This window comes from Nyctibius grandis, chromosome 5 (genome assembly GCF_013368605.1).
Source record: "Nyctibius grandis isolate bNycGra1 chromosome 5, bNycGra1.pri, whole genome shotgun sequence".
NCBI lineage: Eukaryota > Metazoa > Chordata > Aves > Nyctibiiformes > Nyctibiidae > Nyctibius > Nyctibius grandis.
The window spans coordinates 77606087-77727642 of NC_090662.1; the positions used below are offsets into that span (position 1 = coordinate 77606087).

At 44.4% G+C, this 121556-nt stretch overlaps 2 protein-coding genes across 4 annotated transcripts; both read right to left on the reverse strand.

The window, feature by feature from the left end:
• Positions 1 to 1347: 1347 nt before the first annotated feature.
• Positions 1348 to 38992, reverse strand: ARHGEF5 (Rho guanine nucleotide exchange factor 5). The gene is given in 26 exon segments (XM_068401793.1): positions 1348 to 1502; positions 1788 to 1892; positions 2234 to 2304; positions 2718 to 2879; positions 3549 to 3703; positions 4035 to 4124; positions 6676 to 6750; positions 7664 to 7793; positions 9156 to 9308; positions 10216 to 10376; positions 11307 to 11569; positions 11888 to 11952; positions 12666 to 12747; positions 14615 to 14747; positions 14750 to 14812; positions 14814 to 14896; positions 14899 to 14994; positions 14997 to 15288; positions 15290 to 15578; positions 15580 to 15788; positions 15791 to 16266; positions 16269 to 16399; positions 16401 to 17941; positions 17943 to 18050; positions 18053 to 18235; positions 38597 to 38992. Coding segments are annotated over 26 exon segments (5667 nt in total).
• Positions 38993 to 70369: 31377 nt separating this feature from the next.
• On the reverse strand, positions 70370 to 75741 carry LOC137663328 (zinc finger protein 436-like). Of its 3 annotated transcripts, none has more exons than XM_068400436.1 (2): positions 75662 to 75741; positions 70370 to 74855 (listed from the first exon to the last, which is right to left on the reverse strand). In XM_068400436.1, the coding sequence occupies exon 2, from the start codon at positions 74842 to 74844 to the stop codon at positions 73861 to 73863; it is 984 nt and encodes a 327-aa protein (XP_068256537.1). In that variant the 5' UTR covers positions 74845 to 74855; positions 75662 to 75741; the 3' UTR covers positions 70370 to 73860. The 3 variants fall into 3 exon arrangements, with proteins under 3 accessions (XP_068256537.1, XP_068256535.1, XP_068256536.1); XM_068400434.1 differs by lacking the exon at positions 75662 to 75741 and adding an exon at positions 75441 to 75499; XM_068400435.1 differs by lacking the exon at positions 75662 to 75741 and adding an exon at positions 75123 to 75196.
• Positions 75742 to 121556: the final 45815 nt, after the last annotated feature.

Here is a 121556-nt window from a genome sequence, read left to right on the forward strand (position 1 = left end):
AGACAATGTAAATGGGAATTAAAGGCAGAATGTTACAGAGACAGAAAGGCAGAGATATGAAGATAACTAATTCTTCAAATATATTAAATGCAAGAAGGCTACACATTGCTTTTTTTGGTGTATTGATTCTTATACTTGATCTTGCATTGACTGAACTGAACGCAAACACTTTAACACAGAAACAGTATTTTACAGTCGAAGGCATGTCCTCAAATAGACAGGTTCTGCACAAAAGCAGGACTGCATGTAAACTGGACTTAAAACCAGAGAGTTCTAAAAAAAGAACAAAGTCTCTGGTACATATTTTGACTTTATCTACAGTGGCTAAATATCTCAGTGTTTTCTATAAGTGTGCAAAATGGTGCATGCAATACCACATACATCAGCTATCAGATTAAGAGCAGCAGGAAAAGTGCCACTTCATTGCATATGCCTAGTCATGGTTATTTTATACAGGACATGTACCAACACATTATAATAATCTTTGTCAAATGTCACTGTTCTACTTTGAGTGGGAGGCAGAGTAAAAAAGGGTCATTTCAGATGGCTTACTGGGACACTTGTTCAGAAGAGAGGTGACCTTTGTGAAACAGATTCTTCAGCTTGATACCTCTTAAGGCGGAGGAAATCATCACAGTGGCTTCTGAAAACTTCGCTTAACCCAAGTGGATTTTCTAATGCTGTCAAGGACTCTTAACAGTATGCTGAGGCTGAGTTAAATTTAGGTACAATATTTGCCCATCTAAAAAACAGTAGACTTGCACGATGAAACAAATTGTTCTAAATGGAAATTACACTATGGAGATCAATACCATCAAGATATCAAAAGGATATTCAAATGGAAAACTCTCCTCAACTATATTGTGCTTTGCACTTAGCACCTTCCTTCTCAGGAACTCAAAGCTCTTAGTATGCTAATACTAGTGAATTTAGCCTCACAACATCCAGTGAGGTAGGTAAGTTTACCCCCATTTCACAGATGGGAAAACTGAGGCAGAATTCTGAAGTGACTTTCCCATGGTCCTGCAACTTGTCAGTGGCAAAACCAGGAATATATTTTCAGAAGTCCAGATCCCAGACCTCTGTCCAATAAAAGTCCCTCCCTACTACCACAATGCAAGCAATACACGCAAGTTTTTTTCCTCCTACTGCTGCTGTAGTCCTGGTGACACAGAGGAAGCGAATTATTTTTCCTGATTGAATTCCCGCTTTCTTTGGCAAAAAGCACCTGGTTCTGTCAAAGTGCGGTATTACGTTCTTCGCAGAGGCGTTTATTCTGAGGCACAATAGAAAAAAGATTGTTTCCCCGTGGCAGGGAGACTGTACAGGTCCAGACAAAGTAGAGTCTTATTTCTTGGAGAACACCTGCTGCTTGGCGTTCTTCACACGTTGTTCCTCCTTCAGGTTCTTCTGCCGCGCTTGTTTGCTGGAGATGAGTTCCACGTGTTCTGAGGGGAACCAGCCTCTCTCCCGGTCTGAAAGTTTTACTCCTTCCATCCATCCTGCAGTGTGGGGAAAAGCACAACATGAGGCAAAACAGTCAAACATTTTTTCATTCTTCCCAAAAAGCCCCCTCCAACAAGGCCTTAAGATCAAAGAAAAAGATCCCCTTTCAGCTTCCAGATAAAGTGTCTTAATGAAGATGAAGAGTCTCTTCATCCTCTCAATCCAACAATCGGGAATGAGAGGCTCATTCCTTCTGAAGCCTGATAGTGTTGTTAAAGTGTTACACTACTAGAGTAACTTCCTACCCGTAATTTAAGATAGCCATTGTTCATTCTGCTCACCATCATTGCTGTACTGCATAACCATGATGATATCTGCTTTCTCCAAAGCCAGCTCATCATTTTCCCGAGCCTTGTAAGTCTTTATGCATTGAACCTGGGGTGCATCTAAAGGGGAGGAAAGATCATAATGGTATACTAGAAAGCAACAGTAAACCTGTGTGCATCAGCCCCAGAAGAGGTAGGGGATAAGGGATTGCCCAAACACTAAGGGCAGAGAACTGGAAGGGAGACTATAGGTCTCCCACCTAATACGAGGAGTAAAAATAGGTAAAATAACTGGCAGAACCTGGCACTGAGGGAAAGCCCATTAATATCTTATTTATTTACAAAAAGGCAAGTATTGTATTCTGCCTTGGAGTCATTTCTAGGATGTTCCACCTCACAGTCACTCCAACTCCTCTGAGCCAGACCATCCCCATTGCTGCATAGTAGCAGAGCAGTCTCACCAGGGCATTCCAGGAGGTCCAGTTCTCCTCGCGGAGGAGCCAAAGCAGAGATCCACCTCAGCTTCTCACTGCTGGAAAACATCACCAGATAGGTGTCAGGATTCAATGTGAGGGACAGCAGTCTGATGACAGGAATGGGGATGTGTGTATACAGGTTTGCTCATAGGAGGGGTCAGGGAGGGAGCACTTAGGGGAAGCAGAGAAAGTGGAAGTGGAGAAAGGAGATGGGAAAAGGCAAAATCTCCCATTTTTGGAGGCTGATGGTATTACATAATGTGGTAGTATTGTATGAGCAGCTATGATGAGAAAGGAGCAAGGTGATTCATTAGGGGCTTGTTATGGCAAGAAGATGTTTTTCAAGTCCTCTGCTCAGCAGCTGCATTTGATATTTCAGCATTTCGGTAGCTGAGGGACAACCATCAGGCTCCTATGAGGTGTCTGGCTACGGTAATGGGATATACTGAGGGTAACCTCGAGCTCTTACTGTGTCTCTGTACGAAACAAAAATTCCACTCTCTTTCCCTGGTAATTCTGAAGTAGAAAGAGACGGAAAACATTTTTGTTTGTTCCATGCAGTTTCATCTCACACTTTTCCCCACGCACATCTGAGAAAGCGGCATGATCAAACACAACAAAACGTCCACCCCTGCAGATAAAGAGGAGGAACAAAACAAGTTGTGAGTTTTAAGGTGATGAGGGTTACAAAGTGAGTCCATGTCCTTTTCTGATGTCAGGAAAGCAAAAAGCTTTTAATGAGTCTTCACCTGCTTCAGGCACCTTAAGCTTTGTTCTTGCTAGAAGTCTCAGAAGGCCAGAGAAGAGAGAGAGGACTTAATGAAAAGGGTAGAAATACTAAGGTCTGTCCTATCAGAATTTTATTTGATAGCTTAAAAACAAAACAACCCCGACCAAAATCCCAACACAACCAACAAACAACTCTTAGTTCCTTGACAAACCAGTGATTTGCACATTCATTGATCTTTATACTGTCCTCTAGGAAGAAATTATTTACCAAGTAAAACTAGAATAAATGGTTAAAGTGTTTCACATTATAGAGATGGAGAGGCAGAATAGAAGTGTTGCACTAGGGACCAGAAGATACCTTGTTATATTATCATATGTTGTAATTAAGAGTTGGGAATATCAGATTCCACATACTTGCATGATACTCACATAATGTATGGTTAGGAGAGTGACTTGACAAATGCTGCCACTTGCTGGCAGGCAGAGGGAAAGGACTCTTTCACCAAAGCACAGACCCAGAAAGAGACAGGTATTTTAGAAGGGGCAGCAAGAATTGTGTTGAAGCACTCACTCCTTCGGCCGAGACAGGAGCAGACAGTCATTGAAAAGATGTAGGTAGATGGGACGGGTGGTGACTTTCCATTTTGGACTCAGGGTGTTGAAGTCCAGTGCTGTCAATTCACCACACTTCACGAGTCGCCTTGACTGTGAGATGAGTGGGAATATCTGCAAGACAGAAACAAACATTTATGTCAAGTGTGTACAAGGAAATAGGTATCCACGAGTTTTGGATTTGCATTTTTGCCTTTCTCTAGAAGTGTGCTTTCATCTCTCCAGCTGGACAGGAGTAAGTCATGGTAGGCACCTTCAGCTGAAGGCTGACACAAACGATTGGGCAAGGGAAGCACTGATGAAGATCTGACCTGTGTATGATATTCTGTTTCAACAGTTCTGTGTATATTGGAGAGGAAAACAAAAAGTAAGCGCAAATGACTGTGTGAGGAAAGAGAGAAAATACATTAGGCTAGAGCAAGGCCCAGGGAATGGACCAGCTCACCTTGCACTCAAATTCAATCTTCTGGCTGAGGTAGATCAGCTCTTCAGTGCTCTTCATGCGCTGGACATTTTCATTGCAATCCTTGATGAGCTGCAGAGGAAAACAGATGATCAATGAGGTGGGAGCAGAACTGCCTAGTGGGATCAGTACTACCCTCAGGAGCCCCTCAAGAGTCAGTGTAAGTGACAATTCCTTAGGCATCCTCCTGCAAAAAATGTATTTTTCCAGATGAGCATACTAAACTTCTCCATACCTACAGTGATCATCCTTCTTTCTTAAGGAAGGTATTCTTTAGATGAAATCTCTGTAGTAAGTATTGCTTTAACTTTGGGATACTGGAGGGGGGAAATACTAGAGACACCTCTCTCCTTTCAGGTGACAGAGGTTGTGTTGCAAATACTCTGATAAAATAATCAAGATTTGATTATATAGAAGAGTCAGGTTTGAAAAAGGTAACCGTAGGCACTGTTAAGTTTCAAACAGGTAAGCATAAGCACTGTTAGGTTAGAAAATAGGTAACCATAGGCACACAGGTAACCTTAGGCACTGTTAAGTTTGAAATAGGTAACTTCATTTCAAACTTCAATTTCAAACTTAGGTTTGAAATAGGTAACCAGAGAAACCTCACCAAGAAGTTACTGGAGTTTTCTATGTTTTGTTTAGTAAACTAAGGAGACCGTCACGGACACCAGTTATGCTGCTTGGAAACCCCTTTACCCTTCCCATCCTGATTTGAATATCAAGGATAGTTTCCAGTCAGTAGAGTAGAACTAACCAATGATTGTTTTAGAGTAAGAATATAGATAAGGTTAAAATTAATGGAACCAATTGTTGTAAAGGTTAAATTTAAAGAGCGAGTATACTATGCATTTTTATGTAAAAGAACTTATGTAATAGTGACTCAGTGTATAAAAACTGATGGATTCTTATGTTTGGTTGGACATGTATGGAGGAGCTATCCCCCGTGTCCCCAGCGCTGCAATAAAGAAGTGCCTGCTTATCTGCTTTGTGTAGATGAGTTTTCTTCCGGATGGCTAACAGTTGAATTGCTGCTCATCTGGAAGTAGCTCTTACTAGATGCTCCACTGTAAACACAGGGAGCTGATTAGACAACATCAGTCCTGATTTTCCCACAACCCAGAGCTTGTTGCTAATAACTGTGAGGACAGGATGCAATAAACCAGAAGTACTTCAGCCTGTAAGCTGCCTAAATAGCTGCCTGAGGTGATACAGGACAGCTGGATAACAGTGTCACAGAGATAATGCTGGCTTGAACACAGCTGAAGTCTAAGGATTTCAGTGTATGACGTCTTGCCCACCCACCTCAGACTGCAGTGTTTTGGGAGCTGTGCAGCAGGCAGGTGCAATCTGAAGAGTTTTAAGGAAGTATGTTGAACTACTTTTAGGTAAGGTAAAGAATAGGGGAGGGATTGTAAGAAAGAGTGATGCTCCAAGAAGCTCACATGATCACTAGACAGAGCAGGAGACAGCTAGGAACAACTCTAGCTCATACTGCTGTACAACTTCCAGATAACTAGTTGTCCCAGAAGACTTTAAATCTTGCCTTTGTAATAAACAGGATAGATGAGGGGATGCAATAGAGTAATGTCTTGCCAATATTTTTAGCAATATTTTCTTGTGGGGGCTGGGGTGATGGTTGATCACCAATTAGAGACAAAGGTAAGGAACACGAAGGGGGAATGGTGGTTAGGAGACTGGAAAGAGCGAGTCCTGAAAAAAGTAGTTTGGTATCATTGGTGCAGGTTCAGTTGCATCCCAGCTGTCTCCTGCTTCAGTGCTTTCTGCTCACAACTACCAATGCACATGCAGGAGTCACACGAACACACTGATTTGGTACCGGTGAGGATCGATGACAAGGGCCCTCAACAAGGGTGAGGATCAATAAAAAGGACAGGGCCACTTAGGTGCCCTGCAGTTGTGTGATACAGCATGGCTGTGGAGAATCACAGAATATCCTGAGTTGGAAAGGACCCACGAGGATCAGAGAGTCACATAGGGCAATCTAAAAGTTAAACAATATATCTAAGAGTGTTGTCCAAACACTTCTTGAACACCATCAGGCTTGGGGCCATGATCACTTTCCTGGGGAGCTCGTTCCAGTGCTTGACCACCCTCTCAGTGAAGAACTTTTTCCTAATATCCAGTCTGAACTTCCCCTGAGGCAGCTTTAAACCATGCCCTCACATCCTGTCTCAGAGGGAGAAGATCATCACCCTCTCCACTTCCGCTCATGAGGAAGTTGTAGACAGCAATGAGGTCACCCCTTGGTCTCCTCTAAGATGAACAAACCTAGCATCCTTAGCTGCTCCTCATAAAATCACGCCCTCTAGTCCTTTCACCATCTTTGCTGCCATCCTTTGGACACATTCTCATATTTTTACATCCTTCTTATACTGTGAAGCCCAAACCTGCCCACAGTACTCAAGGTGAGGCCACACCAATGCTGAGCGTAGTGGGACAATCACTTTCATCTGGTTAGCTATGCTGTGCTTAATGCACCCCAGGATACAGTCATCCCTTTTGGCTGCCACGGCACATTGTTGACTCACATTGAGCTTACCATCAACCAAAACCCCCAGATCCCTTTCTGCAGGGCTGCAGAATGGGTTGATGGCCTTACCTTTTCAAGGGCATCATAGGCCTGTGTTGCTTGCACTTCCTCCTCAGACCCTGGACGAGTTCTCTTCAGGATATTCTGCATGAGAGATGATGTTTTTCATAATGCAGACAGGGAACATTGGACATACGTATCTGAGAGAGGTAGGAGAAACAAGGAGACACCAAGGTGCCAGCCTCAAGGGAGGCTAAAGCAGTAGTAGGTGATGAGATGTGGAGATAACAAGGCCAGAAATTTGAGATGCAGAATATCACTGATAAGCTGCATTGAACAGAGCATCCCTGAAAATCTCATCGTATTAACTATCATGTACAAGTTGCATGGCATAGGAAGTAACCACTAATCCAAACACCAACAGCCTTACATATAGAATTGTTCTTTGCCTCATACTCTTTTTCTCATGTTCAAAAAAGGCTCAAATAATCAAAAAGAAGAATTTCAGAGAAAGAGCTCAAAATTAATTCATTAGAGACTTGCTAGTTCCCTGTCTGGAAGGCTCCTGCTGGTCAAGGCTCTTGCAGGCAGAGTAGAGACAGGCTGCCTCCCAGAGGGCAGCCAAGTAACCCTTGCTTTGTTCTTCAGGCAGGAAACCAAAAAAGTTCAATAAAAATGTAAATCAACATGTTCTGATAAGACTCCATAGATTATTTATTCTAGTACAACAGAAGTAGTGTTGCAACAAAGTCCTAACCAGTATACAAACTGCACTGCCTCACAGAGGCTATCATATCCAATTCATGGTGCTCGTCTAATGCACAGCAGGCATTTGCACGATGACAAATGGGTTTGTTTTTGCAAAGGCGTATTCACAATATACACAGTGAAGTGGCTTTAGAGCATCTTGCCAAACTTGTCACAGATGCAACACGAAGGGCTGTATGCAGTCCTTCCACTCAGTGCTTGGAGCTAGCTCATAATTACATGACTTTCAGACTTGAAGAAGGGTCAGCTTGAGAGAAATTGTAGGAAGGCAGAGAATCAACACAGTTACCTGTAGGAGGAGTTTGAGTCGAGTGATGCGCTGGAAAGGGAGGATGAGGAAGGATTTAAGTGAGAGGCGCTGGCATACTGGATCACTTTCCAGTCTCTCCAGGACTTGTTGGAACCCTGCATTTCCATTTCTGTGGGGTGGCAAAGAAAGAAGACATCCAGGCATCAGAGCAAATAAATAGTCTTCCTAATATCAGAGTTCAGTGAGTGCTGGAGTACTCCCAACAGTCAGGTTTTGTTCCTGGGGCAAGAGATGTCAAGAAACTGCACCACTGCTGAGGAAGAGCAAGTATGGGTTGAGCTATAAAAGAACAGCAGTGCAACTGTTATTATATCTTTCCTCTTTCTGCCACAGCCCTCTGGAATAAATACCAGAAGTAACATCTACATTTTGATTCCCCCCTATCAATAAGGCACCTTTCACAGAGAGAGTGGTGCTTTGTATTCTTTCCTTACACTGCATGGTCCAGCTTCAGGGGCTGTGTCCAGCTGCCTCCCCTCTCTTGCTGCTCCTGAGAGGGGCTGCTTTCCCCACCTTAATGCCTCTCTCACCGTCTTAGACACAGCCACTGCCATCCAGTTTTCTGTGTTGGGCAGTAGCAGATACAAGGCTAATGGTATGAGAGTAGCACCATCCACCAGAATAGCCAATCCCATATGCTTGAAGAGATGAGGAGGAAGGTCATAGGCCCAGTAGATGTTGCCCTAGACAACATCCTGGAAGTCCTTTCTGTGTGGAACCGAGGCTTCCCTGAAGGGAATCAATTGCAAGACTCTCCCAGTCAGCAGCACCTAGAGATGGTGCCTGAATAGCCTGTTGGGAACAGTGTCTTCTACTGGAATCACTCTGGCTTTACTGGAATTGGGTTGTTACGAAGGAAAGCAGTACAGAAGTGGCAAGGAAACCTTGCTCAGGACTGGGCCCATGCCTAAGCAATGCTTGGTTGTGCCACTGGATACAGAAAAGGAGGGCAAGAGATGTTCCACTTCACCATCCAGAGCAAGAGACTGATGGGGCCCTAGGATTTTCAGTCCATTTTAAAGACTCCTGGATAGCCAGTTTAAGCTTACTGACAGCAGCCATATTTTTCTTAATTACAGAAACACAGAATAATTGAGGTTGGAAGTTTCACTTGAAATTATCCCTTTCCAGTTCTTAGTAGTCTGAAAACCACAGAATGAAAACCACAACCCAGGACAGTCATTTTTGCTCTCTTCAGTAGAGAGAAGACAGAAAGAATAGCCTGCAACAGAATCAGATATCATTCTTTCCCTTTCCAATGCTATGGGAGAGAAGCCTCCAGTAGCTCTGTCCTGCTGTCCCAAATGCCACTGAATTGGAAGAAGGTTCCTGCCTGTACTTCTGGGGGTGTAGTGTGAGTGTTGGCCAAAAGCCTGCACCTGCTGCACTCCCCATCATTTGAAAGAGTGAATATTCGAGGTGCAGCAAGGAAGTAAGGGGGTAGAAGGACGTAACAAATGAGAAAACTTACAGTAACCGCTGGAAGGTTTGCTCCTGATAGGTCTGGTTTGTTACGTATGGTAGATACACCCTGCGGAACTCAGGGGCGTGTTTCAGAGCCACATCGCACACATGAAAGGTGAACATGTCCTCCTCAAATTTCTCCTCCAAGTCAAAGAGAAAACTGCAGCACATAGTTGTGGTGCCATAAAAAGAGAGGGAAATATCAGTGTCATTTAGTAAAGCAGGAACATCCCCAGTCCTCTAAAATCCTGACAGCCTGCATATAAGCACAAGACAGCTCTTTACTTCCAGAGAGAGCATAATGCCTGTACAATGACAATTTAGGGCTAGATATAAGCAAGGAAGATGCAGAGGCAAAAGACCTCTGTTTTTGAGAGGTCATACTTGCTACTTCTAAAGGCATGGTCAGGAAACAACTGAAATTAAGACATCACCAGAATAATCCCACTAGTAGAAATGCAAAAGGTAGCAGCAAACCTTACTAGCTTAGCAATATATGTAGCCAAGCCTTGCAGAAGAAAAGCAGAACAGAATCCTACAACATACAGGATTCCTTGCATGTAGGGTCTTGTCTACATTTTATGACTTACGCTCAATTGATTCACATTAGGTTCTGTCAAGTGATGGCTGTAACTTACTTCCCCCCCCCTTTTGCTTTTCTTTTTGGTCAGGGCTCGTGCAGCTGCTTCTTTTGTCTTGTATTTGGCAGGACCTGCATTTGGTTTGTGCTGAGGTGTAGTTAGTCAAGTTTAGTTGTAGTTGAAGCTGACAGGGCATGGCTACACTAGCATTTTGAACATTTTGACCTCCTGCAATGAGCTCTGTGCACAATTGTGCCATAATATCCGGGACGTAACATCATGATTTACATTGCCCTGTCACCTAAAAAGACAAATGATCCTTTCAGGGCAGCTTTGGTATGCAATCACAAAGTGCTGTGTGTGTATCTACCTTGAAGGTCAGTGAAAATGCAGAACAGGAGCGAGAGATGTTATTGATGGAAACGATGGGTTGTGTCTGTGCTTCATGGAGGGTGTTAGTCCTGGAAGCAAAGGGCTATATCTCACCTAGCGCTCACATCGCGTACATCATGAAGGCGGGAGAAAAGCCACTGACGCTCTTGATTGGTGAGCATTGCCTGGAGCTCTGCTGATCGCTGGAAGTGATCCACTGCCACATTTAAACTGCGCAGGTATGAAGCCTCAGACATTATCAACTCAAACTTGGCCTTGAGAGATGAAAGAAGGGAGCAGAGCATCAGTAGACTACACAAGTCTGTGAGAAATCTTATGGAGAGGAGACAGGGCAAAGCAAGAAAACCTCCTAGTACATGACGTAAGTAGTGCATAATTACAGAAGAGAGGCTTTAGGAATGAAGGGCAATCATGCTATTATATACAGTCTGTCTTTCTTTAGAATACAGACTTGTGGTATGACTTAAAAGAAAAATAGCTACCTGCTCTCATTTTACTTTTATTCCTCCTCAAGTCCACTTTCACTAGGTTCCTTGTTTTACATGCTCCCATAAATTGTCCAGCATCTGCATCACCCACATTGTTCTCCTTCATCATGTTTCCCATGCTGTTGTTTTGCCTCTTTCTCTGGGTCCTCCCATCCACTTCTCAGTTCCTCTCATTTTCCTTACCCAGTTTCTCTATGTACCATTTTCCTGAACCCGTAAGTCTTCCTGTTTCCTCTCAGCTCTGCAGCTCACAGAGGTCAATTTGGTAAACTCACACTCTACCACAGGAACTACAATTTACTGTGGTTTTATTAGCTTCTCTCACAAGGTTACATGTGGGAGAATGCTACAAGTTGTCTACTTTGATACTCTCTTTCACCTTGAACATGCTCAAAATTCCTTGTTTTATCTTGTTCCAATTTCCCCATGTCTGTTTCATGAAGTTTCTGTTAAGGTCCAGAGTCCATCCTTCAGTGCTCCTTTTCTCTACTATTCTGAACTTCAGCACTGTACTACTTCACAAGCACTGGTACCACACCATACTGCTTACATGGGTAGAGCTTCAACCTTCAACCTTCTGCCTTCAACCACCTGCATTCCCACATCAGATGTTTTTGGTCTCCACTTTAACCACCCTTCTGGGGCCTCTTTCCTGACTATAGACCACCCATCTACCTTGTTACATCTGTCCATTACCTCTTGCAGCTTCTGCTCATCACGGGACATATTGAGTAGCATTCTGCTGCCCCGTATCATGGGGATGTCCTGCCAGAGGGATGCGTTAGATGAGACTGACAGACGTTGCAAATATGAGTCCTGGGGAGACAGCACTTTCCTCCGTAGCCTTGGGGAGCTTGGGAGACTTGACTCTATATCCTCTGCGAAAGAATCCACTCTCTTCTGGCTTTGAATGGCCTTGTTCAGAACCACATCACTGTACTCCTGATACAGCAATCTTGCTGTGAAGAGAGGCATATACATTTATACTTTCTACAGCAGCTACTTGCCCTCTGCTTTAACCTAGAGAAAACTCTGTTACTGTCTCAGATTAGGATAACTGAATACATTAGACCACATGCACCTACTATAAGCAAAGCTCACCAGCTGCCTCGGTGTACTGCAGGACTCTGGTTTCACTGCCTCTGCTAAACACTGCTCTCTAATGCCCCCTCCTTGCTACCATGTGGCAGGAGCCCCTCTCCTCTGTGCTCACTGAAAGGGTGAGAGATGATGGAGGAGAGGGGTCTACCACAGCAGTTCAGGCAGAAGGTACTTACAGGAATTGATCAGTTTGGAGTGCCGGCGTTTGAAGTTCTCCATCGCGTCTACAGGTTTCTTCTCTCTGTCAGGGAATAAGGATTTGGAAACAAAGAGCAAATGAAGAGTACACTGCCAGACATGGCTTATCCAAATCTTAGTAACAAATCTGGCACAGCACGGACCTCTCTTTCCAACAAGCTCAAGCTCCACATGTTTTACTCAATGAAGAACAAAGTTTGGCTTGATGGATCTTATCAACACTTACAAATACCTTAGGGGTGGGTGTCAAGAGGAGGGGGCCAGACTCTTCTCAGTGGTGCCCAGTGACAGGACAAGGGGCAATGGGCACAAGCTGAAACATGGGAAGTTCCATCTGAATATGAGGAGGAACTTCTTTACTTTAAGGGTGGCAGAGCACTGGAACAGGCTGCCCAGGGAGGTTGTGGAGTCTCCTTCTCTGGAGATATTCAAAACCTGCCTGGACGCAACCCTGTGCAACATGCTCTAGGTGAACCTGCTTTGGCAGGGGGTTGGACTAGATCATCTCCAGAGATCCCCTTCCACACCTAACCATTCTGTGATTCTGTGAAACACTGTCCTAAAGGGACAGAAATACTTCTGTTGCAATGGGGTCCTCTCCCAGAGGGCGTGGACTGAAACACAGGCCTAAGTAACTTTATTATAGTTTTCTACTCCTTATCATCATCTTTGGTCCCTCTAGTAACAATAGAGAGCATCAGGTGTCTGTGCTACACAGGGATGGAGCAAATTCTAAGGGGCCTTTGAGAGACTTACCGCAATATAACTGTTTCTGAACTGACTGGTGGTTCCCTGTGTGCCTTGTGATCTTCTTCCTCTGAAGAAACAGAAGGGATATCTGCATGTAAGACAATTAAAAAGTAAACACATAAGTCAGACTTTAGAGTCGAGCTATAATCCTAATAATACACAAATACCACTTACCTATACCCTACCTTAAGTGGTGTGGTGGTCTGGGTTGGAGTACAGGTGCCCTCCTAACCTTTATTTCTGGGTCAGAAACTTTCTCGTTTTAATAATCCTTGGCATCTTACTTACACTTACATCTGTTACTTAGTGACATCTGCTTTTCATACCAAGAATAAGGCCAAACACTTTACAGAGATGACAGTAACTCTAAAGCTTCCATCTCCAGTTTGCCAAGCGAAGACACTGCCTGTGGGCTCTATTGGTGCTGCTTTCCCCCTTTCAGCAACTTGGGCCAGGCATCAGAGGATCAATGGACCCAAAGTCACTAGTCACGTCTGAAAGTCTTTTGTGGATGCCGAAGCCCCAAAAACTCTCAGTGATTTTGGGGCAGAAATGCTGGACATCTAACAAAGTCACTGCTGTGAAGAGTCTTAGAAAGGATGAGGCCTGAGAATAAATGCTGTAGTCCAATTCTCCACACTGATGTACTATGTGAGCATTCACAAACTTCTGTTTTGGTCAGCTTCTCTTTATGTAAAACAGAGAAAGGCAGAGTTTTTCTTTTGTTTTGTGACGGGTTTAATTAAAGAAGGTGATATATAAGCTGTGTATATATATATATATATATATATATATATATATATATATATATAAGGTGCATATATAAAATTAATGGAAGCCGGAGGAGGAAGCGAGCCCAAAGACTGAGCTGCAAGTATGAGTCAGGGGAAAGACAGTACCGTTGCCTAGAAGGTTTTAAAATTTGGAATCAAGAATTTACAGGTCAAATACATGAACAATCTTGATTCAAGTGCTGCCAAACATTTACACCCCTCAACACTCCCTCCTTTTCCCTCTGTGCCAAAAATCCAGCATGTTGGGAGCTTGGAAAATAAACTAAATAGGAGCTGAGAAGAAGCGAGTATGTTTAAAGGTCATGCAAGATATAATAAAGAACAGACGTGCATCTTGACAGTAAATACTGTCTGAATGAACTGCATTACAGAAGATGCGTATTTTCCATTTGTGACATCAGTGTTTTGGCTTCTATGCAAGTTGGGACCTTGGATTTGACAATCTGCATTCTTATCTCTAATCTCAAATATTACGTTGTCAGGAAGATCATCTCTTTCAGAAGGTCAAATTGGAACCTAAAGGTGTCAGTTGCAAAATAAAGGGAGGCAGCAGATAAACAAAGAAGTAAAACATGCTGCAACAGATACAGGCTACTGAGGGTGTGTGCATGCGTTTTCCTTACTGCTTGGAAAGGGGCTGCTACAAGTGCAGCAAAATGCAACGGCCATGTGATGGCAGCAGAGATGATGAGCAGAAGCTCTGAACTGAGCCCCATCAAGAAATTTACTCCTGCAGGTAGGCCAAAATACCCCGTGTTACAGAGTAAGAGTAATCATTAAACATGGAGAAAGGACACAAAGAGAAACTGGATGCGAAGTTGAGGGATGAGGGCTCCGTGAGGTACGATAAGCTCTCTGTTGCAGGTGTTAGTGTGAAATGAGGGGACTGAACCCCAGAGTGCAGCCCTACTCAAGAGAACAAGCAGGATGCACTGGTTACAGGGTAGCAGAGAGGAGCTAGAGGAGAGTTGGGAGGGGGAGCCTGGGGCAGGACAGCAAGGGGGCTACAGGGCTGGAGTGAGGAGTATTACCAGAAAGGCACAAGAGCAATGCCAGGCTCTCAGCTCTCATGTCTTCTATCACATTGCTTATTTAATTTAATCCTACATTTTTTGGTATCTGCAATAAAATTTGAGGGGAGTGGAGGAGTAGATAACTCACCCTGCAAGATGTCTGGTGGTACTGACGTCCTCTTCAGGCCTTGCCGGTGCCAGTCCTTGCTTTTTACTCGGCGTTTAATTGGGTTTTCTTGATTGGCTGCCGGCTCCTGTGCAACTACTCCGATCGTTTTTTTTTGTCTGGCCAGCTTGATGATTTTTCCAAGGGTGAATGTCTGGGCATTTCAGCCTTTGACTGAGCTACCAAGTGGTGTTTCTCCTTCTCCTTCCAGCCTTTGCTTGACTCTCCTCTCACCTTCTCTTTGCTCTGTGATTGTCAGTGTAGCTGGACGTTCTTTTTGTGTCCACACCAAAGATGCCTGCCTGTTTGCTCCCATTGTAGCTCCACTGAGACCTCCTCTTCTTGGCAGGTTGTTCTGGTGGTGGTGGTGATGGAGGGCTGAGCTGGAGGAAGTGGATTGGATTGGTGAATGCCAGCATTGGAAGTGGCTGTGCAGAGTTTCTGCTCTTCGAGTCTGTGGATGTTATCAAGCCTTCCAACGAGGGCCAAGAAGGGTGGTCAGGTGAGGATTTTCCACAACGTATATCTATGTGCTGGTCTGCTGTTTTCAGGGCTGGGTGTCAGAGCAGCCAGCCCAATGCTTCATTTCCAACAGCAGAAAAGCTTTTGGCCAACAAACTGACCCCTGAGTCATCAGAAGTCTCAGTATCGTGGGTTACCTGAGTCACCAAAATCCCACTCTCTAGTTACTGGAACAAGGTCATCTTTCTCTGCTGCATCTTCTCCATCAGAAGCAGAGGCCACAGTTTAGGAAACAGAGACAGAGGTGGCAGTCCAGAGAGGATGGCTTATAGTAGGGCGAATGGCTAGTAACTTATTATCGTCCATACCACAGTTGAGATGTGGCCTAGAGTGGGGTACAGGAGCCAGTGGCTGGTAACTTTCAAGGGATGGAGGTTGGGCAAGGTGATTTGCATTAAGTGCAGGGGCCTGAGCTGACTGGGGCTTGGACATGGGAAGGAAGATGAGGAAGCTGTTTGGCATCAGGCTCAGACGTCAGAGGTAGGCTTGAGTGGGACACAGCGGACAGAGATTGTTCTTGCTGGTTCACAGCAAGGACCATATCGTCTTCAGAGGGCCAAGTTAGGGTGCTCAGGACACTGGAGATTCTGGATCCAGGCTCTTTTTGGTTTAAACAGCAGTCAGGACTGATTAAGTAAAGACAATTTGTTGTGCTTCATGATCCACTTTTGCTTCCATTTCTTTTCCTTGGATAATGGCACTTTTTTCTGTGTGGTTTTGCTGAATTGTCTCTGAGTGGTTCAGGGGAGTGGAAGTTCTGCCTGGTGTTTGCGGTGGTTCTAGAGGCCCTGCAATGATAGCCACAGTCCTCCTATCCTCAGGAGGGCTGCCCTCTAGAGGAAGACAGCTCGTGTATATTACAGAGAAAGAAGACGGGCCACTAAGGTCTTCATGAACGCCTTCCTCAGAAGTAAGGAGATCATGGGAACTGTGGCTTCCCCCTGTATCAGTACTTACAATAGCAGTTTCCCCTGATGTTGGGTCCCGCACCTTGTACAGAAGCAGCTTGGTTTGACTGGCTTCTCTACAGAGTCTAGCAGTTTGTTCAGGTTGGCCACCAGGACAGTCCTTAGGGGTCACAGAGGCTGTTCTACTAGCAGCCTCTTGCTGTGGGCAGATGTTTAAGCCACAGATGTGAGCTCTGAGGGTAAAGCTGAATGAAGTCCTGAAGCTCAGCTTTTCCCAAATTTTTCTGTAACAGGATGAGGATCTATGGGATCAGGTGGCTCCAAGTTCTCGGTACCAGGGCTGTGCTGGAACAGAAGCTCGGGCGTTCTCTGTGCTAGAAGGTGCTGCCACTCCTCCATGGAGTGATGCACCTCTTTTATCAAACCTCTGGACAGCATTTCCATGCCCATCACTGTGCTCATCCTCCCTGTCCAGTCTTGTCCTGTCATCCCAGTCAGCTTCTCCAATATCCTGACCACCGATGGAAAAGCGGCCAGAGTCTTCTAGGTCTTCTGCCTGGTCAGAGATATGGTATGTGTGTGGAGGCACCATTGGAGTTTCACCCACTGGGTTCAGGTTATTTGAGGACAGAGGGCTGACAGCAGGTGGCTGACATCCAGAACCTGCTTCTGTGACATGAGCTTTCAGCAGTACATCCTCACCAGGATGCTGATCCACAGGTACAGGTTCCCCAGGAAGAAACACTGACGCTGTTTGCTCAGCCAAAACAACATTCTCCACACCACACAAGTCCACGTTATGCCTGGGAACAGAAGATCTCTCTGACCCAAAAGCTGCTGATGAGAGAGCCTCCAGTTTGAGCTCTTCCTCCAGTTTGAGCTCTTCCCTCTGCAGTTGTTGTTCCTGCTCATTTTTTTCCTTGTTTTTCTGATCCTTGGGCTCCAAAGATTTTCCTTCTTCTGGCAGGTTATGCTCTTTGCACTCTTTCTTCTCCTCTTCCTGCTGAAGTTCAGATGCTGCCTCCTCTTGTGCTAGTTCCTTATGCTGTGAAGTATTCACTTCTTCAATTTTTTTAGCAGTATCCTTTACCTGGAAGGCACTCTCTGCTGGAGAGGCAGGTCTGCCCTCTCTTTTTCTGTGATCATCTTCAAGATGAAGGCATTTGGAAGTGGCCAAGTTTTCTTTAGGAACCTTTACTGTTCTCTGGTCTTTGACCGTGCTGCTATTCCTTGTTTCACCAGCTGAGACGTTTCCTTCTGCTTGTAGTGAACTTATTTGGCTGTCATCTGTTAAGCTGGAAGACAACTGATGGGAAGCGGAAGACTCTCTATTCTCTTCCAAACCCTGGAGTGCTCTTATGCTTTCCTTAGCGTCTTCAGAAGTGTAAAGTTTAGCCAAGTCCTCTACTGCTTCCTCTGAGGTAGGTTGCTCATCAGTTGCTGGTGCCACTTTTTTGCTGCTTTGCTTCTGCTCTGCATCAGTATCAACCTCCTGCAAAGAATCTGTGGAGATCTTATCCAGAAAGGGCTCAGCCTTATAATGCCCCTCTGAAATGGTTTTACATACCAAGAAGCATTTAGGTGTCTCTCTCTGAGAGGAAATGGCATCAGCCAAAGGAGATATTGGATGCTGGGCCTGAGGGTCTGAGCCATGAAAAGCCAGTTCTGCCTGGCACTGAGGAAACTCAGTGTTTAGGTCCACAGCCTGCAGGATGGCATTGCCAGGGGCTGGCCCATCCTGGACTGTGATGAGAGAGGAAGAGTCCTGGTTGCTTTCCAGGTCAATCAGCTCTACTTGCTTAAGTTTCAGAGAACAATCCAGTCCACCCTCCTCTAAAGCATTTCTCCTTCCCAATTCCAAGAGTCCCTTTTGAGGCTCGTGCATCACCTTGCTCCTTTTTCCAGTCCTGCTGCACTTTTTGCACAGGGTTAGAGGGTCTGCCCAGCATCTCTGCTGCTTTCCCTGGAAACAGAAAGGCAGTCCTTGGGAAGTGCTGAGCTCTGCTCCCTTTGCAGAGTCAGCCGAGCTGGTGCTCATTCGGCTTGATGTGTGAGGGGCATGATGCTCTCTTCTGGCTGCTGTAGAATCCCAGGCTTCCCCCAGTGGCACGCTGGCTTCTGGGGGAGTGGTACCTCCCTCACTGGTTTCTTCAGACTCCATCAGTGACACATCCTGCCAAAGAAAAATGCATTTTTCTGTTACTACTACAGAATGATACAGTGGATCTAATTGGCTTAAGAGACTTTTAAAAACAGGTACTAATCCAGCTGAGAAAAAAAAACCCAAAATATATACTTAGTGGGTGATAAGAGCTGGGAAACAAATACCGAGAGCAGGCAAACACCCAATGTAAGCTTGCAGTATGAGAGTAGCGCCAAAATAAAACTACTAGTGTCTTTTCAGTTTTACGTACAAATCCAGAAAGTGACTTTGGTCAATGAGCAGAGATGCTGATCTCTCTGTAATGGCTGCAGTGCAACTTATGAGAAGTGTTAGCCACGGCTAGCTATCTGAACCCCAAAAGGGGATACCTGAAGGCATTCAGAGAACAAGAAAATCATCAAAATCTCCATTAATTTTTGTGGGGCATGGTGGATGAATACTCATGACCTCTTCTAGTGGCTAGCTGAGTCTTAAAGTTCTCTTTGATTTCAACATGGAAAGGCCTCTACTTTGGAGCTGACGGCTCTTTTTACAGAACTCTCTACGTATGTATGTGCAACACAGGGCCTTATTGCAGCTGATCACAGGAATTGATTAACAAGACATAGGAATGTAAGAATTTGATTAACAGATAACTAGGACATGACACAAGACACGAGATATTTGAAGGCTATAAACCACAGGTGTTGAGAGGAGTACGTCTGGTGTTTGTGGACTATCTACAAGACTACAAAGAGAAACTATATCATCATTTAGTCTACTCGTTTAGGGAAGGGGGGGAAAAAAAAAAGTCATCTCAGGATTGTTGGACAGTTTCCCAAAGGATATAGTGGAATTTCCCATCCATTATTGCATTCGAAGTTCAGACATGACAAAGCACTAGGGAATGTGCATTTAGGAAATGTCTGTGAAAAGGATGGTAGAATCTGATTCACTGCTTTTATCTTTCTGGCTTCTACCTATCCCATGACTACAATCCCTACATTAAAAGACATGAGAAAGAGACAAACCTTAGTGGCTCCCCTGCCTTTGGGACACTTTCTCTAGTGTTTCAGCCTGTCTTCTCTGTTCCCTATCCCCTACTTATCAGAATTGGCTTATAAATTGCTGGTTTGGGCTGCTTCACATACACTGAGTACCCTTGCAGTCATACCAGAGCTTGTAATTTAGCCCTGAAGGATCTGCTGCAATGTGCAGCCACAGACTTACTCCTGAATAAAGCTTCAACATTCTCCTTCATCCTATCTTACACATGTCAAAGTTTCCAGACACAAATGCATAGTCCTGCATCTTTTGGTTAAAGGAACCATTCCACATTTCTTCAGGTAAAAGCCCGCTAGCTGTTCAGTGGCAAAAAAAAGCCCCAAGGCCCGGCTCTGGACCGGTTGCAAAGCTTGTGAAAAAAAAAAAAATTCCTTTTCTTGCTCAAAACAGACAACCAAATCTATACACTATTTCTCTGGCATTCCCAATTTCCCTACAATTTTAAGAATAGCATTTTTCCAGAGTTCCAGCTGCTGTTGGAGGGTGTGTGACAATTTCACTCGGAAGACTGACAAACAGAGAAAGGAAAGTCTCTGCATGGAAAGAGAATCTTTGAGATCCGTGGCGATTCCTTGTGGTGGAGTGGCTCTATAGTCACAAGTAACTTTTTCCGATCCTACACAGAGAGTAAAAGTAATAAGGGCATGATTACATCTGGACTAATTGTCCCAGTTAACTCCATGGCCAGGGCATGCCTGACCTGAATGCTGGTTTAGCTTATATTTTCCCTTGCGTCAAGTGAAACAGAACACCTGCTCTGGAAGCAATGACCCCATGCTCTGGAGTTAGAACTGAAGCATTATATACACCTTAATCATGGGGATTGTCATTATCTTATAGCTTTGTAAAAATGGGGAAAAAATTGAGTTAAATAATTAACTTATCAGTTAACTTTGTTCCTGCGTATTTTTTCTCATGTAATCTTTAATTTTAGTTTATATTGAAAAGATAATCTTTCTTACAAAACCAGGCCAAAACTGGGATCATTCAGCAATTTGGATTTCCCCCGCTCAAGGAGCAAGTAGTTGTAAATAGTTATAATTTCAACAAACAGTACGTTTTAAAGAGATATGTCTATTCAGAGAGATATGTTCCATTCCCACAGGGCTTCTGCCACGTCTTACTGCCGTCAGCTAATACTAAACTACTTCAGTGCTGCTAAACTGTCTTTTGAAACAGTTGCACAGGGGAAGGTAAAGGACTGTCAAAAAGAAGCTCCAGCATAGAAACAGCTTGGCAGAGCACAGAAAGTAGCAGGGTCATAAACTTGTAAGCAGCCACCTTGTCCAAAGCAGGATCAACTTTGCTCATGTTGTCCCCGATAGGTACATCTACCCCTCCTTTAACAAAGGTTCCACGATCACATCAGATCATTCTTGTGCTACGCTGCTCTTAGCTCTTCTGGCTACCTAACTTAAGTCTCCCCTGCTCTATGACTAGAAAAGTACTACTCACACCTAATACAGACAGTTTTCAGAGAACAGGCTCCCCAGAAGCAGAGAGACTGTTTAGGCAGACGGGTGGTCTTGGACACAAGCTGATGGTTAAGGAAGGTTTACTACTAAAGACAGGATGGCCTATAAAGGTCCTGAATAGCAAGATCCTCAAACTCAAGACCACGCTCTGCGAGGGGAAGAACTCTTGCTCACTGTGCTGTTACAGATGTACACAACTCTGAATTTCTTCTTATTAAGCTCAAAGACCCAGTTTCCATTTCTCTGGCTCTGTTGCAAGGGATTTGGACAGGTGAAAAGACAAGTTTAAAGCTGCGTTTGGAGGAGTTCCAGGATGATACTCGGAGACTGGGTAAAGGGAGGTGCACAGCAGATCAACACTGGAAGCTGCCAAGTGAGATTTGTCTCATCATATTACTGCCAGGTGTTTTGCACACCTGAGGGAGAGCAAGAGAGAATTTTTGGGAAGTGAGGCAGGAGAAGGGACAAGCAAACTCTGCAGAGACAGTGGGGGAGGACTTACGCATCTAGTCAGGGAAAGAGTTAAGCTCCTGCTTGAAGGCTGGTGCACTGTAGTGAAAGACACAGATGTCTCTGCAATAAGGATTTCATGGAGATGAGAGGAAATAATAAAACCTGACTGACTACACCTGTAGCCTTCACATACAGAGTGGCTTCGCACAAGAGCCCTGTAGTTACCAGAAGAGACTGCCTGTGGAGCACTGCCACGTTATGCTCCCACTGCAGGTCAGCTTGGTCTTCCACCAGAGGAGGGCCCAGGAGACCCCCAGGAGCTGGACTAGCCAAAGCAAACTTTAAATTAGCATTTGCATTAGGGCAAATAACAAGACGGACAACTTGCCCCATCTGGCAAACTGCCAGCTCTCTAGCGGGCTACACAACTCCTCCCAGAAACTTCACCATTACCACTGTTGGGCACCTACCTGATCCTTCACATCTCTTGGATCAGATGTTTGAGCTTGCCATCCACTCTCTTGTATGCTCTGACTCTATTGTCAAATGAGGTGATCCGATGCTCCTATTGAGATATAAGCTAAGCCACGCTCTTCTCCCAAGAGAGCCAGGAAATCCAGGACTTCAGCTCATGTGCACCTAACTCATAGGGACTCGGGCACAAACTCACTTGGCCACGCTGCGAACCATGAGAGGGTGCAGCTGGCCACATGGCCAGCATGAAACAAAGGGGCAATGCTTGGTCGCACTGCAATAGGGAGCACAAAATTTGAGAGGAGGGGAAGGCGTCTGCAGAACTTGGCCAGGTAAGCAAACAGGACAGCAGTGAAAGCACTAGTAGACAAAGCAATTCCCGTGATGATGCACACATCTATCCACTTGCTTTTCCAGATTACAAAAGGCAATGCGAATGTCATACTTCCTTCCAGTGTGGGTTAATTCACCTGGATGGAGATGACAAACACTTCTGGTTTTAAATAGAAAGTACCTCACCTTCCTCCCCCCCTCCTCCAACAAACAAGAAAGGAGAAATAACAAGTGCTATCAAGCACAGACAAGCCCTTCAGCAAGCCAGGAAACAAGGCAATGCAGAATTAAGTGGAGTCCTGACATCCTCCTCTTCCAGAACCGGGGAGAGACCTAGCTTTCTGTGTGCCATCTTCACCCTCCCCACGTGGTGCCGGGTGCCTCCCGGCTGGCCTTGGCCCCCGCGGCGGGGCAGGCCACGGTCCCCATCCCGCTCCCCTTGCCGCAGGCGCCAGGGCAGCCCACACACCCAGGCTGCTGCAAACACACTCCCGGCAGAGAAAGCCCTGCCCTGCAATGACGTGCTGGCCCAGCTGCCCTGCCAGAGCTGCACCGGCAGCCAGAGACACTCCACAGCACACTGGGCTGCCGGTCAGTGCACCAAGGACTCCCCTGCCTGGCCCTCCTCCTTTTCTCTGAGAGAGCAGCCAGAGCTTCTGGGCACGAGAGGAGAAAGGCATTCACAACAACCTTTGAGCGGCACAGACAAGGACATCTATTTTCTTATTAAAACAAAGGCTTTCCCAAGCAATCCATTGGTCAGGCATATCCTTGCTGGTGCGATCACAGCTCGGTATAGAAATGCCATAGCCAACTTCAAGCGCTGCAGCTCAGGCAGGAGACGAGCTCCCACACAGGCCTGCAACACCCCCAGCCGAAGGGCAACAAGGCTGCCCTGAGCTCCGTCCTGCTATTTCAGCTCAGAATCACAGAATCAATCAGGTTGGAAGAGACCTCTGGGAACATTGAGTCCAACCATTGCCCTGACACCACCATGTCAACTAGACCACGGCACTGAGTGCCATGTCCAGTCTTTCTTAAACACATCCAGAGGTGGTGAATCCACCACCTCCCTGGGCAGCCCCGTTCCAATGTCTAATGACCCTTCTGAGAAAAATGCTTCCTAATGTTAACCTGAACCTCCCCTGGCGAAGCTTGAGGCTATGTCCTCTTGTCCTATCGCTAGTTGCCTGGGAGAAGAGGCTGACTCCCACTCCACTACAGCCTCCCTTCAGGTAGTTGTAGACTGCAATAAAGTCACCTCTGAGCCTCCTCTTCTCCAGGCTAAACAACCCTAGCTCCCTCAGCCATTCCTCATAGGTCATACCCTCCAGACCCTTCACCAGCTTGGTCGCCCTCCTCTGGACTCGCTCCAACACCTCAACACCTTTCTTGAAGTGCGGGGCCCAGAACTGGACACAGTATTCAAGGTGTGGCCTCAGCAGTGCTGAGTACAGAGGGATGACCACTTCCCTAGACCGGCTGGCTACACTATTCCTTCTTGGCCACCTGGGCACACTGCTGGCTCATGTTTAGCTGGCTGTCGATCAGCACCCCCAGGTCTCTTTCCACCAGGCTGCTTTCTAACCACTCTTCCCCCAGCCTGTAGAGCTGCATGGGGTTGTTGTGGCCGAAGTGTAAGACCCAGCACTTGTTCTTGTTGAACCTCATGTCATTGGTCTCAGCCCATCTATCTAACCTGTCCAGATCCCTCTGTAGGGCCTTCCTACCCTCCAGCAGATCGACACTCCCACCCAGCTTGGTGTCATCTGCAAATTTACTGAGGGTGCACTCAATCCCTACGTCTAGATCATCTATAAAGATATTGAACAGTACCGGCCCCAGAACTGAGCCAGAAGTAAGCTCGGCTTAATCATCTCCGTCGCACAGTTTAGATACACTTTAAAAGGAGTTGGGTCGGTGGGGGCTAGCTCAGAGCCCGCCTTTCTCCACATAAAATCCAGAGCTCACCGTGCAGGAGAATTGCCACCAGGGTTACCATCTCTGCCAGGAGGCCACACTTTCTTTCAGTTCAGTGAGACACTCAGGAAAGAGGTCGGTGCAACTGCTCTAACACAAAGCCTGCCCTACCACAAGTCTCAGTTTTTGTTTTGATATAGCTACTCATGCCACGCTTAGGCCTGCTTTCTCAGCTGGATGCCCCCTCCATGAGAGAGATGCCCACTGCATGCATTCCCCTGCAAAGGAACAGTTCCCAATCTTCATGCATCACCCCTGGGCTGCTCTATTACTGTACAGCCCATTGAGAGAGGTGAAGGAGCAAGGTCAAAAACTCTTGAGCTCAGGAAGAGATTATACAGGGCGCTAGAGATAAGAATGAAGGAGGGAAATAGTATTATGTGGAGACATCTTTGAGGGTATGGAGAGCAGACAGAGCTTGCTGGAGGAAAGAACATATAGAATAAGAAAAGCAATCTAAAAAGGTATGTGCCAAAATAACAGAGTCTACTGCTGTGCTGAACGTTCTACGTGCTGTTAGCATTCTGGGAACTAGGAGTCACCTCAAGTGTTTTGGGCAAGGAGAAAAAAACCCCAAAGCTGTCGATAGGACCTGATCTCCTGGAAGCTGCATCTGAGCTGCTACTGAAGCTTGGGAAAAGTGAATGAGACCTCCTAGTCACACTCATGCAGTTTGCCTGAGTTTTGACACTCCCAGTAGCATCTCACTAGCTTTCACTCATAGTAGGCACACTCGAGATACACAGAACATATTAATTATCTAATGATTCACTACTTGAGAAAAGAAAACCCCTTTCCTACATGTTTCATTAAATGTTTCCATTTAAGTGGACCATAATACTTAATGCTAACTTTAAAAAAAAAAAAAGCCAAATAAACATTTTGGGTAGAACAAAATTTCACCTTGGAAGTTGCTACTGAACATTTGCCAAACAGCAAGTGTAGACCATGGCCTGGATTGCACATTGCACTTCCCAGAGATGCAATAAAAATCATTCAGTCTTAAGATAAAATTGGGGCACCTGTATATGAAAAAAACTGGTTTGCTTTAAGCAGAGCTTAAGTTTTATATTCATAAAAGCACTGGATAAGCCTTGATACTCTGCAGCCTTCTGGTATGGGAACAAACAAGAATGGTGTATAGTTCTCACTGCTGTAGCTTAGTAGAAAGACTATTGACGCTACCGGGCAGACACAGGAAGAATTCCCTTAGTGACAGCAATGTACAGATTCACTGCAAGTTGCTCTATGCAGGTCTCTCTACAAACTCTGGGGATGGAGAGATGTCTGACTGAAACACCTGAAACATTCCAAGATGTATGCTACAATTTTTTATGCAGTGCTGGCTGCTGGCAGCATGCTATACACATTCCTAGACAGCAGGTTTGCTAGAAACTAGAGGAGTTCCCAGTTTCTCTTTAAACAGAGTGATTCAGGACCTAGATGGGAGAGATTCTCCAGTTAGCAGCAGAAATTTCATGGTCTCTTACTATGCTACAGAAGCATGAGCCAGAATCCCACGCTACTGTTTTTGAGTCTCAGATTAAAGAATGCTAATGTTTGCACCAAACCATTTTGACAGATGCAAATGCCATTAAAACATCAAAGGGCTTAGAAACACACTTGAAAGCTTGGCCTTGCCCAGACTGCGCAGTGGAACCATTGCTGAGCACAGCTGTTGTCACATTACCTGGACCAGTCCTGAGCACAGTTAAGCTACGGACAGATAAGGATGAACAATATTCAGCAAACCGAACTGGGACAAACTGTCCTCCCCTGCAGAAGGGGCCTCCAAAGTTATCCTGTCTGATGTTCTTGGCAAACACATAATATAACCTCTTTCACAGCCAGTTCAAGTTCCACCTTGAAAACTGAAAGATTTCTTGCTGCCATTACCGATATCTGTCAGAGCCCTACAGGACAGAAGATACAAAGTTGGAACATTTTAGCAATATGGGATGACCGATAAGCTATACAGCAAAATATACTCAGCCGTAAAAATACTTGCAAAATGCCGCTTTGGTATCAATAGGTAAAGCATATCCTATGCAACCAAAGCATTTCCTAAAACACCAACAAAACTCCACTTGTATGTCATACCATGCTAATGACTTCTACTGGCACGACTTCACCAGCCATAACAGCTATACCTACAGCAGAAACCTGTACCATGTGTTTGGCTTCAATATTGTTAGTACCATCAACTTGAGATAACAATAAAAAATTGTTGGTATCAACATACCATGAGACAGCAACAACAACAAAAAAAATAAAAATCTTGAACACATTTGTCCTCATTTTGTGCTTTTAGAATACATGTTTTCAGCCTTAGCTCCCCATAGCATTTTTAATTACCTTATGACTCCAGTAATGGGATTTATTAAAAAAAGTGAAAAAAACATTATGAGACTTCTATCATAATCAAAAATACTTGGCAATACTGTAACAGTGATGCAGCTTTGTACTGAAAACTGCAGCTAAAGGGGGAAAAAAAAAAAGGTCCATCCAAAAGGGATGTAGATATATGTGGGGAAAACAGATTTTGGTACAACCCTCCCCTAACCCTGCTTTTCAGGGAACAAACCAGTCTTTCTTGGAAATTTAATTGGTGTACTTAGATCGAAGAAGCTAACAAGTACAATGAGACATGTTTGCTATTGGGAACAAAAAGTATTAGATATAAATAAAATGTTATAAGAAATGTAAATGTGGGAAAGCACCAGCGAGGACCCCTTCCCTCTCCCCGTGGAAAAATAGCTTCACACACCCAAAGCCACAGGAATTGTGTGGGTGCTGAATAGGAAGGTGCTAATGCAAACACATGGAAAACTTGTTGTTACTCACAGTGTAATGCCTGCATGGCCAACTGGCATAGGTTTATTGTGCACATAATATTTTCTGTTTTTCATATAGTCCCACTTCCTAGAATCATGTGGTTATGTGAGAATTTTGGCTTACAATTAAGAAAAATACATGTCTGGCCTTTAAGGGGTGTGGAAAAGGCCTGAAAAACAAAGTATGGCTCAAAAATTAGATCTTGCTGTCTGGGTTTATCTTAATTTTTTAAGCCAAAATATTAAATATTGTGACTAATGAGAGCAAGGGCAATTCCCCCTTCCCCCTCTACCTGATTACTGTTTTTCAGCAGTTGGGACTGATGACACTGAACTTATCTGCAGAGTATATAACCTGATACAGTGAGCTACACGAGCTACCAGAAACTAGAAGACTGGCAAAGAAATATGCTGTGGTATAACTGGCATAACAAAGATGAAGAATCATATTTCTCAGGCCCAATTTAGGTATTTGCAGATACACTGCGAAGTTCATCTGTTTATGGTCCAGTCCTAAAAGGATGCAGAGTTCCTTCAATTCCTTCTGCCACTGCTGACTGTACAGACCATCCAACACCACCTGCAATCAGGTCCTAATAAATTTCAATTAAGACTTGACACAGCACCCTGCAATCCAGAATGGATTAAGGTCATACAGGTCCAGATTGCTGCCATCTTCTCCAATGTGCCAGTGTGCACGTGACCATACGTGAGCCAGCTGAGGGAGTTATCTAGCCAAAATAACAACCCAGAAGCAGAATGATGTGAGCAGCCACAAAGGCGTGACACAGGAGGAAAAAAAAAAAAAAAAAAAAGACTAAATAGAAGTAAAAATGACAGCTCCCTGCAGTAGCTGTACGTGCAGATATACAAGCTGTAGCAGCAACTGCAAGGAGTGGACAGAAACAAGAGGCTGGGTGATGGGCCAGTGAGCGGGAAAGCAGAAACCCGGACTTAGACCTAAGTTATGGCAAAACCACACCCAGGATCTACAAGCAAGTCCCTGACGCTCCAACGCAGGTGTCTTGCCGCGTGTGACTGCCAAACGCTTCAAACGCAGAAGCAGGTGCACCCTCACCAGCCCACAAAGAACAGAAGCGCCAGAGCAGGGAAATTCTACATTTTCAGTACTGGCCCTCTGCTAGAAACAAGTTTGCTGCCCTTCCAGGTTAGAAGCAGGCACTATGGGAAGCAGGATATTCTAATTGGATTTACAACCATTTCCAAAGGAGACATTATTTCAGAGTTTAACGTTTCCTTGTCTCTTTATTGCCACTGACTCTACCATTCCCGTGAATCCAAATGCAGCTTTCTCTCCTCAGCAAAGGACAGGGTCTAAGAGGACACTGCATGGCAGCCAGCTCAACTCAAAGGAGACAGCCCCCTGTGAGCAACTCTGAAAACAAGTAACAGCATGAAGAAGATGGTAAGGAAAGCCCTGGCAACCTCCTCACACCCTCTGCAAAGTCTAGCATGGAAATCCTCCAAACGGAAGGGGAGGGAAAAGGCATTTTTGTGACCTTGTCTTTCAGAATGAGCAGTGAAAAGTTGTATAAATCAGGGTTTTAAATGGTGTCACTGATATACATCAATCTTATGAAATGCTTTTTTATAACTAGCTCTCCAATTACCACTACCTTATTTCAAAGTTTATAGTAGCAATTATAGCTCATAGATGATGTAGTTAAGATTTAGCATTAGTTCCTAATACTGTAATTAACACAGCATATTATAAAAATTAAAAAAAAAAAAAAAAAGTAGAGCCCTACAGGTACAACCTTAAAAAAAAAATTAAGAAATAGCACAGCCAGATTCTCTGTTTCATCAATATTTCCCCTTATTTGTCAATGGGCAAAAGCTATGCCCGCATACTTTCATGTGCAGTACAGCTCCAAGTCTGTATTGCTTTAAAGCATAGATTTTATACCAGCTCAGAAATATCACTAGCATTTCCATGATGTACTACTTACAGTATTTTTCCCATTTTAATAATTAGATGAGTTGCAATGAATAAGGAACAATTACAGATATTTTAATCCTCCCTCCCTCTATTTTCATTTTTCTGCATATGAATGAGGGGGCAGAGTCTGCTTCCTACCACCGCCCTTCCTTTTCCTCAACCCTGTGGCATGTAAAACTACCTCTCTCCCTTCCAGGTTTGACCCTACCAGATGGAGACACAGAGGAGTAAAATCAGGTCTGTGTGCCTTAAATTCACCCCAAGCTCATGACTTCAGTGTGCTAGTGAAAAATTAGAACATGAGGCAATTTAATTCCTAACAGTCACCATGACTAATAGAGTAATACAGACCCGATACAATTTCCTTTACCTCTTTTATGACACGATCATAAAATAATGCCAGCTCTGGCTGAGGAATGCAAAGTCCTCGGAACACTTGCATCCACCAACCCACACAAGCGTGCATGCTATATTCTAATTGAAGTTGTGCATACTTTAGCATGAATGAGAAACTTCCCCTGGGAAGCTACAGGCACCAGTTAAATGAAATCTAAGACTCAGCTCGCTGTCTTTCCCATTACCTGCAACACGCTTTGATCAGTGGGGCATAAATAAACACATAAACATCCCATCTCTCCCAAGTTCAATGAGATACAGCAGAGTTCCTCCAGTTCAGCCTCATAGGCGGCTCTCAGTTGTAACTTCTGACACTGCCCATCAAACTCACCTAAGTATGTTTATCGGACTTGGCATATGGCAAACTGCTTCACTGCGCTTACATAGAAGTCACTGCAGGCAACAGCAAAGACTACAATCTAGTATGATCACTGTAGTTCAGGAAAGCTAAGAGCAACAGAGGTGCTTGAAGGGGGAAGGATTGGGAGGGTACCGGGAAAGGGGAGGGGTTGTCAGTGGACCATGCCCAAGAGGGAGGGAAGGGTCAGAGCTCTCCTTAGAGTCTTCTTCCCAAAGGCCCTCCCATACAGAGGATGGGTCTTCAGTCTCACCTCTGCCAGACTGATGCACTTGGGGAACCTGGCTGTCAGCACAAATGTTTGCTGACTGTTACTGAACCCAGCACGTCACCTGTGCCATGTGAGACAGCCAGCTGGTCAGCACATTAGTGGGCAGGCAGGGACACAAAGTGAGCGACTTTTGCAAGTCCCCAGTTCAACAGGACAGAAGAACTGCAAGTGAGGCAGAGAGACAAGGACGAGCCAAGAAGACAAGCAAGGTCCCAACCTCACAGCAGGCTGAGCAAGAGGCGAAGACAGTGGTCCTTGCCTAGGAGGGGCAGCAAAGCAGGCGGGTTTAACAACCTGAATCCAGCCACTGTTTTATGAGCGACAGCTCTGCCTTTGCTCAGTGGCAGATCCTGCAGCGCTGACAGCTGTATCTGGCTACAACTCACTGCCACGAGGCTGTTGAAGTGAAGAACAGCGACACACATCTTGATGTGACAAATCCACTCTGTCACGCTTGGCAGCGCTTTACACAGGAGGTATGACACAGATCATGGTAGATTGGCTCCCAAGAAGCAATCGCATTAAAGAAGGTGTGATTACAGCTATACCCACAGCAGGAGATATCAGCATTACTGCTTTGGTCACACACGGGAACACCCTGCACTCCAAACTTTTGGCTATTCCTGCTCTCCTAGAATTTACCCTAACAGAAGATGATGAAGATGCACCCACAGGACTGCTGTTTCAGGACTTGCCTCTACTAACAGCTACAGCTCATGAACAGTTAAACACAGTTGTGGTCATCTAGAAATTACAAGCTAGTGGATCCACAAAGTGGGACTATGATCATCAGTGACATAATACAGGCTGAAACAGGAACATGCATGTTAGGATACTAGGAGCTCTCCTTTCTTCAATTCCCCACTGCAGTCATTCATTAAAAGAAGGATCTACAGAAGGCTTAGATTATAACTAGGTTTTTCAAGGCACCAAGAACTGTGCCTTCATCCCCAGACCTCATTCAGCTGAATCGCCAGTTCCTAATTCTGGCAGTTTCCAGCAGTTTCTGCCTGTCTGAGGGTCATCTGTGCAACTGTGGTAATAGTACCCCTCCTACCTCATAGACATACTCTGAGGATTAGTCAGGGAGTGGCTGCTCAGTGCACTGAATATCAAAGCCCTGTTATAAACTCTGTATCTGATTCCAACCATAAGCAAAGTCTTATTTAAGCAATCCCCTCACCAGCAAATATATATTGACTTCTCATTCTGTTCTTTCCTTCTGTGTATTTTGCCTCCAAGCTCTTCAAGATACAAAACATGTTACTATTTTCCTTTTGTGCTGCAGAGATGCTTAGTACAAACAACAGACACATTTTTCACACAAAGTAGTGTCCATAATTAGTTGTTTCAGTTCATTCTGGACCAATGTTACTCTGGTATCATACTTGTACTGTAAGGATCTCACTGCCCAGTCAATGAAAGCCCCTGCCCCATAACCTCACATACGTCAGACATTCACAGTTGTCTATTTCTCACTGTGTCCACATTCAGGTGAGACCCTTTCTGCAATGCCATCAATTTTATGAGCTTAGGACATACAGCATCAGATATTTCTTGCTATCTCTAAGCACAAAACTGCATCTCTCTAGCAAACCATTCTTTAAAAACAAGTTGGTGTTTTTGCACATGCTTACCTCAACACTTCTGTATTTGGCTCCTGCATCAGTTAGTACATTTTTTTTTTTTTTTCCCTCTATAAATGCACTTTGTTCACTCTTTTCCATTGTCACAACCAAACTTTGTACAATACCATCTTTTAAATTAACTTTTCAAAGGCAACATTTTAGTAAAACATAATACATTTCAGGGTAGATTGTCTTCCCTATTGCTTTGCTGAGATTGAGATTTCTGTTCCTGCCAGTTTTTGTTGCACATGCAATCCAGCACATCTTATCTTTTCTTATTCTGTTCTTTTTAAAAGTCATTTTGCTATGACTATCAGAGTCAGAGTCAATCCATTTTCCCCCTCTTACACTTGGATGCTGATTTTCGTGCCTCATATCGCTATTATTACACGCTCAGCAGCTGAATAGGTAAAAACGACGCTGTGTACCGAATGAGGGAAAAACAGCTCTGGTATGTCTGATAACACCCACTGGGCAACTCAGCTGTCATGATTTTTCTATACATGCAGTCACCATTTTAGGCTGCTTTTTATGGCCCTGACCCTCCCTTGTGACTGGTCAGAGCACAGGCTACAATGACATAACTGGCATGCCTGGCCTTGCTCTTCCAGGATAAGGCACATTTCATTGCTCCAGCATACGTCCAAATTGCTCATCTTCCTTTCTCTGCACTTCTCTGAAATTAAACAGCTCATTTTACTCATTGAGGAGGGACAGGAAGATAAGGTGGTCTGCACGAGAAATGTCAGAGGAAGACTGCCTTCCCAGATGGCACAAGGCTCTGACCGAAATGACCAGCGTTGACCCTGTGCCTACAGTAACACCTTCTAGCTTCCCTTTCAATCTCTGCCATGCGCACTAAGAGAACACCCCCTCTTCCCAGTGGTTCTCAGGGATGATGAAGAGAGCGACAGTGCAGTAAGGTATTTCCCATCCTTCAACACAGCACCAGATGGTGTTAAGAAGTTAGTGGGTGATTTGAGGGGTAAAACCATCTCTCTCAATCACTCGCACACTTCGGAAAACAGGCCATGACCCATAATTTGCTATAAAAATAGGGGTACTCCCACTTCTATTTGCCTGTCTCCCCACAGCATCCTCTCTCTTGCACCTCAAGGTTTGTCACAGTGTAGAGTCTTGACAGGGTTGTGTGCTGTACTGCAGCCTTCTCAGTGCTACCCCCACCGTCCATCTGGAGCCTCTTCTTGCCTATACCGGAAACATTCCTTTCCAGGAGAAAGCACCTTTCTGGGGAGGGGTAGAGATGGGAGAGAGAAGTGTATCATTCTAAAACCACCCATAAGATCTGTCAGCTATATTGTACTCAGACTCGAGCCTAAAATATCTCCATGCATAAAGCAAGTTACAGAAAAAGAGAGATGGAGAGAAGCAACAATGGGAAGGATTATGGGAGCCATTCGCAATACCAACAATCAGGACCGAATCCTCACCATTCTAAATATTGCACAGGGAGACACCATTCCTGTCCTGCAGGGCTGGTGGTATACTCAGAACATCTCTTCTCCTATAACTCCAGCAACAGAGGGTAATGAGATACACATTGCACCTTCTCAACTTCACTGCTATGCAACCTGACAGTCCTCACCTGTAAAAACAGATAGTGATCTCAGAGTACTTCAGAAAAAGAGATTGACTCAAATGTTGCAGCTAGATTAAGTTTCATAGGTCTAGAGTTACCCTCGGATGCCTGCATTATGGAATACCTACAGTAAAATTTCTGTGTCTAAACAGAAGCTCAGGCTTAATCCATGCCAAAAGGATTTTGCCTAGAGACTAGACCCACTAAAGACACAGCTACAGCATCAGAGCTTTGCTAGGAACTGGTATGGCTATGGCATCCTTCTTTCTCCTATGAAATGAAGTACACCAGCAAAGCTGTATGTACTCTTACTGGTATACTCTTACGAAGTTTCCACTAGCACCCCCTCACAGGATAGGGATCTAATAAAGATGTAAGGGCTCAGTTAAGATTTATCCTATTCAAAGAATATTTGCAGGCACTTTTGACCGTTACACCTGTAAATTTTTGTGAGTATAAAGCTTATATATGCTTATTTTTTGTAGCTTCCCAGCAACACTGCAGGCAAAGCATCTTCTTGCCACCCCTCCTCCCACTAGTGATGCCAGTTTAACACTGCTCTGGGCATCTATTTCCATTATTAAGTGAAAATGCAAGTGTAGCCATTGCAGCCACCCTGTGGCAGCTGTGAACAGCAACCGCGTCCAACAGGTCACAGGCCTGCTTGCAACTCAGACTCAGGCCTTGCGCCACACATCCCCTGATTATCTCAGGGCTTCTGCGATCAGAACGAATCGTGCCCTGACATGACCAGGATCCTAATCCTCTCCCCTCTAGAGAGGTGTATTTTGGATACTCAAACTCTACTGTTGGATTCGTCAATGAAGCGGCAGCCATTCCTCACCTCTCCTCCTCCAGTCACACCCTGTGCAAGGCTGGGACTGCTTACCAGCGTATGACTCTGCTCTGCCCATGGGTGGCACATGCAGGGGACCACCAGGCTTGTGGATCCCATTGGGCACTAACTCAGCCTGACCCAGGTAAGGATTTGGGAACTTTTATGTATGATCAGTGGCAGGAGCTCCACTGCTGAACATACTCTGAGCACCAGCAAAGCCAGGGGCAGTGGACTTCACACACTGAACATCTAGCTGCACACAGGTGCTCAATTTAAGTCTACAAAGAGGTAGTCTGAATGTCACACACTTCTACGTGACTTACTGCAAATAGGATACGTTCTCAGGAAGCTAATTTATGGCCAGCTCTGCTTGAATACAGTATTCTCTGAGCAGCAGGTTCACGCGCTTCTGCCCACTTCAGTTCCCTTCTCATAAACTATCCAATTACAGTTTGTAAAGCCACTCCTCCTCAACCTCTTCTAGCACCAGAACACCCTCTATTTTGTATACATTTACATATGCGTGTCTTTTTACATACATACATTTGTACACGTCATGGTAATCACCTTCCCCGCTTTTAAATTCTTCCCACTATCAAAACCAATAGCCCTCCCCCTGACCTGGCACTGAACTTGTACTAAAGATATGGGAATTTCTCCTTTGACTTCACCTAGCTATAATCCAGCCCCCAGACCATGACCTCAAAACTAGTCTCCACCACAGGCTCAGTTCCACAGCTCCTGCAGTGTTCAGCATTGCATTTGAAGGAATGGCATTTGAAACAATAGGTGGGGAATGGGTTTTGTGCCAGCAAACTAATTCCACTAGAGGAGCAAGAAAGCTGGAATCAGTTGTTAGTGCAGGAGACAAGATTAACAAAGCCCTCCCAAAAGGGTACCCCAGCTGGCTCAGGCACTGAAAACCACTGAGAACCTCACATCAAGAACACATAAATACATTATCTTGCAACTTTTCGGCACTGATGAACCTTTTATAGGTATTGGTCACAGCCAAGGCACAGACCTTGTACATTAAATGCTTTTTCCCCACACAAAGTCTAACTCCAACACACACTTCTTGACCAAAGACATAAATGCAGCTGACCTAAACCCAGTCTTGGCTAAACATAGTTCTCCCAAGTCACGCAACGGAATTAACCTGGGCTACTGAGCAAATCAAGGCAGCTATTCTCACACATCCGCTGCAAAGGGAAGGTGAAAAAATATATTCGCTTCCATTAAGATGTAAGGTAAGGTGTGCTTGTGACAATTCCTGTATCTCAAGTCTTAGTTTCACAAGCTCTTCAGCTTGCCAAAAGGAGTCCCATCCTCTGCCCTCCTTATTCCCACCCCCACAGCGCCCTTTCTCTTCTGGCAATACAGGCATACGCATGGTCTCACAACAAACCAGAGCAGGGAATCGACGTGGATGACAACAGGTAAGCATGACGGCTTCTTTCAACAGCAGTGCCAGCTGAAAGGATTTGTGCAACCACAGCCTGTTTATCTGACCGCAGAAATGTAGGAACTAAATGTACAATTCCCTCTTGCATCTAATCCAGCACAGGCATTGGGCTGCTATTGAAGGAGGTAGTCCTTCTCCATGCTTCTCATGCCCAGTGGCATGCTACCCTTCTGCATCAGACCTAGCACCATCTGGCCACAGAGCAGGCTGACCCTACTTCCAGATCCAACAGTCATATTTTTTGTTTAGGGAAGGGGGTTAATTTTCAGTTGGAGCAGTGACTGAACTGATTTGAGGCCACTTGGGTCACTAGATCCAATCCAAGGGAAGCAGCAGGAGCTTGCAGTCAGGACTGGATGAGAACTGGATCGTTCCTTCAGCAGCAGCCTGTAGTTATGCTGGATTAACCATCACATGAAGTCGTACTCCAAGCAACACAAGTTATTCAATTACATTTCTCTGAAAGCCCTGTCTGCTCACAGACACCACAGCCAAGTGTGCTTAGCCTCTGCCCTAAATCATACCAGTCACCCCATGACTACAGCTCCACGACTGCCTCTTCCCAGAAGCAAGAGGTTAGCGCGGGTAACAGCTGTAAACTTACAGTACAATAGGCCATCTTTTCGGTGGAACATGTCATCCTGGCAGCAACAGGCTCTGTAATCTGGCATGAAAATTTGTAGCAAGACTTTGTGCTTAGGAAGCAGGCTGGACAGATTGAGATAAGAAAATAGCGAGTATAATCAGCCATTGGAATAATTTACCTGGGGAACCAGTGCAGTCCATCACTTGGTATCTTGAAATAAAGACTAGGTAACTTTTCTAACAGAATTTTGGATTTGATGTAGTGATAACCAGCTGGAAATGTAAATACCTGCTGGGGGTCAGAATAAGGCATCTGTCCCCAAATGGCTGATACTATGAACATCAGCTGTACCTCACAGAGGAGGGAAACAATTTCTCTCTCTACAGCCCACATGCCGAAATGACAGAGAACAACTACACTTGCACTGAAAACACTTCAATAAAAGATACAACGGGAGTTCAGTGGGGAGCTGCAAAGCTGAAAATTACAAAACTTATTAGGCGTAACTACTGAAATAAGCTAGTTACTTATAATTTAGCTAAACAGTAACTAAGTAGCCAACATCAAACTGGAAAGATACCAGATGACAGAAAGCATAATAGTTCTTAGAATCAAATATTCATAGGAAAAAAAAGTATTCCACTTATGAATTTGAAATCCCTTGCAGGTTGTTTCTTAAATTTTGCCTGGAATAACCATGGAGAGTGGACATAATTTGCATGAATAAAAACTAATTAAATAAAACAGCCTACTTTAAACCAGGCTCCAAAGTAGAGTATGTAAAAAAAAAAAAATCTATAGCAAAATTTGGGTGTTTACCTCTAGAAAGCACTTGAAACAATTGAACCAGAAGAAAGGGGAAGACTCAAGAGAACAGGAGCAAGAACATCTATCTAAAGTTAACAGGATGAAATAGAAGTCCCAGTGAACAGACTCTTAGTGGCAAAATGTATCAGGATGCAGAAGAGGTTCCCAGAGGAAGCATTCGAGTCCCACTATTTCAGACAGCAGGAACAGGGGGGTTCAGTAGGAGCACCAACCTCGAGCCTAGTCGCCTGTCGTCACTAGCAATTCCATCGTGTAACCCTGCTCACAGATTTATCAAGATCACTAGGCTACTGTACAGACAGTACAGCACAAATGCTGCCCTCAATCACAACTTGGCAAAATGAGGTTCTCTACACAGAAGCCTGCTGAGCCATTCCAAATATTAACAGTAATTGAGAATTAAGAAGAATTTGGACTTGATACAACTTCAAGCCTGATTTACAGATGCCTCCTCCTCACCCAATTCAGTTGCAGTTCTGAAATCTGGGTCATACATACATTATTCCTCCCAACCAAGCCACCTCCCTCCCGTGCAACCCTTTAAAAGGACTCTGCCCTTATCCAAGCCATATCCAACAAGCCATTTAGGTTACAAGAAACTCCAAAACACCAGAGAACTGGGTCATAAAACTCCAACACCATGTTACAGATGTGGGTTGGTCAGAGACGAACGGGCATACAGCTCAAGGAGAAGCCAATGGCAATAAGCAGCTTCTTGGCAAAGACTGCAACAAGTCAACCCAGATGCGTTGAGCTCAGATCTCCTTCACTGCCCCTGTATTCCCTACCAGGTTTAATCCAGGTCTTATCCAACCTCTGGGAATAAACGAAGCATCAAGCGCAAGGATAACATGGGTGCTGGGGGGAGGATGGGTCAGGCCAGAGCCATGGGAGCTCAAAAGCCCCCCAGCAGGTTGTTTAGGGCACTGAAGTCGCCATCACAGCTGCTGCAGTAGCTGGGGCTCCAAAGTGGCTGTGGGAAGTGAGGAGCATGCAGGTATCTCGCCTTTCATTCCTCTGCCTTCCCTCCGTGACAGGCCATAAAAGTCACGAGGCGCCAGCCAGCAGAGCAAGGAGGAAAACAACAAGGTGTCCAGAGTTCAAGCACAGCCCTGAGACTCCCGGGCCCCGGCCGGCCCGGCTGGAGCTGAACACCCAGCGAACACCGTGGGATCTCGCTCCTGCGTGGGAGGCACCATTTCTGCGGGAAGAGGCTCCGGCTGCTGGCAGCTGAGCCTGGGACCAGGCCTGTGCTCCGGGCCCTACCTGCTGCCGGCAGCAGGAGGAGGAGCGGGGGGGGGACGGGCGCTGCTGGCGGGGCGCGGAGCCGCGCCGTCCCGCACAGGCCGTCGCGAAGGCTGCGGCCCCCCGGGGCCTGCCTCGGCACCGGCGGAGAGGCGCCCCCTTCGCCGCCCCCTCTGGAGGCAGCGGCCCCCCGGCGGGAGCGGCTCCCCGGGGCTCGGGGCCCCGACGGCGGCCCTCCCCGCGCACCCACACCTGTGCGCCCCGGGCCCGGCCCCGCGGAGGAGCACAGCAGGCCCGCCGTCCCGCCTCGGGAGGGGCGAGCGCTCCCTTCCCTGGAGATCCCTCCTCCCCGTGCCCCTCGGGTCCTAAAATGGTGGAGCCCTCCCTCCCCTTCTCCTCCCCCCGCTCCCCGAGCCTGCCCGCCGGACCCAGCCCCGGGGTAGGGGGCAGCCGCCCCTCCGCCCGTTCCGGCCCGGCATCCGCGGGGATCCGGCGCCAGGCCCGCGCCTACCCCGCCTCTCCCGGGAACACGGCAACGCAGCTCCGCCGAGCCGGGTTGCCGGGCCGGGCCGGGCCGGGCCGCCCCCGCCGACCGCCCTTACCTGCGCCGGCCTCACATCGGCCGGCCGGGGCCAGCGCTGCCCCCCCCTGCTCCGCCGCGGCCCCCCGCCCTCGGCAGCCTGCCGCCGTCTCCCCGCCGCCCGCGGGGCCGCAGGTATGTCATGAGTGCCGAGGCTCCCAGGTGAGCCGGGCACACCTACAGGAAGGCAGGGCGGGGCCGCCCTGATTGGCGTGCGGGGCGCAGCCCGGCCGGCAGCGGGACGCGCTCCGACGGCGCGGGGCAGGGCGCAGCCGCCGCCGAGGGGCCAGCGCGGGACGCGGCGGCTCCTGTCCCCGGCTCCTTGTCCCCGGCCGGCACAGCCCTCCGCGCCCCCGTCTCCGTCCGAGCGTAAGGTATTTTGTTTTGTTTTCTTTTTTAAATAATAATTAATACGCATCTCCCCCGGGTTTAGGGGAGGAAAGGCGCTTAGCCCTTGGTTGCTTTGCCTGCAGGACTAAGCAGAGCAGTAACACCTGACCCGCTGATCCCAGGTACCCCGACTGGCTCAGAACCAGCGGAGCTTTTACCTATTTTTTTCTAATTTATTTTTCTTCGTTACCTGAGTCTCTTCTTTTCCTGCTCCTTAAGGTCACTCCTTAACTTTGCATGTGTGAACCCTCCTGCTTTGTATTTCTTCCCAACAGGCAGCCGGGGTTTTAAGGAAAAGCACCGGGTGCCGGGAGAGTCCTCCTCGCTACACGTGGTGGGGCTTTGCCTCTGCAGCAGCAAACCTCAGAGATCTCAAGATTACGTCCGAGATCGGCAAGTAAATGTAAATGAATTAAACACCTGGATTCAGAAGAAATTGAGCAGGATGTGGGTAGAAAAATTCTGTAGGTTATATTAAAAATCTGAATCCACAGCTGCCATTGTCAGGCATCTTGTCTCTCTTAGGTACACAGGTAAATATCCTGAGCAGCCCTACCTGCATCAAAGCTTTCTCTGGCTGCTGTGCGCAGCTGTGGACTGAAAGGGGACAGCTTATCAGTTCCCAATAAAGGAAATTCTGTCCCTGTCTGACAGCTTGATTGTAGCGATAGGGACAGACCGTCTGTAGGGAGGCTTCCCCCGTGTGGGAGAGTGGAACAGAGCTTGCTGAGAAAAGGCATAAATAAAGGGAAAGAAGAAAAGGGGAGGACGTCTAGATACAAGACAACATGTGCTTGGGAGTAGCAGGGCAAAGGGAAACCTTGAAACAGCTGATTATTGTAATAATAAAAGAAGGGGCAAATTCAGAAATGTTGGGGTTTTCATTAATTGGCAAAATAAGCAGAGTAGGTTGCTTGGTTCTCCACTGCTCCAATTTTTTTCCTTGCTGCACAGATGTAAATGAGTACAGGATTTATGTGAGAATTCCCTTTACCACAGTCTAGATCTTAGCTCACAAAAAATGCAAGGTGAGCAAAGAATTATGCTAGACAGGTGACTGAGGAAGGAATTACCTATATTTTCTGTCTCTTCAAATTGATATGCCATCTCTTTGCTGAGTCTTTTTTTCCTAATTATTTCATAAGGCTTGCAAGTGTGTATCCTCCAGGGCATGCTCTGAAGAGTTCAGCAAAAGAAAAGGGGGAGCTTGACCCAACCTCTGGAGAAACCCTGTAGCCCACACCTAGGCAATCCTCAACCTTCCCTTCCCTGCAATGACCTTTGCAGGGTCTCTCAGGAAGGAAAACTCTCCCCAGAAGCAGCACGCTGAAAGCTCTACCCAGCCAGTGACAAAATTGTACTCATACTTGCTACTGCGCTCTGATTTCATTAACGCTTTCATTCATTTGTGTGGATGAATTATTTCATCATAGTGGATCAGTTTCTGCAGCTGAGATTCCTATTCCACATCACTGCGTTTAGTCAACAGAGAGGAAAGGGATGCCTCAAATTTCCACAAGCCAAGAGACTGGGGAAATCAACTCTGGATCATGTATCTCGTGGGTTGGTGCTCAAACCTCTGGAATATTACATAAATAAGTGATGCCTCTTCCTACTGTGTTTTATGAGTTCCTAGCAGCTGGCAGCAGGCTGGAGTTGGACATCCTGACTGGAAAATGGCACCTTTGTCATCCAGAAAAGGACAACTCATTGTCTAAGAAGGGCTTAACCTTTACCCCTCTCCTTGGCACCTCCAGCAGCTGCAGAGGCAGTTTTCTATTTGCTTTTGTGAATCATTTCCTGAGGCACCTTGCTTTCCCTGCCCATTGCAGAGAGTTTGAGTGCCTAACTTTTCTTTATGCATTACATTGGGTGAAGAAGTGCCTAAAAGTCATAGTGTGCAGCTCTCGGTCTCACAATATCTATATCCTTCTGTGGGCCAAGCTCTTCTTCCCTAACTCGGTGGGAACTGGACTCCTAACTTCTGTGTGGACCCATGCAAAATTACTGCAGTGCTGTTAAGATACTTCTGTCAGTGGCATGGAGGGAAGGTCAGTGAAGAATAGGTGTGCTATAGAATCGCGGAGGCTGACTGGCACTTCTGGAGATCATCTAGCCCACCCTCTGGCTCAGAGCAGGGTCAGATGGAGCAGGCTGCCCAGGACCGTGTCTAGTTGGGTTTTTAATAATCTCCATGGATGGAGACTCCCCAGTCTCTCTGGGCTACCTGGGCCAGTTTAACGACCCTCATGGTAAAAGTTTTCTTATGTTTAGAACATCTGCACATCTGGAGTGCTGCACAGTGTGAGCAGGAGAGGTCCTGTCCCATGCCAGGAGGACTTCCCCTTCTCCTTTGGGAAGGTGAGGTACAGTGAGTCCATGTTTTTTGGCCAGTAGATCCCACAGCACAGGGATCCTGTCCCAGCAAGTGGAGAGCCACCATTAGTGGGAAGCAGGACAGAGAGCAGCACAGAGGTGTCCCAGGTGGGCTGCATCGTCTCCTATCTCAGCCCACCAAACGCTGGGCTGCATCGTCTCCTGTCTCAGCCCACAAAATGCTGGGCTGCACCAACTGAGTGCCCAATGTGTCCCTTTCCCCCTCCAAGGAAATACTCGTACTCCAAAGAGGCCCAGCAGCACCAAGAGCAGGGTCCTCCTGAACCCTGATGTGCTCCTGCTTCCTGCAGTGTTCTTTGCTATCTGAGCATGCCGTGACCTTGGTGGGCTGAGAGGCAGTTCAGACACTAGCCTCCCACTCACACTTTCTTTTCCTGTGTAGGCATCCTCCTCGTGACCATCCCATCCAGCTAGAGCCCACTGTTGCCCTCACCACTCCTTAGCAGACATTATTCTGAGTTTAACTTCTACTATATGCAAAGCACACAGTAGACAGCAGGAGAGAACCTGGCAGTTTTAGTAACTCTTAGTTAAGTCAGAAGTATGGCAGGTCTAAGGGTCTCCTTAAATTTAACTAAAATCATCTGGTGAGCCCTCACTCCTTGGAAAACCAAATAACTTCTATGGTTGTGTTTAGCAGCTATATCTTTCTCCAAGCAGATGCAAACCTGTGTATATGGCAAGAAAAACCCTTGTAAGAATGGGAAGAAACAGAACACTAAGCTTGGAAACTGAACCAAAGTAAGTTTATGCAAGCAGCAACAAAACACCCATCCCCAGTGAGTCAGGTCCTAGCTGTTTCCTTCCTTTCCTCCAAAGCTTGCTGTGAACATCCAGCGGTAACGGTCCTTCTGAAATTAAGTCATCTCTTTTTCCTGCCCTTTATTTATAGCTTGCTATCAGCAGTTAGCAGAGTCCCAGCATCATTGTGCATGAAAAGCTGGACATGAGCCGGCAATGTGTGCTCGCAGCCCAGAAAGCCAACTGTATCCTGGGCTGCATAGAAAGACGTGTGGCCAGCAGGTCAAGGGAGGTGATTCTGCCCCACTACTCCCCTCTGGTGGGACCCCACCTGGAGTTCTGTGTCCAGCTCTGGGGTCCTGAGCAAGGAAAGACATGGACCTGTTGGAGCGTGTCCAGAGGAAGGCCACAAAAATGATCAGAGGGATGGAACACCTCTCTCATGAGGAAAGGCTGAGAGAGTTGGGGTTGTTCAGCCTGGAGAAGAGAAGTCTCCAGGGAGACCTTATAGCAGCCTTCCGGTACTTAGAGGGGGCTTATAAGAAGATGGGGACAGATTTTTTTAGTAGGGTCTGTTGCAACAGGACAAGGGGTAATGGTTTTAAACTAAGAGTGTAGATTTAGACTAGATATAAGGAAGAAATTTTTTACAATGAGGGTGGTGAAACACTGGAACAGGTTGCCCAGAGAGGTGGTAGATGCCCCATCCCTGGAAATATTCAAGGTCAGGCTGGACAGGGCTCTGAGCAACCTGATCTAGTTGAAGATGTCCCTGCTCACTGCAAGGGGGGTTGGACTAGGTGACCTTTAAAGGCCCCTTCCAACCCAAAGCATTCTATGATTCTATGATCCAGCACTGCATTTCCACAGGTCCCTCTCCAGCACACCGAGAGAAGTGCAGACTCTCCCAGACCTCATCAGCTTTGGTACAACAGGTCCTGTGCTCTTGTTGGATTTGTAGGTGCTAGTGCCTTGTTGAGCTACAACAGATACTGGAGTAAAAGAGGAAAAACTGTCCAGATTTCACAGTTCACTCACGGTTTTTGTTTTATCTTGAATACAGCCTTATTATTGAGAGGTGGTTTGGGCCTGTCTTCATCTGAGAATCTGCTTCAGTAACAGTTTATGGATGCCAGTTATAATGGTGAACTCCTTACTGTTGTCTGGCAGAGCCTCACGTATCCCAGGAGTTGAAGAGACCTATGGACTTCACATAGACGAGTACTGATTTTCTGGGATCTTTCCTGACATTTGCTCCAGCATATGTCCAGGTGGCAATGCCAGAAAGTATTAGGAAAAATACACAACTGGGAAAATCCTTCAGGTGATATGGCTAGAGTTTGCTTTACCTATGCAAAAACTAGTTATAAAAACCGCATTGCTGACATGATCTGAGTTAATAACAGAAGCCCTGAGACAATAACCCATATTGTCAAAGAGCATGTACATCCCGAGAAGAGCAGTCACAGACTGAAATGGGCCTCCCCCATTTTGTTCTCCTGTGCTTTCTCACCTGGGAATCCCAACTACCCTGCAGCCAACAAGTGACTTAGACATGACACTCTGCTCTTGCAGAATAAAACCAGGAGCAAAATAATCCACTTAAGTTATATATCTTTATAATCCTTATTCAACCTAATCCATTTTTTTCATTGCAAAAAGCAGTAAGGACCTCATGTCCAAATGGATACAGAATCACACAGAATCACAGCTTCAATCAGTTTGGAAGAGACCTCTGGGATCATCGAGTCCAACCATTGCCCTGACACCACCATGTCAACTAGACCATGGCACTAAGTGCCATGTCCAGTCTTTTCTTAAACACATCCAGAGGTGGTGAATCCACCACCTCCCTGGGCAGCCCGTTCCAATGTCTAATGACCCTTTCTGAGAAAAAATGCTTCCTAATGTCTAACCTGAACCTCCCCTGGCGAAGCTTGAGGCTATGTCCTCTTGTCCTATCGCTAGTTGCCTGGGAGAAGAGTCCGACTCCCACTCTGTTACAGCCTCCCTTCAGGTAGTTGTAGACTGCAATAAGGTCACCTCTGAGCCTCCTCTTCTCCAGGCTAAACAACCCCAGCTCCCTCAGCCATTCCTCGTAGGTCATACCCTCCAGACCATTCACCAGCTTGGTTGCCCTCCTACCCATACCTACATATGTGCCATGGAGTGATAGTTTTATGTCATGATGCCCTATGCACCAGTTACTACGAAGGTCTACGTTGGCAGGATGGATTAAGAATGAATGACCCATTTACTGTGTTGTACAAATGTCTTCCAAAATAATAGCAGTGGTCTTGCCTGATGTGCAAATTGGGCCCTTGTCCTAAATGGGTTGCTTGCTATCTTACAGGTTGCTGCCAGGAAAATTTAAACAAATGGACAAGACTTCAGACTGACAGTCAGAGACAAAGGCTGCTGTTAGAGGCACAAGAGTAAGGGCTTGTCTGGAGAGTCCCTCCCTGTCAGCCTCATAAATTGGCAAAAGCAGATTTTTATTTGCATACATCCATTTAGCCCTGACATTGCCCAACAATTCACCTGATTATAAGCTACTGCCTGTTTTAAAAGGCAAGAACGTGGTTTGTTCTTTGTGGATATGGGCCTGGCAGAGGCTGATGGGCTTTCCCAGTTACAATCATAGCTGCAGCTCTTTCACTGCAATCTGGACTGGTGTCAAGGAAAATGACTGCTCATGCCGGGGCTTCAGAAAGTTGTGGGCTTCACATGTGCAAATGCTGGCTTCCTTGACCTTTGCTGATTTTGGTTAAATTGGAGCTAGGAATAGCCAGTCTACAATAGCAAAGGCAGGCAAAATAGTCTCAGATGTTGTGTTTGTTTTTTTTTTGATGAGGGTGCAAATATTGCCAACTGAGCAGAAGGCAAGACAATCTTGTGAACAGCTCATAGCATTAGGTACAAACCAAAGAAAGAAGCAGAAGAAAAAAATCCTCACAACATATCTCCTACATAGGGTTTCATATGATTAGCTACAGCAAAACACAACCCAAAACTTCACACCTATTTCCTTATATACTGTTTTAAAAGACAGAAGGGAATAGCTTAAAGCTTAGTCCAATTCAATTAAACATCCTTTTATTCAAGATTAATAGAATATGGACTTCTTGCACAAGCAAGAAGCTCATTTGAATAAATATTGGGGGAAAAAAGCTATAACTATATGGGTTATATTCTCTGAAGCAGTTACCCAACCTTTGATGATACACACTGTGATCAAAGTGATCTGCTTCCTGCTCACCAATAGTATATGGCAACTCAGTGACTGCATTTTCAGTGAGAATAGGTAGTAAGCTTTTACATTTTAGGAAGATTTTCCTCAGCCAAAATTGCAAAAATTACATTTGATATACCTAATGCAATATGACATTACACTCCTTCCTGTTGAATATTGCTTTTCAAGCCCTATTCCCACCAGATTAATATACAGAGAACTATATGGAAGTGTCCCTGTGGCTAAATAAAATGAGTTTCAGATAGCTGTACTTTTTTTCCCAAAATGTAAAGTTTGAACTAGTGCAGGGAAAAGGTGGTTTACGACCAAGAACAGCAATGGGGGCATTCCTTGGTACTTTATACTGAATATCGGTATAGGTGTCTTTCACTAAGACTATTGCAGTAATTTCTAGCCTCTTGTCTGGACACATCAGGAGGTCCATGGGCTACCTCAAGAGGACCCACAAAAGGTAACTAAGAAATGCAAGGCAATATCTGTAAACAAGGATCCTAAAACCAAAACCAGGTTAAAAAACAGTGCTACACATTATAAGATGCCTCCAAAAGGACAAAAACACGTTATGGACTAAAAACTTTTGTACTGGGGAATGAGCAGTTGGAAAAGGAGAAATATAGGAAAGCTTTAATGGGCTTTGCCTCTACTCGATCATCAAAAGTGTTAATTCCTGGGAATCCAGAATACACAACATTGGCCTTACTATCCATAAATACCACAAACAAATTTTCAAAAATCTTAATGAAAGCTAGTTATGCAAACATTTCCAAACAGCTGTTCTTTTACACCAAACGACAGAGGCAATTTCTAGCTCAGTTACAATTTTGATGAAATCTTTGGCTTATGCTTTCTCCCCACTGAGATGCTACATGCAAATGATACTCTGGTTATTGCTTATTCCTGGCAGGTGCCTCTCGCAGACTGAAATCCTCCATTGCAGCTCCCAGGGAGGCTTTAGGAAGCAGCTCTCTGTTTCCTGCAGTGCTCTCAATGTCTGTGTTTGTGATTCTGAAACGCTGCAAGAGGAATGCAAAAAAGCTATTTTTTTTCCCCAAATCCTTTGGTGATCTCAGATACATGTGGCCTTCAAAGATCTGTGAGAACAGCTGAGAACATTGTGGACGGCAGCGCAGGGGAGCAGCAGCTTTCTGAGGATATTGCAAAGTCTGGTCCAGACAGTGAGGCTGCTGCGATGCCTCTGCAGCTGTTGGACCAAGATCCAGTTCATAAGAGCCCAGTTTTGAGTGTTGCCTCCCCTGAACAGGAGACTAATTTGCTAATAGCTTTGCTCTTATGTGCTCATTTTCTTCTGGGGCTCCATCCAGAGCTCAGGCGACGTGGCTGTAATTCATAGCCTTGATACTTTAAAGCTATCGTTTCCTCTCTTTACTCCTGCAGGACTCTTGATCCAATGGACATCTAAGAATCAGATTCTCCCTGCAGACTGGTGGGGTGGATGGCCTGTGAACTTGGCCTCTTGGGATGGAGGAAGTAAGTGGAGATCAGCATCAGCAAACAGACAACGGGGAATCTGCCAGTGTTGTGTCCAGCCGTCCTTCCTGTGTGGTGGCAGCAGGGAGGGCAGCTGCGCAGAAGACAAATGCTTGAATTAGACGCAGCTAAATCTTTGTGCAAATGTGAATCAGAGTCCTAATACTATGTCTTGGTGCAGTAAATTGTTTCCCAGCCCATGCCATACATGTGTCTCTCTCTCTTACACCCATACATATGCAGATAATTGCTGGATCAGAGTCTCTAACAGCCTTGCCCTTTACCTGGACCTCACACACTGACATTTTCCTTCCTTAGGAGCGAAAAAAAGGCCTAAACAGAGAGGATCAGTGACAATGGCTATTTTCTCCCTTTCTTTTCCCCCAGCGTCCTTTGAGAAGCCCGGGAGGTAGGTACTGGGACTCAAAAAACTTCCACTCCATTTCCCAAGGCAAGAACTTAAGCAGTCTTCCTCTCTATGTTTCTCATATGTATGGGTGTTCACGGCAATAACTTAAGTTGGGGGTGTGAGTACAACACTCAAAGCCCTCTGTAGAAAGGATGCTGACAACCAATAAATCAATTCACTACCAGAACAACTAAGAAACTTCATTCCTCTCTTCTGCTCTCTTCAGATTCAGGTAGGCCAGTTATCCTGTTGTCATTTCTGCAGGCTTTCTGCTCACCTGTGAGCTCTAGAAATAAATTGCTGTGAGTGAAAGGTGGGATATGGACAAGGTCACACCACTGCAGGTAATCTTGTTATAGTCCAGAGCTGCGCAAGCAGTGAACTATAGTTAGGACTCCAGAAAAATCCAGCATGGAGAGCAAAAATGAAAGCAGAAGCATGCTGCCTTCAAGGGGCTTACCAAATAGTCCTCTGGTTCAACCTGAAAGGGAGGATCTTGCTACATGGGAGCTGGATACGTTGCACGTGCACCTGTGCAGGTTTTTACCCACGCAGGTAGCTGCAGCACCTCAGCGTGTGCAGCAAAGGCGGGAGGATGACATTCAGAAGCCTTGCCCCGTGCTCAAAACAACAGCACCGCCTCTGCCCCAACCCCATCCTGCCCATCTCTGCTCACTTGGAAACCACTGTGCTAGGAAGCTACTTCTTCCTAGCTGAGATCCTCACATGATAATGTCCATCTAAGTGTTGTTGCTTGTGGTATAGGTCAGTAGTAATGACTCAGAGCAGCCCTTCACTTTCCTTCCTCTTGTTGCCTAGACAAAAAATCCAGCCCACAAACAAATTAATCTGTCCCGTGCACCAGTAAAGATGATTCCCTGTGAAGTAACAAATTGCACACAAAAGTCCCTGGCTTGTATTTAGAGGCTCTTGAATGGCTGTGAAATCAAGCACTTAAAAGTTCAGAAATTCAGAATTCTCCCTGCGACCTGGATGTAGGGTTTGGGGGGTTTGTTTTGGCTTTTTTGGTGGATATAATTACGCATAATAGTGTAACTTTTAATGGGATAAATATAGTAATTTTTCATCAGCTTAGTTTTTGCAGAGGAGCACAAAGCTGAAATGTGCTTTCCTCCACCTCCAGTGTCTTTGCAGGGGAGGCGTCCTTGAGGTGGAGCTCTCCAAGCCTCTATATGTAATAACGGAGCGCCCTCTGTTGGAAAGCTGTTCCTGACGCTGTCTCCTGGCTGCGTCCAGGTGAGATTGCTGTCATACATGTTCCTGGACATCGGTGAAGTCTGTATAGCATCACACCAGCAGGCTTAAAAATCTACCTACCTTTTCCTCCCTCAGATATTTTTTGTTAGGCTCGGGCAAGCAGTTGCAGTGGGTTATTATTAAGGCTTTCTGTGAGACCGTTTGAGAAAGATCTACTGTTTTATGATAATTTCAGCTTTTAAAAAATAAAATCTCTGTGATTTTAGCTGCAGAAGAAAACAAGAGCCCCTCATTCAGCTCAGTGCACACGAGTCAAGCTGGCTCACATCAGCAAGCAGATGTGTGGGGCTGCAGACTGGCTGCTTTTTCCAGGTCTGTAGATGGTGGAGATCAGCTTTAGCCCAAAGAAATAGTTCCTAGTCTTTGTCCACACAAAGAGGGGTTGTTTGGTACAGGAAGCAAATCCTACTTCCTGGGACACCCTCTCTTTTAGTGCAAGTTACTTCTCCTGTTCCTGACAACAACAGGAGAATCCCCTCTTCCCTGGGTTTTGCCCACTCCCTCTTCCTCCCCTACCCTGCAGAAGCAGGGCCATGGTTGGCCCTTTATCTCCCACCCTGTCCTGCCATCCTCAACATCAAACCCTAACCGTACATCAATGAACCCTCACTCTACTCCAAAAATTGCAATGAGATTAATGCTATGGTTCTCCAAAAGACCTGCACTGTGTTGGCCCAGGATAACGTAAACTTGACAGGGTCTACCTGGAGAGCACAGCCCCGGTCACATACATCTTCTGTAGTCCAGAACCCTTACTCTAACCCAGCTCTCACCTGGTTTCCGATCATTAATATCAGTGACCTTGTTAGGCCTTGGAAATACATGTTCTCTTCTGGCCCGTGGTAGCACAAGACCAAAACCCAGCTAGGCTACCCATGGTGGCTTTCCTGAAGGCCCTAAACTTAACATGAATCCTATAATGGCCCACAAATTTAATAACAGAAAAGTGAGCACATGTTCCTGAAATCACCTGCGCAACGTCGGCCTGTTTTATACCGGCAGAGGATTTCCCATGCCCCTCACCCCCATACCTCAGTCATGGAAAATTAAACCTTTCCCATATGCTGGGTTGTAAAGACAAATATGAGCTTGCAGAGAAATATGACCATCCACACAGTAGTGGGGAAGTATCGTTTGTCTGGAGCTGTGATGCTATTGTTAGAAGGGCAGACTGAAGCAGGATTGTTTCATATGAGCAAAGGCACAGTTTTCATGAAGTAAGCTTTTGTCTTTAACTCACAAAAAGGGCCTTTTTTTGTGATTCACAAGGTGTGATATTTTTAGTTTTCTTTGCATTTAATTAAGAATGGGATAAGCATAATACTATGAGTAAAACATATAAGCAGAATGACCCTATAAAAAAGTGGGTTTTCTACCTTAGAAAAAAAACCTTGCTACATTACACTGGAGGCTTGGATTGTAAACCGGCAGAGGGAGGGATCACATCCTTGTCCTGTGCTCACAGTGCATTTGTCACAGTGAAAAACTCTTCGTCTCTTGTGAAGTTATCACATCCCCTGGGAGAGGTGAGTTGCAGTCCCCAAAGCATCTGAGAGACTAAATAAACAAAGACCAAAAAGTTGTTTAAAGGTTGGCTTGTCACATCTAGATATTTGACTTCTGTCAAGGGACAGAAGGTGAGGGAAACAAACCCTGTAAGGTCTTGCATGGTCTAGGATCTGAAGTATTTACAGGCTACAGCTACCAATGACTAATGAAGTGCAAATAATAGCGATTCAGACTAAGTCTAGAATATGCCATACTATGCTTTCTCAGAATAGAACAAGGATAAAGTTACCTTCTTTCTGTTTTGGGCAGGTGGCCCAGATGCCCAAGTTTTAACTGCCAACCCAGCATCCAGATAGCTCTCTTAGCACCCCAAAGATCCCATTTGCTTACCTCTTCTCTTTTTCTCTCAGCGCTTCAAGGTTCTTTCTTCCCTGGACCTCCTTCTCCCTCATTAGTGATTCTCACAAAAACAACATGACCTCCCAAGGCCCATCATCTTAATAGGGTACTCACATCCAACCACTGTTACCCCATTGCACTGGGGCAATATCAGATTGTTTTCTGTAGTGTTTCGGGTTGTGCCTCGTATTCCCTGCAAGATTTCCAAGAGCAGTTTGGATATCTTTGCCTTTATCCCATCTCTGATGCAGGAGTGAATGTCTGACCTGCAGGACTCACAGTGACCATGCTCCATTCAGATGTTGATTTCTTACTGAGGGGGGTTCGTTGATGCTGAGTAAGGGATGAATGCTGGCTCCAGCTCTTCCCGCAAAAAGCATGCAGATCAGGCTTCTTTCCAATGTGAAACAGTTGATGTTGCATCAGGTCAGAATCCCATCAAAACCCTTTCCACAGTCACAGCACCTAAGGGGTTTCTCTCCAATATGGGCTCTCTGTTGGTGAATGTGAAGGTCAAAATGTGTCCATTTGCGTATGAGTTTTTAGATGACAGGTCCCCTTATTTTCAGCTGGGGCAATGTCATCATCAGCTGGAACAGAGGGGAAAAAACCTCATCAGATATGATTATTCCCCCAAACACCACATGAAGACAGCATTTATGAGAGTGAAAGCCATGAACCAATTCTTCAGGTGAAGGGTTCTCTGGTTGAGAGCTTGCAGCCTGGAATTTGTGAGTTCTCATCTTCCATCTGCCACTCGTTCTCTTACAGCCTTCATCATTATATCTCTGTTTTATATAGTCCCTCGTACCACCAGGTGCATGCCACAGTTATACAAGTAGAGAAAACCAATATGAGGAAGATGGTGGTGGGTGAGGCAAGAGACTTGCACAAAGTAACCCATCAGGCCAGAAGCAGAGATAAGAACTGCATGCATACTTGCAGAGTCCTTGACCAGTGTGCTTGCCTCCTTCTAGGCTGGTATGTTCATCATAAACCAATGATAAATCTTACTCCCAAGTCTATTTTGCAAAGGCGTGATGTCCTCAGTAGATAATACCTATACGTGACTCTGAACACTCAAAGTTCTCTTTCAGTGCTAATGAAATGAGCTACCTCAAATGCCTCTAGGTAGTTTATCCAGCTTGTGGAAACACTATCCCTGAAGATCAGAGGTACTAGAGTTGACTCTGAGAAGGCCCGTCTTGTCCTGATAGAAATTGTCGTGTAGGGAGAAGATTAGAAGGGCCAAAGCTCAATTAGAGCTAGATTTGGCTGCTACAGTCAAAGACAACAAAAAAAAGCTTTTACAAATACATCAACAGCAAAAGGAGGGTCAAGGAGAGCCTCCACCACTTGCTGAATGAGGAGGGTAGTGTAGTGTCAGGGGATGAGGAAAAGGCAGAGGTGCTCACTGCCTTCTTTGCCTCGGTCTTTAATGTCCTCAGCAGACTTGGGCCCAGAGCCTGAAGTTAGGGACGGGGGGCTGTGTGAACCTCCCATGATCCAGGAGGAGACGGTTAGTGACCTGCTGTGCCAGTTGGACACCCACAAGGCTATGGGCCTGGATGGGATTCACCCCAGAGTAATGAAGGAACTGGCAAATGAACTTGCCAAACCACTCTCTATTATCTACCGGCAGTCCTGGTTAACTGGAGAAGTTCCAGCTGACTGGAAATTAGCAAACGTAACGCCCATCTACAAGAAGGGTCGGAAGGACGATCCAGGGAACTATAGGCCTGTCAGCCTGACCTCGGTGCCAGGCAAGGTGATGGAACAGATCATCCTGAGTGCCATTACACAGCATATGCAGGACAATCGGGGCATTGGGGCCAGCCAACATGGATTCATGAAAGGCAGGTCCTGCTCGACCAACCTGGTCTCCTTCTATGACAAAGTGACCCGCTTAGTAGATGAGGGCAGGGCTGTGGACGTAGTCTATCTAGACTTCAGTAAGGCATTCGACACTGTCTCCCACAGCATCCTCCTAGACAAACTGGCTGCCCAGGGCTTGGATGGGTGGACTCTTGAATGGGTTAAAAACTGGCTGGATGGCCGAGCCCAGAGAGTGGTGGTGAATGGGGCAAAGTCCAACTGGCGGCCAGTCACTAGCAGTGTTCCCCAGGGCTCAGTTCTGGGGCCGGTGCTGTTCAATATCTTTATAGATGATCTAGACGTAGGGATTGAGTGCACCCTCAGCAAATTTGCAGATGACACCAAGCTGGGTGGGAGTGTCGATCTGCTGGAGGGTAGGAAGGCCCTACAGAGGGATTTGGACAGGTTAGATAGATGGGCCGAGACCAACGGCATGAGGTTCAACAAGAAAAAGTGCCGGGTCTTACACTTCGGCCACAACAACCCCATGCAGCTCTACAGGCTGGGGGAAGAGTGGTTAGAAAGCGGCCCGGTGGAAAGAGACCTGGGGGTGCTGATCGACAGCCGGCTAAACATGAGCCAGCAGTGTGCCCAGGTGGCCAAGAAAGCCAATGGCATCCTGGCCTCTATTAGGAATAGTGTAGCCAGCTGGTCTAGGGAAGTGATTGTCCCTCTCTACTCGGCACTGGTGAGGCCGCACCTTGAGTACTGTGTCCTGTTCTGGGCCCCGCAGTTCAAGAAAGGTGTTGAGGTGTTGGAGCGAGTCCAGAGGAGGGCAACCAAGCTGGTGAAGGTTCTGGAGGGTCTGACCTACGAGGAACGGCTGAGGGAGCTGGGGTTGTTTAGCCTGGAGAAGAGGAGGATCAGAGGTGACCTTATTGCAGTCTACAACTACCTGAAGGGAGGTTGTAGTGAAGTGGGAGTTGGCCTCTTCTCCCGGGCAACTAGCGATAGGACAAGAGGGCACAGCCTCAAGCTTCACCAGGGGAGGTTCAGGTTGGACATCAGGAAGAATTTCTTTACAGAAAGGGTTATTAGACATTGGAATGGGCTGCCCAGGGAGGTGGTGGAGTCACAATCTCTGGATGTGTTTAAGAAAAGACTGGACATGGCACTTAGTGCCATGGTCTAGTTGACATGGTGGTGTCAGGGCAATGGTTGGACTCGATGATCCCTGAGGTCTCTTCCAACCTGATTGATTCTGTGATTCTGCGATTCTGTGAAATTATGAGTAGGAATATGTGTAGACTGTTTCAGAGTCAGCTTGGATCTGGAAGCACAGGGTGAAGAGTCCAAGCTAATGTGCCCTGATTGAGCCAGAAGTGTTGGGGAATGACTGCAGAGGCACCTGAATGGCTCCCCCCAGAGTCAGCTCAGACCCAGCAAGCTGTGGCTCAGCATTGTCACTGCTGACTCCGTGCTGGTCCTGGGGGTGGATCTTGCAGTGCAATCCGCACCACACTGCCCCAAATTCCCATCTCCCAGAGGACTTTTTATCCTGTGTACCCAACAGATGTGGGCTACCTGTGTTTCCATGTAGCACTGTGCCTGAGCTCACAAGTGATGTGGGTACCAAAGCACTGGTGAGAAAAGTTCCTCACCAAATCACCCAGATCACTATGACCCAGAGCCAATAAGCTTTACCAAGCCAGTTTAGTCATGCCAGTGTCACTGCAGCATATATCCCAGAAGAGGAAATGGTTTGGCAGTGTCAGGGTAGTTTACATTTCTCTGCATGGGATGGACAGAGGAATACCTCCTACTATAGTCCAGGGACTGCCAGCAAGCTGGCCAGTCAGTACATAGTCCAAATCAGCTGTGCCGTTAGCATTAGATAGCCGTCCAAGCTTATATGAGTTATTGGTAGCGGGACCGTTTGGTGGTGAAAGGCCAGACTGAACTCAGCATCTGATTAGATGATTAACATTAGAAACCAATGCAAGCATCTCAAAAAACCCTCCCTAACTCTGTCTTTTAGGCAATAGAGTTAAGATGCTCTGATGGACTTAATATCCCATGATGAACTGGGAGGGTCAGCATGCCTCAGTATCCTCTATATGTTGGGAATGTTCTGCTCTATGGTGGGTTCCAAAAGAACCATACAATCTGTTTTTTTTCCAGTGCTTGAGGTATCCTATGGCCCCATAACCTCAGGTGGTGGAGAGGGGTCTGTGTAATCTTACTGTGAGATTGACCCAGCCTGCAAGGATTTCAATAGGAATAAAAGTGCCCCAAAGAACGCAGAAGTGGCCAGCACTTCTCTGCAGGATGCTGCCCTGCAGGTCACTACGTGGGAGCAGGAGGTAACAGAGGAGAAGGGCTGGTAGCAGGAAGGAGGTGCGATGGGGTAACATGTATGAAAGAAATAGTGCTAAAAGATCTTGCCAGGATTTACCTGCTCAAGAACTGCAAGGCAATTTCTTTGAGAGGAAAGATCAAAGTTTGCTATAAATTTTTATTCTTAATGATATTTTGAATTTAAATGCTTGCATTCATAGTAGTAAAATTAGGATTTGTAAAACTATAGTAGCTTTTTTACTTAAATGCTAAACATCTTTTTTATCACCCATACATTTAACGACCCATATGATATGTATGGATTTTTTTAATTTCATTTTTGAAAAGATTAGATGGTCCTTTACTTTCCGAAGGCTGAGAAATAGCATGGCAGTCCCTCCTGCTGAGAGAGCATGGCAACATTTGCTTAACTTCTTAACAGCTTCTGGTGAAGCGGGTTTCACGACATCCCCAGATGATCTGTTCCAGCCCTGCCTTACTTTTTGCAACGTCTAGCCTTTTTCTTTTTTCTTTTTTCCTTTCTTCTTTCTTTCCTGAAATTAAGCCAATTAGATCTTATCTTTGTCCTTCCAGCAATGCAATCACTGCCTCTCTTAATAACAATACTCTCATGCACTGCGACCGCGTTATCATGTCCTGCCCCTACTTCCAGCCTTCTCCTCTAGCTCAAACACCCAGTTCCCCCGCTTCTCCCCACAGACTGTGTTCCAAACCTCTTATCGCTGGCAGATGTGCTCCGGTGCCCTTGCTCGCTGCCTGGACCGGCCAGGGCTGCTTGCTGTCCCCCTGCGTAGTTTTGCTGGTGGCCTTCTCGCTTCTCTCCGGCCGCAAGCTCCCACCCACAGCCCCCAGCCCGGGCACCCCCTTCCACAGCCCCGGCGGCTCGCCAGCTGTGGGGGTTGGCTGGGATGCTTGCTGGGGCCGAGTGAGGGTGCTGTGTGGGCGCGGGGGGCCCTGCTGGGCCAGGTGCTGGGAGCAGGGTGCCAGGCCCCAGGCCCTGCCGAGCACAGGAACCGGCATGTGCAGTTCACTCCTCTCACCTCCCAGCCCCACCAGGAAACCGGCAATCCTTGCTTTCTGGGGTGTTGTCCTGAACTCCCAGGTTCAGGAAAATTACCAACTTTCTCCTCATGTGCTTCTCGGATCATAGGAACACAGAATTGGTTTAGGTAGGAAGGGACCTTCAAAGAGCATCTAGTTCCAACCCCCCTGCCATGGTCAGGACACCTTCCACTAGACCAGGTTGCTCAAAGCCCCATTCAACCCGGCCTTGAACACTGCCAGGGAGGGGGCAATCCACAGCTTCTCTGGGCAAACCTGTTCCAGTTGTCTCACCACCCTCTCAGTAAAGAAATTTCTTCCTTATGTCCAATCTAAACCTACCCTCTTTCAGTTTAAAACCGTTGCTCCTTGTCCTGTCACTACAGGCCCAGTAAAAAGGCACTCTCTGTCTTTCCTATCACCCCCCCTTTAAATATTGAAAGGCCGCAATAAGGTCTCCCTGGAGCCTTCTCTTCTCCAGGCTAAACAACCCCAACTTTCTCAGCCTTTCCTCACAGAAGTTGTTAATCCATTTCTGATTAATTTCTGGTAATCTGCTTTGGAAATTCTCTTAGGAGGCAGAGGTCCCCAAACCCTACAGCATGTGAGCATTTCAGAAACTCCTAGAGAGGAAGGACAACTGAAACCATGGGGTAAGTCCTCTCCATTGTTTTAGGAGCACCAGCTTCCAGGCTCAGTTCAGGTTATCCAAGCCCAATATTTGGCTCTTGACAGTCCTTGTATCAGCTACTTTAGTGGACGGCGATGGAAATCCTGGTTGTGTGCAGTGTTACAGAACGAAATCCTTACAGTCTAAATCAAGACCCCAAGAAGTGTATAGTTAGCTCATTATTACCAATATTGCCATTAATACTTTATTACAAAAGTGGCACATCCTGCTGTTGGTTATTTCAGCCTGAAGAAAAGCAGCTTATTAGCACTCCCTCTTCCCAGCAGCCCTCTCACCCCAAATCATCCTTACATCCCTCTCAGAATCCCAACAGTCAGTCAAATATTTTGACCTGCTGCCTGGACAAGATATTACATAAGCTGCCAAACAAAATGGATAAGGGCCAGTCTCTCCCTGCTGATCCTCCCATGGGGATGCCAGTAAGAGCTCTCTGCTGATCGCCGGCTATAGGAGCATGCTCATCTTTGATTCCTTAAATTTGATAGAAATTAACTGCTTGGTTCCTAAGTGACTAATGGGGGACTGACAGTGTAATTAAAAAAAGTCTTATTTCCTCAAGAAAATACAGAAAAAACCCCTCATGAACCTGTCAAAAATATATCACAAAATTGATCCCCAAATTTGAAAATAGGCATTTTAATAAAGATCAAATAGAGCTTTTGAACTGTCTTCTGATTTTGAAACTTCTTTCGCATTCTGAATATATCTAAGTGGAAAGAAAATTTAGGATGAGCAGACTGACCCTGTATTCACAGGGAAGAGGAGGTAGGAAAACACTTTTTAATTCTCTTTTCCCACTTCATCCAAAACCTCTTGGTTCTTGAGGGGAGGGGTGGGACAGAAGAGCTCTGTTCATTCACTGCAGCAGCTCTCATTGAATGCTTTTCTTGAGAAAGCTGGAAAAGGGCAGGCAAGCAACCAAAGGCACCGGGCAGAGCTTTTGCTCCCCTTCTGTCAAGGGTCTGCTTCTGCTGGATATGTTCTGCAGAAACTGGGGTAAGTTTGAGGTAACCTAGGTGAAGACTGGGGCTGGGGTTCATCAGCCTGCATCTCAACAGCTGCAATATGGGTGTCTCCATCTGAGTTATGGTCTGGGCTCCTTTCACAGTCACTGGAGAAAAATGGGCACTGTTAGGTGGTGATTCATCTGACCTATTTTAGATGTCTACCTTAGGAGTAGGTGAATCATGCTCTAGAAATCTTCTTGAATATTTGAATAAGGGGCTTTTCTTGTTTTGTTAGATGACGTTTTCCATTTTTATATGCAAGATGGCTTGCTTTTAACTAATATTTTCAAATTCCTTTCTTTTTTAATACAGAGTTAATCTTTGCTCCAGATGAGGATGTGCTGATAAGACATCATTCACTGAGAGCTGGGGTTTCAAAAAATCAGCAGTTTCACTCCTGTGATTTTGTATTTTGTTTTCTGGAAGGGATGCGTGAAACAGAAACGATGAAGTATTGAGACCAAAGAAGACAGAAGCCCAGAGGGGAAAAAGATGAGCAAGTCAGAATCTGAAACAACATAGTCAGGGAACACAGATGATGTGGTTTCTGTAAAAAAGCTTGTTTGTTTAGTTAGAGGGGAAGGGAATTTGTGCATAGCTGCAGTTTAATTAACTGTAGGAATCACTACATATATACAAAAAGGCAGATCAATTTATTGGATCAACCTTCTGATATAATACTATTATATTGTTTACTATATGATATAGGGATATACTATTATAGATTTTATATATATATGTGTGTGTGTTTTATATATATGTGTGTGTGTGTACTGTTGTAGACTCCAAATTTATATGCATAAGGTGGCAGAGGAGCTTGTCAGAGAAGGATCTGTGTATGGAAAGTGGAAAGTGCTGGAATAAATAATTTTTTTATTCCATCCAATGATCCAGATAGGTCTGCAGTTTTTAAAGTTACATTTCTAACCCTTCAGTATAGCTAAGAAACACTTGAAAATGGGACCTAGCTTCAGAAATGGTCAATGTAAAGATATCTGTCTCTAAAAGTCAAGGATTATTTTTTTCAGTTGTCTAAATTTTCCCTCTGGACCCCTTCTGCACCAGGCCAGCATGTGCAAGTGGAGATCGGCAGCTTCTGTATTTTGAAATAAGTATGTAGGGATGCTGTGCTCCTGCCCCTTGAAAAGTGTCAAGAGTTTGGTGTTTCTTTGCTGTCTTGCTTTTTCTTGCTTCTTCCTTATTCAATCAGCATAGGATCATGCAAGGAGCAATGTGGGAAGTGGTTTAACTCAGTGGGACATAGACCTGAGCTCTAATTCACGTTCCTATGTACACATAGTTGTTGGCCAGGTTTAGAGGTTCTTCATCACAGACATTTTATTCTTTCTATTGTATTTCCTTTCCCTTCCATTAAGCCCTTGTCAAGAGCTACTAATGAGCTGCCTTCATTGTTCTTTTTTATATGTGTTTGTATAAAAGCTGTATTTTAAAGTATGTATCATATAAAATGTGGTTGTGTAAAATGCGTTTATAAACTTTACTTACAGAAAGGGTTATAGACTGAGGTATAAAAGACATTTCGTTGGGCAGAAGACAACTTCATTTACAATGGATAAATGCATTGTTGTTACTCAAACTAAGCAGCATGCAAGCTATTCATGGAATGGCATTCATCTTTAATAAATATTCTACATAATACATGCAAGTTATTCATGGAATGGCATTCGTTTTTAATAAATATTTTATGTAATGCTGACCACTTTGGACACTCAGGAATTAAATATTTGGTAACAGCTTGTACTCTCATCTTCTTTTCCTTGCTTTTGAACTCAGTGGTTGTAAGTTTTTTTGGTTCCAGACCCTCTGAACACTTCCAGTGTATTGGTAGACTGCTGTCTAATACATGCAAGCATATAAATAGATCTTTGCTTTTCTTTGTGACCTTTCATAGATTCCTCAGTACTAGTACTTTCACCCCCTCAAAAGTCAAAGGCTTGTAAATTGAAAATTTGCAGTGTATTATTTGTGATGACTTCTATTTTTGGGGGTATGGGACACTATTTTAAAAAATAAAATAATTGGGGGTGCTTTCCTTGTTGCAGTTACTGATAGCAAATCATCCTGGTCCCTTCACTACTTCAAACATTAATCTTTGGGAAAAGTGAGTGTCAGAAGCCTGGTTATGAAGCTGTGGGGCCATTTATCGGCTGCACTGACAATCTTTGCTGGAGGTAGGTGTGGGGCATAGCAAGCTTTGGCCAGGAGGAGCAGAAGATGTTTTACATACTGAGTCATGGTATTAATTGTGCTTTTTACAATTATTTACAGTGAAATTCATTGTAAGAATGAATCAGGTCGTTGATATTTAATCTGAACCAGCGTTGTGAAACTTCAAATGACTATGCAGGAGAGAGATAGGTTGCTGTGATGAAGTGTATCATCCAGGGCTATGCAGCTCTCCTAGGCAAAACACGTCCCTGTGGTTACGTCTTTTCCTGTATTTCTTCTTGCTTATGTAGAAAACCTGTAAGTGTAATAATTTGAGAAATTTAAAGACTTCTAAAATTTCTTAAATAATTTATTTATAAATAAATGTCTCAATGTAAATATACATATTTGATTATAATACATATTACTATAAACATAAATGCATAAATGTGTAATTAGAAAATAACGTAATAGTCCATTCTCAAATGTTTTATCTCTGTAAAAGGAACAAGTATTCAGAACTGAGTTTTGTGGTGGCTGATTTTACAATAGTATTATGTGCAACACTTTCAGTTTATACTGCAGGGCAGGGGTGGGAACACTTCCTTCTGTTTTTAATTTTGTGTCTTAATGATATGGATAATTCACAGTGGTTTCTCTTGTATTTTTCTCAGTTGACTGTACCTAATGCAGTCAAGTCATGAAATATGTGTATTATGGTGGGATGAAACTTTTGCAGCATGAAATAGATCATCAGTATTTAAACTCTGACCTCTAGGTTTGATAAAAATCTTTTTAGATCAGGTGTTACCCACAATGATAATACGTAACATACAAAGCTGAGCTTTCACTCCTCTTACTATCAACTTTATAATGATAATGTTTTTAAAATATTTCTTCTTAAGGGTTTCTTGCTTTCAGAAAAAGTCCACATGCTGTTTGTTTGCAAATGTAAGATTTACAGCTGAAGTGGACTTTCATGTGCAAGGGCATTTTTTTCCTGTTTTTTTTTTTGTTTATTATTTGGTTTAAGTAGCATAGCTTTATCTAAATCTTGTACAAGATTTATTAGTGAATGGTAACTACTCAATAGTCCTGGCAGAGCAAGTATTGGCAGAGGAATTTAGACTGAGTTCTTCAGCTCAGAATATAGTACTATAAACAGTTCATATTGGGTCCCTTTTAAATTAAATTACTTATTATCCTGTAGAGCTTTCTAGCCAGTTTTCTTCCCTTTCTATTTATATTTTTTTGGGTTGTTTTGTTTTTTTTACCCCTTGCTGCTTGTCAACCCTGGATGCAATTGTGAGATCAAAAAAGCCAGTATTTTGATTTCCTGGGACAAACTCTAAATATATAAGTGGTGGTGTTGTTCACAGTTTCAGAGACTGGACTTTGCTGCTGCAGTCACGATCATAGTAAAGGAAGGAAAACAGACCCAAATGCACCATGCAAACTGAGATGACTGGTTGGGATTTTTGTTTGGTTGGTCTTTTTTCCCTTGGTTTTAAAATGTCTTGAGATACCAAATACTCTCCACTCCAGTTCTGCTTTTTCCATTATGGCAAAATGTTAAATTTCCACTGCCAGAATGTTAAATTTCCTCTGCCAGGCGCCAGATGATGTTCCAGCTTTTGACCCATGCAGTACTGGAAAAGACCACACGAGGGATATTGCAGCAAGATGGCTGAGGCACATCATCAGAAAGTTGTGCGGTACTGATGGCTAACACTGGGTCTGAAAGAGTCTAGGCAAAAGTCCATATGCAACTCTAATTAACCCATTAGACTTCAATTTTGTTATTTGAGGGCTGAATTAGGTCCTCTGTAATAATTCCAGAACACTCAGAAAAGCTGGAGAATGACCCCACATAGTCATTAGAATCCACAAAATACCTGTGTGAGTCAAAAAAACCCTACCCAAGGATGGGAAAACTCTTCATCTACAAGTCATTTCTAAACGACTTCACATGAATGTGTGAAATCACTCATTTGACCTTGGCGATCTCCAAGAAAAGTCACAGGTCTCTGCAGTTTCTCTTAGACTAAGAAAATAGGTGCTGCAGCTGATGGGAGGGTCTCTGCTAGAAGATGACAGGCCATTGGAAAAGATGAGCAGAACGCTGCGCACACACCGGCACAGCAAGGAACAAGGCTGGCTGTCACGTATTTCTAGCACCAGCCAATTTTTTTTTTTGTTGGAAGAACAGATACAGCCTTAGGCTAGTAAGGTATGTTGTAGGTGTGACTCCTATTCTTCATTCTGTTTAAACCAACTTTATTTTAAATTTTTTAAAATTTTATTTTAAAATGATAGGATAAATCAAGAGTTAAAACAAAATGGGGTTTTATTAGACTCAGTTCATTACCTGGGAAAACGTGCAGGATTCAGCCAGCCTGCTTTCTCCTGCAGGTAAACTTGAACCGATGGATCCTCCTCTGGGGCTTTTATAGCACCTGAACATTTCTGGCCCTCCATGGAGGTCAGTGAATGTACTCAATTCCTTTCCTCTGGCCTGAAAGTAATTCTGGGCTGGTTAACCTTTGTCAGTCAGTTAGCCTGGTTTCTTGGGGACCATTTTTGCCCCCTTCCTTTTCAGTATGTGTGACAGGGGCTGTGGCTCCATGTCACAAATTCTTCTGTGGTTTAAGGGGTTCCCTTTTCCAGTTTCATCCCTTTCCTCACATCCCCCTGCCACATACCACAGCTGAATGCCCTCTTCGTAACAGGCACTTTGGCTGGTGTAGCTGCCTTGTTGTAAATAGTTCCCCGTTGAACAAAGTGGGGGAAAGAATGGATGCTAATGTCCTGTTGCACAGGGAGCGGGGGGAGGAAGGATTGGTTGGGGTCAGGTAAGGACAGACAGTTTTTAAACTGGCTTACTGCCAGAGTGATTGCACCATAGAGTTCCACCTTCAGAAACACCAACATATGAAACAAAAAGATGCCTCATTTTTTCCCTTTTCATCCCATTTCATGCCTGCTAAATCCATAATAAATACATAAACAACAGGAGATCACCTTGGATGCCCTTTTGCATTGATGCCTGCAAATAGTCCAGCCTCTAAACTATTGCCATGCCAGTTTTCTGCTTTGTCTTTGCTCTGGTTTCCCCCATCTACCTGTGATCAATCATCTTGCCCACCAAGCCTCGCAGCAGCCAGTCCCCAGGCAAAGAATAGCATTCCTGCACTCTCAGCTACTCCTGTGCTCGCTGCAAGACCACTCTCCCAAGAGACAGGCTGGATTTCTAAAGGGATAACATGCCAGTATTCCTCAGAATTTTCTCATTATTTTCGTGAGAAACTTTTTTCTTGACAACAGCTGAAATAATGGATTTTTGCATATCCTTTTCTTCTGCAGTCTTAAAGTAAATGCTGTAGGAGGTCAGGTGTTTTGCTGAACTATCATTGCTGTGGCATTTCTTCTTTGGCTGGCAACTCTACATATTATTTTGAGCGGAATATAGGCAGAAGTCGCTACTGTTGCGTGAAATGTTGGTGAAACACAGGAACAGGTTGCCCAAAGAGGTGGTAGATGGCTCCTCCCTGGAAATATTCAAGGTCAGGTTGGATGGGGCTCTGAGCAACCTGATCTAGTTGAAGATGTCCCTGCTCATTACAGGGGGGTTGGGCTAGATGACGTTTAAAGGTCCCTTCCAACCCAAACCATTCTATGATGGTCGTGGTTTAATCCCAGCTGGTAACTAAGCACCACACAGCCACTCACTTACTCCTCCCCACCCCGCGGTGGGATGGGGAAGAGAATCAAAAAAAAGTAAAACTCATGGGTTGAGATAAGAACAGTTTAATAATTAAAATAAAATATAATAAAATAAAATAATATAAAATTAAATAATAATATTAATAATAATAATCGTATGAAAAGGAAGGTAACAAAAAGAGAGAGAAATAAAACCCAAGGAAGACAAGTGATGCACAGTGCAATTGGTTACCACCTGCTGACTGATGCCCAGCCAGTCCCCAAGCAGCGATCTGCGCCTCCTAGCCAACCCCCCAGTTTATATACTGAGCATGACGTCCTATGGTATGGAATATCCCCTTGGCTACTTTGGGTCAGCTGTCCTCGCCATGCTCCCTCCTGGCTTCTTGTGCACCTCCTCACTTGCAGAGCATGGGAAACTGAAAAATCCTTGACTTAGAATAAGCACTACCTAGCAACAACTAAAACATCAGTGTGTTATCAACATTATTCTCATACTAAATCCAAAATACAGCACTGTACCAGCTACTAGGAAGAAAATTAACTCTGTCCCGGCTGAAACCAGGACAATGATTCTATAAATCCTTTCTGTATTTGTGCCTTTGGGTGAAGCGAAGTCTTAATCTAACAATATCCCCATCATTCCTTGCCCACAGCAGCAATTGCTCAGGCACCCTATAGGAGGAGCATGTCATATACCCCAGTAAGTGATTTTAATTGACTATGCAGATTTTTTTTTTCTGAATAAATCTCTAGATTGTTAATTATACTTTCCATCTTTAAATTATGCTTCAGATTTACTGTCTTTTGGTAGTGGTCAGTATTTAACATGTGTCTCAGGCATGTTATTTGACCACTATGTAATGTGTCAGCAGGAGCTGGCTAACTGGAATTTAAGCTTTTTTTTTCTGGATTTTGATGTAGTATCATTAAATAGTACAGAATTAGCATCTTTGTCCACAGAGTCCAGGTCTGGACACATGCTTAGGTTCGGGCAGCTCTTTATTTTTCCCTCTACATTTTGTGGCAGAACACCTTCTCTCCTCCTTTTTTCTTTCAGTCTCTGCCTCTAAGACCACAGAGGTCTTTTTCATCTTCACGAGCCTTCTGGGAAAGCCATGAATCAAAACACATGGTCCATTGCATATACTCCGTCTGACATGTTTTCACTTGAGTCACTCCTTCACTTGAGGTGCGTGTGCTGTGATACTGTACTCCAAACCGAGAAACAGATGCTTTAATCCGGGCTGCATGGCAAACTGTCTCAAACAGAAGCTAACATTCATGTTTAGAAACCACGCAAAGTATTGCTAAAGGACGAAGGAAAGTCATTTCAGTTTTTGCTTTGTGCTGAGGCCTTACCTTTATTTTGGCTTTATTATGCTTGATTTTTAATTAAACTTGTACTTAGGTCATGTTATTGAAAAACTAGTATTAAATTAAGCTTCTTGTATTTGTAAGAAATTTATCCTAAACCATGATTTTCCCTGGAAAATCACCAGCACAGCAATCCCTCCCATCACTCTGTTTCTCTTTTCCATGCCCCTGGGACCTCCCATCCTGCCGCAGCTCTGGCTGCTCTCCCCTGCTGTCTCCTTACCCGAGCCTGTGCAAGAGGAGGAACTTGCTCCTCCTGCTTCAGATGGTCTTCCTTGCCGGGGAGACACAGATTCTGCCATCTCTGTCCACTACCTGCTCTGTGGCTGGGACAGGAGGCTGCAGGGGATGGATGTCCAGACATGGGACCTTCCTTTCCCTAATTAGGTCCCCACTTCTGGGTGCTGGAGGATGTACCAGCTCTCTGGTATTAGCCTGCTACTCTGAACACAAAGAGAAGATGTTTTTCCCACAGAAGGCAAGATACCCCCAGGGTACTGGTCCCCATAAACACAGGAGGAAATCAGCCCTGACTCCCCATCCCTGAGCCCCAGGGTACGAACATGAAAACACTGCTGTTTTGCAGAGCAGAGAAGGTGACGCGCTTTTTTTGTGCTGCAATACTTCCAGCATTTCAAAGCAGGCCTCGTGTTGCTCTAAAATGCCAGCAGATCATCGCATTTTCTAAACATGTTTTGCACACTTCTACGTAACTGCTCCTGGCTGATGTCCAGACAAACTGCTAAGATGGCAAACTTTGATCTCTGCAGGACTTGACATTTAAGCGCACAGGCTGGCAAAACTACAAGCAGGTAAGGAAGCTATGAGGAACCCTAGCTGCTGCTGCAGCAGACTTGTGTAGGCTCCTTGTATTCTGCTTCTCTTGATTCACTGAGAAAGGTGCAGCTAAACCAGGCACAATGCTATTTTCTTCCAGTGGCACAGACTTGTGAAGTTCCCTAGGCCTTGTTTCTTATGTAAGGAGTAAGAAAGGTGGCTGTAGAGAAGTTTACATAATTGCTGCTGGACATTTAAAGCAATCATTCATGATTGTGGTTTCCCATTTGGTACCCATGATGATTAAACTCGCCTAAGCCTCTCCTCTCCTTCCCTCAAATATTTTCCCCCTGTCATACTGACACGGCTGTTTGTGTGTCTATACAGTGGATTGGACCAGGAACTGATCCGGCTAAAAATAACCGAGGGTAGAGTGGGGAACTATTACTCTTCAGCCACTGAAACCTTCCAATCTGCATCATGATGCAGTTGCAGACACAGCTGAACTGGCACAATGAGCATAGCATGGGAGTAAATGACCATGAGGACACACAGAGCAGAGATAAGGGACACTCATTCTGCTTTTGAAAGAAATGCATGTGGAACCACAGCTTTAGCGGGCTGAGTGGGGTAGTACACACTGGGCAGCTCCACTCCTCAAAGGTACTTAGCAAGAGATGAGCACCGATTCCAGCCGTGTAACGTACATATGGAAAATAAAAGGTTCATAAGCTGGTCCTCCTCTGGAAATATTTCTTGTGTGCAAGAAAAAGGTACAGTTCTGTTTAATGCCTTTGTTCTGCTTTCTTTTAACTCGTCGTTGTTTCCCCAGGGCTGCTGTTTCATGACATGGATTGCATGGTGGCAATACCAACTTAAGGAACCGCTGAGCTCTTTGGATGTTTGTTACTACCCGCCCCAGACTGCAATTTTCCCTCACTTGTGCCAACCCTGCTGTTTGTGGAGCTGTGCTGAATGCTGGATCAGGGAAGCCATCCAAGTTAAAAATAACCCAGCCGGTGGCTGGGGATGGCAAAAGCCTCAGCCATCCGATGTAACCTGCTGTCACAAGTCAGTGAGAGCTATTTGCAATTGCAGGAAGTCATGAAAGCCCATCCTCGGAGATACCTATTTGCTACAAGAAATATGCACTTTTCAGCTAGTCAAAGGAGCCTTGTGAATGAGGAGGCACGAATCCTTTACCGGTGTTCATAAGGGACAAGAGAGCAAACCTCACTGCGCACAGATGCCAGCACAAAATGTCTTCACACAAGCTTTACTTGAGCTGGCCTTCACATGATGGTTTTGCAACAAAAGCTAATGGCAGTGTATGCTATTCAGCTGATGTATGTTGTTTATTCCGTGGATTAGGAAGAATGCTACCGTGATTTTTAAGTTTTGGAAGGGTACTGCAGATATGGGGGCTGTGCTAGCACCAAGCAAGAGAATAGAAGAGTATTTTTCACAGACATGAATCTAATAGCTTTGTGTTACAGAGCGAAGTACCAATTTGCAGATGTATTCCAGAAGAACACCTCTTCTTCTCAGCTCTAGAAAAACAATACCACCACTGTGAAGCACCAGCACTACCCTACGTTATCAGAGCAGCAGTGATGTGATTTTCATCTACTCATAGGCTTGGAGGGGAGCATCTGTAATTATTCATTGTCTCTTCTTTCCAAGCCATATCTGGGTTTCTTCTGGCTTCTCTCTTCAGTTTATGGTTCATGCCTCCTGGGTTGAGTATTTTTAAATACCAAATATTTCCTTTCTCTCCCCCTCCCACTTCTGACTTGGCATTTCACTGCTTCCCTCCCCAGGAATGCCCCTGCTGGGAGCTGGCTGGCTTGAGCACAGATAGCAATGAAGGTGAAGTATCAAGAGCCTCAGAGCCTGAGGAATTTCAGGATCTTCTCAGGTTATATTTGTTGAGAAAGGAATTCACCCTTTCTTCATATGCATTAGCGGCTCCGTACACACTGAGATGGAGGATGCAGCTGAAACCCACAGTTACATTAACATTAGCAGCTGCATCACATATTAGTGAAATGGAAGCAAGTGCCTGAGGCTTGGGGCAGGAAGTAGCTGCCCTAAGGCAAACTCTGAACGTGCTCACACCAACCTCTGTGCTCAGAATAGGCTTGAGGCATAACATCACTGTCGACCATGCCAGGTAACTCCCTAGATTTCAAGGGTGCAGAACAAGTACCATCATATTTTGCCATCTTCTTTCACCCTTCTAAGAGTACAAGGACTCACGTTCGGTGATTTTAATTCTTCTCTCGCTAGACACAAGGAAAAATGTTCTGCTCCAGCCCCCTTCCCCCTGCATTCCCATTGCTGCTTCTCTTCTTGTGATAATTGTTACAAGATATTTTTTTTTTTTCAATAAAACAGTTTGTGGTTCCTGTTTGACCCTAGGTTCACATAAAGGTTTGATCATATGTACAATGAATGTCTGCAGTCTATCTAATGCATACTACATGTTAACTCTGTTTTTCCTGTTTTGCTTGGTATTTCTGCCTGCCTGAAGGCATAGAGAGAAATCAAAGGTCAGCTGTTAAAGAAATTAGGCAAGAAAAGTAAGCAGTTGACCAGCAAAGAGGAATCTTCTTAAGCACAACAGCCAGGTGCAGAGCTGTGGGAAGCAACTTCTCAGTCCCTATCCTAGAAAAGAAGATCTTCTGCTAAGGCTGGGAAAAGGCTAATCAAATGACTTAAGCCTGTCAAAAGCTCTGCCTTCTGTAAAGGCAGATGCATGTTATGTGCTTTGGGGTGATTTAGGGTAAGCAAGGAGAGACTGCCCTTTTGTGAGGGGAAACTTAGACAGAATAGGGACTGACACAGAGAAGCCTCCTCTGTGGTTCTGTGCTTAAAGATGGGAAAGCGCACCCACCCGAACCATAGCTAGGTAGAGTTCAGCAGTATTTTGGTGACAGTAAGGTTGAGGTAGAGATATAGCAGACAACGGCCCAAAGCAACACATGACCAGCAGCAGCAGAATTGCAAGAGCTCTGGAAAGCAAAAAAAAAAAAAAAAAGTAGTCCAGATATGAGGGATCAATTACTTGGGGGGTCTGGAGAATGGTGACCCTTCTCCCACGCAGCTGTTACCACTTCCAAATCACCTCATCTTCCCAGCACCTTCAGGAAATCCAACTCCCTAGTCTTTCTTCCTAGCTGTTCATCCCATTTCAATCTCTTCTGCTTACATCACATGGTGACCTGGTTCAACCATTCACCTTTGCAATGGCAAAATGCAACACCTTTACTTTGGCTGTGTTGCCCTCCTTATTAATGCCATGCCATTACCCTTACCCATGCTCATGGCAGGGAGATAGGCTTGTGCAGGCCGGTTGTGCTTGCACTATTACCAGAGAAACCTTTCCATGGAAGCTTTGTCAGGGGTCAGACCAGCTGCGTTTCCAAGCAGAAAAACCTTACTTGGTCCAGCCTCCTGAGGCCTGTTGTGAGTTCTGGGAATAGCTTTGCATTTTCAGATGAAGGTTACTTTGCTCAATTCCTCGAGGCTGTGCAGCCAAGGTTTGCTGTGGTGTGGTAGTTATTTTGAACTGCCTGTCTGTATGGCTATTCAGACAAGTCTCTTACAAGCAATGCCGGCCTTTACATCCAATGGAGCTGTGCTTTGCACAGAGAGTGTCGAAGGGAAGGGAACAAAGGCATTCACACGTCTTTACACTCTCTGCATCTGTGAGAATGTTTGGGCCTGGTATGGCCTGCTTTAATTGCTGTGTGCTTTCACTTATCCTTTAAGGGTTCCTGTGCTCTGACCATGCTGTCCCACCCATCCCAATGTGTCTGTCAGGCACGGAGTCAGCTATCTGCAGCTACAGACACCTCCATAACAAGCCTCAAGAAGAAAAATTCTGCTTTCCCTAAGAAGTCTGGTTCCTATGTTGTATGGTTCCTAGGGTCTCACATCTGTTCACGTGAATGAGTGTCCCAAACCAGCCAGCTGTCAAAGTCCACCAGGACTGCAAAAGCGGCATTATCAAGTAGATTTATGCATTTTGTACCAAGCAAGCCAGCAAGCACTTGAATGAGAAAAGGGAAGGGACGATTGAGAGGTGGATCAGCCCACTTGTGAGATATATCAGGTTTGGCACGGAAAGGCTAAAGGCCCTTCAGAGCTTGGGACACAAGGATTTAAGCAGCAAAGCACACTACTCCAGCAATGCCTCTTTTGGCCTCTGTTTGCTCCATCTCCTGAAATATCTTGTATTTTCCTTTTTTTCAGAGATGGAGGCTCCTGCTGTTGTGTCTCTGGCTATTCAGATCAGTGTATCAGTGTTGTTGGGGTAAATGGGAAACACGGCCAGAAAGAAGAGTTTGCTGTGCATGCAGGGGCTTTTGTTTGTTTGATGTATCTCAAAAATCGCTTTAGAGATTACACATAAAATACTTTTTAAAATGTATTAAACACACAAAACACACCTCTTGTCCAAGATCAAAAGAAATTTGTTTTCCCAGTTGTAAACAATGAAGCAAAGAGGAATGTAAAAGAAGTTGTAGTTCAGTCATCACTATTACATGTATTTTGTCAGCAGGGGACCGGAAAATTGAACCCCATACAACCCAGGTGACAGAACTGGAAAGACACATAATCTCCTCAAAGCAGCTGCAGCTCTGCTAGAACCAGGTTCATCTACCAGCAGGATGGTGTGTCACTGCAGAATAAGGTTCTGCCACTTTCTCTCATAAAGGATGGCGAGCACTGTGTGCCATCCTCTGGCTTTTCAGGTTCATGCAGAAATGCCAGATGAAAATGAAGACCAATTCTAAGAATACCCCTCACCTCTGGATTCTTATTTGCATTGCACAGCAGCTGTGCTAAGTAACAGTCATCCCTCTGTGAAGGATGACACATGTATTTCCAAATCTGGTCCTGCTAGGGGCTAACAAACCGATGCTCAGGAGGTCACTCTGGGGAAAAAGAAAGAAAAAAACATGGGATAACAACACCAGGGTGAAAAATTTTATTTCAGAGACGTCATTCATCCATTTGTCTATCTTAGGTATTTCTAAAGTGCCATAGTCTCACTGTAGTATCTAAGCACCATTAGCATGACAGGAATCTACAGTATTCTACAGAGCTCCCTCAGCTGGCAGGAAGATCTGGGCACCAGCTGGTGACCACGGGGCTGGGATGGAGTGTGCTAGGGATGGTCTGCTGGAATGACAGTAGCTCATTACCTTTTGCTTTTTTCAGTAGTCTCCCACTACGATCCTGGAGGAGGAGATGGCTGGTAGAGAAGCCAGTGAGCTAGCTGCTGTGAAAGTAAACCTTCTGGTTCATTGACGTTTCGCACATGCCCATACCTCTGTCTTCTGAATTTGGCTCGTGAGTTTCTGCTGCCCACAAAGCAATTAAATCCCTGGAAGAGGAACATACCCTGTAACTTCTGCAACAGCAAAGGAAGTGTGGTGCCCAGATTCTCTTGCCAGCTAGATAATCACAAACGGTAAAGGGCAGACAGGCTAGGAGAAGTGAATTATTTCAGCCAAGTGACACTGAACAGGGGAAACTAACAGTGGATGGGGAAAGGAACTCCAGAAATGTGCTTACACCGGTGAGCAATCCAATCCTAGCTGCTAAGACTACTGCACTGGCGATGTGCTCTGAACCCTAAGGCCACTTTGATTTGACATATGGTTTTAAATAAGTTCATAAAGATCTCAGAAATAAATGAAAAATCCTTTTAATCTATAGAGCACTGTTAAGTATACACAGCACTTCACAAAGCATTTAGAAAGGAAAAGAAATGCTCTGAGGACTGCTGCAAAGGCATATTCAGGGGCAGCTGGCTTCTCAAATCAGAATCTCTATGTGAGAGGGTTTCTCTTTGAGTCAAGCTCAGCTATGTGCAGACCTGGGTGCGATTTCATTGATCTGCTACAGCAGCTCCGTTCAGATTGCCAAAAGAAAAGCTGTATTCACAAGATGCCTTTCCCTGGCAAACAGGGCTTCTGAGCCAAACACACAGCTTTAGTGCTGTAGATTTCTTTTAGGGAACTTAAACTGGAATGGGACAGACCCACACAAATTTATCAGTTCTACAGCTGGACTGCAGCATAAACTTTGAATTCAGTTTAAAATGAGCCTACTGACTGAGAGCTGTAGTATCCCTTCTGAAAGTAAGTCTGCTAGCAAATGAAAATCTTGACGCTTCTGCAACCAACTAGATGACCATTAGTCAGATTTCCAGACCACTTTCCAGAAGTGGAACAGAAATCAAGAAGTCATTGGTTTGAAGCTGTTCATAAAAAAAAAACAAAAACAAAAAACAAAAAACAAAAAAACCAAACACAAAACTAAAAGCAAAAATGTGCACTTGCAAACGAAGGCTTTGGTTCCTATGTAAACAAAGCCCACTCCGTTTCTGAAAGCTCCTCCTACTTCCCTGAGCAGCTGCACATAAAGGTGCCTTGTTCCTCTAGGAGCTGCAAACAATTCCATGCTCCCCCTACAGCTCCTTTTTATTAAACTATATGAAAATAACATTTTATCAGCAGTTGAGTGTCAAGAAGTGGCTTGGGGCTTGCAGAAGGGATCCCTGCAATCCCTTGGAGAGCAGCAAGTTTTGTAGAGAAAGCCATTCACAAGCATCCCTGGCCAGCAGCTGCTCAAATCCATGGATCTTCTTAGCATCTTTATTTCCTTCATCTCTTCCCCACAACAGCTCCAGTCCTTACACTGGCATTCCTTCTTCCAGAGACCTACTGAAGCCATGGAGCCAGTTGCAGGATTAGTAAGGTGTATCACAAAACCAGAAATATTTTCTAAGCTCCAGCAGTGCTGGATAAGCACACCAGTCGGTATCATCACTAAAACCATCAGCAGCAAAACAGTCAAAAATATAAACAATGTAAAGTGTTGCACTGCAATTCCTTGTAGTTAATACCATGAGGGGGGTACATCCTACAACTGCCACTGATACGTACCGGTGTAAAACGAGGGGGAGAGCACAATGAGTGACATTTAGAAGTCATTCCTTGCAACCATAGGGACCACATATTTTTCTATAGATATATAAATAAACCAACTCATTTCCAGATCTTATACACACACACACAAAGTAATCAGTGTAAAACTGAATGTCCGGATGTGAAAATTCAGATGTTTTGGTATAAAACCGATTTCTCCCAGCTTCTTATTGAGCAATGCTAGTATGCACAGTATGTTTAACGTTTTGAGAAGTACTGCTATGGTGCAGTGTCGCACAGCTGGCCACTTTGATCACTGCCATGGTGTGCGCACGCACGATCGCTCACGTGTGCGTGTAAAGATACACTTAGTATAAAAGCTAGTTCATACATATGTGAATACATATATATAGATGTGACACACGCACACACACACTGGTCAAAATGCGACTTGAGAAATACTGGTATGGAATCAGGTCAGTCCTAGTACACTGTTGTTCTGTCCTATGTTGCAACACAGATTATATCAGCCCACTTGAACCGTATCTGTGAATTTGAATTCTGCAGAATGAGGAGGATACCAGCACAAACTCACAGGCAACCTCCATACACCTGTCAAGTTGCGTACCACAGTCTTAGCAGCAGCAGCTATAATTCGGATTTTTTTTTTTAAGCCTCCAGGTATGATAGTTTTCTACATCAGTTACCCACCAGTTCTGCGATTCCAGAACAGGCCATGTCCCTAACCTGCAACTCCCTCATTCCTACCATCCAAGCAGCATTTGCAGAAAACCTTTGCAGGCATGCCTTCCTTCTCTGGTTACAGGGTATGCCTACACGTTCCTTTTACAAGCAGACTCAAGCAGTCTTTGCCTGTGCTTCAAGTTGGCCCGCACACTGTACATGCAGAACGCAGCGTCTCCAGCTTCTCAGGAGGACTTACTTAGCTTTGACCTTCCTGACCGCTGTATGAGACACTGAGCTGGCTTAGTGTCCATAGACCTGTGCAATACTATATGTCACACATTTTAGCTGCGAGTGGAACAAAGCCCCTTAAAGGCCCCACCTCCCATCTTATTTCCCTTGACATGACCACACATGCATACGTTGCATGACCAAGCAGCTTCTCATCATGTGACCTTACGATGTGTGTTCTCTCCTCAGGCTCCCAGGCAGACACCTCTCACAGACAGGTGGGAGAAAACATCTGCCCCTTGGCCACATGCAAGATGGCATCAGATTCTAGTACCGGGAAAAAGGATGACAGGGCCTTGGGATGCAGAACTACCCACTGCAACCACTGCTCACTTTCTGTCCATGCCTGAGGTACGTTGGGAGGAGGAGGTGACTGAAAAAGGCAACACAGGTCAAAGGAATTACTCTGGCCAGCTGCCTATGATCCAGGGGCCCTGGTGTAGCCACACCCTTGTCCACCTCCTTGTCCCTTAGGCACATTTTGGACAGGCCTGAATCAGAAGCTGCATCCTAGATCACCCACAGGCCACACCTAGTAACGCTGCCTACCACACGTGCACCCGCTGGTGTGAGACTAAGTAGGAGTTGCGACTGAAGCTCCTCCCACAGCGCGAGCACTTGAAAGGTTTCTCCCCAGTGTGGGTACGACGATGACGGATGAGGGTAGAGTTGTCACTGAAGCAGGTCCCACACTCTGCACACTTGTATGGCTTCTCCCCAGTGTGGGTGCGACGGTGCTGGACAAGGTGTGAGCGCTGGCTGAATCTCTTCCCACAGTCAGGGCACAAGTATGGCTTCTCACCTGTGTGGACACGCCGGTGGATGACCAGTTTAGAGCTCTCACTGAAGCACTTGTTGCAGTCAGCACACTTGTAGGGCTTCTCACCTGTGTGGAGCCGCTGGTGGGCAATGAGGTTGGAGCTGTCACTGAAGCGCTTCCCGCATTGGGGGCACTTGTAGGGTTTTTCGCCTGTGTGAAAGTTGGCGTGGCGGAGCAGGCCTGAGTTCTGGTAGAAGTTCCTCCCACACTTGGTGCAGACATAAGGCCTCTCGCCAGTGTGGTTGCGCTGATGCTGCACCAGGTGGGTGCTCTGACTGAAGCTCTTCCCGCAGTCCTTGCACTGGTATGGCCGCTCACCTGTGTGGACGCGCTGGTGCTGGATGAGGTGGGAGCGGCGGCTGAAGCTCTTGCCGCAGTCAGCACACATGTATGGCTTCTCCCCGGTGTGGATCCTCTGGTGGCGGATCAGGTCAGAGCTGCGGTTGAAGCTCTGCCCACACTCGATGCAGATGAAGGGCTTCTCTCCCATAAATGCTCGCTGGTGCACCGTCTCCTTCCGCTTCCGAAAGCCACAGTGAGAAGTCTTCTCTGGCCTCGTCTCTGGGGAGAGGAGGTCTGGCCTCGGACAGGACACTTCCTGGTCGCAGCCCGGAGGAGAAGCTTCCCTCATGAAAAAGTCCGAAATGGCCCTGCAGGGCTCAGCTGCCTCCGGCCCATCTCGCTGGAGATCCCCCTCATTTTCACTCATGCTCCCATCACCTGCTGGGACAGAAGGAGAGTCCAGCACAACCAACACGTTTAGTTACGGCCCGCGCCCCCTCTTCACCCAGTTTGGCCACCGCAGCCGTGCCGCACGGCCCCCGGCCAGGTGCTGTGTCCTCCCGCCCAGTCTGTCCCGGCTCCGCCGCTTCCAGGGGAGAGGCCAAGGCATCGAGACCGGCTCCATCCTCCCTCGCTCTCTGCCACCCGCCTAAGAGGCCACCCCCGTCACCCCGGACCGACACGGGCGCTGGGGACGGGACGCACCCCGCGCCCGCTCCTGCCGCCGGCAGCAGCAGCTTCTCCCGAGGGGGCCGGGCGAGCTGGCCGGGGCACGGGAGGCCGAGGCGCTGGGCCAGGGAAGGAGCTGCCGGGAGCCGGGGAAGGAGGCGGAGCGGGGAGGCCGGCAAGCAGCGGCAGGGCCTGGCGGCGGCGCCCGGCCGGCCCTCACGAGCCCCGCTGCCTTCCCGGGCAGCACCGGCAGCGAGGCTGCGGGAAAACCAACCCCCGCCTCGGGCGCGCCCCCGCAGCCCGGCTCCCGGTCTGCCCCCGCCCGGGGCCGGCGACCCGCCGTGCCCGCCTCACCTCCGCCCGGCGGCGCGGCCCCAGCCCGGCCCGGCCGGGGCGGAGGGGGCGCCGGGCGCAGCCCCGGCTGGGCGCGGCGCGGCCAGCGGCCGCGGGGAGGGGAAGTTCCCCCGCGCGGGGCCCGCCCCGCCGGCACTTCCTGCGGCTCCCGGGCGGCGGCCGGCCGGCCGCTATGGTTGTAACCCTTCAGGCCGCGGCCCGCCCTGCCCTCCGCTCCTCACCGCGGCGGCCGGAGGTTCCCCCCGGCCGGGCGCGGGGCTGCAGGAGGCCCCGGCAGGCGAGGCCCGGCCCGGTGGCTGGGCAGGGCTCGGCCGCCGGTGGAGCACCTCCCCGCCCGCGGCGTCTGCCGCCGGCCACCCCCCAGCCCGGGGGCGGCCGCCGCCCCGCCACGGCCTGCCCCGCCGCCGGCCTGCCCGTGCTGCCCATCCCTGCCTGCCCTCGGGCACTGTCCCTGCCGGCTCCCGGGGTATGGCCACTGCCCATGACCTGGCCCCGTTCAGGGACTTGGAAGGAATGAGGAGAGGCTGGGGCGGGTCTCTGGCCAGGCACCGCGCTGACACGGGTCACAGAGCGGGGCTGGCCCTAGAGGGACAGCCCTGCTCGCTGGCAGCGCGGCATCTGCGCTCAGGGACCAAGGGGCGGTAGGAAGTGAAAGGGACCGAGGTTTTGTGGTCCTCCTCAGGTGGCTGTCCTGCTCTCCTGTCCTGCCCGTGCTGGGGCTTCCAGTTTTTGCAATGCTGTTCCACAGCCTCTCCTCTGCTGTGCAGCCTTCACAAGCTTCCTCCCATTGCCACATTTTTCTGTTGCCTCAGTTGTTTTCTTCACCTAACACTCCCTGGCACATCTTCGTATCACAACTGTCACTGTTTCCTCCCTCACATTTCTTTATTCTGGCTTTGGAATAAATAGAAGGCTCTGAGGAGACCCAATTGTGGCCTTTCAATACTTACAGGGGACTTACAAGAAAGATAAAGACTTTTTGCCAAGGCTTGCAGTGACAGGACAAAGGGCAACAGTTTTAAACTGAAAGAGGGTAGGTTTAGATTGGACATAAGGAAGAAATTCTTTACTGTGAGGGTGGTGAGACACTGGAACAGGTTGCCCAGAGAAGTTGTGGATGCCCCATCATTGGAAGTGTTCAAGGCCAGGTTGGACGGGGCTTTGAGCAGCCTGATGTAGTGAAATGTGCTCCTGCCCGTGGCAGGACGAGATCATCTTTGAATGTCTCTTCTAACCCAAACCATTCTGTGATGCCCAAATTCCAGCACCTGATGCATTCCCAAACTGCTCTATAAATGAGGAACGGTGGCTGTTTTGATGAAAGGAAACTCAGAGCACATGGGGGGAAAAAAATTGGATTTACCAAAAGGTAAGAAAGACTAGATTTTCATGAGGCTTTCATGCAGTTGAGTCACAGCATTTGGAAGTACTGAGTCAACCAAGAGGACAGGACACACCTATTTTTGGCTCAGGATGCAAAGTTTTGCAGAACCTGAACTGACACTTAGCTCTGTATGCTTAAATACTGACATGAATATTCATTAAAAAATTTACTATGATTGTTAAATAATCAGAGTTAAATGCTAGTGTTTTCCACAGTTATTCAAAGCAGAAGAAACAAAAGACTCTTTAATGCTTTGGTGCCCTTGAACACACCACAACTTTTCCTTCTGACCTGATATGGCGGGAAAATAGTTCTGTTGTCCCCATTGTGCATGCTGAATTGTTTTCTGATTTACTCCCAGTCCCTTTTAAACAAACAGCTCTGTCTAGTAATTGTTTTGCAGACCATATACCCAAATGTTGCTTCACTGAGGTAAGTGTTGTTGACCAGGAGAATTAGCCATTGCAAGAGAGAAATTAAGTTGTGTAAATAAGAAAATGTGTTCCATGAGATGGAAAAACAAGAGAAAGGATTAGTGAACTACACACCCACAGAGTTCCCAGTGTAGTCAGCTGGAGGAGGAGAAAGCCTTTACTAAAATCTTTCACAGGGGCTGCAGGGGAGCACAGCTTAAAATCTTGAAAAATAAATTTTAAGGAGCAAGTGGTAAGCAGGAAAAATGTGGTAGTGATTGTGTTCAGCTTCTTCTGTGCAAGCTGGAGATCTGGTACTCGGTATGTATACCTGGAAAATAATCACAGGTAGGGAAGATGGAACCTGGGATCAAATTGTCAGTCAGGCAGCTGCAGGAGTACAGCACAGAGGAAGGTTACGTTAATATTTACATGCCAATGCAAAAGAAGATGCTGATCCTAGAACAGGACACGACCAGCCTCACAGAGGGTGGAGGCACAGAGGAAGTGGGCATGAAAAAGAAAGAGGACCTATACTTCCCCATCTTTGGAGCGGCATGGCTGAAGGAGATGGAAATGAAGCCAATTGCTCACTGGGTAAGGAAAGGCTGGGAAGATGGCCAGGGACGCGTTGCTAAAAGCTTTGAAACATAATACCCACAGAGGTGAGCATCATCGGAATAACAGCAATAAAAGGCTGGAGGATGACAGCAGGATGGTTTGTTGTGAATAATTTACAGTAGCTTAATTAATACCAAAATAATTTATAATAAGGATTTTAATCATAGTTTAAATCACCAAGTGAGCAAATTTGTATTAAGTAAGCGATGTTAATCATGTTTTGTAGGCATACTTTTTTAAGGGTTGTCTTCCCTAAAGGAAAGATTGATTCTAATTGTTTGTTGAACATTCAGAATCTTAAACTAAGAGTAATATTTTCACAAAATAATTTTTTTTTTTTGTTAGCAAGAATACACTACATATACACACAAGTAGTTCTATAAGTTAACATGCATTTAATTATTTATATAACCCACATAAATTTTCAGTGTCATGATTTTGTAAACTGTTGAATTACACTTCCTATTTATTAATTAATTCCTTTGTTTATTCCAGACTTGACAAGATGTTTGTGGAATTGGAATAACTGAAAAGAAAAAAATAGAATTTTATATTTGTCTTATACGTGAAATACGATTAATAGATCTAAGAAATTCTTTGTGTTTAAAGTTGAGACATTTATTAAACAAAGCTTAAGAAACTGAAATGACAATTGTAATAAATCTCACACAGAATTATTATTCAGATTGAAAGAGGAAACTAAGCTTTCTGGCCTTAATATTGTCTAAGTTTGTGGTTCATTTTCTTTAAGACCTTGGCAACGAGTATACTGAGCTTCAATTTATTTCTTTAATGTAACATAAACCAAATTATTTTTGTAGGTTATTGTAAATCTGGGCTTTAAAGTGGATGGCCATCTTTTCATGTTTAATTTAAATAGGTTTAACAGGGGAAAAAATTACACACATTTAAAAAAATACATTAAAATATTTCTAGTTAAAAAAAACAGAACCACAAAGAAAGTATTTATTAACGACTTGGCTGGCTGCTCTTGCTTTCACACCGTTCCCTTCACACACTCTCTCCCATTTCAAGTGCTCTGTGTCCTCCAATATGCCGATAGATAACATGCAGCCTTCTAGTTCCCAAACCAAACTGTCTTGTTATTAAGATAAATCTTACAGAAGGACTGGGTCACAGACACTGGCTTCTTGATAGCTCCCCAAGTTCTTCCTTCCTCTCCTCCTCCTTTGAAATGCTGTGCAGATTCCTCACTCTTTCCTTTTGGCAATTCATACCGTGTCATGTGTACCAGTCTGTTGGGGTTTGCCATGGTTCCCAGGGTACAATCCGTTACAGGTTTGTGGCCATCAGTTGCGTTCAGCTGTGGCTCTCCAGGTCTCACAGCCTGTGAAGAATAACGGTCTTCAAACCGGTTTCCCTTTTCTTGTTCGTGTTGATGGAGAATTTCCTTCTGCCCACTGCAGTTCTCCTGCTTGCATTGGAAGGTGTCCTGTTGGTTCCCCATAGACTTACATGCTTCGTCTCCTTTGGGACTTTGAAGTGAGGTAAGGGTTGAGGCTTTTTCAGCACTCTATTTTGTCATGGCCTTATCTGCCCAGATGCATTAGCTGGTTACTGCTACTACTTTGCCATTACCTCCAGTTTTGTCCCGGATTTATACCCACCTCTTGCTCTGTGTTTGTTTGCTGAAACTGCTGTGCTTGGTGGTTACTGGTGTAGCTATTTCATGGTTATATACAGACATTGCTCATCTGTGCATAGCGTTTTGGGTCTATTGCTGCAGAAGGCACTCTAGCTGAGAAACCTCTATCCACCTTGTGGTATGAGCCTTTAAATCTGTTTGGATTAGTGGTTACTCCTCTTTAAACAAAACTATGTGTTGGACACATCATTTGTACTTCACACAGAGAACCAGGAACACTTGCTCCTTATCATGAGGCAAAATGAAAAATGTATAATTTTATAGTAGTATCATCCCATGCTGTTTGAAATGTGGAGTTCCCCCCCAGTAATAATCTTGTCATCTACAGTCTTGATGACTGAGAGCCTTTCTCGTGCCTGGGTTCAGTTTTCACATCCAGAGTTTAGCTGATACCGTTATGGACAGATGTAGTTAGTAAATGATTGCCAGCTGTGTCGATGTCTTATGCATCTCAGGATGACAGAGTTAATTTTTGATCTTGCAGGCAATGAACACTTTGCACTGGATGCATTAGGTCATTTTTTTGTCGGTCCTTGTCCTTGTTCTTGCTCCACTCCACTTGCTCCTGGAATATGGAGCTGGAGCCTTACTGTGCGGAAGGTAAAGCACTTCACAGTCTTAGACAAGTTGTATTCACAATCTTAGACAAGCTGCCTCTTCCGTGGGAGGTAAGGAAATGTGATTTTTCTAATACCTGACTGGGGAACAGAGACTAAGATCTAGTTGCACCAGTCAACAACTGGCAGATGGTTAAATATGAGTGGCTCTGGCACTATGCAGCTTATGCAAGGTACCACTGGCTGAGCAGGGGAATGAACCTGGCAGTCCAGAGCCTGAAGGGAGCATCCCAAAACATGTGTCTCATTTGTGGATATGAATGTTATTATTGGTTATTATTGTATCAATCTTTGCTTTTTCTATGTGTGAGACTTGCAACATCTATCAATGGTGCTATAGTCCTGGGGAGCGAGTCTCAGAGCAGCGGCACCAAACATTTGCCCATCAGTATGTACTGCTAAATGCCTCAGTTGGTTTCTTATCAAAACTGCAAGCAGATCCTAATGTAGCTGAGCACAGATGGGTGCTGTATGGATAGTTCTGTAAGCAAATCTGTGTGTTCAAGTGTATTTGCATGTGACTACTGTAGTGTGTGTTGGCACTTGGATTTATGGGCTTCTGTCTTCATTGGAGAACCTGAGACTGAATCTTACTCCCCCTTTTTGTTGAATAAGTTAAGAAAAGGAACAGGTGGTGAAAGTCAGGCTTCATACAGTGTCCCTAAATACCTGCTTAGTGCAGGAACTTTTTCTCTCTCCTGTATTGTTGTCCCAATTCAGCCAGAAGAAATTGATTATCTAGGAATGAGCAAACTTTGAGAAACATTATCTGGAGAAGCACACCTTTTCAGGACTTAAGACATGAAATGGGGATGCATATGCTGGATTAATGCTAACAGCACAATACTATTTTTTTAATATATATATGTGTGTGTCACAATACATATTTATCTTCACAAGTAAGTTACATGTGCCAGTATGCAGGTGCCAATGGAGATGTGTCACTTTCAGATCAAGGCTTTGTTGGGCCAGATTGTGGCTTCAACACTTCATTATCATGTACCCTGTCTGTGATTCTTTGTCTCCTGAGGCATCATGATGGCTACACGAAAATCACAGAATCACACAGAATCACAGAATGTTAGGGATTGGAAGGGACCTCGAAAGATCATCTAGTCCAATCCCCCTGCCGGAGCAGGATTACCTAGACCATATCACACAGGAACGCGTCCAGGCAGGTTTTGAATGTCTCCAGAGAAGGAGACTCCACAACCTCTCTGGGCAGCCTGTTCCAGTGTTCGGTCACCCTCACCGTAAAGAAGTTTTTCCTCATATTTATGTGGGACCTCCTGTGTTCCAGCTTGCACCCATTGCCCCTTGTCCTGTCAAGGGATGTCACTGAGAAGAGCCTGGCTCCATCCTCATGACACTTGCCCTTTACATATTTATAAACATTAATGAGTGGTAAATCAGTGGTAGTTTCCAATAATTTTCCTTTCATTCACTTTCTCTAAGCAGAAATGAAAAGGCTATTTTTCTTACGCTGACTCTAAATCCATTTACTGGCTTCTTTACTGGGAGGAAGTCAAAGAAGTAATTTTCTAGTCTTCGTACTCCTTTTACTCATGCACCTTAAAAATCAAATTATACCCTGGTGTCAGGATATATGGAGTAAGTGTGGGATGCAACTGCATCCCTGCTGAGAAGCCGAGGGATTCTAAAGGCTTTAGATCTCCAGGTCCCACTGGGATTTGACTGGGCATGGGACTTCTCCTAGATGCCTCTGAAGTGCCTGACTTAAAGCTTTCAACACAGGGGAAATTTTACCTGGCTGTTCAGAATTTACCCATGTTTTCAGAACCCTCTGGCTTTTCAGGTGGGACATTTCGGAATTATCTCATGACTTCGGTGGGGTTTTTTCTGCCAGTCCTGGTGAGACTGAGAGTGATGTCTGCCTGCATTTGGCTGAAATGCTGTTTCCCAGCTTACCCAGGTGGTGGCAGATTTGGACGATATTAAATCAGTCTTTTCCACCCATTTTGCGACGGAACCGAATTGTTTCCCACTTCGGTTAAAGCTGCCGCCTTCTCTCTTTCGTACCTCTAAAGCCATTTAAATGGCTTTCATTTAAAATGGAAAATCTCTGCTTTTAGTCCTTGACACAAGTGTTATCTGCTGTTCTATTTCTTGTTAAATTTCTGCTAAATCAAAGTTTAATTACTAGATTTGTTAGGGAAGGGATTTTTATTAATTTGTCTGCTTATTTAAACTAATGAAGTGCTATTGATTTACAGAGTGTGTGTGTCAAATTTAGTCCTGTGTCTGTTGTACCACACAGAAAACCCACAGATTGGCTGTCCCAAAGTTTCTGCTGCGTCAGGACTTGCTTCTAGAAGGAATTATCTGTCCATTGGTGCTGGGAACACTCCCTGAGGCTTTTAAATGAGAACCTCCCACAGAGCCACACAATCTCCCAGCCCCACTCCTTGTTTCTTGAAGGCAGAACTTCCATCTTTCTGCATTTTCACCCTCTTCCTGCTACTAAAGTTTATTCAAGCCTGCAAGGTTCTGATATCCTTTATTTATTAATATTTCCATAGATTTTAGGGGCGGTACCCACAAATTAAGTGCTGCAGTGTTTTGGGGGTGGGTGGGCAGAAAGGATGACTGTGATAGTTTGACTTCTTGCTTAATACATGCCAAGGAACTTCTTTGTATTAGTTCTTTCTTCAAACCCAGTAGCTAATCTGTTACTGCTGTAGTAATTGCTTGAGTGACACATACGGGATGAATATTTTGAATATCTTCAGGTTTATGCAATGTTTCTTGGTTTATCCTTCTGTAGGTTATGTTAGCTGTTTCACCCCAGCATCGCCGTTGGAGTTTATGTTCCACTGTTATTCATCATGGCTTTTGAAGACTTTTCCTGCATCTGTGCTTCCTGTGATAGATTCTCCTATCCTGTAAGCGTGGTTTACAATCACCAGAAATCAAATCCTTTGCATTTGAGAAATTAACTTCATTATCCTTCCTTGAAAAACAAGAAAACCTGCAAAACCAGGGAGCCTGCCAAGCTCCAAAACACTTCTACAATATACTAGCAAAACCAAAATGCACGGAGTAAAAATAAATGTGGTGAATCATGCTTTAATCCTAATCTTAAACTCCTTTGATGCTTTTCCATTTATTTGTACATTACAATTTTTCAAGTGTTTTTAAGCAGCATTCTTGGCATCCTCAGTTATTGAAATAGCCATACTGTGTATAGCCATGCTTTGTGTAATTTTTTAGTTTCCTTGGGAATGTGGTGAGCCTTTTTTGTCCTGGATGAATTTAGAAGGGTGAAATTTGGGCCGTATTCATTACAATGGTGAAATATGCAATAAACCATGCTAGAGTTTATTATATGTGAAAGTGCTTTCCATTTGAGAGAATTGTGTTAATGCTGCTCTAGACTGCAAGTTCTTTGTGGCAGGAAACACCATTTCATTTTGTATTTGTACAGTACCAAAGTACAGTTACATCTCGGTTGAGTACAGGGTCACCAAGAAGCTATTGTAATATAAATGTAGTACAATCGTAGATCTCCACCTCCTGGTTTTTCTCATACATGACAGCTAAAATTAGACAGCCACTGAATTTTGAGGGGAAAAAATATTTTGGCCATAACTTCTGCTTCTTCATTTTAGGAAAGAAAGGACTGTACACAATATTCAAGCTGATAAATTTGTTGTCCTCTGGTGACCTGACAGAGATGCCACTGAGATCCTGGGCACCTGCACATTCCAAATAGCTCTGCCCTGCTGAGATGGAAAAGCAACCCGTTCAGCTTTTTGTCAGGGAAGATAATAAGTTGCAACACAGTTTTGTCTCTGTTCTCTGTTTGTTTTTCTTTTCATTTCTAATAAGTTTAATATTAAAATATTTAATTTAAAATAAAATTTCATCACTGGCCATAATTATTTGCATGTCACTTCTTGGATCAGTTTTCTGACAGGGCAGTCATGATCTCTACTTACATGCTGGCTGCTTTTTTTTCTCCCCTAGTAGGTGTTCGCCTTTCAGAAAGAAAGAAGGAGGGACTGTAAGGGAAGAAAAGATTTGTCAGCAAGATTTAGGCTTCCTCTGAACCTCTGCCTCGAGAGTGAGGTGAACTGGTGCCTCCTGGGAGAATTCCTTAATTTTTTCACTGAAGATTAGGGGAGTAAGAGATGTGGTAGGAAGGAAGTGGCATTCAACTCTTGTGGCCTTTGCAAGCAAATACAATGATATTTACTTAATTTTTGGAGTTATGCAATTATATTTGACTCTCAGGTATAATTACAAAGAGTTTTTACAGCAAGGATTTCTTTTTCTAAAAACTTTTAACAAAACTGAAATACTTTTTTTGAATATATCAGCTTTGACAGACTTTAACCACCTTTTGGAAAGGAACAGCCATTGAAAGCAAACAGAATATTCTGTTATAACGTGCTTGTGGAGAATTATTTTATTTCCACATTCGAATGGAAAGATGCAGCCCACCTTGTTCACTGAGCTCTCTGTGCACATGGTATGGAAATGAAGGTCAGTGAAAAAGAACTGAAGATATCCCTGGTTAAAATGGGGAAGCAGACCCACGGGGCAATTTAAGCTGTGGAAAAGGTCAGCTCATGGAAAAATTGTGAGTGAAGCTCAGTACCCAGAGAACCTGGGAAAGGAAGGAGCAGAGCCACAGTCACTTTTCCTGCCCTTCTCTGCTCCCAGCTTGCAGCACGTGCAAGTCCATAGAACACCACCCATCCAGGCATGTGCCGTTGGGGAGGAGTGACTAATTCATGGAGTTTGCGGGAGCATGGGGTGGTCATTCATTCCAGCACGATTCCTCACCCACAGCTCCTGCCTGCTGGCGAGGGAGCCTGAGGGCAGGGGAGAGGCGAGGGGGTGCCCTGAAGAGAGGAGCTGCCGGGAGGTTAGTTCCTGAAGCTCCACATGAAACGGTGATCACCACTGTTTCTCATGCTGTTTCTGAGCTCCTGAGTTTCAGGGCCCTCTCGCTGCCGCGGTAGCTGCTGCATGTCTTCCATCGCAACAGGGCAGGTTTTCCTCTTTGCCCTCTTTCCTTTCTCACCTTGCCAAGCTGCACCCCACCGGGCACGAAAGCCCATGGAGAAAAGCTACAGCTTCTGCCAGGGCAACACTGTCCACCCTCATAAGGGGGAGTGGAGTGTCGCTTACGCTCTGTGCCGTGCAGGTGGTGAGTAGAACAGCCCCCCTCTCACAGTGACCCCGCAGTGAACCCCACGAGGGAACACGGCCAGAGTGCGCGAGGTAATGGAACCACAGAGTCACCAGGGAGCTCAGCTCTGTGGTGACTCAACTCCCGTCATGGGACAATTAAGGAAAAGCCCCCGCCGTATTTTGAGGGGGTGTGGGGACTCCGAAGGGCAAACCCGAGGGGTGCCCGGTGAGCACGCAGCAGCCAGGGCGCCCGGAGCCCGGCGGCCGTTAGCCGCCGCCCGCGGGCACGGCGGTTCCCCACCTCCCGTCGGCTCCGCCAGGGCAGGGCTCCCCGGGGAACCGGGGCAGCTCGGCAGGCTAAGGACGGGCGATCGGCAGCCCTGGCAGGGTGGCAAGCGCCGGGGGAGGCGGCCCCGAGGCCGCTGGGGCCGGGCAGCAGCCCTGGGGCCCTGCACCCCTGGGCCGTGCCCGGGCCTGCCGCCCTGCTTCTCCCCCATCTCCTCTGGCCTTTCGGCCCCATGCAGGCGCGGTGCGGCGGGGCGTGCCTCTTCGCCGGTGCCAGTCACTGCCTTCCCCTCGCCAGGGAGAGCCAGGAGCAGGCCCGGGGAGGAGCAAAGCCCGAGCCCCCGGCACAGCAGCCGGCCGGGCAGCGGGAGGGAAGCTACAGGCCCGGGGCACCAGCCGGGAGGGGGCCGAGCTCACCCGGCGGCCCCAAAGCAGGGCTGGAGTAGGCTGAGTTGCTGCTCAGAGGCTGTCGGGGAGGGGCGGAGCGGCTCTGGAGGGAAGGGGAGCTTTTAGGTGGCGGAGGTGCGTTAAAGGTTGGGGAGAAGCACGAGAGCTTGAGGCTGAGAGGAGTGGGGTCTGTGCCAGGAGCTGATGCAGCCCTCAGGGAGGGCTTGTCGGCGTGTTGAGGGAGATTGGGGTTAGATAACATTTCGTTTTGTCACACTGGTCTCTTGGTTAAGCTCTCCAGCTTGCAAGTCACCAAACCTCAGGTCTTCCTAGCAAACTCATCTCTCTATTTAGATGGTGTTCAAGAGCATGTGCAGGTTTGCCGCTTCTAGTCAGCCTGTGGGTACTGCCAAAATGCACTGCACCTGTGTCTGCCCCTCCCGTTCTCCTCCCATCTCTTCGGGGAAGGTTTCACACTCTGGGTCTCCTCTTCTCTTCTAGATGGAGCCAGTAGTAGAGTCTGTATTCTGTCTTCTTCAGGAGCCTGGCAAAAGTGATATTGCAGGATATACAGGTGAGATGTAAACTCTGCTAGTTAAAGCACGGAGGGAAGCTTGAGGCTCCACCAAGTGGTGCTGGGGACATGGCGTTCCCTCTCAGCTGCCTGCTCTGTCCTGGGTTTGCTAGGATGGTATAGCATGCTAGTTTGCAGCAAGGTGGTCAGTGGTATTTTGTGTTTCATTCTGCTGTGGGTTTCTAGCAGCTGTTTTAAAATAAAACAGTACAGTTCCTTGGGGGTGAAGAAAGCCAGCACACTTGCCTTTTTTATGGGTGAGGAAGGTCTGAGGGAGTTGCACAGCTGCATCTGAAATGCATGATGCCCCAGCACTATCTCTGGGTGGGAATGGAGGGTTGTTCAGTTCCCATTTCACTGTTAGAGACCTGGGGCTCTGCGTGGGCCCCTGGTAATAATCATCTGCTAGGCTGTAGAGTGAGGGAATGACTGCTCCTGCGAGAGGGAGTAGTCTTCATCCTTCTGGGAGAAAGCTACCTCTTGGATGTAATTCCTTGATTTAAGAGATGAGCCCCCCTCCCCCAGTACGTGTGTTTTTCTTTTACTGCTGGTACTTAGATCTTGGCAGTTGTGGCCATGTAAATAAAGGCTTGTATCAGAAATAGTGTGGCCAGCAGGACTAGGGAAGTCATCGTCCCCTGTACTCAGTGCTGGTGAGGCCGCACCTCGAATACTGTGTTCAGTTTTGGGCTCCTCACTACAAGAAAGACATTAAGGTGCTGGAGCGAGTCCAAAGAAGGGCAGCGAAGCTGGTGAAAGGTCTAGAGCACAAGTCTGATGAGGAGCAGCTGAGGGAACTGGGGTTGTTTAGCCTGGAGAAAAGGAGGCTGAAGGGAGACCTTATCACTCTCTACAACTATCTGAAAGGAGGTTGTAGCAAGGCGGGTGTTAGTCTCTTCTCCCAGGTAACAAGTGATAGGATGAGAGGAAATGGCCTCAAGTTGTGCCAGAGGAGGTTTAGATTGGATGTCAGGAAAAAATTCACTGAAAGGGTTATCAAGCATTGGAACAGGCTGCCCAGGGAAGTGGTTGAGTCACCATCCCTGGAGGTATTTAAAAGACCTGTAGATGTGGTGCTTAGGGACATGGTTTAGTGGTGGACTTGGCAGTGCTAGGTTAATGGTTGGACCTGATGATCTTCAAGGTCCTTTTGAACCAAAACGATTCTATGATTCAAGGGCACGTTACTTAAGAATTTTATTCCTTGGTATCATAGGGGTAGGACTGAAATTGCACTCCAGAGTTTTACCTTGAATGTAGAAAGCCTGTTTTTTTGTTAGTGGAGTGATCAAACTTGACATGTTAAATGGGAGTATATGTAGTCTGAGTAACTGAATATTTTAATGCTAAACTGAGTATTTTAATACTAAATCAGATACTAATGCCTAAGTCCTCTATTTGAATTAGTAGTAAACATCTTAAGATGCTTGCAAAAATGAAGCTTGGATAAGTGTGCATCAGGTGATACTTACAATTCTATTAATGCTGTACTGATGTAAATATGAAATTTAATCAGCAGAGTAAGATAACCAAAGCTTACTGTGGGGTGCATGATCATGCATATTCATTTGTGAAATACATAGGTTGCATTCTTTACGAAAGAAAGGGCCGTGTTTGAATGTTTCCTGTGAGCCTCCTTGGAATGCAATTTATTTAGTTTGTCACTGCAGGAAAAGTAGGTGTCGTGCTAGATCTAGATATGAAAGAGATAGTAATAGTTAATTGGCAATTAGTTAATTTTTTATCATAAAAATCTTAAGTCCTTTGACTTCTGATGCGTGAGTATACAGTATCCCTATAATAATTACAACTGTTCTTTTGATAATTAGGGAAAAAACCCTAACGTGCCAACCTGTAAAAGAAGTAATTTAAAATTTTTCAGTAAATATTAACTAAGTGAGAAACAACCTAAACCTCCATATTGATTTTGACTAACAAAGGTTCAGGGGACTCTTTTTGTGTTGAATCATCCCCAGCCAAACACACAGCTTTAAAATGGAATTTTGATACTAATTTAGCAGGCTGGAAGTCTTTTGAGCAGTCTGCAGGAACAAATAGCTAAAAGTAGGTATTCATGACAAGTAAGACATTTCAGCACATTCCTTTTCCTTCCTTCATTTCATCAGTTTTCCTTTGCCATTCCCTGAGGGGAGGAAGAACAAGGAAATGGGGAGGGGAAGGAAGAGATGAGGTAGATGTTTTTATCTCTCTCTTCTTCCCTGTGCCACTTTTTCTTTTCCTTGTTGTCTTGTCTCAATGTCCATCGTTTCCCTTTCTCTTTGGAAAAGGGGAATCTGGTGCAAGTTGATGCTAGGCCTGAGAAATTCAGTTACTTTACAAGGAGCAGCTTATCTGTCTTAGGGAAAGAGGAGTGCCAGGTTGCTCTCTTATTCCATCAGGGAACTGCATGTTGAGTGACAATGAGGATGAGAGAGGCATCCCTGAAGACCTTAAGCAAGATGTACTTCCTCAACTACCTGAAGCGCACAGCCCAGACTGGGCGGCAGCCAGTCCACAAGGGCAGCAGACAGCAGCCTGTAATAAACCCCCTCACCAAAAAAGAGGTTCCAAGAAACTCGTCCTTGCTGCTGATTGCCAGAAACTGCACACAGAAGAGAAACCCTACAAGTGTACAGAATGCGGGAAGGGCTTTAAGGGGAGCTCCAGGCTCCTGAACCACCTGCAAACCCACACGAGAGAAAAAAATTTTGTCTGTGTAGAATGTGGGAAGAGCTTTAACAGGAAGGCCAGCCTTGTGGTGCATCAGAGAACCCATATGGAGGAGAGGCCCTACAAGTGCAAGGAATGTGAGAAAAGCTTTAGCCGTAACTCAAACCTTATTGCTCACCGCAAAACCCATGTGAAAAAGAAGGAAAGGTTCAGTGGAAGCGCAGCTCTCTTCCAGCATCAGAGTGGCCATATGGATGAGAAGCCCTATAGGTGTACTGAGTGTGGAAATAGCTTCCGTCTGTGCTTAGAGCTCATCAAACATCAACGGATTCATTTGAGAGAGATACCCAGTGAACACACAGCAGGTAACTGAATTAAGATCTGTTGAGTTCTCTTTCAAGCTGTACAGGCTCACAGGGAATGTATGGGATACTGTGGTCTCTATTTGTTCCTAAACACTTTCCCCTCCTTGCTCTGGATATGAGTGGGGTTTGTTTGTTGTTTCCCTTCCTGTATAATATATTTATCTCTGTAATGTGGAGAAGTGCCTTGAAAATGCCAAAGTTGAAATTTAACCTTTGCCTGGGACTTTAGACTCTGCAAAGCTCTCAGATCCCTCTAATTCCTGCTTCATAGTGTTGCCTAATGTCTAGTCCTAGATCTTCAGAAGTGCTTAGCCAACAAAATACTAAGCTTAGGGAAGTGGAAGGGATTTAGACTGTGAATCAGGGCCTTGGTAATCTCTAGCAGCTACTTTTTGTTGTATGTGGATATTAAATGAACAGCTTTTCATTGTCTGCAATGGGAAGTCTCTGCTGGCCATCCCTCTGTAACACTCTTGGTATAGCATAAGCTGTCAGGCAAGGTGATTGATTTAAGTAGGGAGTTTTCTGGATTTTGCAGTATTCCATGTTCTTGTGATGATGAGAAACTCTGGGATAAGAACTGACATTGTGGGGTTTTTTTCTGTTGTTGTACCTTTACATGGGCAGTCCCTTTATACTTGGTCAAAAATATTTTAATTTTTAATCTTGGGCCTTGCCTAGCCACCCACAGAATTGTTTTAGGTGTTGGGGTCTTGACCACCAGATTGTGTAACAGTGGGGCAATTAAGACTTGAGGCCATATGAGAAGAAGTTGTGTGTGAGGGTTTTCTGTTTTTTCTTTTGTGGTTTTTTTTTTTTTTTTTTTTTTGTTTTTCCTCCTGAAAAAAATTTCTGAGCAGGAGAGCCTTTCATTTTAACAATGGAAATAATAATGAAGTTATAATGAATAATAATGAAGTTATAATGAAATGGCAAAACTGAATTCCTAAGGTAGTGTTTGAGACCAGTCAGACCATAGATATAGAGGGGTGGCCTAGTAACTCTGCTAAGGATGGGATCTTACACTCCTAATGCTTTTTTTTTTTTTTTTCCCTTGAGGGCTTTTAATAGTTTTTTTAGATACAAGAGTTAATAATTCAAAGAAAAAAAATATAGTCTCATTTTTACCCTGGCAGTTGGCCAGTAATTAATATCAGATCAGCTCAATACTATACCTGTTTCAAGGGAAAGTGTGCAAACATTCTGGAGTAACTATTAGCTACTGCATCATTGTAATTGAAGCTCCATAATAAAATTGCTTTTTGATCAAACATGTGCCACATTGGCCTTGCAATGTGTGAATTAGGAATGAAAACTTGATTTCTGTGTCTGATATGATTTCAAAGAAGAGGTTTACATATTTATAATTTTAAGTACCTTTTTGCTAAATCTCAGCTGTCCTATTCCTTAACATCTCCCTTGCTCCAGCTTTGCTTCCTCCCCACCCCAATAAAAATAGGGTATGCGGGAAGCAAGAGCAAGATATTTTGACTGTGATAAAACCCAAGTCTGTAATGTTTCAGGAGCTATATCTGCCTAGTCTTTGTCCTGATTTGGCTTAGTTTGGGCCAACGTGTGACTTAAAACTTTATTCAAGTTTAAAATGTGGCTAAGAGGAAGGGTTGTTACTGAGCTGCGTTTTCCTTGTGTGAAAGCATATTTAAAATGCTGACCTAGCAATTGGTGATAAAGTGGGCTCTTGACTTCCACTATCTTCCTTTTAGATGCAAACCATTCTGAATTTACATCTCTGCATCATAAAGAAGAGCAAAGCTGTGGTGAAGAGAAACATGAGATGGATCACTTGAATCTTGTTCGTGAAGAGTGTAAGTATAAAAAGGCTTCTAAATTGCCATGCAAAGTATTTTTTACATAGCAAGCATTAACATTCTCTTTTCTTCTCACAGTGAAGAAAATGAGGGAAAATATGGATATGCTGCTTCTGAATCAGCAAAGTCAGCTGCAGGTCCTGCAAGAAATTCAGAAACAACTGAATATACTCCTCCCAGGCAATGATCTCATTAATTCAAATGTCTATAGTTTAGGACTTCTGCTAGGACGGCAGGCAGCTGCAGCGGCATCTCTTTCTTTTCCCCTTCTTAATCCAAGCAGTCTCCTCCCTGAAAATGCCGGTCTCTTATCCCAGTCATCTGCTCCTGGAATTCTGCCTACCACTCAGCTTCCAGTCTCTCAATATCCTGCAGCTTCTACAACTTCATAAGCTTTGTTTGGTGAAAGTATCCAATGTAAACAAATGTGACTACTGTTCTGTACTGTTTTCTCACACTGATCTCTGTATTGTAATGTTGAAATTGTAGTACCTGTGAAGATGCTGACCATACACTCTGGCTTGGAAAGATACATGCCTCAGATGCATCTGCAAACAGCAGTTGATCAAATTCACTGCCCATTCATTCATTGCAGCGTGCAGACATTTTGGCCAGTAATGATTTTGTCAAGGCAACTCAAAGAGATCTTTCTCACCAGGGTGCAGTTAAGTGCAACATCCATGTATAAGATAACGTGTAAAACTTAAGCATATTTTTCTACCCGATATGTCTTTAATGTGTATGTGGGCAATTGGACCTCTCCTAAAGAGCTGAAGCTAATGATAAAGTCATCAGGGATGCTTTAAGCAACTCCTTTTAAGTCTGATTTATATAGAGGTAAGCAACATGCTTATGTAAAGGTGTTCAATTTAACTGCACCTCTGTTCCCAGCATCCAGTTGCAAAAGCTTCCTTCGTTCAGGAAGGCTTTGAATTAGATGACCTTAGCTGATTCTTAGGCCAGCATCACTACTAAAACTACAAAAAAGATTTTCTGGCTTTTGTTTAAAACAAACAACTCCTTGCACTCCCCACCAAAAAAATAAAAAACAAACCAACAAAATACCACCGTTCAGGTCTGCCTTGCTTACTAAGAGTTCATGAGGAAAAGCCAAATTGTTTTATAGGACATTTGTTCTTTTGTTCAAAAGTGAACTCACTTGAGTCTGGTTTTAGATATTCTGTCATATTGTACTTGGTTTATTACATGTTCACTGTTACATATTAGTTCATTGCAGGTAAGGCTGGGGTAAATAATTACTTTTTGGGGAGGGACACTGAGAAGCTCAGGTGCACCATCTTGTGAAGTCTTCGGGGGAAAATTGATTTTTTTTTTTTTTTTTTTCTGTTCCTGGAGGACTCTGACATGGGGCTTTTTAAGGCTAGTAACTGCAGAGTTCTAAGAAGTGTTAGTCCTTCTACCTCCTTGTTTCTGACAGTGTCACAGACTAGTAGCAGTGTCAGAGCCTTTGAGCTTCAAAAGTGCAAAAAAGCTAACTATGATTTACCTTTGAACAGCTGCTGGGATAAAGAAACTTTGGGGCTTGTGCCTACACCAAACAGTCTTTCTCTTGAACTGATGTAGTTGTGTTTGTGGGTTGTTGGTTTTGTGGTTTTTTTTTTTTAATGATGTCTTCTTAAAAGGATGCACTGTTAGTAATTAATAAAATATGATTTAGATTTTAAGAATGGGAAATGCTACTTCTCTTAACAAGTCATCTTGGTGGCAGTGCAGTGATGTCAGACTCTGATCCACAGATAAAACTCTGTGGGATCAGGTGTGACTTTCTGTGTGTGTGAATAGACTAGACTGTGAAAATCACACACTGGTTCTTGTTATGTAGGATTTTGTATTAGTCTTAACTCAGTAGGGTATTAATTTAAGCCAAATTGAGAGACCTTAAAAGGCATTCCTTCAATGTAAACTTGTACGGAAATGTTTGGGGTGTGTTTTCCATCAGTTGAGCATATCAGTCATGTGGCTCTAGACTTAAGAACTCCAATAAGAGTTGCTAACATTCTATGGAAACTCTGGGCTACTGTTCATAATGAAATTAAACATCCAAGAAATTTTGCTTAGAAGCAGAATCCCCTCTTCAAAGCAATGGTTAAAGTTTGTATTTTAGTGTTTTTTAAGATGTTCAGTATTAAAACGTTGCATTTTTGTTAAAATGAATCTTTCGTGAGCTTCTGTCCTTTATAAAAGAGCACCAATGCTTAGACTTTGATACCTGAACTGGGGTTCGGTTACTCTAATGTGTGTGCCTTCCCTGGCTCCTTCTGCTTTTCTCCTTCTGTCTTCCCCTTTCCCTGTATCTACACATCTCCTTACATTTCTGTCTTTGGAAGCTATCGAAAAAGTAAACATAGCTAAGTCTACCACTTTTGCAACTTAGACCAGGTGGGAGAAATCTCTTATTTGAGGGCTTAGGTAGGATTTTTGCCTGTCAGGAGAGAGTTTGTATGCGAAATTTCTGTTCGTAGCTGGCAGGCTCAGGAGCAGTTTGTAGCAAACCTAAGGTAAGTTACATCCTTTTGTGTTGGTGTTCTCTAGCATGTTTGTTGGGTCCCATATGAACTTGAGGATGAAGTCCTGAAATACCTCTGAACTGCAGGTGTATTGGGGACTGGAGGAAGTGTTGACATAGGGGAGCACAAGAAACTATCATACTTCCCAGTGTTGCGTTACCTCTCTCCCCTACGTGAGAGTGGACGCCAGAAGTCTTTTTCCTCCTGTCCTCCCAAGCACTTCAGTGGTTCTGAAAAGCACCTCTGATGCTAAAAACACACCTGTTCCTAGGTGGGGTGGGGCTTGGGGGCTTCTTGCCCATGTTGGAAGGTATCTAGAATGCTGTTTGCCTCCTTCTATTCCTTGCAGTGCTCTGGCAATGATGTAAAAGTGTGTGCAGGTCAATATCTGATAGCCTGCGAGGGATACTGGAGAGCTTTGCAGTGTCCAGGAACATATGAGAGGATGCCACAGATGCTCTCCTGGTGAACTTCGAGTCTGTGGTCTGTGCAGGTGTATTTGATGTTGGGGACTGGACAGTGTGTAGACAAGTGAAAGGTAATCTGGAGGAAATGCGAGCTTCTCTGACAGCTGTCAAGTCCTAGGATTGGAGGTTTAGTGTCTTAAATCATGTCCATTGGCTTCTCTAAGGCATGTTAAAAAAAAAAAATCAAATATCACAAAGAAAGGGCTGGAATTCATTCCATGTTCAAAATGTCAGAGTTCTGCAGGCAGGAAAATATAGTTGTTTTTACAGTCTGCTTTCTGAAAGAAAAGTCTATTAAAACATGATGGTTTCAGCCACATGAAGGAAGTGGGAGTCTAAGATCACATTTATCTTATTTCCATTCCATTTGAAGTTATAGAACTAAGGAGCTTGGCACTAGTGAGAAATGTATTTGTAAATACAAGTGCTCCCACTGCTTTAGCACTGCTCTCCTGACAAACTTTAAATAGCTTGCTCAAGGCCTGTTAGAGGTGGGGGTTTGATATTCCACCTCAATCTTCTGTGATTAACTTATGTGACTCTGCTCAGATCTTACTGCTTCAGACCTGCAATGATTTTTTGTTTTCACTTAAGCTTTTGGGTTTTTTTGTAAAAAATATCTGCTAGTTGCCTGACATCAAGCAACAAATCAGTACAAATCAAAATTCAATGCCTAGAAGAGGACAGTGCTGTTTCCAGTAAAGTATCAGAGCAGAGCTGCCGTGTGTGCAAAGTCCCTAAAGAAGGACTTCACCCTCAAAAACAGGGATGATGTGTTGAAGTTTAGAGACACTCTTTTCTATTATCCAGAACTCCTCCTTGGTGAAGTCCACTGCCATATTGCCAGTGACATTAGTACCTTCAAGAAGGAGCATGATTGCTGATCAGGCCTGTGCTGAGTGAGTAATCCCGCTGTTCGGTCATGGGTGGCATGAATACTGTTGTCGGCGCTGTAGAGAGCAGTACCTAGCTGACCTGAATGGGTCTCTGGCCCTGTTTTGTGCAGGAAGGTATGAAATAGGTAGAGGAGGTGACAAGAAGAATGAGAGACTGTGGGTAGGGTTGTAGCAGATGCAGAAAGACAAGAAAAATACCAAATACTGATACTTAAAAAAAATCCAGCTAATTATGGGAATCAATGTCTTTCTATTTGTCTGGTCATCTGGCAGCTTCCTTCACTGTGGGACAGCTCAAGAACAATCTCTGATGCTTATTGTGAACTATTTCAGGACTATTGTCCTTTTCTATTAAGTCTCATTTGCAGAGTGCCAGAAACATGTTAATCCTTCAGTCCCATTATCAGTTTCCCTACCAGCAAGTGGACTTGCCACACTTCCAGATATTTGGAAATTGCAGTCTCAGGTAAATAAAGGTGATGGCAAGATCCTCAAATATGCTAGATTCTCTCTGGATGCAGAGTTACTTACCAAGAAGAGGAGGGGAAAAAAAAAGTAGGTTTATCCTCAGTGGTCACAGTTTTCTGTAATAAATTATTAAGAATTTACTCCACAACTTGTTAACAGCACTCCCACTGATTTCATTCCCATAATCTCTTATTAAGATCAGTGGATAACTTTCACCAGCATTACCCAATCCCTTGGTGATTTACATGGAAATCAGAAATAATGTTAACACAAACATCACTTAATCTCTACATTTTGCTTGTGTTATTCAGATTGGATATTTTTCACCGTACGTAGTATCATGCTCACTAATAGTTTTCTGATGAAAGCAATGTTTTTGCATCACCTGGAGAAGACATCTTTCTTAGTCCATGTGAACTGTACTCAAACAAAGCCATGCCTGAGTAGGTACCAGATGATCTTGAGGGCCTTCTCCAGTTCTCTAAGATTCCTCCAAGCTCAGAGGAGGAAAAATAATCAAAACCGAGACAATATGAGTTGTGTACCTACCTGCAAGGATGATTGGTGCATATTATTCTGGAACTGCAGCACCTTTGTCTTCATCAGTGTCTGTCTTAAGGGGTCCTTAAGTGGGGTTTGCTGCTGTCCTTAGGTTTTTTCTTGAGTTACCAGACTTTATTTCGCTTTTATGAATGGGGTGCAGGATATGCATAAAACCCACTAAATTTGGTAGAATCTTATCAGTGTTAAACTCTTGTAGGAGGAAGATTATGCTTGTCTTAATTTATTATGTAACTTATTATTCTTTTTACAAATTCTAGCTAGGTGTTACCATGCTTTACTGCTGTTCCTAGTACAACAGAACTAGCAACTGGCTTGCCCCCGTTTTCTAAACTCTGCAATTTTGAGCAAAAATAGTAGTTCTTGTTTTGAAAGAAAGCCATTCTTTACAGACTTTGTAATCCAAAAAATCATGACAAGTGAAGCAAATCTGGGAAAACGTGCATATTCCCTGTGTGCACAACAAGGCAAAGAAAGGAAGTGAGGGAAGAAATAGGAGAAGGCAGCACAGGAAGAGCAGCCCTGAGAAACCTCAGCTGCATCAACAAAAAACAGAAGATGAGATGTATATTGCATGTAGAAGGAAAGTATGATGACTATAAAATACTTGGGATCCCACCAGTCCTCCCACAGTTTGCTTGCCCTTCATATCTTTCCCTTGTGGCATTGCAGCCTGGATGGATAGCACACAGGTACCTCTTCCTATGTTGGGGCTGGCTTGGAGACACAGGTCAGTGGGCAAAGCTTTTGATTATGAGAACAGGAATAGCTGGGAACAGAAATCCTCTGTGTAGGTGCAGAGCTCTGGTTTAACCCTTTTGGAGCCTGGGTATTAAAAAGCATGCAGAAAACACTTCCAGTGGATGACAAGTAAACCCATTTCTCAGTGCTCATTGCAACATGAAAATTACATCATTTTTGCTCCGGACTGTACAGGAAATCCTGAGGATCTAACTTGTGAGGACTCTAGGCAAGAAGCATGCAGAGCTGAGAGTTACTTAAAAATAAATCAGGTGATATAGTAGGCTATTGGCAGGATTTTATGCATTCCGTTAGTGCTTGGATGCATCTGTTTTTGTTTTTTCCTGCTGACTTGGTTTCTGTATTTGGAGACCTACTGTTCTCTGAATAGAGTTCTCTGGCAGCTGAAGAATTATGATTTGTAAATACCAATATAGTGAAGACATCTTTTTTGCCTGCTTTTCCTTCCAGGTGTGTAGATCCTGTTAAAAATGCTCTGTAGCTTGTCTTTCAACAATAAGGCTTAATTATTATTTAAGTGTCTTCAAATGCAGACTTTAAAAATTCTTTCACTACTCTGAGGGCAAATATTGAAGAGCTATTTAAAAGACTTCCAAACAGGCATCTTTTTTGTTGTTGTTGAAGTTTACATATTCATAGAAATCAAAACTGTTAGAAACAATTTAATTTTGAGGAATTCCTGTGGGAATGCTGAGAGGTTTCAAAATCTAATTTCTTCCACCATGTCTCCCTGATGGCTCAGCAATTGTCCTGGGATTTTAAGGCCCTCTAGCTAAGAGATGCATATTCTGATGTTCTTGTGTCTTATGTTGGCCTCTTCAGCTCTGTCCAAATTTATTTTCAGATCCTCCTTCCCTGATTATATTATCTTTCTTCCCACATCACTCAGATTCCCTTCTTGGCTCCCTGGCTCAGTCCAAGGCAACTTCAGGGTCCTTATCTTCACTTACAAGGTAATAAGTAGTTTTCATTCTCATTTACTCCTGAAACCTATGGTTGCACCAGCTGGAGGGGAGGGAAGGTGAGCATGTACTTGGATACAGATAGAAATCTTAGTGCAATTATCACAGCATAGAGGCAACTGAAGTGGGTTAATGTGTTGCCCTGTCCTTCTCCTGTGAGGCAATTAGGTGCCAAACTCCCATCTGGAAGGCAGCAAATGCCAGATGCATCCTGGGTTGAAGACCTGGGCTTCCTTTCTAATTTATCTGCATCTGTGCTTTGGGAGGTTTAGCACCATTTCTTATCAGCACAGCTGAAGTGGTACAGCTTCCTGGAGGAGAAAAGTCTGTACTGAGGCTATGTTTGAGCTATCAGATGGCCTATATTGCTATTCAATTGCTGAACAAGCCCCTTAAGTCTCTGTTGCTCATTCTGAGAACTTGTCTTGCAAGGATTTGTTGACAGGCCTTTTTGTATGAGGCAGCTGAAGTCTGTGACAGAGACTTTCATTTTTGCTGGTAGCATTCTCACAGGATCCCAAATGGTGTAAAATACACTCCATTTTGCCACTTCAGCTCTGCCCTTCAGCAGAGTTGTATGTGCATAGATAGCTGGGGCATGATCCTAATGAAGCAATTTGTGCTGGTCAAGCTCCTGCTCACAGAGTAAGTGGCTTCAGGTTTTGCTTCTGCCCCATATCTGGAAGTACTCAGTCCCCATATTTTGTTCATTACTCTGGTTCACCATTAGTTTAGCTGATCCCTTTCTTCCATTCCTCATCAGTTCCAAACCCACCTCCTGTGCCATTTGCTTGTTGCTGTGTTTGCCTTGTGGTATTTAGTCTGTAAGGTTCCCAGAACATGTTTAAACAACAGCTCCAAATAAATAATTGTTGACCGTAATAACATCCTCTGATAAGGTTTTGGGGGCTGTTTTCTTCATCTTTTGTTCATGTCAAATTACTCCTATTATTATTTCTCCTTTTTATATGCTGTTATGAATCCATGCGTGATGAAATCTTTAAAAAGTAGTAAGAACCAAAAGATAAAAAATTTGTTAGTTTACAGTAGCCTGTTGGAACCAGACACAACTGAAAGAAACAGGAATCAATCAAATAAATCAATAATCCAATAGCAAGGACTGTCCCTTGTAGTATTGCCCTGAGACCAAATAGATCTTTTCCCAAAGACCAATTAATATTTTAGAAGCTGGAATTAACATAGAAACAGAGCTGAAGGGACTGCAAGCTTCAGTTAGGGAAGTTTGGATAGTCACTGAGTATCTAGTACCTTAAACAGGCAGAGTAAATACTGTACCTGATGATAATATTTCATCTGCACGATGTTCTTTTGCTTCTGCAGGGGAGGTGTGTGTGTGTGTTGTTTTTTGTTGTGGTGTTTGTTTTTTTTTTTTAAGAACAGGTGGATCTTGAGAGTTTTAAGTGGGTCAAGTAAAAATCTAATTATCACAATCAGTCAGGTTTCATTTCCTGCACTTCTTTCATCTCTGAAGCCCAGCTGTTTATCATTTCCATCACGTCACTTCGCACAAGTATCATCTTTCAAGAGATTGTTATACTTCACATCTGTAATTGTGTTTTGTCATCTTTCCTTTCCTGTGCATTAATGTTTCTACTTAAATGATCCCAGTACACATTTCATGGTGAGTGGAGTGCCTGAATACTTAGAGCTCAGCTATTTCATAAAGCAAAGCTATTTGAAAAACTCATTGTTTTACCCATGTTTTAACAAGGGCAAATCCTCAAGAGCTTCTCCTTGAATATTTCCAGTGTTCTCATGTTGTGGAACAGGAGCCTCCAATGTTTCCGTTTCAGCTCTGTGTCCCTGTCTCTTTATCTAACACATCTGATCTCAGTTTCTTTCCCCATCTACTTGTTTTCTGTCCCTACTGCCCTTTTTTCTTCTGTCTTAGTCACCGTTTCCCTCGCAGATTCTGAATTCCAGATGTGGTGCCTGACTGCTATCAGTTGTTCAGCTTTCAATCACAGTTTATTTCCTTGCTGTCTGAGCTTCACCACATCAGTACTGCCACCTCCAAAGGCTTAAACTGAGAGGTAAGACATGGGCCTTTTGGGAAAGACAGGAGCCTAACTAGGCAGAGGTGGTAAGACAGCTGGTCAAGAGCAGGAGGGATGTTAGTGGAGCAGGGAAAACAGTGGTGTGCTGTTTAAACTGCATGCATCAGTGAATAGCCTAGAGGACAGATTATGATATGATTATGCTCACCAGAAGCATGTTCAGCTTGAAGGACTGGTGGCACGTGCTGGCAGTGTGGTAGGACTCCATCATCAAGTCCCCAAAATGACACTGAATTGGGAAGGGGAGGTGGAAGACAATTTGCTCAAGTGGAAGGCTGCAATTCAGAAGGACCTAGCAAGGCTAGAGGAATGGGTTAACAAGGAATATCATTAAATGAAAAAAGTGCAAATGCAAAGTTTTGCACCTGGGGTGGACTAACCCCATGCAGTGGGGACCTGACTGGCTGCCTAACAGCTCTGATGAAAAGGACTTGTCCAGCACTGGCAGCAATGAAGGACAACAGCTTTCTGAGCCCTTTCAATGCAAATGTAGCCAATAGATCCAGGATAGTGATTATTCCTTTTTTTACTTGGCACTTGTTAGACTGCATCTAGCATGCTGCATCCGGTTTGGAGGCCCCTAGTACAAAAACAACGTTAATAAACTTCTGAGAGTACAAGGGAGGGCCAAAATGGTGCTCAGCGAGTGACCTGTGAGGAGGGGTAGAGGGAGCTGGGGGAAGGGATGGCTTTGGGGAGGTCATGGGAGAGACGTAATAGCAGCCTTGCACTGTTTGAGAAGATTAAGCTAGCCATGAGAGACAATGGTCATAAATGGACACGGGACATTCCTACTGTACACAATGAAAATAATATTTCACCAGAAGGACAGCAAAGCATAGGTTGCCCAGAGAGGTTGTGAAGTCTTCATCCTTCAAGGTTTTCAGGACCTCATTCAACAAAGCTCTGAGCAACCTTGTCTGAATTCAGTGTTGGCCCTGCTTTGAGTAGGAGTTTGGACTAGAAATCTCCTGAGGTCCCTTCCAACCTGAATGATTTTGTGAGTCTGTGAAACAGAATGGGAACTCCTCACCTGATAGGTATGGTTTATCCATTGTCAGAATATAGTGAGAACCTCTGCATAGCAGACTGGGAGGAGGCACATACTCACATCAGAGAGTAAGTGCAAACTCCAGGAGAGGAGCTGTTGCAGTGATCTATTAAGCTAGTACTGGCACAGTCGTTACTGACCCTGGGATCCTTATACCAGAGGATCATTGCCCAGACCATGGGCAATATAGTAATTGGTCAATATAGTAATTACTATATGGGCAATATAGTAATTACTGTATCCCATGGTCCCAGACCATGGGATATAGCCCTAAAGGCTGAACATGTTTATGGAACATTAAGTGTCTGGGTAACGGCACAGATCCTGGGAACGAACCTACTCTCAGAGGTAAGAAACTCCTAAGGTGTTCTGAAACACGCTTCAGAAAGACCTCTGGGACACTGTTCTCTAGCTGGGTCCTGGACGCTCATTACATTTGTGAATGAAGTATTGTGGAGGGAGTCTGACTTCTCTTTTTTAGGGCACTTTCCTTTATTTGTTAGGATTAAGTTTGATTTGTGGAGGATGTGGCTTGTTTTCTGGCAGTCTTAGCTGCTGCTCATTGTTCCAGCTTTTCCAGGTCCCATTCTGTGGTGGCTAATTCCCTGTGTGCTTTGGAGGATCTAGGTATCCTGTTCAGGGTTGCAGATACTACTTTGCAATGAAACTGGATTATTTCTCCTGGATTTAATTGTCTATGATATGGATGTTAATGAGCTTGTGTTGGCTACTCTTGGTTGTCAGTAGACCTTTATGCAGCATCCTAATATAGACTCCTAGAGCAGCTCAAATAAATCACGTTCTAGAAAAGTCTGTTCTTTCTTGCAGGGAAAAAAGGAAAGCTAGATTAACTAGCTTCAACATGTCTGATGTTGGTGAAATGATTAATATTCCCAGTATCTAAATGAATCTAGCCTATAGGTATTGCAGTAATGAGTGTCATAGAAAAAGGAATAAAGAAATGCATTATTTTGGTGGCTTATCAGAGTTTGAAATGTGTGGCATGATAGCTTGTAGGACCACACATAGGTAACAGAGGTGCAAAAAAAAGTCTTGAAGAGTTTTCTCATTCATCCATCAAGCTCGCTGAAGAAACTAGTGGTTCTTCATGCAAAAATAGTATGCAAGTGATTACAGAGCCTGTCATAATACATCAATTGGATAGAAAGCTTTGACATGGCATTTTATAATTTTGAATCCTTGAGTTTCGAAAATTAACAATGTTCTTTTATATAAAAAATAATTTCAAAACTATCTCTGGAATTAGCCTAGTAAATCCATATTAGGTGTCTGTGCAAGTATTTTTAATTTGAAATATATCATTTTCACTAACTTAAGTAGGAGTCCCGTGTTCCAATTTAACAGGAATATTCTGAGTTCTAAGCCTGCCCTTGGCAATGCTTGCAGCCTTCCCACCTTGTGGTCAGCTGCAGTTTTAAAGAACGTACTCTGTATCCCATCATTGAAATCATTAATGAATCTGTTGAATCTTTCTGGTCTAGGGTAAGACATAATATCATTTCCCAGGTTAGCGCTGAATTGCAAATAAGTACTGTGATTTTCTGACAGGTTTTGTATTCATTATGTAGTATTCTCGCCTCAGCTTATTCGTGAGAATAATCATGTGAGATAGTATCAAAACCCTTTTAAAGCGTAGTCTGTATGCCATCTTCAACTCCTCTGGTTTTAACAATGCCTCTCACTCTATTGTAAGAGGAAAACCTGATATGACATAAATTAGCTTTGGAAATCTATACTGTCTATTTTTCCTTTTTAACTTCTATGTGACTGTTAAGTCTTGTTTCAGTATTGTTCTTGTTTAGAAGACAGGCTCACTGAAAATAGTTCCCAGGTTCTTCCTTTTCCTTTCATATTTCCTTTGGTCTATCTTTTACAATCTTGCCCATCTTTCCTGAGCTGCCCATGACATCTACCAGTGTCCCTCAGCTTGCTCAAGCCTACAGGTGACATTAAAAAAAAAAAAAAAAATCTAACTTAAGTACTGTGTAACCTCTTCTCTATCTTCTCTAACCTGAGTTCTTACCCTTTTCACAGAATCACAGAATCACAGAACGTTAGGGATTGGAAGGGACCTCGAAAGATCATCTAGTCCGATCCCCCTGCCGGAGCAGGATTACCTAGACCATATCACACGGGAACGCGTCCAGGCGGGTTTTGAATGTCTCCAGAGAAGGAGACTCCACAACCTCTCTGGACAGCCTGTTCCAGTGTTCGGTCACCCTCACCGTAAAGAAGTTTTTCCTCATATTTATGTGGGACCTCCTGTGTTCCAGCTTGCACCCATTGCCCCTTGTCCTGTCAAGGGATGTCACTGAGAAGAGCCTGGCTCCATCCTCATGACACTTGCCCTTTCCATATTTATAAACATTAATGAGGTCACCCCTCAGTCTCCTCTTCTCTAAGCTAAACAGACCCAGCTCCCTCAGCCTCTCCTCATAAGGGAGATGTTCCACTCCCTTAATCATCTTCGTGGCTCTGCGCTGGACTCTCTCTAGCAGTTGCCTGTCCTTCTTGAACTGAGGGGCCCAGAACTGGACACAATATTCCAGACGCGGCCTCACCAGGGCAGAGTAGAGGGGGAGGAGAACCTCTCTTGACCTGCTAACCACACCCCTTCTAATACACCCCAGGATGCCATTGGCCTTCTTGGCCACAAGGGCACACTGCTGGCTCATGGTCATCCTGCTGTCCACTAGGACCCCCAGGTCCCTTTCCCCTACGCTGCTCTCCAACAGCTCTGTCCCCAACTTCTACTGGTACATGGGGTTGTTCTTGCCCAGATGCAGGACTCTACACTTGCCCTTGTTATATTTCATTAAATTTCTCCCCGCCCAACTCTCCAGCCTGTCCAGGTCTCTCTGAATGGCTGCGCAGCCTTCCGTTGTGTCAGCCACTCCTCCCAGTTTTGTGTCATCAGTGAACTTGCTGACAGTGCACTCTATTCCCTCATCCAAGTCATTAATGAATATATTGAATAGTACTGGTCCCAGTACCGACCCTTGCGGGACTCCGCTAGACACAGACTTCCAACTGGACTCTGTCCCATTGACCACCACTCTCTGGCTTCTTTCCTTCAGCCAGTTCACAATCCACCTCACTACCCGATCATCCAGACCACACTTCCTCAATTTAGCTGCGAGGATGCTGTGGGAGACCGTGTCAAACGCTTTACTGAAATCGAGATAGACCACATCCACAGCTTTACCATCATCTATCCACCGGGTTACGTCCTCATAAAAGGCTATCAAGTTGGTTAAGCATGACTTCCCCTTGGTGAAGCCATGCTGAGTGCCCCTAATGATCCCCCTATCCTTGATGTGCCTAGAGACAGCACCAAGGACAAGTTGTTCCATCACCTTTCCGGGGATGGAGGTGAGGCTGACCAGTCTATAGTTACCCGGGTCCTCCTTCTTGCCCTTTTTGAAGACTGGAGTGACATTCGCTTTCTTCCAGTCCTCAGGCACCTGTCCCGTTGCCCACCACTTAGCAAAGATGATGGAGAGTGGCCTAGCAATGACTTCCTCCGGCTCCCTCAGCACCCGCGGGTGCATCCCATCAGGGCTCATGGATTTATGGACGTCCAGATTGCTTAACTGGTCCCTGACCCAGCCCTCATCTACCAAGACAGATTCCTCCTCTATCCTGACTTCTTCTGGGGCCGCAGGGGTCCGGGGCTCCTCAGGACAGCCTCCAGCAGTATAGACAGAGGCAAAGAAGGCATTCAGTAACTCCGCCTTCTTTCTATCCTCTGTCTCCAGGGCCCCCACCTCATTCATCAGTGGGCCTACATTGCCTCTAGTGTTGGCTTTACCTGCAATGTATTTGAAGAAGCCCTTTCTGTTGTCCTTGACCTCTCTTGCAAGGTTTAATTCCAAGGAGGCCTTAGCTTTCCTAGTTGCCTCCCTACATCCTCTGACAACAGACTTATATTCCTCCCAAGTGGCCAGCCCCTCCTTCCATGATCTGTACACCCTCTTCTTCCACTTGAGTTTGCCCAGCAGTTCCCTGTTTAACCATGCAGGTCTCCTGGTACCCTTCCTTGACTTCCTACCTGCTGGGATGCTCTGATCTTGAGCTCGGAAGAAGCAGTCCTTGAATGCTAACCAACTATCTTGGGCCCCCTTACCTTCTAGTACCCTGTCCCATGGGATTTCCCCTAGCAATTGCTTGAAAAGGCCAAAGTTGGCCCTCCTGAAGTCCAGGGTTGTGATTCTGCTAGCTATTCTGTTCCTGCCACGTGAGATCCTGAACTCTACCATCTCATGGTCGCTACAACCAAGGCTGCCCTCAACCTTCACCTCTTCAACCAGACCCTCCTTGTTAGTAAGGATAAGATCCAGCAGCGCTCCTCTCCTAGTTGGCTCATCCACGATTTGCATCAGAAAGTTATCATCAATGCACTGGAGGAACCTCCTGGACTGAGGATGGCTGGCTGAGTAGGCCTCCCAGCAAATATCAGGGTAGTTGAAATCCCCCATGACAACCAGGCCCTGTAATTGAGAGACTGCTCTCAGCTGCCTGTAGAAGGCCTCATCACCCTCCTCATCCTGATCCGGTGGCCTGTAATAGACACCCACAACAGTATCACCCCTGCCAGCCTGCCCCTTAATTCGCACCCACAAACTCTCAACTCGCTCCTGATCCGCCCCTGGACAGAACTCAATACATTCTAGCTGCTCACTCACATAAAGAGCAACTCCACCACCTCTCCTTAGTGGCCTGTCTTTCCTGAAGAGGACATAGCCATCCATGACCACATTCCAGTCATGCGAGGCGTCCCACGAAGTCTCTGTGATTGCCACTAAATCATAGCCCCCCGACCGAACACGGATTTCCAACTCCTCCTGTTTATTCCCCATGCTGCGTGCATTGGTGTACAGGCATTTCAGGGAGCGAGCTGAGCACACCGATTTCACCCTAGGGGGATGGGAGGCCTCCTGGTCTACCTCAACACTAGAGCGTTGCCCCAGTGGTGCAAGCCCAGCTACTACCCCATTCCCCTTCGAATCTAGTTTAAAGCTCTCCGAATGAGCCCTGCTAATTCCTGTCCCAGAACCCTTTTGCCCCTACGACATAAACCTTTCCCATGTATTACAGTCACGCCTGGTGTCTTATAAAACCAGGCATTATCAAAGAACCCAAAGCCCTGCCTGTAGCACCAGTCTCGTAGCCAGGCATTAATAGAGAGAATCCTACTATTCCATCCCACGTCATCACCTGAAAATGGAAGGAGGGAGGAGAAAACAACTTGTGCCCCAGACTCTTTCACCAACCGTCCTAGGGCCTTGTAGTCTTTCTTCATCCCCCTCAGACTACGGGATGTAGCTTCTTCCCCATCTGTCTGGAAGATCAGCAGGGGGTAGTAGTCTGTGGCCTTCACCAGGTTGGGGAGTTGCCTGGTGATATCCCTGATTCGGGCTCCAGGCAGGCTGCAGACCTCCCTGTCTTGCTGATATTTTCTCCCTTTTCTTGCTGATATTAATGTTAGTTATGTAATTTCTGCAGTTCTTTCCAGCAAAGACACAGATTTGGATTTCTGATGATGCTTCCCCTATCTCACTGAACAGAGAGTCAGCTCTTCCTATAGTTTTTGTCTTCCAATCAGTAATATTATAAAATACTTTCATGCTATTCTACTTTCTAGTTGCATTACCTTTTGTTGCTTTGCCATACTTGCAGTTGCTTTTTTTTTTTTAACATTATCTTATGAAATCTGACCTACTTGTCACCTCCTGTGTGTTCATAATTTCAGACCAGTAGGGAAATTTGTGGCTTGTCAGATTTATTCTCTTCACCTTTTGTCCTTCCTGTAGTTTGAGATAGTGCACACTTGTACACTTAATGTCATTTAAAGAGACTGCTAATCTTCCCACTGCCTATTCTCCAACGATTTACTTGCCTTGGCATCTTGCAGTTTGTTCTCTGAGACTGCAATTATCTAATTTCTGGAAATACACTGTCCTATCTTTATTGCTTTCCCTCTTTCCATTGGTTCAGGCACGTTTCCAAATATCATCCAGAAGCTCTATAATGGTTATAGTGTAGGCTTAAGAGGGACAAATACTACAATCTTGTGGTGAGGGAAATGCAACTGATTTCATATGCCTTGGAAAGTGGAAAAAAACAAGTTCCAGGTAATTCTATGGTACAATGCTTAAAGACAGCATACAACTGTCTGTCTAGCAAATACAGCATCTAGTAGCCAACTTCCGAGACTTCACATGAAGATATAAAATCTTTCCATGCTCTAGTGGTTTAGTAATCATTATAGAAAGATGGAAATGAAATAATGTGTGTTGGATTCTTTTCTTTAGATATTTTTGTATTTTAAATATTTACTTAAAATATTTCCTGTGTTGTTTCTCTGTATGAAAATACTTGTGTGCTACACCTGCTTTATTTTCCCATATCGTTATTTGTGTATTCAATATCATGCAGCAAAGTATTCAAATGACAGCATCCTTTAGTATATTTCTCAGACATTTACACCATGTTATTATATTTAGAGTCACTCTACAGACCATTTATAATAACATATATAAAATGTTTTCCTTCTGTCTGTTTTATAGGGACCTTTTAAAAAATAATACACAGTCTTTTCAGTGGCAACTTTTTCCTTCTCCAGATATCTTTCTCAGTGTGTTTTCTATATGATATGCAAGTACAAATTAAAAAAAAGTTAGAAAAGAAGATAGGTGGCAAAATAACTATTTCTGCTAAACATACTTAGGAAAATTCTTTTCCATTTTCCTTTGCATTTTAAAGCCACCAAAGCAAGATAACATAATAATCTCTGGTTATTTTTAGATTAAAATAGACTTTATATAATAATGGCCAATACTAGCATTACCTGATACGTTCAAAAACGTATAAAATGTCTGTCTTATAAATGCAAAATATAGCCAGACTAGGAAATACAGAACTGTCAAATCTAACTTTTTAAGTGCATATTACCACAGATGGACAGAATGAGCACCAACTTGTTAGTAATGTTGCTGATTCTGCAGCTGCCAGGCTCTGAACTGTCAACCCTGTTTGCTCTTTTCAAAAATATGTCCTCCTTTTACCATCCTGAACTGGACAAACTAACTTATTGGAAAGCTGCTTTCTGTCCAGCTGTTTTTAAATGCTTTCAACATGCTTTGGAGAAAACCAAAAGTACTCCAGCTGCCTTTTGGTAAGGAAACGCTACAGGAAAACAGCCCATCATGATTCATTTCCTTGCCCTTTTCATTTTGGCTTTTTTCAGTGTTCAGGTCACTGGCTCCCAAGGATAAACACTGAGACTGATCTGAATTCCCAAGGTCTAGAATTTTGAATAAGGAAATTACAGTTTTTTTGGGAATGTTTCATGCTTCATTTTCCCACCTCACTTCATAGCTTTTTCTGTTAAACACTTAAGAAAATTGCTTTTTTTTTTTTTTTTTTTTTACATGCGGTGACACAAAGCCTCTGACCTTTAGAAACAGCAAAACTAATACTTCTGTAGCAGAAAAATGTAGTCTTATTTTATTTGAAAATTAAACCACTTAAGTCTAGGGAGTTCAGTGTGTAACCACTACTATACAAGGCAGCATTATCTTTAAGTTAGTATTTACGTCAAAATCAAACAAAATGTGAAATATTATCAACACATTTCTATAATTCTGCAAGCTAGGTAGCACATTAATTTCTCCAGAAATAAATACACACTACTTTTTAAAAATCAGATAGGCCTTTTAGACAATGATCATTGACTATTCTGTTGGCAATGTTCACATTTTTGTGACAATAGTGATTTAGATTTTTGTTCACAGAAAACATTTTTGAAAAGCTTTTTCCCACCAGCTATGCACAGCTCTTAAAAAGATGAAAAAGAAAAAAGAAGGAAAAAAAAATCATTACTACCAAATAAGCCTTGTCATAGACTGAAGAAGTCATGCCAAATTTTAAGATTCTGGAAGACATAAAGGATTGTCACATCAAGGACTTGATTCAGTTCACTTATTTCTCCTTTGCAGAAAGAGGAGGACAGTGAGCAGCCTTTGCTTTGGTGGATATGCATTTTGTATAGCACAGAAACATAACCCATTCACTGCTGAACTCAGTGGGAATTCTGCCATTAAAGTGATTACTTAGCTGCAATCTGGAGAAAAAATAGCTTAAAAGAAAAATCTATCTGACTACCTTTCACTGTTTGTGCTCTTTAAAAGTCCTTTCATTATAAAGTTTGAAAGATCATTTTATATGTTCGTTTTTTATAGTAATCCCCTTTTCTGCTGACCAAGAGAATGTATCTGAATATTACTGGGATTAAAAGAGGGCTCTTGCTTAACTCATTTTGTAAGAATTATATCCTCTATTCCTTATCCCTCAGTATTACTCCCTTATCCCTCTGTATTACTAATGCTCATCAATCATTCTTCGTGTCAGCTGCTGCCCCTTTTCTACCTTATCACAGGATACGACAACACAGCATTTTCCTGTTCCATGGCTTTCCTTAGCACCAATTCAGCCATGTCGCCCTTTTGCTGTACAGATGAGAGCTAATGTAGCGAATGAGTGTAACTCAGTGTAAGAATTTATGGAAATGGGAAGGTGTTTTACTGTTGGTTTTGTATTTTTACGTTTTTAAATGAACTCTCTAAGCAATTTGCTTTTATCCATTCACATGAATTCTTGCATGGATTTAATTCACTCATACTGTCACACACATGTACTCACAAACACCAAAATACATGTGTGCAGGTGTGGCCTGGCCCCAAACGTGTGTACAGCATGGAGGCAAAGGGATGGTGGATATCAAGTTCTCATCATGTCTCTTGGGTTCTTCTTGAGCAGCAGTAAGGAATGCACTTTTGACTTGCCTTTTGTGCACTTGTGGGAGTGGATGTTGTCTGGGATCTTTTCTCTCATGTTGTCTCACTTCTCATAAGTCATAGGCAAAATTCTTGAATTTCACAGTTCTCCTGATTCTTTATGTGGACATCCGATAGATCCAGTCCTGTTCTCTGTTTTCTTGTTACCTTATCTGTAGGTAAATTTGGTTTTGGTTTTATTTTTTTTTGCTATCATTTGCATGAGAGCACGCAGATGGCGCTCTTTATCAAAACATAGCAAATGTAAAGAAGGCCTCGTTTCAAGGACCTAAAATTAAACAAATGCACACAGTTTTTAAAGTAATTTTTTTCTAGAAGCGGCATCATGGCTTGTTACCATGCATATTTCTTTCTTTTCATGAGATGGTGGCAGTATTGGCATGTAGCCTCAGGAGTGATGTCAGCACAGAGACTTAAATTTTCTATTAGAGGACATGACACGTTTTGATGTAGTGATGAGATATGCACACTCTTATCTGTTTATCCACATCATTTTGGTCTTCTCTGTGAACCTGACTGGTTCCAACAATTTCTTTCTCACAGCTGCTTTGTGGACAATATACAATATGATGGTCACTAGGCAAGAATATCATCATGTCAAAGCACCAATGGTCTTTCTCAACACCATTAAATGACTGGATGCTGGAGGCAGGAAAATTGGGGTGGGTACTAAGACATGTGCGACTCCTCCTTAAGGCATATGATCTGTTAAAATCTTACAGCTGATGGACAAGATAAACATCTACTGTTCTTATTTCTCTGATAACCAAGAAGCTGAGAAAAGCTGTGATGTCCTGGCATATAGGAAGAGTCGTCTTAGTGGGGGACTTCACAGATTAATGATCACTATATTTTAGTTGATTTTCTGGATGACTAAACTGTGCAGTCTAGGTTTAGCATCCTGAACTGTGGCCTTCTCAGCCAACTTTCTCAGTGCAGAGCCACCTTCATTATCTGGTCCATTCTTCCTCCAAGGCTTTTTCCTGCCCTGAAGTGTTTGCCAGTTATAAAGTAGACTGACCCCTTCCCACTTCCATGGGCAAGCTGGGTGTCATTCGGATAACTGGAACAGAGCAGAGCGTGGAAGTGTTCCCACTCCCCTCTGTCACCTGCCATTCATCATGATAAGAATTTCTGGAGGAGAAGAAGATGCAGATGTCCTCTCTCTGCTACAGAGCAATGGCATCGGCCTAGCTGGGGAAAGCAGCTGCTTATTCAGGAAAGTTGTCTAAGAGACTTAGGCTGACCAGCATCTGCTGCCCAGTGGAGGAATCCAGTTACCAGGATCATCTTCAAGACAAAACCTGCTGAGAGCTCCACACAGAAAAGCTAGACCCTTTTGTGCACTGCTGGCAGCAGAAAATGACAGCAGTCACCAAATTGTCATGTATGTCAGGACAGCCAGAATAGGTTGTTGTGGGGGCTCTCTCTGAAGATGACCAAGATGCTGTGGTCACAAATGGGAGTTAAGTAGCCTCTGTGGCATAGATGCTTGAAGAGGAGACTTAGAAATTCTTTCATTGCAGTTCCTCTACCTCCATTCAAGTCTGATGTCTTGTCAGGTCACTACAGGGCTTGAAGTGGGTGATTTTGAGACATGCTGCAATTTAGACATGCAACTGCCAATCTGACATCCTTGCTCAGCAAATGCCTCATCTGGAAGATGCCAAAACTCTGGAGGAAACCCATTAAACAGTTACTGAAAAGAATGAATAAGTAATAGCACAGTCTCTTCACTCTGAGGTATCTGAAGCACTGAACCGCCACGTTTTGAACAATACCTCCATTCTTCCTACTTTCCTTCCTTGCTTTTCCTGTGAATCCCTGCTGGTGGCATAATGACACAGCCTTTTCTTGGGAGTGAAATCCTATCCCGTCCCATCCTTCACTGAGTTGACAGCATGTTCTAAGAACAATTAAAACATTGCAACTTACCATATGTGCCATAATTCAAGTCATAATAATTCAGGTTTTTATTAGTGATTAGAGAATAAGAGATGGGCTTTGCCCTGGAGCAGTGTTGTTCTGGCAGTGAACTCATGTTCTTACAGAGGTTTCCACCTGCAGGTAACAAAAGACTCTCTTTTTCTTGCACCTTCACTTCACTGATATATGGGCAAGGTTTAATCCCAGCTGGCTGCCCACCCACTGCTGTTTATTACCATCTTAAAAGAAATTCTATGTTCAGACTGAATTTTTTTTTCCTGGTTTCTTTATAACTTTAAACTATTAAACTTGTATTTTTTCATGCAGTATTTTTATTACATTATTTTGACTTTTGTAATCCATAATTAATATTTCTAAGTAATATTATTTAAAACTTAGTTCTTTGGAATACATTTGTGGTTTGTGTTGTTTTTTTTTTTTTCCCCCTAGAACTTGTTCTTCAAACATCTATGGTTCTGAATTTGTGTCAGTGAATGAGTAGAATTAGTGCCCAGGTAAGGAACATTTGCTTCCAGTTTTGCTAGAGCCAGGGATTTAAGGATTGTTCCCTCTTGTTTAGCTGAATGAGAAATTGTGGACTTCATAGATAAATCATTTAACTGATTCTTTTTGCCAGGAGGAACAGGTAAATATTCTTCTTCTTGTAACAAAATGAATTTTTTTTTCTCTGTGAGGGAAATGATACTTCTATATATGAAATTGATTAAATGTATTTTTAACAGTACTAGGCACATTAATTAAATTAATGAAAAAATAACAGTGCAACTATGTATACCTGGACACTTAAGGTAGGAAAAGAGGGGAACATAAGGATCTGTTAAATAGAAAATTCTGTGTGTGTAAAAAAAGGATCCAAGGCATATGACTTTGATGATATTTCTATAGTGGTGACTGAACTAAGAGTAGTCTTACAGTTTCCATAAGTTTTATCAGAGAAATGTGGGGTTAGAATGGGTAATTTCTGCCAGGAAAATTTGATTTTTTTTATTTGGAATGCTGCAGGCTAAATTATATTATAGAAAGTAATTAACATACAATGATCTTGCATTTGTGCCATATGAAAAACTAGAAAAGGTTTAGGTTGCCAAACTTGGCATGCTGAAGTGAATTCCACTGTTATCTAGAGATAAATTTGTAATTAATTGCTTCATTTTATAATGACATATATGCAGACATTCATGAAAATATACAACTTAATTGCACAGTTGAAAGGTGCGATTCTGACAATACAAAATGCCCGTACAACATGAGATTTAACACCTGTGCCATTTAGCCAGGGCAAGTTTCATGCTCCTAGTCAGGGTTAGCCTGGCAGGAAAGTAAACGATTGGTTGTTGCATCCTCTGTCAGTCCTGAGCGTGCGGTTCTATGCTGTCTCGGCTTTGGAGATTGTCCAAGCCATATTAGCCTGTAAAGTCATGTTACTTTGCAAATTCCGTCTCATAAGAATGATACTTAAATATGCACTGCTGATGTGCTGGAAAAAAGTATTGTTCAGTCATTTTTTGCTAATGACAGCGATGACTGGTTCTTGCAATATTTGTATGTCTCAGAGCCTGATTAGGAAGATCTGATCTGTCTTCCCATGAGAAGGCTATTTCTGTCTCTCTCTGAATTTACCATGAGATCTAAAACTTTGCTCTGATAATTTAACTGTAACTGGTGTAAAAAGGTGTGGGTAGTGAGTATCTTAACCTCTAACTTATGTTCCTGAAATTTTTTTTGCATAATTATCTTGGTTCTTTACTTGATCATGGAAGACTGCCAATGCTCACAGTCAGAGGGTTCATGACCATTTTTGTTGCTGAGAAGTAAAAATGATGTGTGTCTAGTTTCGTAAAACTGTTTTAACGCTTTTGCCCCATATTTATCACAGAACATAGCACTTCCAAATAAAATGCCAATTGCTATTATAAAACAAAACTTGACAAACAACTTATCAGCTGAGAATTCTTGCTTTACATACCAAAACTTATTTGCTATTTTGTATTGCTCGTTGGCTGATTTTATACAGCTTTCTAAGGCTAAAGAATATCCTGATTAGAATAAATACTAATAGACACTAGTTTTAATTTAATGCATGTTAGATCTAGTTAATACTTTTGCTTTATTTCATGTTCTTTGAGTCAGTAATCATGCAAATGACATCTTGGAAAAATATTTTTAAAAATTTATTTCTAGAAATATTAGACTCGCCTTAGTGCCAACGATAATAAATAAATAACAATAATGTAGCTATTGCTTTTATTATATGGTGGTGTTAGTTTGTGCATGGACCACCACTGGGACTGTCTGTCTATTAAACATCTAAGCTCACATTCTCTCTCCCAGTTTTCTCCTTCCTTTTGCTATTACTCAATTCATTAAAGCTTTTCAGAATCTTGCTGACGGAGGGATTGCTCGGTTGTAAATCAGAAGAATACCATCACGTTCTTAGTTTCATCTTCTTATTTCTCACTTTCATTTTTTTTCTAAATAAATCTTAATAGAACTTTAAGAATTCCCTTTCTTATAGTTTGATTTTTAAACATCAGCTCCTTCCATCCTAATCTTCAGCATCTTTCCATCCTCTTTTGTCCACTGATGTACAGATCATCTGATCGCTTTTAGACCTAACAGGGTATATTTTGGGCTGTTGACATTGACCCTCAGAAGTAGTGTTCATAATTGAATCCCAGTAATGGAATATACTGTAGTAACAACAAAAAATAAGTAGGATTTTGTTTCTGCTGAAGTTCTTATTGGAATAAATTAAAACAAAACAATAATAATCTGTACTAAGTTTGGACAAAGCAACTGGAGTGATATCTGATAAAACGCCTTGCTTTACCTAATGGTATTGTACCTGTTAATTGTCTGGCTGGTAATTCCAAAGGTCTTTTCATTTACCTGGTGGACCGGAACTTTCACTAGTACTTTGAGAATGGGTATTTATTGTTTCATATTTATTGTAGTATTAGGCTACCAACCTAGAACTAAGCTTGTTGTAGTTTGGCTGTACTTGTTTTATTTTGTTCATTTGTTTCTTTGCATCTTTCTTGCCCCAGTGGTAAGCCAAAACGTACATGAATAGACTTAGATCAAATAGGTTTAATCAAAATCCAGGCTAGCAATTTGCTGCCTCATTGATAAGTATTCTCCCAGAGCCTTTAGACTTTGATAGTTTTGATCATAAGCTAGAAGTCCTATCTCGGGGTTCAGTTTTACTTTGTCCATCTCTGCAAACAGCAGAGATGTTGGAGCAGACAAGACTGCAACCAGTGTAACATCAGAGAAGTTCTCAGAACCTCTGATGAGCAGACTCCATCCACTAAGGAATTAAGCACAATATGATATACTGATTTTCAGGCTCTCTGATGAGAAAGCGTTTTGATCCCTCAAACATTGTAATGACATATGACTTTATATCAATAACTTAATGCTAGTAAGGGAGATGCTGGATCACAAAAAGATAGGTAATAATATAGAATAAGGTGATGGAGTAAAAGAACTATGTCTAAAATGTTTTCCTCTCTTATTTACCAATATAATATAAACAGAACCAGAAATGATTACAGTATAAAGGTAAATGGTTGCAAGTGCAGTATTTTGATTTGAAGGGGAGGGTTAGTTATCCCCTGGTTATGCATTATGAGCATATTTTGGAAAATGGAAAGCTTGTATTAAAATCTGAAGGTTGGAAAGAATTTTCTGATAAAAGGATTTTTCCTGCTAAGACTTTGAAGTTAAAACCTTCTGAAAAAGAAACTGTGTCAAAAAAAATCCTCTAATGTTTCAGTTTCTCTTCTGCTATAGGTTGTGCGAGTTCCTTAACTCAAATTCACATATCTTTCAGCAAGTTAAAGGAAAAAAGAAATCGAGTACATTTTACAAATGATTCAAAACACAGACTTGGGAAAGATTTTAACCTTATTTCCAATGCCGTTTAGGCATATGTTTTGACTCTTACCTTCCACGGACATGGAACAACCTGAGTCTTTTTCTCAGGACTACTCTACGTGACTCTGTAGAGCTCCACAGATGGAGGACTGGTGAATGGTGGGTACAAAAGGCAACCCCAGTGAGACTGTCTTCTAGCGAGGTGAGTGCTGATCTCCCCATGATGTGCGTGGAGGAGATGTGCCACACGGCTCCTGAGCAGATCTGCCGGGTGGAGGGCACCAGATGAGATCAGAGCTGGAGCAGAGTGAGCAGAGGAGAGGTCTGGGCAGACCTGACCTGGCACAGGCAGGGGCTGGCTGGGGAGGAAGAAACCCTTTCATGTTTTTGGGGACCATTCCTGGGGTCAGGTCCTTATATGTTGGGAGAAATCCTCACAGGCTGTGTAGCTGTTGGTTGTGCAGCACGGAAGTGAGCTTCATTTTCTCTGCTTTTCTGTTTCTCCTCTCTGCTGGCTTCTCCCCCTAGTGCCCTGGCTCAGCCAGCCTGCCAAACCATTTCCTTGCTGTCTGGTTGAACTGGTCACAAGGAGACTCTTCTGCTTCCGTGGCTTTGCTATGTGCACATCTGGTCAGATGGCTAAGCATCTTGGGCTGGGCCACCATCCTCCCTTGTTGCAAAAGATGTTTAATTGACCTGAACCAGGCAGTCAGTGTGTGTCCGTCTGTATATCTCTTTGTGCTTGTGGTTTGAGATATGACTGGTAGGGCTTCCTCAACCTGCCCCTTCCCTCAAGAGAAAAAAGTTGCCCCCATCTCCTCAGCTACTTCCCACAATGTCCACTACCACTGCTGCTTTTCTCCATCCCCACCAGCAGCTGGATCATAGTCTCAGACAGCCCCATGGTGGAGAGGCCAAAGCTGAATGTTACATCTCCTGGTTTCAGTGTGGTCTCCACCTCATAGCCATGACTTTTGCCGCTCTCACAGTTCTCCACTGCATCCCACTTTATATCCACAGAGAGACCTAACTTTCCTTACTGCTACTTTGCTCCCATGTTTTGTCCTTCTCTCCCTTCCCCTTGTTTAGTTAAAAATTAAAAAGACTTCCCTGCCTTTTGTATTTATTATTTGTTTTTGAAGTAGTAGCCATATCCCAACCCTGCTTTGTTTCCTCTGTTTTTGATAGGCAAATACCACCCGTCTGTCTGCCTTTTGGGAGACTCTCTTCTAGTGGGAAAGGGCAGCTGCTCAGGGGCACACCAGAAGTTCACAAAGCAGCGTCGAGCCATGCAAGGGGAGCTCTAAGCTAACCCTGCTCGAGGCTGGTCACAGTCCCTCGCTGGTGAGTGCAGGCAGTGTTACTTTGGGAAGAGGCTCGATGCCTGTAGGGTGAGCGGTGGCAGGAGGACTGAGCAGGAGGCAAGGTGGGATGGTGCATGTGTAGCTGTGCTGGCTGGGGAGGGATGCATCTGCAGTGGTGGTGGTAGGGCAGCTGCTTGCACCCACGAGCGGCTTTGCAGGGGGCCCTCATCTCCTATGGAAGAGAGCAAGGGTTTGTACTTGGCCCATAGCGTTGGTTATGAGTAGCAGCTGAGCACAAGTTTCCCCATGAAGGGCATGAGGGCAAAAGGGGGAGGATAAGGGAGAAAAGGAGTGGTGTAGGGAAATGAGAAGGTTTGGCACTGTCTAGGGGTTCAATTTGTGATCTAAATGTTGGAATACATTGTGCACTTTTCAGTTTTGTAGATGACATCAGGCTGGCAGTCAGAGCAGAAACATCAGAGGATATGATTGATACCAGATGGTTTAGTAAAAGTAGGCCTCAGAGCAGGCCCTAAAAGGCCTACTTTGTGTAACCTTTAAACAGAATCAATTTTCCTTTCAGTAATTTTCCTTTCAGCTAAAATAACTGTACGTTCTGAAAATAATTGCATGTTTTGCAGACAGTGTCTGCTTCTGGGACTGATAACGCTTAAAGTTATAGCTATCACTGGCTCTTGCTTGTGCTTATTCTTAGAGAACCCAAGGTCTCTGTTAAATTCCTTACTAATTACAAAGAAGGGCCAAAGATAAACAAGATTGTGAACAACATCTTTGTAGTGTCTAAAATGACTTGATTCACAGCTCTGATGCCAGGAGAAAAGAGAACTCCTGTAAGAACCAGAACAGGATCTTTTCCTTGGAGCCACCTGCATGTGTCAAAAGAAAGGTATCAACCACGCTTGTGCAGAAGCGGGGTCATACAGCAGACATCATAACTATGGGGGGATTACAACCACCAGAGACCCCTTCCCCAATTTAGTATGCATGCGCAAAGACAGTTACATAATATATTAGCATATGCATAAGGCTTATTGGAATAGGTGGGCTTTTCTCAGGAATTGTATGAATATTCATTTTTTCTATAATGTAAATAATGAGTGCTTTTGTCCCTAGGTGTGCATGCTAGGAGGAGACATCTGCCATGCACCCCGCGCTGCAATAAACCAATGCTGGCTTTCTAAACTATCATTTGGTTTGAAGAGTTTTCTTGGTTACTGTTTTTCGGTAACATGATTAGAATTCGAAATGGCCTTGATGAATTGGGAAGAATGCTCTGAAGACCTTGGAGATTATTCAATACAGAGATGCTCAGGCTTGTTGCTGAAGTAGAAATAATGAACTGCACAGCTCCAGGAGGGGAGCCAAGGTAAGGAGGCCTTGGAGTGGCTCATGGGGGAGAAAGGGTATGTGACAAAGCTGGAAAGTGAGTGGTGGAAGGAAAGAAAAAAAACTGGAAAGGTGATTACAGTGTTTGGTGACTGAGGGTAAGCTAAACTGAACTGCTGTGCTTAGCTTTCATCTTATTTTCAACATATTGTGACCCAGCGAGCTTTATTATGAAGATAAGTGGGGTGGTAGATAACTGAACATAAACTAAATCCTTTTGCAGGTGTTGTTGCACCATGGATCAGATTGTACCACAGAACTCTGTTTCATCAGGGTTTGTTAACTCTCACCGTATAAAAATCTGACTGGATTCACAAAACACAAAAAAATTTTTCCCTCACAGCAAAGGAGAAACTTTAAGCCTCTGATAACTTTTTTCCATGGTAATATAATTAAAAATATGAATCAAAAACTCAACAACTACAAACACAATGCAAGATTACAACATATTTTTCAAGACGGCATATTGGGAATGTGTGGCTCAGACTGCCCAGAAGCAGCCATTTGACTGACTTGTCAGACTAGATACAAATAGATGTAATTTTCTTTAAAGCTGCTGCCTAGCTAGTTACTTATACATGTAAATGTCTGCTAGGTCCCAAAATTGGCTTGTGAGGTTTGTCTAAGGAGCCCCCCATCAGAGGATGCAGCTGTATCTATGGAAAGTCACTACTGCAATGTGATGAGTAACTTTGAATGCTTTTGCACGGCGGGGGCGGGGGGGGGAGGGGAGGGGGGCGGGAAGGACTGTGGTATTTGGGAAATGCAGCCCTGGTTACTTCCCAGACTACAGTTCAGTGATGTGGAGTAGGGTCACAAAAGAAAAGGGTTGCATGTCCTGCACAGCCCCCTGGAGGTTCCTCATTTCTGCTGCTGAGGCAGGCAGGCAGCTGGCTTTCTAAGACCCGAAGAAATCAGAGTGTAACAGTTGGAGGGAAAGGCTCCAGAAGCAGAGCAAGGTGTTTGGAGGATGTCTCTTCTTATCCCTCTCTGTGGCACTGCAGGATATAAGGTATCTGAGCCCAAAGGAGAAACATGTGTTTTCTAGCTCCCTTCCTTCACTCGTTCAGCTTGTATGGAGTAACACGTCCAAGTTCCCCAGTAGTTCTGGGAGGAGTAGTTCAGATGTGTTTGGGACATAATGATGCACAAAATTACAAATTGTCCTGTGCTCTGACTTGCTTATAAGTGAGTTGGCTTTAATTTGAAAGCATTGTATTTGGGTTAGTGCTCTGCCAAGCCAAGAGTAGGATTTACTGCTAACGGGGCTGAAGGCTCTTTTAGCACCAGGTGGTACAGCCAGAATCACACAGCGGTGTGGCCCTGTCTCTCATGGGGACTGTGCTTTCTTAATTAACCTGTGTGGGCAGAGCTGTGCTGACCCGGCTGCCACACTCAGGGTGGCTCATGTGAAGCATTGGCAGTGCGATTGTGGGGCAGATAAACTGTGTGATTGGACGTGCACTATGGGTGGCTTCCCACATTAGCTGTTACTTATAATTTCAAAACCCAGAACTTTGAAGGTTTTGTTTATGACACCTTGTTCACAAGTGTCACAGCTAATAAAAGGTCTGTTGTCCGTCTGGAGTTATAAACTGGCACATGAAGTCAATCTGTGTTACTTGGGTTTAATAATAAATGGAAGTGTAAGTCATAAGTAATATGATTGTGTATATCTGCTTTCTTTCACTAGAGCAAGATGAAAAATTTGTTTCTCTCTTTTACTTTCTAACTTACCTTATTTGGCCTTGCTTTAGTGTAATTGTTCTCCTGACCTGCAGAGTGTCAAATCCCTGACTTCAGCCTCACTTACCTTTTCAAGCTAGTTTACCTTATGAGTCTGTTCACTGATGAATTTGCCCTTGCTGACTTAATCTTTCTTAGTAATTTTCTTGGCAAATCCTATCTGGCAGCCCTTTATTTATCAACAAAGTGTCCCCAGAGGTGTTAAGTGGTAGCAATCTTTCCAGAGACCTCGGCAGGCAACTGACATTTCTCTTTTCCCAGACCAATTGTCACATCAGCCTCTGCTGGGAGGGAAGTGTGAGGGGAGTGACAAAATGTGCTAAAATGATCGATAATCATGGATGGTGAAGACAGGACTAACTCAAGGAAAAATTTCCCCTTAAACTCAGTGTTGCATAAACATAGTCATTGTTGAGTAAGCTACTGCTATTCACACTTTCAAGTAGCCAAACTTTTATTTATTACTCTACAATTACAAACTCTAGCTTTTGTTATCTATAGTTGTAAATTTTTCTTTAGTTCTTCAAGTTCCAAAATGTCTTCATTTTTGAAGGCCTGAGACAATGAGAAAGAATAAGATACATTTAAATCCACCTTCTTTTCTCTGCAAGACTGTGCCATACTATAGCTTTCTATTACTTTCTTGTTGAGATGTAACTGGCAGAGTCACTGGGGTACTCGCCCATTCTTTTGGGGGCTTTTCAGTGTCTTGTACAGCAAATACTGTCAGAAACAGTGACAAATGACAGTGGCAAAGGACCAGCATTATAACTAGCAAAACACTTGCCTTGTGTGCCTCGAATCTTGCCTGTTCTCTGATTGTGTTTACTGATCTAAATACAGGCACATCCTCTTCCTACAAACCGTTTTGGTATTTTTGCTGGCATTTTCACCAGCCCTGATTTCTCTAATCAGTTTATATACATATAGTCCAATTAATTATGTTGCATTTTGGCAGCAGCTTTCCCTAAGTACCTTCCTAAGCCAGTGGTTCTCAAAGGGTTGTGCTCTCGAAGTGGTTATGAGCCCAAACAGCTCAATTGGAGAGGAGGAGCTTGCAGTGAGAAGTGAATCAGAAATACAGAAGTGGGGTCACCAGCTGAGGTGGGAATTTCTGTTGAAAGCTCTCTGCGTACCCTGTTCAGGGAAAATTGGGGAAGGGTGGATTTTGTTGAGCAGTGGTTTTAAAAGTCACTTTCTTCCCTGGCCC

Excerpts from the sequence above, each read along its gene's own strand:
- LOC137663328 (XM_068400436.1), bottom strand. The coding sequence starts at position 74,844 with ATGAGTGAAAATGAGGGGGATCTCCAGCGAGATGGGCCGGAGGCAGCT.